At 44.1% G+C, this 144,179-nt stretch overlaps 2 protein-coding genes and 1 pseudogene across 2 annotated transcripts; 1 reads left to right on the top strand and 2 right to left on the bottom strand.

Moving 5' to 3' along the window:
* Positions 1–32,836: 32,836 nt before the first annotated feature.
* LOC138431291 (testis-specific Y-encoded protein 3-like) lies at positions 32,837–36,881 on the bottom strand. The gene is made up of 6 exons (XM_070289522.1): positions 36,840–36,881; positions 36,595–36,771; positions 36,015–36,126; positions 35,743–35,906; positions 35,559–35,650; positions 32,837–32,930 (listed from the first exon to the last, which is right to left on the bottom strand). The coding sequence occupies exons 1-6, from the start codon at positions 36,879–36,881 to the stop codon at positions 32,837–32,839; spliced, it is 681 nt and encodes a 226-aa protein (XP_070145623.1).
* A 3,590-nt stretch (positions 36,882–40,471) lies between these two features.
* Positions 40,472–92,934, top strand: LOC138431290 (MYND-type zinc finger-containing chromatin reader ZMYND8-like; annotated as a pseudogene).
* Positions 54,104–59,056, bottom strand: LOC138431241 (testis-specific Y-encoded protein 3-like). Its single transcript, XM_069573385.1, has 7 exons — positions 59,032–59,056; positions 57,816–58,366; positions 57,132–57,209; positions 56,879–56,990; positions 56,634–56,779; positions 56,428–56,514; positions 54,104–54,115 (listed from the first exon to the last, which is right to left on the bottom strand). The coding sequence occupies exons 1-7, from the start codon at positions 59,054–59,056 to the stop codon at positions 54,104–54,106; spliced, it is 1,011 nt and encodes a 336-aa protein (XP_069429486.1).
* Positions 92,935–144,179: the final 51,245 nt, after the last annotated feature.

Raw genomic sequence — 144,179 nt, 5'->3', positions numbered from 1 at the left:
AGGCCTGCTGACCACAGCTGTCCAGGTCCACAAACTGATTGTTCTTACATGTGGCTTTTTAAAGCAACCCCGCTGAAGAGTAAGTGTGGCTAAAGAGATAAAATCCAGGTCTTGGGGTTACATCTCTTATTTAGTATATCTGTTCCCCCCATTTTGAATAAAAGAAAAATTTTTATCAAGTCTCTGAGTTTCAGAACAGGAAGTGTTCAATTATTAGGTGTGATCACATCCTCAAAGTTTTTAACATACCAGTTCACCACCTTGAACTAGAATTGACTTCATATTTTAATTTATAATCACTCCATACCTCAGGCATGAAAATCACTCTATGTATGAAATAAAAAATTCCATATTTCTTGTAGGAAAATTGATGCCAAATCTTTCCATTGTTAAGTATACAGTATTCTATATTTCATGAAGGAAAGTCAGCACACAGATTTTCAAATGAGAATATGAAAAGTTCCATTTTCATGTTACCGTCTTTATTCCCAATTCAATGTGAAATACAAGAATTTCATACTTCATAGGAAAAAGCTCTGTGCCTAGTTTCAAATGCCAAAGTAGAGAAATCCACATTTCATGTAGGAAAATCAGTGCCCAGATTTTCATTCGTTAAATACACAGAACTACATATTTCATGTAGGAAAATAATAGGTGCGTACTTTTCATACAAAATATGGAGAATTCCATTTTTGCTTTGGAAAGTTTGTGGTGAGATTTTCACAGGTGAAATATAGAGAATTCCATTATTCATTCAATAAAACTTAATGTGTGTATTCTTATGTGAAATAATGAGTTCCATACTTCATATACGACACTTTTGCCCGCATGTCAAAATGTAACACAAACATGGAATTCTCTATGTAGAGAGAGATTCATCTCTAAATCCAGAGATGCTAAGAAGAGTGTCTTGCTAAGAGCCATGACTCACCAGTGCCAGAGGAATTGAAATCTGCCCATTTATTGTACAGAGTCCCTTTCAAAGGAGTTCTGTTCTTATCCAGCCTCCAGGTGAGAACACACCCCAGCCTACCCCATCAGCCCAGGCCTGTTGCACTGGGAGGGGTGAGAGGATCAACCTAAGACACCCTTTTAAGGAGTGATGTTTCAAGCTGGCAAACTCTGAATGTAGCAGCTGCTTATGCTGCAGAGCCATCAGTCTCCCAAACCTAAGAGGAAAAGGGCAAGCTGTGTTCATATGGCTGGTCATGTTGCGGAAAGAGTGCTCCTTCACTTGAGGATAGAAAACCCTTTGTAGCCAGGTGCCTAGGGGCTCTGTGTAGCCCCTCTTCTGTGCCTGGGAATCTGGCCCATTCTGCTCCTTTGTATCCTCCATGACTGCCCCCAGGTGCTTTTGGCCTGCCTATCCTTTCTGTTCCGGAATCCATGTTTACACTTACATACCTGTTTAGACATACAGCTTGCTCTATCATGAGATCCCTGAGCTTTTTTGCAGGGCATCAGTGCTTCTGCTCTGGCAAGATCTTTATACCTTATACAGACTCTTTCAGGTTTTCAGTGTCCATTCTTCCATCCCCCAGCCAGGCCTGTTCAGAGAGCTCACACACATATTTTTGCCAGTGCACATGTGTGTGCACCCACACACACACATATACACACACCCAACAATTCTGAAACAAAACCTGAACACCTGAAAAACTATTGGTTTACTTATCCAGTATAATGGACTTTGGTATGCACCCCTCTTTTTTGTCCCAGTTAATTTTTTCACTCACTAGTTGATCAAGTACTGTCCTCTTCTATGATATATCCTGGAAGGGGAATGGGATTTGCTCACAGGGTGGACTAACATGCAAAGAGGTTGGCAGGGTTGGAAGTCCTCACTGTGGACAGTTGAGTGACGTATACCTGTGTTCTCTACTTCTGTCGCCATGGAGTATTTCACAGTGCCTATAAGGTTGTTGTAATTCCAGTCCAAGTGCATTTCTCCCAGAAATGACACAGAAATAGCAAGGGAATTTGAAATTGAAACTGATCATGTACCCCTTCTCTCTGGGAAAAGAATTCTTTAACCACTTTTTCTTTACAGAAAGGCAGCCCCAATTCATATCACCTGGTGATGATTTACTGATAATCATGAAGAAATTCTGCATGGGCAATGTCAGTTTAATGATCAATGCAAGAATACACGGGTAGGGGTAAAAGTCAATGTATTTCAATGCTACAGTATTGTTTATAGAACACTTAACAAGTCAATGCCAAATCTTTCTTGACAGATAAAATTTTCCTGACAGATGCTTTCCAGAAACATCTTTGCTCTCTGTGATCCTAATTAATATTCTCACTTCAAGGAGTGATATTCTTGCCCATTAGGCATTAGTGTAAGTATGTGGATATTCTTCTTTCCAGATGTGGGTCATGTTAACTATTCTTGTGATGCAGCATTTCTTGATGTGCACAAATATCATGGAAGTCTTAAAAATATCATGGAAGTCTTTGATCCAGCAATGAAAGAAAGGGTCAATTCACATGCATTCTAACAAAGATACACAAACTTTAAAAAAAATGAGAGAATATGAGCAACACAATGCATATATGTTGAATAGGGACGTGCAAGAACTCAGACAGCTATGGCAGCAGGGCTGTGCATAGTGGCAAAGCATGTGTGCATCATGAAAGAAGACAGGAGGCATACACAGATCCACAGGAAGAAACATCAACTCACATTCATGGGCAAACACAATGGAGACATCCAGCCTTCATTCTATTCAGAGAAAACATGAACACATCCAGGGAACAGGAAGCAAATGCAGCTCAGGGTGATTGAGCCAGAATGCTCATGAATTCATCACTAATCTGCAAAGTTTCACATGCATTGATATTCAGTGGAAGAAAACCATACACAACACATCCAATGTGCAGTAAAATCTAATAGCACCAAGACTTTAGGGCCCAAGTGAAGCTCTAAAGAAACTGGGACAAAAGTCATGGCAAGTTTCCAGAGAATGACCATCCAGTCAACCATCCACAGTTCAGTTTTACTAACTGATCCAGGACTATCTATCTCTGTGCTCTTCACTCCAGGACAGGTTAGAGCTAAAGCCACCCCTGGTCCTGAAGCATTGGCAGGAAGTATTAGGCATTGGGGAACCCTGTCCTAAACTTTTCTTGTCTTTAACATCCTTGCGATGCCTCAGTAAAACTTGTGAATGTGGATAAATGCCATGCAGTCCCTAGAATGAGCCAAGACTAAGGTCCTGAAATCCATGCCCCAATATGCCACGTCACAGACGCTGTAGAGTTATTACATAATAGTTTCTGCTTTAGTTTGTCTTGAATGAGCGCTGAGAAAGACAAGTAACAGCTTGACGTTTCTCCTAGGATTGTTTGAAGTTTATAGGTTAAAAAAGTAAGAAGAGAAGTTTCCTGTGTTTCCTGTGCTGGTTGTTCAAAAAGCACCCAGAGAAGGCAAAGCCTTGCCTTCTAGAGCTGTAGATGCTTCTCTGTATAAGGGGCAAACCTGTAGTGTAGATATTTAAATGCAAAAGCTGACACTGAGCAGGAGATCTCATTTAGGGCACCTTGACGGGGACATTCACAAACCCGTGAAGTTTGACGTTCAACATTAACCCTTTGCCCTCAAAAGAAATGCTGCTTTAGGGAGAAAAGTTGTGGAGTGGGATCTTCAGGTGGGACAGAAATTCATGTGGGACATCACCCTCAAGCATGCCCATGTTGGAGACATTCTATCTGGGATGAGAGGACATGTGGTGGGGGACAATGTTGAGCTCTCCCTACTCCATTTGTGCCAGTCTGTCCTTTGCCCAATCCAAAGGTGGACACAATTCCAGAAGGCAGTTATCTACTTCAGAAGGACCACCCTAAGTGCTGACCAGTCCCTCTGTGAACTCTGTATGCTCCAGGTGTTCCCATTGGCCCTTGGCCCAGAGAGTAGTGACAAAGCCCTAGAAGGACAGGTCCCTTGTGGTTGAAAATAGTCTGTGCTGAGCCATTCAACAAGGAAGAGACACTGGCACTGGAGGGTTCCTGAGAAAAATGTTATTTCTTCACCTTGGTTTGATAGAGGGCCTTGTGCAAAGAGCTTAAGCCTTCCTGGAAAAAAGGGATGTTAAGCACTGAGCCATAGCAGCAGCAGCAGCATGGGACACAGAGCACATGGCTGGGTAGGCTGGCCCTAACATCCTCATTCCCCTCACTTCTGCCCATGCACACTTTGTACCTAAACTGAGTTCCTGGAGAAAATAACAAAGTTCAAATGACCTCAAACATCTATGATGGGATCTGTTTTCCTTTATCTAATTCCTTGAAATTTATCTTTTCTCCTGGTCAATTTTGCAAGAAAATAATATCCTCACTGCCTTCCCACCCCTCACTTTCTCTCTAGGTCACAGCCCCCCTCCATATACCTTATACCTGATCCCCTAAGATGTTGCCTGGAACACTAGCTCTCTCTAGTTTGCCCTAGCGAACTCTCAGTAAAGCTGACCGTGCACTCATATACACACTCATATCCATATGGCTTTGTAGGTTCATAGAGTGTTGAATATTAAGGCTTTCTCTTTGTTCTGTACTCTTAGAATATCTGATGATATGCAACAGAGAAGATACCTGGGCCCCAACCTTCCAACAAAATTGCGTTCCATTCTTTCAATCTCTGGTCCTTGTTCACCCGACCCTTTACATGAACATCCACATTTCCCTTGTAAAACTGACAGACCCACAGGTAATAGGCCCCTCATCTTTCTCCATCCTCCCAAACCCCTACTCCACAGGAAGAACTGCATCCCCTGACAAAACCCCAACATATGACTTAAGCCCTGCTACCACTCTCCATGTACTGGTAATTCCCACGTGGAAAACTGAGACTCCTACATGCACCTGAACTATTTGTCCTGAGGACCTTCCCAAACAATACACAGACACATGCAGTTGATGTTTTTTATCCTTTGGAAATATTTCAGGTTTACTTGTGTCTCCCTCTCGATCTGTTTCAGCACCAGACCACTCTTCATTACTTTCCCATCCAAGATAAATATGCTGGCCATTGATTCACATAAAGCAGCTTCACCAGTTTTCTATTTTAGGTAAAGGGGGACACTCCATCATAAGTTTCTCAAAATTGTGGGGCAGGGAGGCTTCCTCTCAAAACAGAGAGAGACACAGATATGTAAACCTACCCTCTCTCAAAACACTAAAGACAGCTTTAACCTTTCAAGTCAGTTTCCACAACAGAGAGTCTGTGAACTTTTACATCTCCTCTAAGCATATACTAAAAACACGTATCCCAGTCTTCACCCTAGAACTGCTTACAATAGCTAGGACATGAAAGCAACCTATATGTCCATTGGCAGATGAAGTCATATGGAAGTTGGGGTACAGATACACAATGGTGTGTTACTCAGCTCTAAAAACGAATGTGTCAAAGTCAGTTCTAATGAGATGGAATGAAAGTAGAGCCTACTATACTGAGTGAAGTCAGTCAGAAAGAGAAAAACAAACACTGTATGTTAACACAAATATATGGAGTTGAGGACCATGTAGGTTGTACTGAACATCCAACATGCAGGGCAAAAATAGGACACAAACATAACAGATTTTGGACTCAGTGGGAGATGGTAATGGTGGGTAAATTTGAAAAAATAGACTTGAAATATTTACATTACCTTATGTAAAACTGATAATCAGTGCAAGTTTGATGCGTGAAGCCAGGCAACAAAGTCATGTTGTGGGACAACCCATAGACAGGTAGGGGAGGGCGGTGAGTGGTGAGTTCAGTATTTGGGGGGACATGTGTATACCTATGGGTGATTCATGTTGGGCAGTGTACAGCAATATCTGTCAAGGTATTGCAAAGTAATTATCCTACAGTTAAAATAAATAAGAGACTATTCTCCATAATCCTGCACAGTGGTCAGTATTTCAGAATGAAGGTGCCAGTGTGATTATCAAAATCGAATCAAATTATGGGTTAGTGGGGGAATTGCCTTGCACAAAGGAGAATCACTGTCTTTTTTGGAAAGGACACTTCATGAGGAATAGTAGATGAGCCCCAATTTAAGAGGAGCCTGAAGGTGGACTTGTTGGCCATGGAATGACAGTTCGGAGATGTGCAGCTGACTCAGATATAAACTGGAGTGACTTTGGCCTGTCCAGGCTACTTCAGTTACCTCAACCTTCTCTAGTTAGAACCTGTTTTTTCTGTACAGTTTTCTACACTTGCTCTTACTGGTTCCCTCATGGCCTGGTGTCACTCTCTATTCCAAGGAGTCTCACTTTCTTCACAAGTGACTTAGATATAAATTGGAGTGACTTTGACCTGGCCAGGCCACTTCATCTACCTCAAGGTTCTCTAGTTAGACCTGTTTTTCACTACAGTTCTGTACCCTTGCTGTCTCTTGCTGATTCCCTCATGCCCTGGTGTCACTCTGTATTCCACGGAATCTCACTTTCTCCACAAGTGAAATAAATGACCGACAACACTTATACCAGTGCTCAGTCCCAGGGGCCCCAACTCTCATCCTCCCGGGACATCTCGTGTTGGAGTCTTCCTCTTTACATAGTACTGCAAAGGATTGCACCACAGATCCTTTATGATGATCTGCCAGGGAAATGAACAAGGTCAGCACAGGGCTGGCCAGTCCATGAGCCCACCCGTGCACCACCAAGAAATCCAATATAAATCACCAATTTTGGCCCAGTGGCCACGTGGTACCCCACCTCAGCAATCCAGTCAGATCCTGTGAAGTCGTGGTCAAAGAAGCAGTTGAAGAAATTAACGCTGCTGTCATGGTGCCTGCAGCTGTATGCCTTACATTCAAACCCCGGGTACCACTGAATGGGAGTGGAATGAGATGCTTGGTATCCTGCAAGAAAAGGAGTATGGGAGAAAGACCTAAATCACTTTCCAATGCAACCTACACTTTTCTGTTCCCACCCTCAAAATCCAGGGAGCTGCCTCTTGCCACTGATGTTAATCAGAAACTCCTTAAAAATCACTTAATTCTGGAAATACCTATTCCTCTGAAAGGACAATGTGATCTTGTAGTGTTGAGTGGGATGCCTGCATTCCTCCATCTGCCAGGACAAAGTGTGGGCGGTGGAGTGGTGGGGTGGGTGTGAAACCTCTTTACAGAAGAGCTGTCCTTTCCAGTTTTCAGGGATAAACCATGTCCTCTCCCCTCCTTGGTCACCTCTGCTCCACAATCATCAGTGTCCCTGCCTGACCTTCAAGTTGGTCATGAAGTGAAGCATGTCTTCATCTTGGTTGCTCATCAAAACTAACATTTGTGGGTAGTTCATAAACTGCTTTAGGTGAAGGAGCCTCTAGATGCTAGAGGTAAAAGTCCTGGAAGAACAAATCTAGCCTAAAGTGTAGAATGACATTGTTATGACTTCAACTTACTATTAGTTAACTTGTCACATTTATGTTGACACAGACTGTATGAACGCCGAACAAGGCCCAAGGCTGTGCCTATGCATGCACTACCAGAAGAGGTTCTGTTCCTAACAGGAAGGCCCTAAGATGGACCTCAGCATCATGAAAGTTAGCTTTCTTCTGGAAAACAAGCACTCCTAGCTAGAACCAATATGACCGCTTAAACATCCCAACCTAACCATTAAATTCACTCAGCTTTTCAGAGTAGATGTGGATTCCAGACAAGCCTTTTCTCTGAAGAGTCCCTGGTGCTAATGACAATTCTGACTGGAACCTCTGCAAGAAAGGCCCAAGTATCAATTTGTGGTAGCCAGAACAGCAAGAATATCACACCTAATATCAGGAACAGATATGCTGGAAGGTAACTGTTCAGTTCAGTTCAGTTCAGTTCATTCACTCAGTCGTGTCTGACGCTTTGCGACCCCATGAATTGCAGCACACCAGGCCTCCCTATCCATCACCAACTCCCGGAGTTCACTCAGACTCACGTGCATCGAGTCAGTGATACCATCCAGCCATCTCATCCTCTGTCGAACCTCCTCCTCCTGCCACCAATCCCTCCCAGCATCAGGGTCTTTTCTAATGAGTCAACACTTTACATGAGGTGGTCAAAGTACTGGAGTTTCAGCTTTAGCATCATTCCTTCCAAAGAAATCCCAGGGCTGATCTTCTTCAGAATGGATTGGTTGGATCTCCTTGCAGTCCAAGGGACTCTCAAGAGTCTTCTCCAAAACTGCAATTCAAAAGCATCAATTCTTTCGTGCTCAGCCTTCTTCAAGTCTGGCTCACACATCCATACATGACAACAGGAAATACCATAGCCTTTACTAGACTGACCTTAGTCAGCAAAGTAATGTCTCTTCTTTTGAATATGTTAGCTAGGTTGGTCAAAATTTGTCTTCCAAGGACTAAGCGTCTTTTAATTGCTTGGCCGCAATCACCATCTGCAGTGATTTTGGAGCCCCAAAAATAAAGTGTGACAGTATTTCCACTGTTTCCCAATCTATTTCTCATGAAGTGATGGGACCAGCTGCCATGATCTTCTTTTTCTGAATGTTGAGCTTTAAGCCAGCTTTTTCACTCTCCTCTTTCACTTTCATCCAGAGGCTTTTTAGTTCCTCTTCACTTTCTGCCATAAGGGTGGTGTCATCTTCATATCTGAGGTTATTGATATTTCTCCCAGCAATCCTGATTCCAGCTTCCGTTCCTTCCAGTTCAGCGTTTCTCATGATGTACTCTGCATAGAAGCTAAATAAGCAGGGTGACAATATACAGCCTTGACGTACTCCTTTTCCTATTTGGATCCAGTCTGTTGTTCCATGTCCAGTTCTAACTGTTGCTTCCTGACCTGCATACAGATTTCTCAAGAGGCAGGTTAGGTGGTCTGGTATTCCCATCTCTTTCAGAATTTTCCACAGTTTATTGTGATCCACACAGTCAAAGGCTTTGGCATAGTCAATAAATCATCCAAAAATGTAAATTTTATACCAGAACTGCCAGATCTATAAACACTTTTGCAATAGCCCAGGTTAAAAAAAATAAAATAAAAAATCACAAGCACCAAACCCAGGGATACAAATTTGACACAGAAGACACGGAGTCCCTGGATGATGGCACTTCTATGTTCTAGATGCATCTTCCGCCTCTCACAGGTCTTATGTTTCAGGCAAGTGTGCACCCTTTGGGCTTTCTTATTAACGGGATCCAGCGCCAGCTGCAGGGCCATCAGCTCCGCAGTGCAGGCCAGTCATTCTGGGTTCTGGGCCCTGCCTGGTCAGTATAAGCACTGAAATGAGGCTCAGGAGTATTTTCTGGGGTTGAACAAGTGCGGGATCCAGCCTGGTTCAGTGCAGGGTCCGAGAGTGAGGCTCAGGAGTGTTTGCAAGGGTCTTGCACAAGGTCTGCCCCAAACCTGATTCAGTGTCGGTACTTAGATGTCAATTCAAGAGTATTTGTTGAGGCTTCAAGATAGGCAGAACTTAGCGCAGTTCAGTACAGGGACCAAGATGCAGACTCAGGGGTATTTGTCGTGGTCTTGAACAAGGGCATGACCAAGCATGGTCCGTGTAGGGATCGAAATGTGGGCTCGAGAGTGTTTGCTGGGGTCTTGCACAAAGGCATGTCGATCCTTGTTCAGTGCAGTGAGTGAGACGCAGGATACAGAATGTTTCCTGGGGGATGGACCAAGGGCAGGAAACACCCTATCTCAGAGGCAGGCAGCGAGTTGCGGGCTCAGGATTATAGGTCACTGGCTTGAATATGGCCAGGACTAGCCTGAGAGTCAGAAAGAGTCTCAGCAGTGTTGGCCGGCACCTTGAACACATGCAGAACCCATCCTAGGTCAGTGCAGAGATGATGTTGTGGGCTCAGGAGTGTTTGTCAGGGCTTGAATAAAGGCAGGGTCCAGCCTGTCTGAGTTCTGGGAATGAGGTATGGGCTCAAAAGTGTTGGTCAGGGCATGGAACTGGTGCAGGACCCAGCAGAATTCAGTTCAGGGACCATGATGTGGGCCCAGGAACGATTGTCTGGGGCTTGAACAAGGTCAGGACCCAGTCTGGATCAGTACAGGGATCAACATGTGGGCTCAGGAGCATTTGCTGGGGGTGCAACAGGGGCAGGTCCCAAAATGCTTCAGTGCCAGGCTCTAGATTTTGGCTCAGGCCTGTTGTTAGGAGTCATGAACCTGGGCAGCACTTAGCCTTGTTCAGTGCTGGAACAGACATTTGGGCTCAGGGTTGTCTGTCAGTGCTTGAACATGGGAAGGAGTTAGCCTGGTTCAGTGCAGGGACCAAGAAGTGGGTTCAAGAGTATTTGTCATGGTTTCGAACAAGAGCAGAATCCAGCCTGGTCAATGTAAGCACCGAAATGAGGTTCAGGAGTATTTCTTGGGGTTGAACAAGTGCAGGACCCAGCCTGGTTGGTGCAGGGACTGAGAGGAAGGCTCAGTACGTTTTTCAAGTGTTTTTCACAAGCTCTGGGCAAAGTCAGGTTCAGTGCAGGTACTTAGATGTTGATTCAGGAGTATTTGCTGACGCTTCAAGATAGCCAGAATGTAGCCTGGTTCATTACAGGGACCAAGATGTGGGCTTAGGAGAAATTTTCATGGCTTAAACAAGGGCAGGACTGAGCATGGTCAGTGTAGGGATCTAAATGTGGCCTCAGGAGTGTTTGTTGGGGTCCTGCACAAGGCATGTCGAGCTTTGTTCAGTGCAGCTAGTGAGATGTGGGATCGGGAGTGCTTCATGGGAGATTCACCAAGGGCAGGACACACCAAAGTTCAGAGACAGGGAGCGGGTTGCAGGCTCAGGATTGTATCTCGGTGGCTTTAATATGGCCAGGACTAGCCTGAGAGTCAGAGAGAGGCTCAGTAGTGTTAGCTGCCACTTTGAACAAGTGCAGGACCCATCCTAGGTCAGTGCAGAGAGGATGTTGTGGGCTCAGGATTATTTGTCAAGGCTTGAATAAAGGCAGGGTCCAGCCTACTTCAGATCTGGGAGTGAGATATGGGTTCAAGACTGTTGGTTGTGGCATGGAACCAATGCAGGACCCAGCATAATTCAGCTCAGGAACAGCAATGTGGGCTCAGGAAAGATTGTCTGGGACTGCAATAAGGTCAGAACCCAGTCTGGATCAGTGGAGGGACAGAAATGTGGGCTCCAGAATATTTTTAGAGGGCTTGTGCAAGTACAGGATGCACCCTGGTTCAGAGCAGGGACTGTATGTGCGATCATGAGTGTCTCTCAGGCTCTGAACAAGCGCAGGACCAGCCTGGGTCAGTGAAGGGACCCAGATGAGGGCTCAGGAGTAGTTTTCAGGGGCTTGGACAAGTGCTTGATCCAGCTTGGTTCCGTTCAGGGACACAGATGTGCGGTAAGGAGTATTGTAGTTGTCTTGCACAAGGGAAGGAACCAGCCTGACTCAGGGAAGGGATGTAGTGGTGGTCTCAGGAGTATTTTAGAAAGCTTCAACAACAGATGTGTGTTGGAGAGTCTTTGCCGGAGGCATGATCAAGTGCAAGATTCAGCCTGGTTCACTGCAGGGACCTAGTGGTGGGCTCAGGAGTGTTTGTCAAGGTCTTGCTCAAAGGTATGACCCAGCCTTCTTAAGTGCAGCGAGTGGGATGTGGGATCTGCAGTGTTTCCTGGGGGACTGAACAATAGTGGTTCACACCGTAGTTCCGAGGCATCGAGCTACTTGTGAGCTCAGGATTTCTTGCCAGTAGGTCGAATAAGGACGGGAACTAGCATGAGAGTCAGATACAGGCTCAGGTATGCTGGTCTGGGCCTTGAATAAGTGCAGGACCCAGCCTGGTTCATGGCAGGGACAGAGATGCGGATGCAGAAGTGTTTCTCAGGGGCATAAACAAAAGCAGGACCCAGCATGGTTCATTGCCAAAACCGAGATGTGAGCTCAGTAGCGTTTGTCGGGGGCTTGAACAAAGGCAGGGCCTGGCCAGGTTCAGTTCAGGGCCCATGATGTGGGCTCAGGAGCATTTGCTGTTTTGCAACAGGGGCAGCTCCCAAAATTCTTCAGTGCCAAGCTCACAATGTTGGCTCAGGCCTGTATTAGGGCCATGAACATGGGTAGCACTTAGCCTCATTCTGTGCAAGACCTGACTTTTGGCTCAGAGTTGTCGGTCGGTGCTTGCACAGTGGAAGAATCTAGCCTGGTTCAATGCAACACCGAGACATAGGTTCAGAAGTATTTGCTGTGGCCTTGAAAAAGGGCATGACCCAGCCTGGTCAGCATAAGCACTGAAGGAGGCTTACAGGGAGGCTCACCGAAGGCATATTTCACGGGGTGGAAAGAGGGCAGGACCCAGCCTGGTTCGGTGCAGCCACCTGGAGGGAGGTCAGGAGTGTTTGCAAGGGTCTTGCACAAGGCCTGGACCCAACCTGGGTCACTTCAGGTCCTAAGATGTCAATTCAGGAGCATCCGTTGAGGCTTCAAGATGGGCAGAACATAGCCTGCTTAAGTACAGGGACTGAGAGGTGGGCTCACGGGTATTTAGTGGTCTTGAACAAAGGTAGGACTGAGCATGGTCCACGTAGGTATCAAAATGGGGGTCCAGGAGCATTTGTTGGCGTCTTGCACAAAGGCATATCGAGCCTTGATCAGTAGAGCGAGTGCAATGCCGGATTGGGAATATTTCCTGTGGGGACTGACCAAGGGCAGGACACATGCTAGTTCAGAGTCAGGGAGAGAGTTGTGGGCTCAGGATTGTAGGTCATTGGCTTGAATATGGCCAGGACTAGCCTGAGAGTCAGAGAGAGGCTCAGCAGTGTTGGTCGGCACCTTGAACAAGGGCAGGACCCATCCTAGGTCAGTACAGAGATGACGTGTGGGCTTAGGAATATATGCTGGGGCTTGACTAAAGGCAGGGTCCAACCTGCGTGAGTTCTGAGAGTGATATATGGCCTGAGGAGTGTTGGTCAGGGCATGGAACCAGTTCAGCACCCAGCAGAATTCAGTTCAGAGAATGCTTTGTGGGCCCAGGAGCAATTGTCTGGGGCTTGAAGGAGGCCAGGACCCAGTCTGGATCAGTAGAGGGACCGAAATGTGGGCTCCAGAATATTAGTCAAGGGCTTGTGCAAGTACAGGGCCCAGCTTGGTTCAGTGCAGGGAACATATGTGGCCTCACGCGTGTCTCTCGGGTCAGAACAACCTAGATGTGGGCTCAGGAGTCTTTTTCAGGGGATGGAACAAGCGCAGAATCCAGCTTGGTTCCATTCAAGGCAACAGATGTGCATTAAGGAGTGGTGTAGGTGTCATGCACAAGGACAGGACACAGCCTGATTCAGTGCACAGACCTAGAATTGGGCCCAGGAGTGTTTATCGGAAGTTTGGACAACAGATGTGTGCTGGGGAGTGTTTTCCAGAGGCTTTATTCAGTGCAAGACTCAGGCCGGTTCACTGCAGGAACTAGTGTCCTAGGGCTCAGGAGTGTTTCTCGGAGTCGTGCTCAAAGGCATGACCCAGCCTTCTTGAGCGCAATGAGTGGGATGTGGGATCACCAGTGATTACTGGGGGACTGAACCATGGCGGTACACACCATAGTTCAGAGGCATCGAGCTACTTGTTGGCTCAGGATTGCTTGCCGGCGGCTCAAATAAGGCCGGGAACTCACATGAGAGTCAGATACAGGCTCTATGTTGGTCAGGACCTTGAATAAGTTCAGGACCCAGCCTGGTTCATGGCAGGGACATTGATGCAGAGTCAGGAGTATTTCTCGGATGTGTAAACAAAGGCAGGACCCAGCATGGTTCAGAGCCTGAACTGAGTTGAAAGCTCAGGAGTGTTTTTCTGGGACTTGAACAAAGGCAGGGCCCTGCCAGGTTCAGTTCAGAGCCCAGAATGTGGGCTCAGGAGGATTTGCTGTGGTGCAACTGGGGCATTACCCAAAATGCTTCAATGCCAGGCTCAAGATGCTTGCTCAGGTCTTTATTAGGGTCATGAATATGGGCAACGCTTAGCCTCGTTCCACGCAAGACCTGACATTTGGTCTCAGGGTTGTCTGTCAGTGCTTGCATATGGGAAGAAGCTAGCCTGGTTCAGTGCAGAGACCGAGATGTGGGTGCAGAAGTATTTGACATGATGGATGGCAGGACCCAGTCTGGTCTGGGTAAGCACTGAAATGAGCCTCAGGACTATTTGACGGTGTAGAAAAAGGGCAGGACCCAGACTGGATCAGTGCAGCGACTTTGAGGGAGGCTCATGAGTGTTTGCAGGGTCTCACAGAAGGCCTAGACGGAGCCTGGGTCAGTGCAGGTACTTAGATGTCGATTTAGGAGTATCCGTTAAGGCTTCAATTGGGCAGACCTTAGCCTGGTTCAGTACGGGGACCAAGATGCAGGCTCAGGGGTATTTCGTGGTCTAGAACAAGGGCAGGACCAAGCATGGTCTGCGCAGGTATCGAAATGTGAGCATGGGAGCATTTGTTGGGATCTTGCACAAAGGCAAGTCGAGCCTTGCTCAGTGTAGCAAGTGCAATGCCAGATTGGGAGTGTTTCCTATGGGAATTGACCAATGGCAGGACACACCCTAGTTCAGAGTCAGGGAGCGAGTTGTAGGCTCAGGATTGTAGGTCGGTGGTGTAAATGGCCAGGACTAGCCTGAGAGTCAGAGAGAGGCTCAGCAATGTTGGCTGGCACCTTACCTTGAACAAGGGCAGAACCCATCCTAGTTGAGTGCAGAGATGAGGTAGTGGGGTCAGAAATGTCTGTTGGGGCTTGACTAAGGGCAGGGTCCGACCTGCGTGAGTTCTGGGAGTGAGATATGGGCTCAAATGTGTTGGTCAGGACATGGAACCAGTTCAGGACCCAGCAGAATTCAGTTCAGGGATCACGATGTGGGCCCAGGAGAAATTGTCTCAGGCTTGAAGAAGGCCGGGGCCCAGTCTGGATGAGTAGAGGGACTGAAATATGGGCTCTGGAATATTTGACGTGGGCTTGTGCATGTGCAGGACCTAGCTAGGATCAGTGCAGGGACCACATGTGGCCTCACACATGTCTCTCAGATCTGAACAAGCGCAAGAGAAGGCTAGGTCAGCAAAGGGACCTTGATGTGGTCTCAGGAGTCGTTTTCAGGGGCTTGAACAAGAGCAGGATCCAGCTTGGTTCCATTCAGGGACACAGATGTGTGCTAAGGAGTGTGTAGGTGTCATGCACAAGGGCAGGACTCAGCCTGAATCAGCGAACGGACCTAGAGTTGGGCCGAGGAGTATTTTTTGGAAGCTTGGACAACAGATGTGCACTGGGGAGTGTATGCCGGAGGCTTTGTCCAGTGCAAGATTCAGCCTGGTTTACTGCAGGAACCTAGTGTCCTAGGGCTCAGGTGTGCTTGTTGGGGTCTTGCTCAAAGGCATGACCCAACCTTCTTGAGTGTAGCAAGTGGGATGTGGGATCGCCCATGTTTCTTGGGGGACTGAACAATGGCAGTACACACCATAGTTCCAAGGCATGGAGCTGCTTGTTGGCTCAGGATTGCTTGCCAGAGGCTCGAATAAGGCCAGGAACTAGCATGAGAGTCCGATACTGGCTCAGTTATCTTGCTCGCTTCCTTGAATACCTACAGAACCCAGCCTGGTTCATGGCAGGGACGGAGATGCAGGCACAGGAGTGTTTCTCGTGGGCCTAAACAAAGGCAGGACCCGGTATGGTTCAGTGCTGGACCAGAGCTGTGAGCTCAGGAGTGTTTGTCAGGGGCTTGAAAAAAGGCAGATCCTCCCTGGCATCACTGCAGGGCACAGGATGGGGGCTGTGCAGGAGCATTTGCTGGGGTGCAACAGGGTAGCTTCCAAAATGCTTCAGTGCCTTGCTCAAGATGTTGGCTCAGGACTGTTATTAGGGGTCATGAACATGGGCAGCGCATGGCCTCGATCCGTGCAGGATATGACATTTGGGCTCAGGGTTGTCTGTCATTGCTTTCACGACAGAAGAAGCTAGCCTGGTTCAAAGCAGTGACCGAGAAGTGTGTTGAGAAGTATTTGTCGTGGTCTTGAAGAAGGGCAGGACCTAGCATGATTCGGTGCGGAGACACGGAGGGAGGCTCAGGAGTGATGCAAGGGTCTTGCACAAGGCCTGGGCCCAGGCTGGGTTAGTGCAGGTCCTTAGATGTCGATTCAGGAGTATCCCTTGAGGCTTCATGATGGCTGACCTTAGCCTCATTCAGTACAAGGTCCGAGATGTGGGCTCACGGGTACTTCTTATGGTCTTGAACAAGGTCAGGACTGAGCATTGTCCTCATAGGGATCGAAATGTGGGCTCGGGAGTTTTTGTTAGGGTCTTGCACAAAGGCACATCGATTCTTTTTCAGTGCAGTGAGTGTGATGCCGGATGGAGAGTGTTTCCTGGGGGCACTAACCAAGGGCAGGACACAAGGACATACACTAGTTCAGAGTCATGGAGCAAGTTGTGGGCTCAGGATTGTAGGTCGAGTGCTTGAATACGGTAGGCCTAGCCTGAGAGTCAGAGAGAGGCTCGGTAGTGTTGGCTGGCACCTTGACAAGTGCAGGACCCATCCTAGGTCAGTGCAGAGACGATGTTGTGGGCTCCGGAGTGTTTGTCAGGTCCAGCATCAGTGAGTCCTGGGAGTGAGATATGGGCTAAAGAGTGTTAGTCGGGGCATGGAACCAGTGCAGGGCCCAGCAGAATTCAGTTCAGGGACAGCGATGTGGGCCCAGGAGCAATTGTCTGGGGCTTGAAGAAGGCCAAAACCCAGTCTGGATCAGAGGAGGGACTGAAATGTGGGCTCCGGAATATTTGTCAAGGGCTTGTACAAGTACAGGTTTAGTGCAGGGACCGTATATGGGTCACACGTGATTCTCCAGATGTGAACAAGCGCAAGACCAGCCTGGGTCAGTGAAGGGAGCTAGATGTGGACTCAGGAGTCATTTTCAGGGGATTGAACAAGCACAGGATCCAGCTTAGTCCCATTCAGGGACACAGATCTGCGCTAAGGAGTGTAATATGTGTCTTGTACAAGGGCAGGTCTCAGCCTGATTCAGTGCACTGACCTAGACATGGGCCCAGGAATATTTTTCGGAAATTTCAACAACAGATGTGCACTGAGGAGTGTTTGTCGAAGGCTTTATCCAGTGCAAGATTCAGCCTGGTTCACTGCAGGGACCTAGTGTCCTAGGGCTCAGGAGTGTTTGTCGGGGTTCTTGCTCAAAGGCATGACCCAGCCTTCTTGAGTGTAGCGAGTGGGATGTGGTATTGTCTGTGTTTCCTGATGGACTGAACAATGGCGGTACACACCATATTCCAAGGCATCGAGCTACTTGTCAGCTCCAGATTGTTGCCCAGTAGCTCAAGTAAGGCCGGGAACTAGCGTGAAAGTCAGATGCTGGCTCAGCTATGTCGATACGGGCCTTGAATAAGTGCAGGACGCAGCATGGTTCATGGCAGGAACATTGATGTGGGTGCAGAGGTGTTTCTTGGGGGTATAAACAAAGTTAGGACCCAGCATGGTTCAGAGCCGGAACCAAGATGTGAGCTCAGGAGTGTTTGTTGGGGGCTTGAACAAAGGCAGGGCCCTATTGGGTCAGGGCAGGGCCCAGGATGTGGGCTTAGGAGCATTTGCAGGGATGCAACAGGGGCAGCTCCCAAAATGCTTCAGTGCCAGACTCAAGGTGTTGGCTCAGGCCTCATATTAGGGGACATGAACATAGGAAGGACTTAGTCTCATTCGGTGCAGGACACAACATTTGGGAGCAGGGTTGTCTGTTAGTGCTTTCACGTTGGAAGATGCTAGCCTGGTCCAGTGCAGAGTCCGAGACGTGAGATCAGAAATATTTGTCATGGCCTTGATGAAGGGCAGGACCCAGCCTGGTCCGGGTAAGCACCGACAAGCCCCTCAGGAGTATTTGTTGAGGTGGAAGGGCAGGACCCGGCCTGGTTCGGTGCAGGGCCCAGGCGGGAGGATTGGGAGTGTTTCCAAGGGTTTTTCACAAGGCCTGGACCCAGCCTAGGTCAGTGCAGGTCCTTAGATATCAACTCAGGTGTATGCGTTGAGGCTTAATTGGGCAGAAAGTAGCCTGGTTCATTAAAGGGACCAGGATGTGGGCACAGAGATATTTCATAGTTTTGAACAAGGGCAGGACTGAGTATCGAAATGTAGGTATCGAAACGTGGGCTAGGGAGTGTTTGTAGTGGTCTAGTACAAAGGCACATTGAACCTTGTTCAGTGCAGCCAGTGCGATTCAGATTGGGAGTGTTTCCTAAGGGGACTGACCAAGGACAGGAAACATCCTAGTTCAGAGTCAGGGAGAGAGCTGTGGCCTAGCATGGTAAGTAGGTGGTTTGATATGGCCAGGACTAGCTGGATAGTCACACAGAGGCTCAGCAGTGTTGGCCAAAACCTTGAACCTGGGTAGGACCCATCCTAGGTCAGTACATAGACGATGTAGTGGAATCAGGAATGTTTGTCGGAGCATGACCAAAGGCAGGGTCCAACCTGCGTGAGTTCTGGGATTGAGATCTGGGCTCAAGTTGTTGGTCAGGGCATGGAACCAGTTCAGGACCCAGCAGATACGGGCCCAGGGGCCATTTTCTGAGGATTGAAGAAAGCCAGGAGCAAGTCTGGAGCAAAAGAAGGACAGAAATGTGGGCTCCGGAATATTTGTCGAGGGTTGCTCAAGCACAGGGCCCAGATTGGTTCAGTGCAGGAACCATATGCTGGGAATGACCCAGCCTGGTCCGGGTATGCACCGAAATGAGCCTCAGGAGTATTTGTCGGGGGGAAGTAGGGCAGGACTTAGCCTGGTTCGGTGCAGCAACTGTGAGGGCGGCTCGGGAGCATTTGAAAAGGTCTTGCACAAGGCCTGGATCCAGCCTGGGTCAGTGCAGGTCCTAGATGTCAATTCTGGAGTATCTGTTGAGGCTTTAAGAGGGCAGAAATTAGCCTGGTTCAGTACAGTGACTGGGATGAGGGCTCAGGGGTATTTTGTGGTCGTGAACAAGGGCAGTTCCAAGCATGGTCCGTGTAGGTATGAAATGTGGAATCGGGTGCGTTTGTTGGGATCTGGCACAAAGACCTTTGATTGTGGTTCAGTGCTGCGAGTGCGATGCCAGATAGGAGTGTTTCCTATGGGGACTGACCAAAGGCACGACACACCCTAGTTCAGAGCCAGGGAGCGAATTGTGGGCTCAAATTGTAGGTCGGTGGTTTGAATATGGCCAGGAGTAGCCGGAGAGTCAGAGAGACACTCAGCAGTGTTGGCTGGCACCTTGAACAAGCGCAGGACCCATCCTAGGTCAGTGCAGAGACGACTTAGGGGGCTCAGGAATGTTTGTTGGGGCATGACTAAAGGCACGGTCCAACCTGCATGAGTTCTGGGAGTGAGATATGGGCTCAAGTTGTTGGTCAGGGCATGGAACCAGTTCACCACCCAGCAGAATTCAGTTCAGGGACCATGATGTGGGCCCAGGTGTGATTGTCTGGGGCTTGAAGAAGGGCAGAACACAGTCTGGCTCAGAAAAGGGACCGAAATGTGGGTTCTGGATTATTTGTCGAGGGCTTTGTCAAGTACAGGGCCCAGATTGGTTCCGTGTATGGGGCATATGTGGCCTCACCCGTGTCTCTCGGGTCTGAGCAAGCACAGGACCAGCCTGGGTCAGCAAAGGGACCTAATGTGGGCTCAGGAATCATTTTCAGGGGCTTGAGCAAGCACAGGGTCCAGCGTTGTTCTGCTCAGTGCCAAAGATATGCACTAAGGGGTGTTGTAGATGTCATGCACAAGGGCAGGACCCAGCCTGATTCAGTTCACGGAATAGAAGTGCGCCCAGGAGTACTTAGTCGAAGCCTGAAGAACAGATGTATGATAGGGAGTGTTTGCCGACGGCTTTATCCAGTGTAGATTCAGCCCTGTTCACTGCCAGGACTTAGTCTCCTAGGGCTCAGGAGTGTTTCTCTGGTTCTTGTTCAAAGGCCTGACCCAGGATTCTTGAGTGCAGTGAGTGGGATGTTTGATCGCTAGTGTTTCCTGGGGTAATGAACAATGGCAATTGTCTCCATAGTTCCACGGCATGGAGCTACTTGTCGGCTCAGGATTGCTTGCCGTTGGCTCGAATAAGGCCAGGAGATAGCATGAGAGTCAGATACAAGCTCAGCTATGTTGGTCGGGGCCTTGAAAAAGTCCAGGACCCAGCCGGGTTCATGGCAGGGATGGATTTGCGAGCGCAGGCGTGTTTCTCAGAGACGTAACCAAAAGCAGGACCTACATGGTTCAGTGCTACAACCGAGTGTGAGCTCAGGAGTGTTTGTAGGGGGGCTGAACAAAGGCAGGGCCCTGAACAAAGGCAGGGCCCTATCGGGAGCTGTGCAGGGCTCTTGAAGTGGGCATAGGAGCATTCGCTGGGGTGCAACAGGGGTAGCTCCCCAAATGCTTCAGTGCCAGGCTCAAGAAGTTGGCGCAGGCTTGTTATAAGGGGTCATGAACATGGGAAGCACTTAGCCTTGTTCTGTGCATGACTTGACCTCTGTGCACTGGGTTATCTGTCAGAGCTTGCACGTGGGAAGAAGCTAGCGTGGCTCAGGGCATAGACCGAGACGTGGGTTGAAAAGTATTTGTCCTGGCCTTGAGGACCCAGCCTGGTCTGGGTAAGCACCGAAATGAGCCTCAGGAGTATTTGTCAGGGTGGAAGAAGAGCAGGACGCAGCCTGGTTCAGTGCAAAGACCGGGAGGGTGCCTCGCGAGTGTTTGCAAGTGTCTTGCACAAGGCCTGGACCCAGCCTGGGTAATTGCAGGTCCTTAAATGTCAATTCAGGAGTATCTGTTGAGGCTTCAAGATGGGCAGACCTTAGCCTGGTTCAATACAAGAGGTGGGCTCAGGTGTATTTCGTGAAGGACAGGAGTGAGCATGGTCCACTAGGTATGGAAACGTGGGCTCGGGATCATTTGTTGGGGTCTTGCAGAAAGGCACGTCGAGCCATGTTCAGAGCAGCGAGTGTGATGCCGGATTGGGAGTGTTTCCTATGGGGACTGACCAAGGGCAGGACACACCCTAGTTCAGAGTCAGGGAGTGAGTTGTGGGCTCAGGATTGTAGGTCTGTCCCTGAATATTGCCAGAGTCAAAGAGAGGCACAGCAGTGTTGGCCGGCACCCTGAAGAAGTGCCGGACCTCTCTTAGGTCAGTGCAGAGACGATAGTGTGGGCTCAGAAGTGTTTCCCGGGGCGTGACTAAAGACAGGGTCCCACCTGCGTGAGTTCTGAGAGTGAGCTATGGGCTCAAGAGTGTTGGTCAGGGCATGAAACCACTTCAGGAAGCAGCACAGTTCTGTTCAGGGACCGTGATGTGGGCCCAGGATCGACTGGCTGGGGTTTGAAGAAGGCCAGGACCCAGTCTGGATCAGTAGAGGGACCAAAATGAGGGCTCTGGAATATGAGTCGAGGGCTTTTGAAAGTACAGCACTCAGCTTGGTTCAGGGCAGGGACCATACCTCTCGTGTCTGAACAAGAGCAAGACCAACCTGGGTCAGTGAAGGGATCTGGATGTGGGATCAGGAGTCCTTTTCAGGATCTTGAACAAGCTCAGGATCCAGCTTGGTTCCGTTGAGGGCCACAGATGTGCACTAGAGAGTGTTGTATGTGTCATACACGAGGGCAGGACCCAGCCTGATTCAATATGCAGACCTAGAGGTGGAGCCAGGAATATTTTTCAGAAGCTTGGACAACAGATGTGTGCTGGGGAGTGTTTGCCGGAGGCTTTACCAGTGCAAGAGTCAGCCTGTTTCACTGCAAGGACCTAGTGTCCAGGGGCTCAAGAGTGTTGGTCTCAGTCTTGCTCAAAGCATGACCCAGCCATCTTGAGTGTAGCGAGTGGGATGTGGGATCACTGTGTTTCCTGATGGACTGAACAATGGCAGTATACACCATAATTCCGAGGCATGGAGCTACTTGTTGGCTCAGGATTGCTTGCTGTTGGTTCGAAATAAAGCCAGGAATTAGCATGAGAGTCAGATGCAGGCTCAGCTATGTTGGTAGGGGTCTTGAATAAGTGCAGGACTCAACCTAGTTCATGGTAGGGCCTTAATGATGGCACAGAGGTGTATCTCCAGGGCGTAAACAAAGTCATGACCCAGCATGGTTCAGAGCCAGAACTGAGATGTGAGCTCAGGAGTGTTTGTCAGGGGCTTGAATAAAGGCAGGGCCCTGCCAGGTCAGTGCAGGGCCCAGGATGTGGGCTTAGGAGCACTTGCAGGGATGCAACAGGGGCAGCTCCCAAAATGCTTCCTTGCCAGAGTCAGGATGTTGGCTCAGGCCTCATATTAGGGGTCATGAACATGGGAAGCACTTAGTCTCATTCCCTGCGGGACCCGACATTTGGGGCAGTGTTGTCTGTCAGTGTTTTCACGTTGGAAGAAGCTAGCCTGGTTCAGTGCAGAGACCGAGACGTGGGTTCAGAAGTATTTGTCATGGCTTTGATGAAGGGCAGGACCCAACCTGATTTGGGTAAGCACCGAAAAGCTCCATAGGAGTATTTGTTGGGGTGGAAGAAGGGCAGGATCCAGCCTGGTTTGGTGCAGCGCCCAGGAGGGAGGCTCGGGAGTGTTGGCAAGGGTCTTGCACAAGGCCTGGACCCAGCCTGGGTCAGTGCATGTCCTTAAATGTCAACTCAGGAGTATCCATTGAGGCTTTCATTGGGCAGAAAGTAGCCAGATTCAGTAAAGGGACCGAGATGTGGGCACAGGTGTATTTCGTGGTTTTGAACAAGGGCGGGACGAGTATGGTCCGCATAGATACCAAAATGTGTGCTCCGAAGCGTTTCAAGTGGTCTTGCTCAAAGGCATGTTGAACCTAGTTCAGAGCAGCGAGTGCGATACCGGATTGGGAGTGTTTCCTATGGCAACTGACTAAGGGCAGGAAACACCCTAGTTCAGAATCAGGGAGCGAGCTGTGGGCTCAGAATTGTAAGTAGGTGGTTTGAATATGGCCAGGAATAGCCAGAGAGTCTGAGAGAGGCTTAGCAGTGTTGGCCAAAACCTTGAACAAGGGCAGGACCCATCCTTGGTCAGTACAGAGATGGCGTAGTGGGCTCAGGAATATTTCTCAGGGCATGACCAAAGGCAGGGTCCACCCTGCATGAGTTCTGGGATTGAGATATGGGCCCAAGTTGTTGGTCATGACTTGGAACCAGTTCCGGACCCAGCAAAATTCAGTTCAGAGACCGTGATGTCGGCCCAGGAGCCATTATCTAGGGCTTGAGGAAAGCCAGGACCAAAACAGGATCAAAAGAGGGGGAGAAATGTGGGCTCTGGAATATTTGTGGAGGGTTGCTCAAGTACAGGGCCTAGATTGGTTCCATGCAGGGACCACATGTTGCCTCACGCGTTTCTCTGGGGTCTGAACAAGCGCAGGACCGGCCTGAGGCAGGGAAGAAACCTAAATGTGGGCTCAGCAGTCGTTTACAGGGCCTTGAAGAAGTGCTAACTCCAGCTGGGTTCCTTTCAGGGCAACAGATGTGTGCTAAGGAGTGTTGTTGGTGCCATGCACAAGGGCAGGCCCCAGCCTGATTCAGTGCACGGACCTAGAGGTGGGCCCAGGAGTGTTTATCAGAAGCTGGAACAACAGATGTGTGCTGGGGAGTGATTGCCAGAGGCTTTACCCAGTGCAAGATTCAGTCTCAATCCAGGGACCTAGGCTCCTAGGGCTCAGGAGTGTTTGTCAGCTTCTTGTGCAAAGGCCTGTCCCAGCCTTCTTGAGTGCAATTAGTGGGATGTGGGATCCTTAGTGTGTCCCGGTGTAATGAACAATGGCTGCACAATCCATAGTCCCAAGGCACAGAGCTGCTTGTCGACTCAGGATTGCCTGCTGGTGGCCCGAATAAGGCTGGGAACTAGCATGAGAGTCAGATACAGACTCAGGTATGTTGGTCGGGGCCTTGAATACGTGCCAGACCCAGCCTGGTTCATAGCAGGGACAGAGATGCCAGTGCAGGAGTGTTTCTGGGGGGCCTAAACAAAGGTGGGACCCAGCATGGTTCAGTGCCAAACCAAGCAGAGAGCTCAGGAGTGTTTGTTGGGGCCTTGGCCAAAGGGCCCAGTGCAGGGCCTGTGATTTGGGCATAGGAGCATTTCCTGGGGTATAAACGTGGTAGCTCACAAAATGGATCAGTGCCAGGCTCAGGAAGTTGCCGCAAGCTTGTTGTTAGGAGTCATGAACATGGACAGCACTTTGCCTCCTTCTGTGCAGGACGCGACATTTGGGCTCAGGGTTGTCTGTCAGTGCTTGCACGTGGGAAGAAGCTAGCCTGGTTCAGTGCAGAGACCGATACGTGGGTTCACGAATATTTGTCATGGCCTTGGAAAGGCAGGACCCAGCCTGGTCTGGGTAAGAACTGAAATGAGGCTCAGGAGTATTTGTTGGGGTGGAAGAAGGGCAGGACCCAGCTTGGTTCCGTGCAGAGACTGGAAGCGGGGCTAGGAAGTGTTTGCAAGTGTCTTGCACAAGGCCTAGACCAAGCCTGGGCCAGTGCAAGTCCTTAGATCTCAATTCAGAAGTATCTGTTGAGGCTTCAAGATGGGCAGACTATAGCCTGGTTCAGTACAGCGACCGTGATGCCGACTAAGGGGTCTTTCATGGTCTCAATCAAGGGAAGAACCGAGCATACTCCGCATAGGTATTGTAACGTGGGCTTGGAGGCGTTTGTAATGGTCTTGCACAATGGCACGTCGAGCCTTGTTCAGAGCCCGAGTGATGTGCCGGATAGGGAGTGTTTCCTGGATAACTGACCAAGGGCAGGACACATCCTAGTTCAGGGTCAGGGAGAGAGCTGTGGGCTCAGGATTGTATGTCGGTGGATTGAATATGGCGAGGACCAGCCTGAGAGTCAGAAAGAGGTTCAACAGTGTTGGCCGGCAACTTGAATAACTGCAGGACAAATCCTAGGTCAGTGCAGAGATGACACTGTGGGCTCAGATGTGTTTGTCAGGGCTGACTAAATGAATGGTCCAGCCTGCGTGAGTTCTCTGAGTGAGAAATGGGCTGAAGAATGTTGGTAAGGGCATGAAATCAGTTCAAGACCCAGCAGAATTCAGTTCAGGGACATAGACGGGGGCTCAGAAGCGATTGTCGGGGGTTCAAGGCCAGGACCCAGTATCAATCAGTAGAGGGACTGATATGTGGGCTCCAGAATATTTGTCGAGGGCTTGTGCAAGTACAGGTCCTTGCTTGATTCATGGCAGGGACCATATGTGGCCTCACGTATGTCTCTTGGGTCGGAACAAGTGTAGGACCAACCTGGGTCAGCAAAGGAATCTCGATGTGGGCTCAGGAGTCCTTTTCAGAGGCTTGAAGAAGCGCAGAATCCAGCTTGGTTCCTTTCAGGGCCACAGATGTGCTCTAAGGAGTGTTGTAGGTGTCATGCACAAGGGCAGGACCCAACCTGATTCGGTGCAGGGACCTAGAGGTGGACCCAGGAGTATTTATCGGAAACTTAGACAAGGGATATGCGATGGGGAGTGTTTGCCAGTGGCTTAATCCAGTGCAAGATTCAGCCTGCTTCACTGCCAGGATCTTGTCTCCTAGGGCTCAGGAGTGTTTTTCGGCTTTTTGGGAAAAGGCCTGACCCAGCCTCCTTGAATGCAGTTAGTGGTATGTGGGACGGTTAGTGTTCCAGTATAATGAAAAATAGCAGTACAATCCATAGTTCCTAGGCATGGAGCTACTTGTCGGCTCAGGATTGATTTCTGGTGGCTCGAATAAGGCCGAGAACTAGCATGGAGTGTTGGACTGGGTCTTGAATACATGCAGAACCCAGCCTGGTTCATGGCAGGGAGATGTGGGCGCACGAGTGTTTCTAACAAAGGCAGGACCCAGCATGGTTCACTGCCAAACCAAGCAGTGAGCTCAGGAGTGTTTGTTGGGGCTTGACCAAAGGCATGGCTCCCGTCCCGGGATCAGTGCAGGGCCAATGATTAAGGCATAGGAGCATTTCCTGGGGTTTAAAATTTGTAGCTCACAAAAGGGATCAGTGCCAGGCTCAGGAAGTTGCCACAAGCTTGTTATTAGGGGTCATGAACATGGGCAGCACTTGGCCTCCTTCTGTGCAGGATGTGACATTTGGGCTCAGGGTTGTCTGTCAGTGCTTGCACGTGGGAAGAAACTAGACTGGTTCAGTGCAGAGGCCAACATGTGGGTTCATGAGTTTTGTCATGGCCTTGAAGAAGGGCAGGACCCAGCCTGATCTGAGTAAGAACCGAAATGAGGCTCAGGAACATTTGTTGGGGTGGAAGAAGGGCACGAACCAGCATGGTAACATGCAGAGACTGGAAGGGAGGCTAGGGAGTGTACCCAAGTGTCTTGCATAAGGCCTGGACCAAGCCTGGGTCAGTGCAAGTCCTTAGATCTCAATTCAGGAGTATCTGTTGAGACTTCAAGATGGTTTTGAACAAGGTCAGGACCGAGCATGGTCCATGTAGGTATCGAAATATGGGCTTGGGTGCATTTATAGGGGTCTTGCACAATGGCATGTCGAGCCTTGTTCAGAGCAGCGAGTGAGATGCTGGAGAGGGAGTGTGTCCTGGATGAATGACCTAGGGCAGGACGCATCCTAGTTCAGGGTCAGGGAGCAAGATGTGGGCTCAGGATTGTAGGTCGCTGTATTGAATAAGGCAAGGACTAGCCTGAGAGGCAGAGAGAGGCTCATCAGTGTTGGCCGGCACCTTGAATAACTGCAGGATCTATCATAGGTCAGTGCAGAGACAACACTGTGGACTCAGATGTGTTTGTCGGGGCTTGACTAAATGCACGGTCCAAACTGTGTGAGTTCTGTGAGTTCGATATGGGCTCAAGAGTGTTGGTCAGGGCATGAAATCAGTTCAAGACCCAGCAGAATTCAGTTCAGGGACAGCGATGTGGGCCCAGGAGCGATTGTCTGGGGCTTCAAGACGGTCAGGACCCAGTATGGATCAGGAGATGGACCGAAATGTGGACTCCAGAATATTGTCCAGGGCTTGTGCCAGGTCAGGGCCTCGCCTGGTTCAGTGCAGGGACCATATGTGGCCTCACATATGTCTCTTGATTCTGAACATGCACAGGACCAACCTGGGTCTGCAATGGAATCTGGTGTGGGCTCAGGAGTTCTTTTCAGAGGCTCAAAAAGCGCCGAATCCAGCTTGGTTCCATTCAGGGCCACAGAAGTGCACTCAGGAGTGTTGTAGGTGTCATGCACAAGGGCAGGACCCAGCCTGATTCAGTGCACGGACCAAGAGGTGGGCCCAGGAATATTTATTGGAAACTTGGACAACGGATGTACTATGGGGAGTGTTTGCCGGAGGCTTTATCCACTGCAAGATTCAGCCTGACTCACTGTAGGGACCTAGTGTCCTGGGGCTCAGGAGTGTTTATCGGGGTCTTCCTCAAAGGTATGACCCAGACTTCTTGAGTGTAGCGAGTGGGATGTGGGATCGCCTGTGTTTCTGATGGACTGAATGATGGCAGTACACACGGTAGTTCAGAGGCATGGAGCTACTTGTCGGCTCAGGATTGCTTGCCATTGGCTCGAATAAGTCCAGCAATTAGCATGAGAGTCAAATGCAGGCTCAGCTATTTTGGTAGGGGCCTTGAATAAGTACAAGACCCAGCCCGGGTCATGCAAGGGCATTAATGATGGCGCAGTTGTATTTCCGAGGTGTAAACAAAGTCATGACCCAGCATGGTTCAGAGCCAGAACTGAGATGTGAGCTCAGGAGTGTTTGTCGGGGGCTTGAACAAAGGCAGGGCCCTGCCAGGCCAGTGCAGGGCCCAGGATGTGGGCTTAGGAGCACTTGCAGGGATGCAACATGGGCAGCTCCCAAAATGCTTCAGTGCCAGACTCAAGATGTTGGCTCAGGCCTCATATTAGGGGTCATGAACATGGGAAGCACTTAGGCTCATTCTTTGCAGGACCCGACATTTGGGGGCAGGGTTGTCTGTCAGTGCTTTCACGTTGGAAGAAGCTAGCCTGGTTCAGTGCAGAGACTGAGACATGGGTTCAGAAGTATTTGCCGTGGCCTTGATGAAGGGCAGGACCCAGCCTGGTCTGGGTAAGCACCGAAAAGAGCCTCACGAGTATTTGTCGGGGAGGAAGAAAGGCCTGACCTTGCCTGGTTCGGTGCAGGGCCCGAGAGGGAGGCTCGGGAGTGTTGGCAAGGGTCTTGCACAAGGCCTGGACCCAGCCTGGGTCAGTGCATGTCCTTAGATGTCAACTCAGGAGTATCCGTTGAGGCTTAATTGGGCAGAAAGTAGCCAGGTTCAGTAAAGGGACCAAGATGTGGGCACAGGGGTATTTCGTGGTTTTGAACAAGGGCGGGACCGAGTATGGTGCACGTAGGTATCGAAATGTGGGCTAGGGAGTGTTTGTAGCGGTCTTGCTCAAAGGCACATCGAACCTAGTACAGTGCAGCCAGTGCGATTCGGATGGGGAGTGTTTCCTAAGGGGACTGACCAAGGACAGGAAACACCATCGTTCAGAGTCAGGGAGAGAGTTGTGACCTAGCATGTTAAGTAGGTGGTTTGATATGGCCAGGACTAGCTGGATAGTCACACAGAGGCTCAGCAGTATTGGCCAAAACCTTGAACCTGGGTAGGACCCATCCTAGGTCAGTACATAGACGATGTAGTGGAATAAGGACTGTTTGTCAGGGCATGACCAAAGGCAGGGTCCAACCTGCGTGAGTTCTGGGATTGAGATCTGGGCTCAAGTTGTTGGTCAGGGCATGGAACCAGTACAGGACCCAGCAGAATTCAGTTCAGAGACCGCGATATGGGCCCAGGAGCCATTTTCTGAGGATTGAAGAAAGCCAGGAGCAAGTCTGGAGCAAAAGAGGGACAGAAATGTGGGCTCCGGAATATTTGTCAAAGGGTGCTCAAGTACAGGGCCCAGATTGGTTCAGTGCAGGGACCATATGCTGGTAATGACCCAGCCGGGTACGCACCGAAAAGAGCCTCAGGAGTATTTGTCAGGGGGAAGCAACGCAGAACTTAGCCTGGTTCGGTGCAGCAACTGTGAGGGCGGCTCAGGAGCATTTGAAAAGGTCTTGCACAAGGCCTGGATCCAGCCTGGGTCAGTGCAGGTCCTAGATGTCAATTCTGGAGTATCTGTTGAGGCTTTAAGAGGGCAGAAATTAGCCTGGTTCAGTACAGTGACTGGGATGAGGGCTCAGGGGTATTTTGTGGTCGTGGACAAGGGCAGTTCCAAGCATGGTCCGTGTAGGTATGAAATGTGGAATCGGGCGCGTTTGTTGGGATCTGGCACAAAGGCCTTTGATTGTGGTTCAGTGCTGCGAGTGCGATGCCAGATAGGAGTGTTTCCTATGGGGACTGACCAAAGGTCGACACACCCTAGTTCAGAGCCAGGGAGCGAATTGTGGGCTCAAATTGTAGGTCGGTGGTTTGAATATGGCCAGGAGTAGCCGGAGAGTCAGAGAGACACTCAGCAGTGTTGGCTGGCACCTTGAACAAGCGCAGGACCCATCCTAGGTCAGTGCAGAGACGACTTAGGGGGCTCAGGAATGTTTGTTGGGGCATGACTAAAGGCACGGTCCAACCTGCATGAGTTCTGGGAGTGAGATATGGGCTCAAGTTGTTGGTCAGGGCATGGAACCAGTTCACCACCCAGCAGAATTCAGTTCAGGGACCATGATGTGGGCCCAGGTGTGATTGTCTGGGGCTTGAAGAAGGGCAGAACACAGTCTGGCTCAGAAAAGGGACCGAAATGTGGGTTCTGGATTATTTGTCGAGGGCTTTGTCAAGTACAGGGCCCAGATTGGTTCCGTGTATGGGGCATATGTGGCCTCACCCGTGTCTCTCGGGTCTGAGCAAGCACAGGACCAGCCTGGGTCAGCAAAGGGACCTAATGTGGGCTCAGGAATTGTTTTCAGGGGCTTGAGCAAGCACAGGGTCCAGCGTTGTTCTGCTCAGTGCCAAAGATATGCACTAAGGGGTATTGTAGATGTCATGCACAAGGGCAGGACCCAGCCTGATTCAGTACACAGACCAGGAGGTGGCGCCAGGAATATTTTTAGGAAGCTTGGACAACAGATGTGTGCTGGGGAGTGTTTGCTGAAGGCTTTACCAATGCAAGATTCAGCCTGAATCTAGTTCGAGAGACTAGTCCGAGAAACTGGTCCATCCTTTATTGTTCAGAAGGCTTTTTATACTTTTGATTATACATAGAAATCAATGGGTAATACAAAATTATGCAGTGTCAACCGCCCTGACTCTTATCAAGACCAGGCTTTATCTCTGCATACCTAGTTGTATACAAAAGTCTTAGGTGATTTATATCATCTCCTGGCCAGAAGGCCAATTAACATTATGGCCCTTTCCTGATAAGGGTTTGTCAACCAGAAGACTTATTTGTCTTAAAAATGTTGCTCTCCCCAAAGTCTGGTGCCACTCTCAGAGAGCACTAAATAAAGTGACATTCTTACATAGCAAGGATACAACATTTTATAACAAGAAAATGGAGTACAGTAATTTATAACAAAGAGAAAATTAATTAACTCAAAAATCTAGTATTGCTAACATCAAAACTACTATATTCCTATTTCTGCATCATGTTTACATTGATTAATATCCCCCCCAGCTGCCTAAAAGATGAAGGATATGGAGGCCTGGCAGCAAACATTAACTTAACAAACTCTTCACCAAAGTAATTCTTAGCTCCAAAAGGCTCTATATCTTGAAGATGTTTTAAGCTTTGTGCCTCTCACGGTTGGGTCCTGAAAACAATCCACAAGTTGTAAAACAGACCTGTCAGATAAGTTAGAAAGCCATCAAAGGGGTTTCAAGCCGAGACATTCTTTTTACATACAGGAGACTGTTAACTGGAGCTCTGAATTAACTCTTTCCAGAGGAAAGGTGGTAATGTCAGAAGAGTACAGTATAGCAGACAGTAAACAGACAGGTTTTGGTTTCGGGGTAGATGCTCAGACAGAGGACCCCTTGATACCTGACTCGCCTTGCCCATCAGGCCTCTCCGCATGACCTTGTCATGGGTGGGATCTCCCGTGCTGGCTCCCAGCACACCCCTCTTTTTTGGCCAAGTTAATATTTTCACTTACTACCTGATCAAGTCAGTGCCCTCTTCTACTTCTATGATATATCCTGGAAAGTGAATGGGATTTGCTCATAAGGGTGATTGACATGCAAAGAGGTTAGCAGGGTTCGAAGTCCTCACTGTGGACAGCTGAGTGACATATGCCTGTGTTCTCTACTTCCGTTGCCTTGGACTGGTTCACAGTGCCAATCAGGTTGGTGTGATTCCATTCCCTGTGCTTTCCTCCCAGAAACGACACAGAAATAGCAGGGGACTTTGAACTTGAAATTGCTCATGCACCCCTTTTCCCTGGGACAAGAATTCCTTAACAACTTTCTGTTTACAGAAAGGCAAGACCCAATTCCTCTCGCCTGGGTGATGATTTACTGACAATCATGAAGAAATTCTGCATGGGTAATGTCAGTTTAATGATCAATGTAAGAATGCATTCGTAGGGGTAAAAGTCAATGTATTTCAATCCTTCAGTAGTGTTTATAGAACACTTAACCAGTCAAATCTTTCCCAACACATAAAAAATTTCCTGACAGATGCACTCCTGAAATATCTTTGCCCTCTGTGATACTAATCAATATTCTCACTTCAGCAAGTAATATTGCCCATCAGGCATTACTGTAAGTGTATGGGTATTCTTGTTTCCACGTGTGGGTCACTGTTAACTATTCCTGTTGTAAACATTAATTGCTATGCACAAATATCATGGAATTCTTTTTAAAAAAAGTCAAAATTCAAGATGTTGGAAGCACTTGATTCAGGAATTCATACGCAATCTAACAATGATAAACAAACTTAAAAAAAAATGAGTGAATACGAGCAACACAATGCATGTGTGTTGAATAGGGATGTGCAAGAACTCAGACAGCTATGGCAGCAGAGCTGTGCATAATGGCAAAGCATGTGTGCATCATGAAAGAAGACAGGAGGCATACACAGATCCACAGGAAGAAACATCAACTCACATTCATGGGCAAACACAATGGAGACATCCAGGCTTCATTCTATACAGAGAAAACAGGAACACATCCAGAGAATAGGAAGCAAATGCAGCTCTGGGTGATTGAGCCAGAATGCTCATTAATTCATCACTAATCTGCAAAGTTTCACATGCATTGATATTCAGTGGAAAAATACCTTACACAACACAGTCAAGTGTGCACTCAAATCTAATAGCACCTAGACTTTAGGGCCCAAGTGAAAGCCATAAAGAGACTGGGACACAAGTCATGGCAAGTTTCCAGAAAATGACCATCCAGCCAACCATCCACAGTTCAGTTTACTAACTGATTCATGACTATCTCTGCACTCTGCACTCCAGGACAGCTTAGAGCTAAAGCCATCCCTGGTCCTGAAGCACTGGTAGGAAATATTAGGCATTGGGGGACACTGTCCTAAACTTTTTTTTGTCTTATTTGCAATGCCTTGCTAAAACTTTTTAATGTCGATAAATGCCATGGGGTCCCTATAACGAGCCCAGTCTAAGATCCTGAAAGCCATGCCTCAATATGCCATCTCGCACCTACTGCAGAGTTATTACACCATAGTTTCAGCTTTGTTTTGTTTTGAACTAGCACTGAGAAGGACATGTACCAGCCTGACAGGGCCTCGAGGGTTCTTGGAAGTTTATAGATTAAAAAAGTAAGAAAACATGTTTCCAGTGTCTCCTGGGCTGGTTGTTCAGAAATCACCCAGAGAAGGCCAAGCCTTGCCTTCTAGAGCTGTAGATGCTTCTCTGTAGAAAGGGCAAACTGGAGTATAGATGTTCAAATGGAAAAGCTGGCCCTGAGCAGGAGATCTCATTCAGGGTATCTAGAAGGGAAATCCATAAGCCATGAACTTTCACATTCAACATTTACCGTTTGTCCTCCAAAGAGATGCTGCTTCAGGGAGAAAAGTTGTAGAGTGAGAACTTCACGCGGGACAGAACTTCATGTGGGTCATCACCCTCAGGCATGTCCATGTTGGAACCGTGGTATCTGGGATGAGAGGCCAACACTGGGGGAACAGATGTTGAACTCTCCCTACCCCATTTGTGCCAGTCTGTCCTTTGCCCAATCCAGAGGTGGACGCAATTCTGGAAAGCAGTCATTTACTTCAGAAGGACCACCCTAAGTGCTGACCAGTCCCTCAGTGAGCTCCATATACTCCAGGAGTTCCCATTGGCCCTTGAACAGAGTAGCAACATAGCCCTAGATAAAGGACTAGGTTGAAAATATTCTGTGCTAAGCCATTCAGCAACGAAGAGACACTGTCACCAGAGGGTTCATGATAAAAATGTTATTTCTACATCTTGGCGAGATAGAGGGCCTTGGGCAAAGAGGTTAAGCCTTTCTGGAAAAAGATATATTAACCACTGAGACACAGCAGCAGCAGCAGCAGCAGCATGGGACAGAGAGCGCATGGCTGGTAGGTTGGCCCCTCACTTCTGCCCCTGCACACTTTGTACCTAAATTGAGTTCCTGGAAAAAAAAATAACAAAGTTCACATGAGCTCAAACATCTATGACGGGATGTGTTTTCCTTTGTTTATCAGTTTCCTGGCAATTTATCTTTTCCCTGGTAATTTTTGTCAGAAACTAATATTCTCAAGGCCTTCCCACCCCTGACTTTCTCCCTAGGCCACAGCCTCCTTCCGTATACCTTATTCCCTCCCCCCTAAAATGTTACCAGGAAATCTAGCTCTAAGAAATGGATCTCAGCAAAGCTGACCATGCAATCATATACACACTCTTATATGTATGGCCTTCTAGGTTCATACTGAGTTGAATGTTAAGGCTTTCTCCTTGTTACGTATTCTTTAAGTCTGATGATATGCAACAGAGAAGATACCTGGGGCACCACCTCTCAACAAAATGGCATTCCATTCTTTCGATCTCTGGCCATTGTTCACCAGACCCTTTCCATGAACATCCACATTTCCCTTGTAAAAATGCCAGACACACAGTTGATGAGCCCCTCATCTTCCTTCTTCATCCTCCCCAACCACCACCCCAGAGGAAGAACTGTGTCCCCTGACACAACCCCAACACATGACTTAACCCCCTCTACAAATCTCCATGGACTGGTAATTCCCACGTGGTAAACTGAGAATCCTACATGCAGCTGAAGTGTTTGTTCTGAGGACCTGCCCAAAAATATGCAGACACATGCTAGATGCTTCTTATTTAGCTTTCAAAATTATTTCAGGTTTATTTGTGTCTCCCTGTTGATCTGTTTCACCACCAGAACACTCTACATTGCTTTCCAATCCAAGAGAACTATGCTGGCCACTGATCTTCATGTGAAGCAGCTTCTTTGGTTTTCTATTTTAGGTAAAGGGGGATACTCCATCATACGTTCCTCAAAATCGGGGGGAAGGGGATTCCTTTCCAAACAGAGACAGAAACAGATATGTAAACCTACCCTCTGAAAACATTAAAGACAGCTTTAATCTTTCGAGTTAGTCTCCAGAGAAGAGAGTCTGTGAACTTTTACATTTTCTCTAAGCACATACTAAAAAACATACGTCCCAGTCTTCCTCGTAGAACTATTTACAGTAGCTAGGACATGGAAGCTACCTATATGTCCATTGGTAGATGAAGGGATAAGGAAGTTGGTGTACAGATACACCAGAGTATGTTACTCAGCTCTAAAAATGAACACATCGAGGTCAGTTCTAATGAGATGGAATGAACATGGAGCCTATTATACTGAGTGTAGTAAGTCAGAAAGAGAAGAACAAACCCTGTATGTTCACACAAATATATGGAATTGAGGACCTTGTAGGTGGTACTGAACATCCAACATGCAGGGCAGCAAATAAGACACAGACATATAAAGAACAGACTTTGGTCTCAGGGGGAGATGGTGATGGTGGGTTAATTTGAGAAAATAGCTCTAAAACATTTACATTACCTCATGTAAAACAGATGACCAGTACAAGTTTGACACATGAAGCAAGGCAACCAAAGTCATGTTGTGGCACTACCCAGAAAGACAAGAAGGGGAGAGTGGTGGGTGGTGGGTTTAGCATTTGTGAGAATACATGGATACATACAGGTGACTAATGTTGGTCAATCTGGAGCAAAACCTGTCACGGTATTAAAACGTAATTATCCTCCATTTAAAATAAATAAAAGATTATTCTCCATAATCCTGCACAGTGGTCAGTATTCTCAGAATGAGGGTACCAGGTGAAAAAGATATAAAATAATATAAAAAACGTGTGATGATCAAAATGGAATCAAATAATGGGTCAGTGGGGGAACCGCCTTGCACAAAGGAGACTCACAGACCTTTTTGGAAAGGAGACTTCATGAGGAATAGTAGGTGGGCCCCAATTTAAGAGGAGCCTGAGGGAGGACTTGTTGGCCATGGAATGACAGTTCAGAGATGTGCAACTGACTTAGATGTAAATTGGAGTGACTTTGGAGCCACTTCATCTATCTCAAGCTTCTCTAGTTAGAACCTGATTTTCACTACAGTTCTCTACCCTTGCTGTCTGTTGCTGATTCCCTCATGCCCTTGTGTCACTCTGTTCCATGGAGTCTCACTTTATCCACAAGAGAAATAAACAGCCCAAGTCCCTGGACAACATTTATGCCAGTGCTCAGCCCCTGGGCACACCTCACCTCTTGTCCTCCCAGTACCTCTCGTGGTACAGCCTTCCTTGTCACATAGTACTGCAAAGGATTGGGCCACAGGTCCTTTATGATGATCTGCCAGGGAAATGAGCAAGGTCAGCACAGGGATGGCCAGACCATGAGCCCTCCCATGGAACACCAACAGCTCCAACATAAATCACCAGTACTGGCCCAGTGGCCACATGGGACCCCAAGTCAGCAATCCAGTCAGATCCTGTGATGTTTTGATCAAAGAACAAGTTGAAGAAGTTAACACTGCTGTTGTGTTGCCTGCGGCTGTATGCTTTACGTTCAAACCCCTGGTACCACTGAACTGGAGTGGAATGAGATGCTCAGTATCGTGCAGGCAAAGGTGTATGGGAGAAAGACCTAAATCGCTTTCCAATTCAACCTCCACTTTTCTCCCCCAACCATCCAAATCCAGGGAGCTGACTCTTACCAGTGACACTAATCAGATACTCCTTAACAGTCATTTCATTCTTGAAGTATTTATTCCTCTGAAAGGACAATGTGATCTTGCAGTGATGAGTGGGATGCCTGTATTCCTCCACCTGCCAGGACAAAGTGTCAGGGGGTGGGTGGTTGCCCAGGGATGAAATCTGTTTACAAAAGAGCTGTCCTTTCTTGTTTTCACGGATAAACCATGTTATCTTCCCTCCCCAGTCACCTCCCTTCCACAATCATCAGTGTCCCCTGCCTGCCTTCAAGATGGTCATGAAGTGAATCATGTCTGCATCTTGGTTCCTCATCATAACTCACATTTGGGGTGGTTCATAAACTGCTGTAGGTCAAGGAGCGTCTAGATGCTAGAGGGAAAAGTGCTGGAAGAACAAAGCTAGCCTAAAGAGTAAGGACATCACACCTAATATAAGTATACAACAGCAAGGACATCACACCTAATAGAGACAGATATGCAGGACAGAAACCATTACCCATCATCTCAAAAGGTAAATTTTGTACCAGAACTGCCAGATCTGTAACCTGCTCCTGCAATAGCCCAGGTTAAAAAAAAAGTTCACAAGCACCACACCAAGGGATACAACTTCGACCCAGAAGCCAGGGATTCCCTGGATGACGGTGCTTCCTTGTTGTAGATGCAGCTTCAGCCTCTGACAGTTCTTATGTTTCAGGCGAGCATGCGCCCTTTGGGCTTTCTTATTCATGGGATCCAACTCCAGCTGCAGGGCCACCAGCACCTCCAGTGCAAGAGGTCACTCGGGGCTCTCGGCCTTGGATGTTCCTGGCCCTGTTCCTCCAAGGACACCTGTTCCTGATCCTCATACACCACCAACTCCACCTCCTCCATGAGTCTAACACCAGCAGCTGGAACTCCTGCCCGATTCCTACCACCTCTCCCTTCTCCAGGGCCGCACCTTGCTCAATTACCTCCACCCAGAAAAGGGCGGACTCCTCACCTGGCGCTCCACCTGGGGCCTGCATCACCTCTGCCCCCCCCCTCCAGGCTGGTAGGCCCCAGGGCCCCTCCCTCATGAAGACCCGGGCTCACAACTAAGATCCAGGATCTTGGGGTGCTGCCGCCTTCCTCTGGCCCCGTCTCACTCTCCATGCTGTTTTCCCCATAGCCCCGGGCTGCAAACAAGCTGGACAGGAGAGCACAGCAGACAGCCAGCACAGCCCACCCCCTGCCCTCAGTTTACGTGGTACTAAGAACAGGTTACTTGCCCACAGCCAATGAGCAGGGAAAGCGAAGCCTGCAAGCGCAGAACCCTGCGCCACCACGCAAGCCTAGTATGGTGGCGGGAAGGGGCTGAACTCTCCACCCTGACCTCCAGACCTCATCAAGTAACCAATCGAATGGAGTCTAAAGGCGTTGGCTCCTGGGACATGCCCCTTAGAATTCTGGGCCTTCTGGCCTCTGGTGACCCTGCGGCCAAACACGTCCCAGTGCAAAGTGGACGGGTCCACGCAAGCCGTTTGCCTGATGAACAGTGCGGCAGTGCCTGACCAGCGACTGGGAGAGCCAGGCCACCTGACGCTGCAATCATCCTCAAGCTTGAAATTGCCTCTGGGGCAGCTGGCAATTCCATGTGCTCAGAGATCCACACAGGTGAGATAGGGTTCCTGGGTACCTCAGGGATAGAGGTGCTCACCTCGGATACAAAGTGAATGCCACGGGCAGGGGGTGGGGATGAGGAGGGAGGGGGCAGGGTAGGGGCCGGCTTACACCGATGTCACCGCCGTTCACCTGCTGCAGAATCACCGCTAAACTTGTGCCTTGGGCTTGAGCAGTGGCAGGAATGCAGGCATGCTCAGAGGAAGAAGCAGAGCACTTTCCTCTTCTTGCTTTCCGGGGTGGACAATGCAGCTCCATGAAAACCACCCTGGAGCCCCTGGCCTATGGTCTCCCCACCGCCTGCAGCTTAGAGCAGGCACCCAGGTGGCTAAGGTTGTGCGCATGTGATGCACTTCCCAGAGGAACAGAGCTCCTCCCAGACACACACACACACACACACACAAACAGGTGACACAAGTACACATGTGTACACACCCGTGTGCAATGCACAGAGACACAAATGCAAACAGGTGATTCAGAGACTGAGGAACTAGTGTTTCACATGAAATGCATAGATTTCTTTATTTCTCACAGGAAAATGTTCATTCTGTGAAATATAAAGAAGTTCAAATTTCATGAAGGAGAATGATGCCTAGATTTTGATATAGGCAATATAGAGAACTCCATATTTCATGGTAGACAGTCCTTATTTTATACATTAGAAATACAAAGAATTAAGTATTTCAACAAGAAACAGTGGTGCCCAAAATTTCACTTATGAAGTAGAGATAATTCCAATTCCATATTCGTTCCCCAGGTATTAATTACATACTTCATGTTGGTAAACTATCATTGAGATTTTTATTTTATTTTTATTTTTACTTTATTTTACTTTACAATACTGTATTGGTTTTGCCAAACATTGACATGACTCCACCACGGGTGTACATGCAATCCCAAACCTGAACCCCCCCTCCCACTTCCCTCCCCACAACATCCCTCTGGGTCATCCCTGTGCACCAGCCCCAAGCATGCTGTATCCTGCATCAGACATAGACTGGTGATTCGATTCTTACATGATAGTATACGTGTTTCAATGCCATTCTCCCAAAGCATCCCACCCTCTCCCTCTCCCTCTGAGTCCAAAAGTCCACTATACACATCTGTGTCTTTTTTGCTATCTTGCATACAGGGTCATCATTGCCATCTTTCTAAATTCCATATATATGTGTTAGTATACTGTATTGGTGTTTTTCTTTCTGCCTTACTTCACTCTCTATAATCGGCTTCAGTTTCATCCATCTCATTAGAACTGATTCAAATGTATTCTTTTTAGTGGCTGAGTAATACTCCATTGTGTATATGTACCACAGTTTTCTTATCCATTCATCTGCTGATGGACATCTATGTTGTTTCCACCCCACTCACTGAGATTTTCATATAGGAAATGTATACAATTCAAGCAGGGAAGTGTATGCTCAAATTTTCATATCTGAAATATATATAATACCCTATTCGTGTAGGAAAACATGTCCATAGATATCCATATGTGAAACAGACAAGATTCCATACATGATGAAGCAAAGTATACAAGTAGATTTTCAAACATGAAATACAGGTTTTCGATTTCAGGTAGAAATATCTGCACCCATGTTTTCACATGGGAAATAGAGAAAATTACATATTTCATGCAGAAAAATCATGTTTCAGGTTTTCATCTGCACTAAGCAGGGCATATGAAGGAAGTGCTGTAGAACAACCCAGAAGAATAGCGTAAAAAGAGATTTGAGAGACGCTCCAGGTTGGATAGAATCCATATATACTTATGGCTTATTAATGTTGATGCATGGCAGAAACCATCACAATACTGTATAAGAATTAACCCCCAGTTATAAAAACAAACAAACAAAAACCTTCACTTTGAGAAAAGTAAAAGAACAAGGGGACTTGACTCTGCTCTGTGGTGACCTAAATGGGGAGGAAATCCAAAATTTATGGGATGTATGTATACATAAAATTGTGTCTTCTCTTTACTCTGTTTTCAGGCTGAATTCCCATCTGGGGTGTGGAGGCTCGCCATGTATACTTACTTGTCCCGGCTTCTAAGATCCATGAGAGACGGAGCCCAAGGCGGGGCACTCTCCAATATTCAAACAGATGCCAGTGGCCTAACGTAGATGGTGCAAGCTCCTTGTCTGGAACTTTATTGGCTTTCCACATAAACCAAGTTATTCAGCCTCTTTTCTCCACTTAATTTTCCTACTGCACTATTTCTTCCTAATCTAATCTTATATTTATAAATAAATAAGTTTTTTTCCTCCTCAATGCAGTCTCCGCTTCAAATTCCCTAGATCCACTGTGGCTGGACCCCGACATTCCCTTTCTTTCTAATTTGAGCTCCAGACCAGGTTGACGAAGAACGAAGTCTCTGGGTAAATGAGTTGATCTCCCCATCTTTATCACCATATTCTCTGCGAGGATCAGCACCACTCTATGTTACAAACCCATGCTAATCTGGACCTGAAATTCAAAGCAAAGTGTTGTTGAGGTTGAAAATAGTGTAATCTTTGACCTTGGAGGATCCACAATGATGCTGAGCTTCATGGAAACCAACCATCTGGCTGGAGTAGTGCATTTTCCATATTGAAAGTAGGTGATAGTTCAGTAGAAACCGGCCAAATGTTCTCTCAGCCTCTTATGTCCAAGTCAGCCTAGGCAGTCAAGTAGATAATATTGTTGGGATAAACGATTGGAGGTATTTAAAGTTTTTTCCTCCTGAACGCAAGAACGTGTTTTCTAGAAGAAGCCAAGTGATGAGTGTTATTCGCTATTTCCCTCCAATGCCTGATCTCACAAGAGTGTGGTGGTGTCTTCAAGATCAAAGCAAGGCTCAGATGAACCTGATGGAGGTGAGTGAGTCTGTCCAGCAGCAGTCTGCCCCTTTCTCTTCTCCTCTCTCCCAAGGGGCAGATTCACAGCAGATTCCAGCCAAATCTCGACAAGATATAGAGAGTTGCAAAGCACAGTGAGGTGTGTGTCTTGGGTCCTTGCAGGCAGCTGGTCTAGGTCCTCGTTTTGTCATTGTTATTAAGGATTTACGGAGGACTTCCTATGCCCCTTGAACTGTGTGTAGATTGTCCTGGAAGGTTGATACTATTATCACACCCATTATCCAGGGGAAGGGACAGAGGCTTAGATAGGTAGTTCACTCATTCAGGGTCACACAACTAGTAGAAGCAGAGAAGCAGGATCTGAATTCACCTACTTTGGGCTCCAGTATCCAAGCATGTGTGGCCACGCTTGTCATTCTGTTGGCCAACCTTTAGTTACTAATTGCACCAGCCCTGAGATCCAGAAATTAAACCCAATTTGGTTTTTAGATTCTTTCCGTTTGAGTCTTGGAGGAGGTGGATATCATTCACTCCTGATCCTGCTGGGCTGTTGGTGGTTCTTACCCTTTTATGATTTTCTCTTCTGTGATCCCACTCAGGGTAACCATTGCTCTAGAATGAAGACAATACAGAGCTGATGGGGATTTCATCTTTTCAAAATTGTAGGGTATCAGATTATTTACCCACAGATGGATGAGACTCACTACCAGGAGCAGAAAACATAAATGGGTTAAATGAAATTCTTGTTAGAAAAGAGATTTTCCCATTTTTGCTTGTATATGTAGGAAACTCCTGCTGTTTTATCATTTTTCCTTTTGCTTGAGGCATGGAAATGGGTGACTTTCCTCTGGACTCAATTACAAATAGAAAAACAGTTGGATGTGCTGCAGTCATGGGATCTCAAGGAGTTGGACACTATTGAGCAACTGAACTGAACTGAACTGAAAATGTTCAGTTAAATGTTAAATGAGTTTTAACAACTCCTGTGTATCATTTGCTTCCATGCCTCCCATTCTCTGTGTCCTGGTGTGTTACATATGCGGGCAAGATTGAGCTCTGGATAAATCAGAAATTCATGTTGTTTGGTCCCCTGTCATCTCTGAATGTCAGTAAATGATGCTCTGCCAGCAAGTTCCATTTGTTCCCTGTAGTCAGCTGCAACTTAAGTCTACTGCTAACCCCACCAGGCCAGTGTGATGCCTTGTATATTCCTTTTTATTCCAGCAGTGAGCATGGAAAATATTTGTGGGGTTTGGGTCCTGCTCTTTATTCTATGACTACACTACATGCTGGGTTTGCTTGTTTGTTTCAGGTTTATCTGTTCGTTTGCTTAGGCATACATGAAATCTCAGCAGATGTTTATATGCCTGTCGACCATAGCAGTTCAGGGGATTCTGAGAAGTCAGATAGTAGTTGAAATGACTCTATGAATGATGAGGAGCAAAGGTCCAAGAAAGAGCCAGAAGATGCTGAAGAAAAGAGGGGGCTCAGATGTACAAAAAGCCATGTGCTGTCAAGAAAAAAGGCCAAATTGCTGAACCCAGTGGAGATGGAAGAGGAGCTGAAAGCATGTCACCAGCCAGTGAGAAAGTGGACCCAAGAGCAGTCTAGGAGAAGATGAGCCCCCAGCTTGAGAAGGACTTTTCAGACAAAGCAAAACCCTTGCCTCATCCCACAAAGGATATGCTGAAGGGAAAAGGTGAAGTGGAATCCCCAACAGTGCATTTGGGCCTGGACTCTGATTCAAAGAGTGGACTTGACATAGATTCAGGAAAACACCATTCTGCATAGGAGGGTCAAAAATATAGGAAGGAAGCCAAAGAACCATCTCCCAAGGAGGAGGGTGAGTGACTGTACCAGTTTCTGGTCTCTTGATTTGGTCTGAGGATGTCACCTTGCTATTTGTAGTGTTGCATGTCGTGTCACCCTCTGACATCAGAAAGTGTGGCACAACAAAGCTTGGATTAGCTCCTGGTCACATAGCTAGTTACTGAGCAGGACAAGGACTTAAGCTGGGCCTGCTCACCTTTTACCTTTTTGATATCCAATGTGGTTGACCTTGAGCACCGGAAAAGAAGTCTGTTAGAAAGGAACAGTTGCTTCTAGCAGTCAAGTCATTTTGAACCTAAGCAGTTTCTTTTTCCAGTATGTTCACAAATATACCTAAAATGTTTGTCAATGTTAAGACCCTGGACAAGACTGACACTGATGAAAGTGTTCAGGTCAAAGACCTTGATGAATTTATTCTACCTTACCTCCCCTCACGCTGCCCAGGCATCTCAAAATACATTTTCTTACTAGACTATAAGCCCTTTCGGGTCAGTGGGACCAGACTGCTGAGTTCTTCTTTAGGCCTCGAGAAATCCAAGGGGCATTGTATGATATGCACCTGTGCCTGTGGTCTGCCATATTTGCATGTAACTGACATGGGCCTGATGTTTCGCAACCTTGGTGCTATTGACTTTTTATTCTAGATAATTCTTTGTCCTGAGTATTGAAGGATGTTTAGCAGTATCTCTGGCCTTTACCAACTGGATATCAGTAGCATCTATCCAGTGGTGTCCTGCAAAAGTGTCTTGACAAAGCGAAATCTCCCCTAGTTGTGAACTGCTGCCTGAGTGTTAGCAGGTCTTAACAGCTGCTGCTGTTAGGGACTGAACCAGCAGTGGCTGCTCTCAAACCTGCCACACCCCAGGCATGCAGGCAGACCCCCTACAGAACACAGGAATATTTGAAGGATATTTGTCCCATTGGCAAAGCAGTCAGAGAATTTCTCAGCTGGCTTGGCAAGTGGGAGATGGCATGCCCAAGAAAGAGAAGAATTAATTAAGGACCCAAAAGGACATGGCTTAAGGACAAATTGGAGATTATAGCCATAAAACCCCTTGTACTTTGTGAGTTACATACAGGAATCAGTTCAGTTCAGTCGCTCAGTCGTGTCTGACTCTTTGCGACCCAATGAATTGCAGCATGCAACACCTCCCTGTCCATCACCAACTCCCGGAATTCACTCAGACTCACATACAGGGATAGTCAGGTTTCATTATGTGGCTCAATGGTAAAGACTCCATCTGCCAATGCAGGAGACACGAATTTGATCCTTAGATCAGCAAGATCTCCTGGAGAAGGAAATGGTAACCTACTCCAGTGGTGTTGCCTGGACAATTCCATGGACAGAGGCATCTGGTGGGCTTTATAGTCCCTGGGGTCACCAAAGAGCTGGACATGACTTAGTGACTAAACAGACAACACACAGCTTTTGACAGGAGCTATCATCTCAGTTTTGTGTCCCCTGGGGCTTTCCTAGTCTGGCTGCTTAAAGCAGGAGCGGGGAAGTGTTCTGAGCATTTTTTCCTCTGTGTTTGCATCATTGTGAACTGTTCCGGAACCTCAGTTTGGCAGTTCATTGAAAGAGGAGGGACTGTCTCTCAGTGACACAGGGCAGCAAGAGAGAGAGGCAGTTGAGTCAGTCAGGAAGGATGGATCACCACCCCCATCCCTTAAAATTATGAATGGCATCTGAAACATCCAACTCTCTGTGGATTGGGGTTTGAGGGACCACATCTGATGTTGTAGAAAGCAAAAGGGGTGGCATTTATTCCATGAAGTTTGTGGAATTGTTGTGTCCCAAAGGCAATGGCGACCCACTCCAGTACTCTTGCCTGGAAAATCCCATGGACGGAGCAGCCTGGTAGGCTGCAGTCCTAAGGTCACTACGAGTCGGACATGACTGAGCAACTTTACATTCACTTTCATGCATTGGAGAAGGAAATGGCTACCTGCTCCAGGAGTCTTGCCTGGAGAATCCCAGAGATGGAGTAGTCTGGTGGGCTGCTGTCTATGGGGTCACACAGAGTCGGACACAACTGACACAACTAAGCAGCAGCAGCAGCAGCAGCAGCCTGTGACAGTGTTCCTATGAATGATACATTTATACTATTCCTCTCTTTCTCAAATAGATGTTTTGTTTGGTGGTTGTTTTCACCCTTTCCAGAAAGGATTTGCGATATACTGATAGAATGGAAATCAAGACAGTGAGAAAGATGAAAATAGAATAGTGAGAGATCTGGGGGAATGTTTGTACATGAAAATAACTATTTCAGCCTTCAGAAGTAGCAACGTCAGGCTTCCATTTGGCTCTGAGCTTCCTGTCAGTCAAAGTGAAAATGGAAAAACATATGAGTGCATGAAAAGAGCTTGTGTTTCACACCCTAAATAAAAAAGTACTCCAGTTGATAAAATGAAGCTGAGCTTTTCCTTTCATTGGTGTCTGACTGAATTTTCTCTAGAATCCTCTGAGTGTGTGGGGCTTTTAAGCAATGGATGATTGTGAAACAATAATTCAGTTAGAGGAACTTCGCACAGGTTGAAATCCAGAGCCACCTGAGTATGAGTGCAGTCTTGAAGAATCGACTTCACATCAGAATGCAGTTGAGCATCTTTTCAAAGGTATGCTTTAACTCATAAGTTTATTTAGTGATGGGTGTTTTTGAGAGTGCTTGGTAACCTCCAACCAATCTTCAGTTAGGAGTTCAGCTTATACACAGAATCTGAATCCTCTGGCTTTTCTTGCTAGAGATCCTAGAGCAGAGGCTTGAGCTCACTTCAGGACCATGACTACTACACTTAACCTGTATCACATCTGTCATTTCCAGCCTTCTCTTTAAAAGCCCTTTATTAATGTACAAGACAGTGACCTAAGTCTGATATAAGTAGGCTAGCTGGGTGGGATCACTTTGGAGTGTTGACATTTAAGAAGTTCTCTTCTCTATGAGACTACAGGTGATTATATATTCCTAAAGTTTTAGGACAAATGAAACTTTCCATGGCCTTTCCTCCCCTCGCCAGCACTGCCCCCGTTAAACCATTAGTATCCTTTAGAAATTAAAATATTTTAGTGTTTAAATTAAAACTGCCCAAGGGTGTGTCAAGCCTGGAATGTTTTCAGATTGCATACTTCTGTTTCTGTTGTTGTTGTTGTTTGTTTATTTGTTTTAATTGGAAAGAGCTCCACTGGGACTCTATCAGAGTGGTAAACATGCCAGAAAGCCAGCTATTTGCTTTTGCAAGATGAGAGGAAAAGGGTCTTTTCCTGGTTGCCCTTTGCCTATGGACCTATTGGGCTAGCATGATGACAAAGACAGAATATTTTTTAATCACATGGCTGAAATGAGAGGCACTAAAGTTGCTTTTGCAGGTTAGAAGCCTTGCCTGTGGGAGCTCTGCCTTTTAGAAGGGCCAAGCTCAAAGCCAATTCTGCCCCTACAAGGGGAAGGGGCAGTGGCTCTGACTGATATCCAAAAGATTGTCCTAGGCAAGGATGGGGGCTCCTCACTCTAGGTAGAGATCTGCTCCCAGTGCCACCCTGTGTTCCTACCCAGGACTTTGGCTGAATTCTTCCCCAGAGGAGCAAAAGGGCGAGTCAGTTGTGTAATGACCAAGACACCCCCACCCCCAGGCAGAAAAATCAGCCTGTCAGCACACTTTTTCTTTCACACTCCTTGGTTGTCACGGACCCACAGTTAACTGAAACTTTCCCCTACAATAATTAAGAACTCCTGTCTTTTTAGGGTGATAGAAATCTAAAAATGACAGGCATGGAGTCATGCAGCAGAAGCATGCTGGGCCCTAAAAGAGGTGTTGTCATTAAGGGCTTCCTTGGTGGCTCAGATAGTAAAGGATGTGTGTGCAGTCCTGGAGGCCCAGATTTCTTCCCTGGGTCGGGAAGATCCCCTGGGAAGGAAATGGCAACTCACTCCAGCATTCTTGCCTGGAATCTCCCATGGACAGAGGAGCCTGGCAGGCTACAGTCCATGAGGTTGGAAAAGAGTTGGACAAGACTTAGCGACTTCACGTTCAGTCCTTTTTAAAAATGTGTGACGATGTGTCCAGGCACATCGTCTGAGATCAAGAATGCTGACTTGCACCAGTTGTTTTTTGTTTTTGGTGGGGTTTTTTTTTTTTTTTTGGTTTGTTTTGTTTTGTTTTGTTTTTTTGTGAACATGAGAGAATCCTCTCTGGGGATGCATGTTCATCTCTCCAGTTCCTGGAGCCCCTGCAGTCAGAGGTGGCCCCCTTCCCCTCACAGATGAATATTCTTGTGGTCATACCTCCGCTGCTCAATGCTTCTGGCTCTAACCTGCATTCTGGCCAGTCCTTCTCCCTGTCTGTCCTCGTTCACCAAAATTCTGCCTATTCCTGGGCATGTCTTGTCTAAAACTGTTCTCCAAATTTGCCCTGTTGCCTATTGAAATCCTGCCCTCCACACTCATAGCCCAGTTCCTCCCAATAGATACATTCTGAAAGGCAGTGTTTTTCAAACTCTAGTCACTTGTATTTATTATTTTTGGCATTCCCAAGACCTGATCATACAATTACTGCCTTAATATATTTTTTATCTGAAGTAGCAGCTCTTTAAAAAAAAAAAAAAAACCTGATTTCAATTTTGGACATAAACTTGACTACCAGACAGTAGGTTAATATGGTATTTTTGCTCAGAATAAAAGATGCAATGTGGATAACTGCAGTCAAAACAAAAGCAACTCTTCTAAATTCTCCATAAATACATTTTTTGGGGGATTGTTCTGTTCCTGGTGTGAGTTGCCTTGAGTGTTAGGTGTCAAGGTGCCAGGACCATGCTGAGACTATTCTGGAATGAATTAAGAGATGAGAACAATACCCATTTTTCTCAGTGATTGTTATTCAGTGCTTTGGCCATTGGGAGGCTGTCAATTTCCTTGGGGTACATGCTCTGTAGGTTTCCTGGCCAAGGAAAGCGTTCTTGTTATTGTCCAGAGGGACTTTGGTTAGTCTTTCTCAGTGCTTACTGAACTCTAACTTTGTAAAACAAGGTACTTTCAATGATTCTGTTCATCCACTGGGCTAGCGGCTGGCAGGTGGGCAACTCCAGGCCAGGGGCTGGGTCAGTTGGCCTCAGAACCTCAAAGGTTTTGGCAAGTATCTCAAATGTGAACAAGCACCTGACCCGAGGAAGCTGATGTTTTAAGCTAGAACATGCCGCAGAAGAGGCCTAAGAATATAAAGTGAGAATGTTCTCATTCATGTGGAAGTCTTTGGCATGGCAGCCTGGGATGGTCACATAGAACTCAGTGGCACGGCGACCCTGCAGGTCCGTCTGAGTCCCATCTACTTTCTGTTTTGTTTTTTCATGCATTGGCTTCAGTCGTAGTAAAGCACCACCAGCCACAACAGCGGGCAGCCAGTTGTCCCTGAAATGCTGGTCTTCATCCGCTCATCCTCCCAAACTCCCATGGCTAGGGTCACGGCCACTGCCATCACCACCTGCACGGTCACGGCCCAGCCGCCGGTGCTGCCACCAGCACCATGGGAAGCCCAGTGCAAAGGCTGAGGCCACTTTTACCGAAGAAGACTGCCCTGGCCATGCAGCAGGTTGACTGGAACTCATCAAGCAGGTTTCAAATGCCCTCCTAAAAGTGGCGCATGCAGAAGATACAGCGCCAGCAGCAGCAGCAGCCTCAGTCTTCACAGGGGACAAGATATCCGAAGAGACAGGTTGTGAAAGGTACCGAGCCTCCCCGCTCTGTTCTCCATGGTACCCTCTCCTTTTTTGCCACATGGACAGGAGGAAAATAGTCCTTGTTTTATTTGCTTAGTTTCCCTTCTTTTCATGGCCACTGTATCCTGGAGGCCTAACACATTCCATTTGGCATTATTTTTAAAAATTATTTGGCAGCTTGCTTTTTTTCTTTTTCAATTTCATTTCATATACAGTATATACACATCTTCTTAAAACGGGGTGAAATGGATGCCTAGACACATAAAAATCTGTTGTCTTTATTGACTCTCTGTTTCTTTCTGCACCCTTTCTCAGAGGTATTGTTAACCATGAGCTCTTTCTCTAATTCATGTATCACATATATTTATCTAAGTGTGTTTATATATACATAAATGACTTCATAAAGTTATTACTTTTTTTTTCTCTTTGAAAACATAAAAATTGTACTATCCTTAGCTTTTTCTCCCCCTACCCATCAGCATGTTTCGGAGGGCAATCCATGTCAGTGCATATGACTCTCTTTTTCTTTTGGACTGGTGTGTAATATTCCACAGTTTATTTAATAAAATATTTGCATCCTGATAGACATTTCAGTTGCTTCCAGTTTTTATCTGTTGTAAGCATTGCTACAACAAATATCTTTGTATAAGTATCTTTGTGCATGTTGATGAACCCCTGGGCATTATTTTTGAAAGAGTAGAGTGTGTGAAGTGGATGATAAAGGATACCTTAATACCAAGGGATTAGCACCTGCCACCCAGTGCAAGAAGAGCCAGTGTCAAGAACCATTGCCAAAGTGCAGAATGACAGCTCCCAGCTGGAGTCTCTTTCTGGGATGACGAAAGCGGAACAAAGTGCTGATCTGATGGGGACTAGTTTGTCTGGTTCTCATGAGGACTAATACTGGTCTTGTTTCATGAGGAAACCTGCATTGAGATCCTTCATTATTGGGCTCTTGGATTGGAACTCTCACATACTGAGTGCACCATGAGGAGGAGAACTGGTAAGAGTTGCAGCATGTTGTGAAATAAAAGAGTAGCCAGATATGGAACTGGCCCCCAGTGAAACTCTTCAAAGCTTGGGGTGGAGGAAGACCCAAAGAATGAACACAGAGTATGGGAGTACAGCCAGATTGATACTGCTGTCCGAAATTTTGCTATGGCCTAACCGGGTCTGGGATCTTTCAAGTTGGGATGGGCAGTTCCAGGCTCCTGAATTCATAACAATTAAGTATAATGAGCGTTCCAGGGGAACTTGGGAGCTGGCAAGAAGGAGCTCACTAATGGTATGGTTCCTAATTCCCAGATTGTGCTGTTAAACATAAACAAAACTGTCCAAAACGAGTTGAGGTAGTTAGGATAGATTTTAATCTGCTATTTACTATCGCAGTAGGGCAAAATGTCCAGCATGAACTGACATCAACCCAAATGTGTACACAGGGCACTGGGGTTTAAAGGGAGAATCTGGGAATAGGCAGGGGGAATCATGGGAACTCTATAGAGTCAGAAAGTGACACTTTTACACAAAGTGGGAAGGGGGTATTGGTCCATGTGAAATATCTGGGTTTGGTAACTCTGGTACCTCTTAAAGGTAGGCTTCTGCCCTCCCATAGAGACTGGGCAATGGGCCCTATCCTTAAGTGTTGACTGGAGCAAATAGTCAATTTTATTGGCAGCCTTGAGTTTTCTTAGGTGGGGACTTTAAAGGCGTTGGGGGGGGGGGGGTCATCCTAGTATGCAGCCTTGAGCTGCTGGAAACTTAAAGACCCAGGTGGAGGACTTACTGAGAAAGGGCTCCTTGGAGCCTTGCTCAAATTTGGCCAATGTGAGAATCTCTGTTCTTTGAAAACAGAGAAACTCAAAGAGTGTGGATTGGGCCCTGCTCCCACCACAGCTTCCAGATGGGATAGCCTTCCCCAGGCTATGGGTGACCAAGAACGTTTGCTTTTTCAGGTGTCCAGCAGAAAGAGATCACACAGAACCCATCCACCTCCACAATCACCCTGGTGACCAGCACCTATTTGTGGCCCCTTACCAGCTCAGTATCCATGAGCACCCTTGCATCATCGGTCAGCACACCCATCACTATTGCTTCAGCGATGTCGCTGCAGACACTGCCAAGTACACTAGCAATGTGAGTGCCAGTGGTTGGATAGGGGAGGGCCAACCTTGGATCTTTCCAGGAATTAAAGGGGGCCGGGAAGTGGTGGAATCCCCCTCCAACTTGCCTGTTCTCTTGGCATGGTCCTTGTTAGGGATGTGGTGGGCAGGCTTACCTGCTCTATGTTCACTTGTGGGCACACTCTCCATTTAGGTTCTGTCTTCTGTCTTTAAAATTTATTTTATTGAAGTATAGGTGATGTACAGTGTTGTATTAATTTCAACTATATAAGAAAATGATTCAGTTATATACACACATAGTTTTTCATATTCCTTTCCATTATGGTTTATCACAGGATATTGATTGTAGTTCCCTGTGCTATACAGAAGGACCTTGTTGTTTGTCTACACATCATAGTTTGCATCTGCTAATCCCAGATTCCCAAAGTGTCCCATCAGCCACCCTAGCCCTCCTCTCTACTTCTCTCTTATTTGCCAAGTGCTTTTATGCTCACTGTTTCATCTGGGCAAGCACACGCGCACACACACACACACACACGCACACACACAAGAATTCTGAAAAGAAACTTGCAGACATGCGGAACTATTGGTTTATTTATTCAGTATAATGGACTTTGGTAAGCACCACTCTCTTTTTGGCCCCGGTTAATTTTTCACTCGCTAGTTGATCATGTCAGTGTCCTCTTCTACTTCTATGATATATTCGGGAAGGTGAATGGGATCTGCTTATGATGGGGACTGACATGCAAGGAGGTGGCAGGGTTGGAAGTCCTCATTGTGGACAGCTGAGTGACCTGTCCCTGTGTTCTCTACTCCTGTCACTCTGGACTGGTTCACAGTGCCAATCAGGTTGGTGTGATTCCATTCCCTGTGCTTTCCTTCCAGAAACGACACAGAAATAGCATGGGACTTTGAACTTGAAATTGATCATGCACGCCTTTTCCCTGGGACAAGAATTCCCTAACAACTTTCTCTTTACAGAAAGGCAAGCCCCAATTCCTCTCTCGTGGCTGATGATTTACTGACAATCATGAAGAAATTCTGCGTGGGTAATGTCAGTTTAATGATCAAGGCAAGAATACATGAGTAGGGGTAAAAGTCAATGTATTTCAGTCCTACAGTAGTGTTTTTAGAACACTTAACAAGTCAACCCCAAATCTTTCCTGACAGATAAAAAATTTCCTGACAGATGCATTCCTGCAACATCTTTGCCCTCTGCGATCCTAATTAATATTTTCACTTCAACGAGTGATATTCTTGCCCATCGGGCATTACTGTAAGTGTATGGGTATTCTTGTTTCCACATGTGGGTCACTGTTAACTATTCCTGTGATAAAGCATTTCTTGATGTGTGCAAATATCATGGAAGTCTTTTAAAAAGTCACAATTCAAGATGTTGGAAGCATTTGATCCAGGAATGAAAGAATAGGTCAAATTCACATGCAGTCTAACAAAGATACACAAACTTAAAAAAAGAAGGAGTAAACACAAGCAATACATGTATGTTGAATAGGGACATGCAAGACAGATATGACAGCAGAGCTGTGCATAATGGCACAAGCAGGGGTGCAACATGAAAGAAGACAGGAGGCACAGGCAGACTCACAGGAAGAAATATCAACTCACAATCATGGGCAAACACAACGGACACACCCAGTCTTCATTCTAAACATAGGAAAACATGAACACATCCAGGGCACAGGAAGCAAATGCAGCTCAGGATGATTGAGCCAGAATGCTCATGAATTCATCACTAATCCACTGAGTCTCACACGCATTGATATTCAGTGGAAGAAAACCTTACACAACACATCCGAGTGTGCAGTCAAGTCTGGGGCACAAGTCATGGCAAGTTTCCAGAGAATGACCATCCAGTCAACCATCCACAGTTCAGATTTACTAACCGATCCATGACTATCTCTACACTTCACTGCAGGACAGGTTGGAGCTAAAGCCACCCCTGGTCCTGAAGCACTGGTAGGAAATATTAGGTGTCGGGGGACACTGTCCTAAACTTTTCTTGTCTTTATCTTCTTTGCAATGCTTAAAACTTATGAATGTGGATGAATGCCATGCAGTCCCTAGAATGACCCAGTATAAGGTCCCGAAAACCATGCCCCATTATGCTATCTCACACCTGCTGTAGTTATCACACCATAGTTTCTGCTTTAACTAGCACTAGGAAAGACAGGTACCAGCCTGCCAGAGCCCTAAGGATTCTTTGAAGTTTACAGATTAAGAAAGTAAGAAGACATGTTTCCAGTGTCTCCTGGGCTGCTTGTTCAGAAAGCACCCAGAGAAGGCCAAGCCTTCTCGAGCTGTAGTTGCATCTCTGTAGGAGCAAAGCCGGGGTGTAGATAGTCAAATGGAAAAGCTGGATCGCAGCCATTCTGACTGGTGTGAAGTGGTACCTCATTGTGGTTTTGATTTGCATTTCTCTGATAATGAGTGATGTTGAGCATCTTTTCATGTGTTTGTTAGCCATCCGTATGTCTTCTTTGGAGAAATGTCTATTTAGTTCTTTGGCCCATTTTTTGATTGGGTCATTATTTTTCTGGAATTGAGCTGCATAAGTTGCTTGTATATTTTTGAGATTAGTTGTTTGTCAGTTGCTTCATTTGCTATTATTTTCTCCCATTCAGAAGGCTGTCTTTTCACCTTGCTTATATTTTCCTTTGTTGTGCAGAAGCTTTTAATGCTGGAGAGGGTGTGGAGAAAAGGGAACCCTCCTACACTGTTGGTGGGAATGCAAACTAGTACAGCCACTATGGAGAACAGTGTGGAGATTCCTTAACAAATTGCAAATAGAACTACCTTATGACCCAGTAATCCCACTGCTGGGCATACACACTGAGGAAACCAGAATTGAAAGAGACACATGTACCCCAATGTTCATCGCAGCACTGTTTATAATAGCCAGGACATGGAAACAACCTAGATGTCCATCAGCAGATGAATGGATAAGGAAGCTGTGGTACATATAGACAATGGAGTATTACTCAGCCATAAAAAAGAATTCATTTGAATCAGTTCTGAGATGGATGAAACTGGAGCCGATTATACAGAGTGAAGTAAGCCAGAAAGAAAAACACCAATGCAGTATACTAACACATATATATGGAATTTAGAAGATGGCAACGATGACCCTGTATGCAAGACAGGAAAAAAGACACAGATGTGTATAACGGACTTTTGGACTCAGAGGGAGAGGGAGAGGGTGGGATGATTTGGGAGAATGGCATTGAAACATGTATACTATCATGTAAGAACTGAATCGCCAGTCTATGTCTGACGCAGGATACAGCAAGCTTGGGGCTGGTGCATGGGGATGACCCACAGAGATGTTATGGGGAGGGAGGTGGGAGGGGGGTTCACGTCTGGGAACACATGTAAGAATTAAAGATTTTAAAATTAAAAAAATCAACAACAACAACAACAACAATGGAAAAGCTGGCCCTAAGCAGGAGATCTCATTCAGGACATCTTGAAGGGGACATCCATAAACCCGTGAACTTTGACATTCAACATTTACCCTTTGCCATCAAGAGATGCTGCTTCAGGAAGGAAAGTCGTAGAGTGAGAATTTCATGTGGGACAGAACTTCATGTGGGACATCACCCTCAGGCATGCCCACGTTGGAGCCATTCTATCTGGGATGAGAGGACAACACTGGGGTTAAATAGACGTTGAACTCCCTACCCCATCTGTGCCAGTCTATCCTTTGCCCAATCCTGAGGTGGATTTGATTCCAGAAAGCAGTCATCTACTTGGGGAGGACCACCCTAAGTGTTGACCAGTCCTTCAGTGAGCTCCATACGCTCCAGGTGTTCCCATTGGCCCTTGAACAGACTAGCGACATAGCCCTAGATAAAGGACAGGTCCGTTGTGGTTGAAAACATTCTGTGCTGAGCCATTCAGCAAGGAAGAGAAACTGTCACCAGGGGGCTCGTGAGAAAAATGTTATTTCTACACCTTGGCCTGATAGAGGCGCTTGGGCAAAGAGCTTAAGCCTTCCTTGAAAAAGGAATATTTACCACTGAGCCATAGCAGCAGCAGCAGCATGGGACACAGAGCACATGGCTGGGTAGGTTGGCCCGAACATCCTCATTCCCCTCACCGCTGCCCTTGCACACTTTGTACCTACCTGAGTTCCTGGAAAAAAACAAGAGTTCACATGACCTCAAACATCTATGATGGGAGTTGTTTTCCTTTATCTGACTCCTTGCAATTTATCTTTCCCTCTGGTCACTTTTACCAGACACTAATATCCTCACTGCCTTCCCACCCCTCACTTTCTCCCTAGGCCACAGCCCCTCACCATATACTTTATACCTGATTCCCTAAGATGTTACCTGGAAACCTAGCTCTGGGAAGCAGACTCTCAGCAAAGCTGACTGTGCACTCATATACATGCTCATATACATATGGCCTTCTAGGTTCATAGTGAGTTGAATGTTAAGGCCATTTCCTTGTTCTTTACTCTTAAAATGTCTGATGATATGCGACAGAGAAGATACCTGGGGCACCACCTTCCAACAAAATTGTGTTCCACTGTTTCAATGTCTGGTCCTTGTTCACCAGATCCTCTCCATGAACATCCACATTTCTCTTGTAAAACTTCCAGACACACAGTTAATGGGCCCCTCATCTTCTTTCTCCATCCTCCCCAACCCCCTCCCCATAGGAAGAACTGCATCCCTGACACAACCCCAACATATGACTTAACCCCCTCTACAAATCTCCATGGATTGGTAATTCACACGCAGTAAACTGAGAATCCTACATGCAGCTGAAGTGTTTGTCCTGAAATCCTGCCCGAACAAAACGCAGACACACACAGTAGATGCTTTTTATTTATCCTTCACAATTATTTCAGGTTTATTTGTGTCTCCCGCTCAATCCATTTCAGCACCAGACCACTCTTCATTAATTTCTCATCCGAGAACTATGCTGGCCATTGATCTTCATGTGAAGCAGCTTCTTCAGTTTTCTATTTTGGGTAAATGGGGACACTCCATCATAAGTTTCTCAACATCTAGGGGGAGGGGGTTCCTTTCAAAACAGAGAGAGAAAGAAATATGTAAACCTACCTTCTCTAAAAACACTAAAGACAGCTTGAATCTTTCAAGTCAGTTCCTAGGAGAGAGTGTCTGTGCACTTTTACATTACTTCTAAGCACATAGTAAAAAACACGTATCCCAGTCTTCTCCATAGAACTATTTACAATAGCTAGGACATGGAAGCAACCTATATGTCCATTGGTAGATGAAGGGATAAGTTGGAGCACAGATACACAATGGTATGTTACTCAGCTCTAAAAAGGAACACATCTAGGTCAGTTCTAAGGAGAAGGAATGAATGTGGAGCCTATTATACTGAGTGTAGCAAGTCAGAAAGAGAAAAACAAACACGACATTAACACAAATACACGGAGCTGAGGACCTTGTAGGTGGTACTGAACATCCAACATGCAGGGCAGCAAATAAGACAGAGACATATAAAGATCAGACTTTGGACTCAGCGGGAGATGGGGATGGTAGGTTACTGTGAGAAAACAGCCCTAAAACATTTACATTAGCTTATGTAAAATAGATGACCAGTGTGAGTTTGATGCATGAAGCAAGGCAACCAAAGTCATGTTGTGGGACAACCCAGAAAGATAGGCAGGGGAGGTCAGTGGGTGGTGGGTTCAGCATTTGGAGGGACACATGTTGGCCAATGTAGAGCAAAACCTGTCTCGGTATTATAAAGTAATTATCCTCCAGTTAAAATAAATAAATAGACTGTTCTCCATAATCCTGCACAGTGGTCACTATTCTCAGAATGAGGGTAGCAGGTGAAAAAGATGCAAAAGAAAATTTAAAAACAAAACAAGTGTGATGATCAAAATCGAATCAAATGCTGGGTCACTGGGGGAACCGCCTTGCACAAAGGAGACTCACAGACCTTTTTTGAAAGGGGACTTCATGAGGAATAGTAGGTGGGTTCCAATTTAAGAGGAGCCTGTGGGTGGACTTTTTGGCCATGGAATGAGAGTTGAGAGATGTGCAGCTGACTTAGATATAAATTGGAGTGACTTTGGCCTGGCCAGGCCACTTCATCTGCCTCAAGCTTCTCTAATTAGAACCTGTTCTTCACTACATTTCTGTACCCTTGCTGTCTCTTGCTGATTCCCTCATGCCCTGGTGTCACTCTGTATTCCACAGAGTCCCACTTTCTCCACAAGTGAAATAAATGACCCAAGTTCCTGGACAACACTTATCCCAGTGCTCAAACCCTGGGTACCTCACCTCTTGTCCTCCCGGTATCTCTCGTGGTGGAGCCTTCCTCTTCACATAGTACGGCAAAGGATTGGGCCACAGATCCTTTATGATGATCTGCCAGGGAAATGAGCAAGGTCAGCACAGGGCTGGCCAGACCACAAGCCCTCCCGTGTATCACCAAAAGCTCCAACATATATCACCAGTTCTGGCCCATTGGCTGTGTGGGACCCCACCTCAGCAATCCGGTCAGATCCAGTGAAGTTGTGGTCAAAGAACCAGTTGAAGAAATTAACGCTGCTGTCATGGTGCCTGCGGCTGTATGCCTTACGTTCAAACCCCTGGTACCACTGAACTGGAGTCGAACAAGATGCTTGGTATCCTGCAGGAAAAGTCGCATGGGAGAAAGACCTAAATCGCTTTCCAGTTCAACCTACACTTTTCTGCCCCCACCTCCCAAATCCAGGGAGCTGCTTCTTACCAGTGACGTTAATCAGATACTCCTTAACAATCACTTCATTCTGGAAATACCTATTCCTCCGAAAGGACAATGTGATCTTGCAGTGATGAGTGGGATGCCTGAATTCCTCCACCTGCCAGGACAAAGTGTGGGGAGCTGGGGGTGGGGTAGGTGTGAACCTTTTACAGAAGAGCTGTCCTTTCATGTTTTAAGGATAAACAATGCCCCCACCCAGTCACCTCTCCCCCACAATCATCAGTGTCCCCTGCCTGACCTTCAAGTTGGTCATGAAGTGAAGCATGTCTTCATCTTGGTTGCTCATCAAAACTGACATTTGGGGGTGGTTCATAAACTGCTTTAAGTCAAGGAGCCTCTAGATGCTAGAGGGAAAAGTGCTGGAAAAACAAAGCTAGCCTAAAGAGTAGAATGGCACTGTTTGACTTCAACTTGCTACCAGTTAACTCGTCACATTTCTGTTGACCCAAACTGTATGAATGCTGAATAAGGTCCAAGGCTGTGCCTATGCATGCAGTATCAGGAGGTTCTCTTCCTAAGAGCATAAGCTTCATCACAGCCCCTTGAAAGTTAGCTTACTCTGGAAAACAAGCACTCCTAGCTAGAACCAGTATGACCACTTACACATCACAACATCACCCCCAAATTCACTCAGCTTTTCGGAGAAGAACTGGATTCCAGACTACCCTTTTCTCTGAAGAGTCCCTGGTGCTAATGACAATTCTGACTGAGACCTCTGCAAATAAAGTCCAAGTTATCAGTTTGAGCTAACCAGAACGCTAGGACATCACACCTGCTTTCAGGAACAGATATGCAGGAATGGATATGCAATACACATCATCCAAAAAAGTAAATTTTGTACCAGAACTGCCAGATCTGTAAACTGCTCCTGCAATACCCCAGGTTAAAAAAAAAAAATCACAAGCACCACACCAAGGGATACAACTTCGACCCAGAAGCCAGGGATTCCCTGGATGATGGCACTTCTGTGTTCTAAATGCACCCTCCGCCTCTGGCAGTTCTTATGCTTCAGGCGAGCATGCGCCCTTTGGGCTTTCTTATTCACGGGATCCAACTCCAGCTGCAGGGCCACCAGCGCCTCCAGTGCAGGCTGGTCACTCGGGGCTCTGGGCCTTGGATGTTCCTGGCCCTGATCCTCCGAGAACACCTGCTCCTGCTCTTCGTACACCACCACTTCCACCTCCTCCATGACGTCTAACACCAGCAGCTGGAACTCCTGCCCGATTCCCGCCACCTCTCCCTCCTCCAGGGCCGCACCTTCTTCCACTGCCTCCACCCAGAAGAGGGCGGCCTCCTCTCCTGACTCACCACCTGGGGCCTGCATCGCCTCTGCCTCCCCCGCCAGGCTGGTAGGCCCCAGGGCCCCTCCCTCGTGAAGACCCGGGCTCACAACTAAGATCCAGGATCCTGGAGTGCTGCCACCTTCCTCTGGCCCCGTCTCACTCTCCATGCTGTTTTCGCCGTAGCCCCGAGCTGCAAACAAACTGGACACTAGAGCACAGCAGACAGCCCTCACAGTCCGCCCACCCGCCACAGTACACGTGGTACTTCAACGGGTTACTTGCCCACAGCCAACGAACAGGGAAAGGGAGAGACGCATGCGCAGAACCCTGTGCCACCGCGCACGTCTAATATGGCGGCGGGAAGGGGTTGAACTCTCCACCCTGACCTCCAGACCTCATCACAGAACCAATCAAATGGAGTCTAAAGGCGTTAGCTCTTTGGACACGCCCCTCGGAGGTCTGGGCCTTCTGGCAGCAGGTGAAGATCCGCCAAACCCAACCCAGCGCAAAGTGGGTGTGTCCTCGCAAGCTATTTGCCTGCCTAACAATGTAGCAGTGCCTGAGGAGCGGCTGGGAGAGCCAGGGCACCTGCCGCTGCAATCATCCTCAAGCTTGAAATTGCCCCTGGGGCAGTGGGCGACTCCGCATGCTCAGGGATCCACACAGTTGTGACAGGTTTCCTGGGTACCTCAGGTTCAGAATTGCTCACTTTGATTGATCCAAACTGCAAGCCACGGGTTGGGGGTGGGGGGAGTAGGACGGAAGCGGGCAGGGTTGGGGGGTTGGGAGGGGAGTGCACGGTGGAGGGGGTGGGGGAAGGTGGGCGGGTTGGGGGAGGGCTTACGCCGACCTCACCGATGTGCACGTGCTTTAGTGTCATCCCTAAACTTGTGCCTTAGGCTTGAGCAGTGTCAAGAATGCAGCCATCCTCTGAGGAAGAAGCAGAGCACTTTCCTCCGCTAGCTGTCCAAGCTCCACAGTGCTGCCCCTAGCCAACCCCCACTGAAGCCCCTGGCCTACACTCGGTCAGCTCTTGGCACATCCCCCAGGCCTGTGGCTTAGAGCAGGCACCTGGGTAGTTAAGGATGTGCGCCTACGGATGCACTTCCCAGAGGAACAGAGGTATTCCTGTAAGTGTTTCAAGTGGCCCAAAGTGCTCCTCCTGACCATTAGTTTCTCCTACCTCCCGGCCCCATAGTTAAGGTGAGCACACTCAGGTTAAGTGCCTGGACAGTTTCCACTGCTCACACTCTTGTCTCCTAGGATGTCTGGTGTTTCACACTGAGCACCTATCTTAGGCCTGACACACACACACACACACACAAACAGGTGACACAAGTTCACACTTGTACACGTGTGCAACACGCATAGACACAAATGCAAACAGGTGTTTCAGAGACTGAAGAACCAGTGGTTAGCATGACTGCATAGATTTCTTTATTTCTCACAGGAAAATGTTTATTCTGATCTTCAGATATGATATATAGAGAAATCCAACTTTCATGAAGGAGAATAATGCCTAGATTTTGATACAGGAAATATAGAGAACTCCACATTTCATGGTGGACAGTCCTTGTTTTATACATTAGAAATACAAAGGGTTAAGTATTTCACAAAGAAACGGTGGTGCCCAGAATTTCATTTATGAAATAGAGATAATTTAAATTCCATATTGGTTCCCCAGATCTTAATTACAAACTTCATGTCAGTAAAATTTCATGGAGATTTTCATATAGGAAATGTGATTTCCTATTCCAGTTTCAGAATCCAAGAAGGGAAGTGTATGCTCAACTTTTCATATCTAAAATGTATAGAATTCCTCATTCATGTAGGAAAACATGTGCACAGATACACATCTGTGAAACAGACAAGATTCCACATATGATGAAGAAAATTATGTAAGATTTTCTAACGTGAAATACCAATTTCCTGTTTCAGGTAGAAACATATGCACTCATTTTCTCACAGGTGAAATGGAGAAAATTACATATTTTATGCAGAAAAATCATCTTTCAGGTTTTCATCTGCACAAAGCAGGGCATGCAAAGCAAGTGGTCTGGAACAACCCAGAAGAATAGCGTAGGAAGGGATGTGGGAGCGGCTCCAGGATGGGTGGGACACCTGTGCACTTATGGCTTATTAATGTTGTTGCATGACATAAACCATCACAATATTGTATTGTAATTAACCACCAGTTAAATTTTAAAAACTACTATGTTTTGAGAAAAGTAAAAGTAGAGAGGGGCTCAACTGCTGTATGGTGGCATAAATAGGAAGGAAATCCAAAATTGACTGGATGTAGATATGGACGTGAGAGTTGGACTGTGAAGGAGGCTGAGCGCTGAAGAATTAATACTTTTGAACTGTGGTGTTGGAGAAGACGCTTGAGAGTCCCTTGGACTGCAAGGAGATCTAGCCAGACCATTCTAAAGGAGATCAGCCCTGGGATTTCTTTGGAAGGAATGATACTAAAGCTGAAACTCCAGTACTTTGGCCACCTCATGCGAAGAATTGACTCATTGGAAAAGACTTTGATGCTGGGAGGGATTGGGGGTAGGAGGAGAAGGGGACAACAGAGGATGAGATGGCTGGATGGCATCCCTGACTTGATGGACATGAGTGTGAGTGAACTCCAGGAGTTGGTGATGGACAGGGAGGCCTGGCATGCTGCAATTCGTGGGGTCACAGAGTCAGACACGACTGACTGACAGAACTGAACTGACCTGATGTACACGTAAAATTGATTCAGTGTGACATACGTACAGCAGAAACTAAAGCAACACTGTTATGCAACTGCAGTCCAAATATGATTGTTGGAAATACAGTACATGTCAGCTATAATTCCAGCAATGAATAAATAAATGGTAGCTCTGTTTGCAGTATATGTCCTTGAGGATGTTATGCTAAGTTAAATACTTCAGTTAGAGGCAGACAAAAGCTTTTACATCACATAACATTGTAAAGTTCAAATCCCTGTGTTATAGAAACAGAATAGAATGTGGTCATCAGGCTAGTGGAAATGGCCCATGATGGCCCAAGTTACCAACTTTTACTCACAGGTTCAATAAGCCCATCAAGGAAGATACTGCAATAGAGGCAGGATGGAAAACAGAGCTGCAGGCCTCAGCCCAAAACCATTAGGGAAATTAGAAAACCCCACACCACCAACAGAAAGCCTCTCAGCAGAATGAACTGAAAGATATATTACAGACTTCCCACAGGGCCCTCCAGGCCCTTAGGCCTTGGGCTGGGTAATGAACTGTGGAGCTTGGACAAGCTTGAAGACAGGCTTTGTCTTGCAGAGTCCCGGAGCCCTTGCTGGATCCACTCACTGGCCTGGCTCAGGTTTCAAAGCAATGGCCAACATGTCCCATCGCCATCTTCATGTCCGATTGGTCATGGCAGTCTCCATGGGTCACAGTATACAGGACCCAGCTCCCCATTTGGGTAGACTGAGGGTGCTGAGGGTCAGCAGCATGCTGGTTACCTAGTTCCCTCATTGAAGGTGGCTGGGCAGTGTGTGGGGGCCTTGGTAAGGGAAGGGTGCAGAGAACTGAGATCTGCGTCTTCCAACTGGGACTGGGAACTGCTGGAATTAACAAGATTGGTGCTAGATGGATGCTCTCAGACAGGATAACCAGGCTATACAGGGACCCCATCCTTGCAGCCAGGACCTTGGAAGGTAAAAGTCGATCTTCGAAATCTGCTTTCAGGGAATAGGGAATAATAATTGTTTCCCTTGAGGATTACAGGACACAGGACACAGTCCACCACCTTACCTCAAGAACACAAGATCTGACAGCAAGAATTTTGCAACAGCTAATCACACCCCGCTCCCCCCCCCCCCCCCCGACCTCGCATTTCCTATATGTGGCCTTTGCTGAAAGCTTTGAGGGAGTTTGCAATTTTTCTTTCCATTGACTTAGCATTTTATTCTTTTTTAATACAAGCATTTATAATTATAAGCACTTTTAGATATGCATCTCATGAATTCTGATATGCTGTGGTTTTATTCTCACTCAGCTACAATATGTTTTTAATTTTTCTTTAATACCTATTTTTAAAATTTTATTTTAATTGGAGGTTAATTACTTTACATTATTGTGGTGGTCTTGGCCATAATTTCACGTGAGTCACATGCACTCCCCATCCTGATTCTCCCTCCCACCTGTCCCCCATCCCATCTCTCAGGGTCATCCCCGTGCACCAGCCCTGAGCACCGTGTCTCATGCATTGAACCGGGACTGGCGATATCTGTTTCATATAGGATAATATACATGTTTCAATGCTATTCTCTCAAACCATCACACCCTTGCCTTCTCCCACAGAATCCTAAAGTCTGTTCTTTACATCTGTGTCTCTTTTGCTGTCTCGCATATAGGGTCATTGTTACCATCTTTCTAAATTCCATATATATGGGTTAATTTTTCTTTCTGACTTACTTTTCTCTGCATAATAGGCTCCAGTTTCATCCGCCTCATTAGAGCTGATCAAATGCATTCTTTTTGATAGCTGAGTAATATTCTACTATCTATATGTACCACAAATTTCGTCTCCATTTGTCTGCCAATGGACATCTAGGTTGCTTCTATGTCCTATCTGTTGTAAACAGAGCTGCAATGAACACGGGGGCACACATGTGTTGTAATTCTGGTTTCTTCGGTGTGTATGACCAGCAGAGGAATTGTAGTTACAATTCCAGGGTTTTGAGGAATCTTTATGTTGTTCTCCATTGTGACTGTACTAGTTTCAGTTCACACCGACAGTGTGAGAGGGTTCCTTTTTCTCCCCACCCTCTCAAACATTTATTGTTTGAGAACTTTTGGATAGCAGCCTTTCTGACCGGCCTGATACGGTACCTCATTGTAGTTTTGATTTGCATTTCTCTGATAATAAGTTATTTTGAGCATCTTTTCATGTGTTTGATAGCCATCTGTATATGTTTCTTGGAGAAATGTCTGTTTAGTTCTTTGGCCCATTTTTTGATTGGGTCGCTTACTTTTCTGGAATTGAGTGCAGGAATTGGTTGTATATTTTTCAGATTAGTTATTACTGTTGCTTCATTTGCTATTGTTTTTTTCCCATTCTGAATGCTGTCTTTTCACCTTGCTTATAGTTTGCTTCATTGTGCAAAAGCTTTTAAGTTTAATTAGATCACATTTGTTTTATTTTTGCTATTATTCCCGTTATTCTGGGAGATGGGTCCTAGAGGATCCTACTGTGATTTACATCAGAGAGTGTTTTGCCTATGTTTTCCTGTAGGAGTGTTATAGTTTGTGGTCTTACGTTTAGACCTTCAATCATTTTGAGTTTATTTTTTGTGCATGGTGTTGGAAAGTGTTCTAGTTTCAGTCTTTTATGAGTGGCTGACCAGTTTTCCCAGCATCAATTGTTGAAGAGATTGTCTTCCCTCCATTGTATATTCTTGCCTCCTTTGTCAAAGATAAGGTGTCCATAGGTGCGTGGATTTCTCTTTGGGCTTTCTATTTTGTTCCATAGATCTATGTTTTTGTCTTTGTGCCAGTACAATACTGTCTTGATGACTGTTGCTTTGTAGTATAGCCTGAAATCAGGCAGGCTGATTCCTGCAGTTCCATTCTTCCTTCTCAAGATTGCTTTGGCTATTGGAGGTTTTTTGGTATTTCCATACAAATTGTGAAAGTATTGATTCTAGTTCTCTGAAAAATACCCTTGGCATCTTAATAGGGATTGCATTCAAGCTATAGATTGCTGTGGGTAGTATATTCATTTTCACTATAGTAGTCCTTCCATTCCATGAACACTGTCTATTTCTCCATCTATTTTTGTCATTCATCAGTGTTTTATAGTTTTCTATATGTAGGTCTTTTGTTTCTGTAGGTAGATTGTGATTTTTAAAGGCATAAGCCATCCATCTCCTTGCATGTCTCTGCAACAAAGCATATCTCTGCTTTAAACTCTAGTGTTTCAATATTGCTTGGCCTAAGGATGTTGGTTGCATGAGTATTTTGTTACAGTAACGAGTTACCTCTCAAGTCTATAGAGGGTAACAGACTGAGAGAATGACTCAGTTCAAAACCACATACACTCAGAAAAGTATGAGCAGTTTTTCCTTCTGTATAAAGCAAATTAGCAGAGACTGATAGCTCCCCCAGTTACCAGGTGAATTTAGGATCAAGTGTGACAAAGGCTGTCATCCGGTCTTACTCAAGGACTGCTTACTATTTTGAAAATTTTGTAATGAGCTGATTTTCTAGGATGCACATGTAGAGTATATCTTTGTCTTGTCAGTCTTTTAGTAGTTTGCTTATAGAGTGTACATCAAATTATAGTTTGACAGTTACTCCAAGATAGAAATGCTTTCCTTCCATTATGTCTTTGAGGAGAGGATTTCTAGATTGGTTATAAATTCTGAAATTTGTCTTCATCTGTATTACCCCTGGACAATCCTTTTTTTCAACCAGTTGTTTTCTGTGTTGTGGAGACCTACTTCATAGGGTGAATTCTGGGAGATAGATAGAGCAATACCAAGTGGAAAGAAGAAACTCGATATTATGGAATAAATTGTGTTCTCTCGGAATGTGTATGTTGAAGGTCTAACAGTCTGTACTTTATGTATAGTCAGACTGCATAAATTATAATTTATTTCTGACCCGTTTTGGAAATAGGGTCTCTATATAGGTAGTTGGGTTAATACGGCTGGCACTTTATAAGAGCAGGAGATCAGTCACAATCAACACAGAGACATTACTATGTGAAGACAAAGGCAAAGAATGGCCAGTCAGAATCCAAAAGAGACGTCAGAAAAAGACAAATCTGCTGACCCTTTGATTACTGAATTGATCCCCAGGATTTGGAGAAGACATTTACTGAAGCTACCTGGTATGGGCCACTTTGTTATGGCAACACTAGCAAACCAGTACATGCACTTTCTCTGGAAAATAAGCCGTCAGTTCCAAAACAGGCATCCTTTATTACTTTTCAAAAAATTTCTTCACTTTAATTGGAGGTTAATTACTTTACAATATTGTATTGGCCCTGTCATGCATATATTTTCAGGGAATGGAAAATGCTAAAGAGCTCTTTTTGCCATCAACTGATAATCCTCATGGATACCTCATGCTCCCTAAGAGCTTTCACTGTCTCTTTAGAGATTCAGCTGGGCTAGAACGTACTCCTCTTTCATGGATCAAGTTGATCTATTAGAGTGAGCATAATTCACAGGCAGTGGTAGATGAAAATAAGTACATCAGGAAGGCAGTCTGACCTCATTAAAAAGACACAGTCCTCTCCTTTTAAATCCGAGGAGGCGAATGGTAGTGACCAAGGCATCGCTGCCCATTGCTGTAGTGAAATCACACAGTTGTGATGTCATGGTCACCATGACATCATGGTAAGGAGGGAGGTCTAGGCGTCCCTAAACCTCCCCTCACCAAGACTCTAGGCTGCAGTAGCCATGAGGCAGCCTAGAGGATCTCAAGCCCTCTCAAACCATTGGAGCTGCCTGGGCCTGCCCCCCACACAGTTGGCCAGGTGGGTGTGTTGGTGTCACTTTGTCCACAGCAGAGTTTGTTGTCTATGGCCGCCACGCCTCTCTCCAGTCCTCTGGATTCCTGAGACCCCAAAGAGGCCACCATTCTAGCTTCCTAACTACATCTCTGGAAAGTAAAAAAAGAAAACAGGAATACAATCCACTCCAGGCTGAAGGGCCCCCAACCCATGGAGAGGTACATGGTCCTCAACCCCAACAAGGGCCACTGTGGGCAGCAAAACCACAGCTCCAGGCAAGCTTAATATTAACACTTTCAGCCATGCCAGGGACACATCCCCAGGATTGATAGAGTATAGACTTCAAGTCCTCTACCAGCTCGAGAAACTGTGCTAGCAAGACCTCTCCACCGTCCATGTTAGCCACACCTGGAAGAGTCTCTACTGCAGCCCATCATGACCAAGGCATGCTCAAATGAGAATATTGGAGGTAACAGTACAGGTACAGTAGGCCTTGGAGAAGTCGAACAGCCAAAGTGAAACCAATAGATGCCTTTAATTCCAGTTTTGGAGAGAAAATGCTCATCTCCCAGATGATCAGATCAATAGGATTCAAATCACTAACAACACTCAGCTTAGCTAAAAGGAAGTGCAGGTTCCCTTTATGGAACTTAATTAATCTCAGTGCAGGCCTGCCTTCAGCCTCTCATTTCCATTCCTCAAATGTTGCCACTCAGTCAGCAGGCAGCTCAAAATATGGACAATGGATGGGCACTCATGGAATTCAGTGAAGACTCTAAGAACAGAGAATCTTTCCCAGGCCAGGGACAGAAAATGCTACAGGTAGGTGATATGCTGGAGGAAGTTGGAAAGGAGAATGAAGGGGAGATTTCTGAGCTACGATCTGACTTCCTGAGGTGGTGGGAGCTGCTTCAGACATATCTGGAGGCCTTGGGGGCTTACGGTCAAATTTAATAAAGAAAGGTGGCCACTGCCCTCCGAGCTTTTACGGTGTTAGTGCCTCAGCATATCAGACTCAATGGACGTGAGTCCGAATGAACTCTGGGAGTTGGTGATGGACAGGGAGGCCTGGCGTGCTGTGTTTCATGGGGTCGCAAAGAGTCAGACATGACTGAGTGACTGAACTGAACTGACCTGATACCAGACTAGACTAAGTGCAGTATCACCAGTTAGAAATTCAGGACATATTTCTGTTTGCCTTTCTTTTCAGCATGAAGTAATGGGACTGGATGCCATGAGCTTAGTTTTTGAAGGTTGAGTTCTAAGCCAGCTTTTTCACTGTCTACTTTCACTTTCATCAGTACAGACTCTTCAGTTCCTCCTCGCTTTCTGACAAAGGGTGGTGTCATCTACATAGCTGAAGTTGTCATATGAACATCTGAAATATGCAGGTATTTCTGGGGTTGTTGGAACTTCCTGGAGACTTGCTGTATCAGACTTGTTCCAACACCTTGAATACTTCATAGAGCTGGAGCCAGGACTCAGCTATAGTGGACGGTTCTCATAAGCATTATTCAGTTCAGTTGAGTCGCTCAGTCGTGACCGACTCTTTGTGACCTCATGGACTACAGCACACCAAGCTTCCCTGTTCCTCACCATCTCCCCTTAGCTTGCTCAGCCTTGTGTACATTGAGTCAGTGATGCCATCCAACCATCTCATCCTGTGTCATCCCCTTGTCCTCCTGCTTTCAGTCTTTCCCAGAGTTAGCGTCTTTTCCAGTGCGTCAGTTCTTCACATCAGGTAGCCACACTGTTGGAGCTTCAGCATCAGTCCGGCCAATGACTATTCAGGACTGATTTTCTTTAGGATTGACTGGCTGATCTTCTGGAAATTCAGGGGACTCTCAAGAGTCTTTTCCAACACCACAATTCAAAAGCGTCAACCCATTCTTTGGCTTTCAATTTCTTTATGGTCCAGTTCTCGCATCCATCCATAACTATGGGAAAAGCCATAGCTTTGTTGGATGGACCCTTGTCAATAGATTAATGTCTCTGCTTTTTAATGTGCTCTCTGGGTTTGTCATAGGTTTTCTTCCAAGGAGCAAGTTCCTTGAATTCCATGGCTGCATTCAGAATCTGGAGTGATTTTGGAGTTGAGGAAAGTAAAGTCTGTCAGTATTTCCACTGTTTGCCTTTCTATTCAGCATAAAGTGATGGGACCAGATGCCATGATCTTCGTTTTTTTGAATGTTGAGTTCTAAGCCAGATTTTTCACTGTCCACTTTGACTTTCATCAGTACAGACTCTTCAGTTCCTCCTCGCTTTCTGAGAAGCGGTGGTGTCATCTGCATATCTGACGTTGTCGTCTGCACATTTGAAATATGCATATCTGCATACCTGAGGTTGATGTTTCTCCCGGCTATCTTGATTTCAGCTTGAGCTTCATGGAATCCTACCTTTCCTTTGATGTACTCTGCGTAGAAGTTAAATAAGCAAAGTGGCAATAGACAGCCTTGACGTACTCCTTTCCTCCAGTTTGGGACCAGTCCATTGTTCCATGTCCGATTCTAACTGTTGATTCTTGACCTGCATAGAGATTTCTCAGTTGTTCTGTGTTGATGTTTCCTTAAACATTTTCCAGTTTGTTGTGATCCACACAGTCCGAGGCCCTAGCATACTCAGTGAAGCAGAACTGCATGTTTTTCTCTAATTCTCTTGCTTTTTCTATGATCCAGCGGTTGTTGGCGATATACTCTCTGGATCCTCTGCCTTTTCTACATCCCTCTTGATCATCTAGAAGTTCTTGGTTCACTTGCTGTTGAAGGCTTGGAGACTGAGCATTCCTTTGCTAGTGTGTGAGATGAATGCCGTTGTTGGTAGTCGGAACATTCTTTGACATGCCGTTTCTTTGGGATAGGAATGAAAACTGACCTTTTCCAATACTGTGGCCACTGCTGAGTTTTCCAAGTTTGCTGGCCTATTGAGTACAGCACTTTCATAGCCTCATCATTTAGGATTTGTCATAGTTCCACCGGAATTCCATCACCTCCTCTAGCTTTGTTCATAGTGGTGGTTTCTAAGGCCCAACTGACTTCTTGCTCCAGGAAGTCTGGCTTTAGGTGAGTGAGCACACCATCGTGGTTATCTCAGTCATTTCAGTAGTTCTTCTGTGTATTCTTGGCACCTCTTCTTAGTATTGTCTGCTTCCGTTAGGTCCATCTTGTTTTTGTCCTTTATTGTGCCATTAGGTCCATATTGTTTTTGTCCTTTATTGTGCCCTTCTTTGCATGAAATGTTCCCTTGGTATGTCTAGTTTTCTCTAAAAGATCTCTATTCTTTCTCAGTCTATTGTTGTCCTCTGTTTCTTTGCATTGAATGCTTAGGAAGGCTATCTTCTCTCTCCTTGCTATGCCTCAGAACTCTGCATTCAGCTGGATATATCTTTCCTTTTCTCCTTTGCTTTTTACTTTTCTTCTTCACTCAGCTATTTGAAAGGCCTTCTCAGACCACCATTTGCCTTTTTTGCAGTTCTTCTTGGGGATGGTTTTCATCACTTCCTCCCATACAGTGTTACAAACCTCTGTCTGTAGTTCCAAGCATATTTCACACCTAGTGACCTGTGGAATGCAGTGAGCCAGCCAGCAGTCTCCATCACAGCAGCAGGTGGTGGGGCTGTAACTGCCACCCTACCTAATCCCAGGCCTTACCCTCTACTCTTTATTACTGATGTCATCATTTTATTTAATCCTCCAACCCCTTCCCCCGCAACTTGGGTACCATTCCAGGTTCGATGCATGAGACAGGGTGTTTGGGGCTGGTGCACTGGGATGACCTAGAGGGATGGAATGGGCAATGAGGTGGAAGGGTGGCTCAGAATGGGGAACACATGCAACACCACTACAATATTGTAAAGTAATTAGCCTCCGATTAACAAAAAGTTATAAAAGGAGATCAGTCCTGCGTGTTCATTGGAAGGACTGATGTTGAAGCTGAAACTCCAATACTTTGGCCACCTGATTCGAAGAGCTGACACATTAAAGAGACCGTGATGTTGGGGAAGATTGAAGACAGGATGAGAAGGGGACAACAGATGATGAGATGGTTAGATGGCATCACCGACTCAATGGACATAAGTTTAGGTACACTCCAGGAGTTGGTGATGGACTGGGAGGCCTGGCGTTCTGTGGTTCATGGGTCTCAAAGAGTCAGACATGACTGAGCAACTGAACTGGACTGATCTCTTATGTGTGAACCTTCAAGTTGGCAATTTTGAAAGACGTGAATGTTTGCATGTCTAATCATGTAAATTAGTTCACATCTCTTTTAAATGGCTTTTACTGGAGCATCTGTTAGAAAAGATGGAGCATTTGTATTTGTTTTTCTTAAGCAGACTTTCTCATGAATTTGAATTAACTTACTGGCAACCATCTGGGGGAGGCCAGGAGAGACCAGGCTTCCCACCCTTTGACTCAGCACATGACATTAACCCCATAGTGATAGCTGGAGCTTCCGAGCCCTCTTTATTGGCAACAAGCACCCAGATGCACTTTGTAAGTCTTTCTGTCTCCTTACAGATCCACAGAGCTACAAAATCTCCAGTGGCTGTACCAACAGTTCTCGGACATGAAACTTGGGTAAGTGCTGCTGACCTGGCCTGCACTGACAAAGGTTCTGGATAGGAGCTTCTTGGCATGTCTAGAGCTGGGCCCAGATGTGAACTGAGTCAAAAGTAGGCTGGGGCTACTTACCACTCCTAGGGAGAACACAGCATCCTGGGGAGTCTAACCTGGAGAAACCGTGTATGAAGCAAGAGGTGGCAGGAACCCCTTTTCCTCTCTTCCAAATACCAACATCAGCAACAAATGCAACACAACAGCTGTGGTAGCTGCTCCTGCTTGTGAGCTCCGACCTGTTGTAAAATTGAACAGTAGTCTGAACAGTTTGATAATTGTCCTTTCAGCCTAAAGATCCACCCTGTCTGGCAGATTAGATCTGCTGCCGCTAAACACTTCAAGAAGGAAGTATATCTAAGTTGTTGTCCCACCTCTGTTCATCTTAGCTGTGTGCCTCAGTTTCCTCATCTGTGAAATGGGCATTATAATAGTATTCACCTCCTTAAGATTAGAGTAAGGATTAAAAGAGTTCCTCTTTATAAAGTGTTTACAACAGTGCCTACCAATCACGGGTGCTGTATAAGTATTTGATAGAGAAAAAAGCCTATACAAATGGTACATTTTGAAGTGAATTGAGTGGAAATTTTTCTGAGGATTTATGTGAGCACTTCCTGCAGAATCACCACAGGGCCCCATTGTCAGTATCCTCAGGACCTGACATTCATGATCGTGCTGACATTCATGGTCAGCAGGGTGGACATCCATTTTACAGATGAAGACATTGGAGTTTGGGAAAGCTTAGTGACTCTCTGCACTGGCTCACATGACCAGGGCATCCGCGACCCTGGGGTTCCCCCCGTTAGGATTCACCTTCTGACCTGGTGTGAACAATCCCATGGCCTGTGATGGGGATGAAGTTGGCATCCTCTTTCTCCCCGCCTCTGGCAGAGCTGACCATGCAGAGATGTGTCTGAGCCTCAAGCAGGAGCAGGACCAGCTCATTGCTGAGGTGAAGAAGCAACTGGAGCTGGAGAAGTGGCGGGCAGTGGATGAGACCGAGACGTAGCAGAGGTGTGCCAACTGCAAGAAGGAGGCCATTTCCTACTGCTGCTGGAACACCAGCTGCTGTGACTACCCCTGCCAGCAGGCCCACTGGCCCGAGCACATGAAGTCTTGCACCCAGTCATGTAGGGCCTTAGGAGTGCCCCCTGGCCCAGACTGTGGTGGATGGGCCCTTGGCTCCCCCTGGACCGCAGAGCACTTGCCACACTTACTGACCACCAGTGACTCCTACATACATGAGAACAGCAGGCAGACACATAGCCAAGTCTCCAGGCACCATTGTCTCCACCCTCTGGTTTCCTTGGCAGCATTCACTTGTGTGAATGGAGCTTGTAATGATAGCCCAGATGACTTTAGTTTCATGTGGTTTGCTGTGGTTCTCTACTGGGGACAGTATTTGTTTCAGCCCAAACCAGTGTTGGCATTCCTTGGTAGAGAATCTGCCTGCAGTGCAGGAGACCTGGGTTCAATCCCTAGGTTGAGAAGATCCCATGAAGAAGGAAATGGCAACCCTTTCCAGCATTCTTGCCTGGAGAATCCCACAGGCAGAGGAGCCTGGCAGGCCGTAATTCATGGGGTTGCAAAGAATCAGACATGACTGAGTGACTAAGCAGACACACACACGCACGCACACACACACACACACACACACACACTAAATGCATCTTCTACCCCATTCTACAATGCACACTGTACAGTGCATAAGCCGTAGAGCTCATCTTGGACTCAAGGCTATAAACAATCACCAGTTCTTTTGTGAAGGATAAAGTGTTGATTTGGAACTAATCTGTCTTTAAAATCTCTTTCTAATGAACAGCAAGCAGATCCCAGGCCAGGAAACTCTAGCTGGAAACAACATTTAGTTGGAATTTATTAATAATATGCATTATTAATATTTTATAGTTAGTGCCTATTTATGGCCAATATTAGATTTCTGTTTTTAGAAGTAAAAGTATCCACTTCAAATAATTTATTTAAATACAAATAACATAAATAATGTGACAAGGGAATGTGTAAATAGATTGCCACATTTTTCAAAGGTGGTAGATGAATGACCCAAGTTTGAGAAGCTCTAGGCTGGGGTTGGTAAGCTTTTTTTATAAAGGCCCAGAGAATGAATGTTTTAGGATTTGTGGTCCATGTGGTCTGTCAAAACCTCTCAATTATGTTGTTACAGGGTGAAAGCAAGTGCATTGGGGTGAACAGTGGCCTAAAATTGGAAATTATGAAATTGGAACAGCCATACTGTTTGCTTCAGGAACATTCTTTTCTCTCCAGAATGATTTAATAAAACTTAAATCACAGTTTGTTAAAAATGAACATATCTTCACACACAGTCTGGAATTCCTGTGTCTGGGAAGGCTTTGATCCTACTATTCTGGGCCCTCGCTGTAACCTTGGTGGGGCTGTGTGTCATCTCTTAACACGTGGTTTGCACAGAGCAGGGTTCCCTACAGTCCTGGGAGCTATTATGCTCGGCTTATATGTGGCTTCTGTCCCCCTCTGCACTCAGCCACCACCCGTCAGCAGGACATAGACCCTGAGGTGAACACAGAAACACTGAATAAGTCATCCCAGGGCACCTCCTCCAATACTCAGGCAGCAACCCTTGGAAACCAGAGCCTTGAATGAGAAGGGGACACCAGCTGAGAGAAGCAAGGACAGTGGCCCAGTGAGGATCCATCCCACACACCTTGGGGCCAAGCAGAATCTCAGACCTGTACCCCTCCCAGCTCCATGGCGGTTCCTATGGTGTGGGAGGTTGTCTGTCTTCAGGCTGCAGGTAGAGGTGACAGAGTCTCTGCAGGTCTTCTTCTCCCCAGGTGTGTGTTGAGGGCAAGTGTCCAATAGGACCTTCTGTGATGATGGAAATGTTCTACATCTCCTCTGCCCATTGTGGGGCCACCAACTGGCCTCTTTTGGCACTTGAACTGTGAGCCTTTGAACTGGGGCTAGTGTGACCCAGAACCTGGATTTCAGATGGTATTAAATTGATTTAATAAATTAATTTAAATACAATAGCCATGGGTGGCTGGTGACTGCCATATTGGACACAGAGATCGAATCTCTTATATTCTGAGGGTGTGGTATACGGATAGTATGCAGACATTATTTTAGAGGATGCATTGGTCATGTTTGACTTTTGTAGTCATTATGATTTTACTTCATGTGTGTTGGAAAAACATTAAGTCATCCCAGAAGTCAAACGTCTTTGACTTCATTGATACCATTGCCTAGGAAGAGGTTATTGTGAAATAAATCAATGTAATATGATATATAGACAGGATTCGCTATCCATGGATTTCTCACCTGTAGAGGCAACCAGCCAAATTTCCCTCTGTGGTTGAATCCGTGAATGTGAAACCCTCAGATACAAAGGCACAGTTGTGTTCATCCTTCTAGGCCATTTTATAGAAGGAATTTGGATTTTAGTATCCTTGGGGGCTCCTGGAACCATTCCACCTTGGGTACTAGGGGATGGCCGCACTTCCTTTTGAGATAAAGTAGAAATCCAGAGAAGCAGTAGGTAAGAGAGGGGGGAGTTGAGGAACAGTGTTCTTGAAGATGAGGCTCTATGGTTGAGTAAGGGGCCTCCCTAGTTTTGTGTCCAGGCAGACAGAGCAAAAAGGGGCACAGGGTTAAGGCCACCCTGGCTGGCCTGGCCTTCCCTCCCTGAGCATTCCAAGCAGGGGGCATGGCAGTGTCATTGGAGCCGTGTCCATGGATGCCTGGACCTCCCTGGGTTGGGCAGTGGGCAGGGGGGTAGGGGGGTTGAGGGGAGAGGGTGGCTCTGTTTCCCACAGTGCCTTGCCTCCATCTCTCTCTTTCTGTATTTCTAGACCCTTGACCTCTCTGGCTCCAGGGAGATGCCCTCTCCTTTCTCTTAGACTCCAATCTAGGCTCTGGTATGTTGCCCCCTAATGGGTGAATGTGCTCTTATGTTTTGCCAGGGTAGAGGGGAGCCATGTCCTCAGGGAAAGCCTGAAGGTTTAAGGTCAGTGGTTTTCAAACTGTGGCTCCCTAGGAATCATTCGGGGCACCCTGGGTCAGTCAGTAGAGGTGACAGATGGCTGGGCAAGCAGCTTTGTGGCATTTCTCCAAAGGGATCAGTATTTACCTTATTTGAATTTTTTTTTTTGAGTTTTGAATCAAAGGAGACAGATTCTTTGCTGACCTTGGGTGAGGTAGAAGATACATTTGGTTTGGGCAGTGCTTCTGCCCTCAGAAATGACTGTAGTGAATGAAACTGTGTGAAACTGTCCCTGAGGTCCCAGCACCCACATTCCTTGGAGGCCTTCAGAGGAAAAAAGCATTTCTAGGTAAGTGATCTTTCTGTAAAAATCTTTCCTCTCAAGGGATAACCTGGCAGCCTGTTTCGGGTGGCGCTAACTTTTCTAGTTTTCATCTTCTGTGGAGTTTATGCTGTCTTCTTTCCTAGCCCAATGCGCTTTCCCTTGCATGCTCTCACACCAGTCTTAGGGCATTCCAAAACAGTTCATCCTCAGAATTCTGCGTTTTTCAGGGTCCTTCAGCTCCAGTATCTTTCTCTTTCACAGATCATTTTCTTCCGCTGAAAACCAAACTTTTTTTTTTCCACTTCTGCATATTGAATACATGGAGGAAGAAAGGGTGTCCCTTGTTAGGGTGGCTGGAGGTTTCCCAGTGGCACTGGAACTGGGGTTTAGGTTCAGGAGACATGAAGGGAGAGTGGCATGAGCTGACTTTAGGAGGAATAGGAATAGGCATGGAATTATGACTGAATTGCCTGTCAATTCCCTTCTCACTCTCACTAGGGTCTTGTGATTGCGTCTTGAGCACACGTTGATTTTGGACTGAGGCATCTTCCTCATCCCTTCTTCTAGCTTCTCTTTTTGACAAAGGCAGAGCAGACCTGAGACTTCAGCAGCAGCAGCATAGCACCCACCTCAAGTTTCCTGCTACAGTTTGGTTTTCATTATGTTGATTTGTAGAGTCGCTGTCTGTGTGTGGCAGGTATTGTGCTTTCCTGCTTTTGGTGATGACTTGAGTTTCTGATTGCTTTAAGTGCAAAGTGACTTTATAAACATCAGCTGAGGCATACATAGGGGGATTTTGGATGCTCAAAGCCACGGAGGTGGTTGACCTGGGGAAGGGTTCAAGTTGGGAAAACACTGCTGCAGGCAGGGAGCCCTGTTGAAGTTTTGGATTATCAAAGTGATGCCATCACATGGGAAGATGAGGATTGGTGGTGCTGTTGGGTTTGGAATCTGGTGGGACAAGGAGGCTTGCAAGTAGGAACGTGGTTGGGAGATACAGCATCCCCCAGTTGTGAGGTGCATGAATGTCACGGTCTTCATAGACAGGGACTGGGGGCTGGAGTTGACAAGAAGAGGGACACAGGGGACGCAAGTCTCAAGTGAAACAAGGATACTTTATTTGCAGAAATGCATGTTTATATATCGTCAAAAAATGATTACTCAGCCATTAAAAAGAATGGAATTCCACCCGTTGCAACAAAATGGATCAGTTCAGTCACTCAGTCGTATCCGACTCTTTGCAACCCCATGAATCGCAGCATGCCAAGGCTCCCTGTCCATCACCAACTCCCGGAGTCCACTCAGACTCACGTCCATTGAGTCAGTGATGCCATCCAGCCATGTCATCCTCTGTTGTCCCCTTCTCCTCCTGCCCCCAATCCCTGCCAGCATAAAAGTCTTTTCCAAAAGTCAACTCTTTGCATGAGGTGGCCAAAGTACTGGAGTTTCAGCTTCAGCATCATTCCTTTCAAAGAAATCCCAGGGCTGATCTCCTTCAGAATGGATTGATTGGATCTCCTTGCAGTCCCAGGGACTCTCAAGAGTCTTCTCCAACACCACAGTTCAAAATGGATAGTCATTTAAATAAAAGGTCACTGAAGAGAGTCACTGAAGGGAATCCCAGCAGGTGCTCTTTTCCCATGATCTCAGTCCTGAGAACTGCATGCAGCCCTGCTCATTCCGGTTTTCCAGGAACTGATAAGGAACAGATAGTCCTTGAGAAATGGCACACAAAGCAAGAAAACATACTGGATCCCTTAAAGTTGAACATCCCCTGACAATTCCCCCTTTTTTTAGTTTCTCATAATTGGGGGTGACTGTGTAGGAAAGATATAAGCATCTGAATGCAGAGTTCCAAAGAATAGCAAGAAGAGATAAGAAAGCCTTCTTTAGCGATCAAGGCAAAGAAAGTGGAAAAGAACAGAATGGGAAAGACTAGAGATCTCTTCAAGAAAATTAGAGATGCCAAGGGAACATTTCTTGCAAAGATGGGCTCGATAAAGGACAGAAATGGTATGGACCTAACAGAAGCAGAAGATATTAAGAAGAGGTGGCAAAAAATACACAAAATAACTGTACAAAAAAGATCTTCCTGACCTGGATAATGACGATGATGTGATCACTCACCTAGAGCCAGACATCCTGGAATGTGAAGTCAAGTGGGCCTTAGAAAACATCACTACGAACAAAGCTAGTGGAGGTGATGGAATCCTATTGAGCTATATCAAATCCTAAAAAAACAATGCTGTGAAAGTGCTGCACTCAATATGCCAGCAAATTTGGAAAACTCAGTAGTGGCCACAGGACTGGAAAAGGTCAGTTTTCATTCCAATCCCAAAGAAAGGCAATGCCAAAGAATGCTCAAACTACTGCACAATTGCACTTATCTCACACGCTAGTAAAGTAATGCTCAAAATTCTCCAAGACACGCTTCAGCAATACGTGAACCATGAACTCCCTGATGTTCAAGCTGGTTTTAGAAAAGGCAGAGGAACCAGAGATCAAAGTGCCAACATCCGCTGGATCATGGAAAAAGCAAGAGAATTCCAGACAAACGTCTATTTCTGCTTTATTGACGATTCCAAAGCCTTTGACTGTGGATCACAATAAACTGTGGAAAATTCTGAGAAAGATGGGAATACCAGACCACCTGACCTACCTCTTGAGAAATCTGTGTGCAGGTCAGGAAGCAACAGTTAGAACTGGACATGGAACAACAGACTGGTTCCAAATAGGAAAAGGAGTACATCAAGGCTGTATATTGTCACCCTGCTTATTTAACTTCAATGCAGCATACATCATGAGAAACGCTGGGCTGGAAGAAGCACAAGCTGGAATCAGGATTGCTGGGAGAAATATCAATCACCTCAGATATGCAGATGACACCACCCTTATGGCAGAAAGGGAAGAGGAACTAAAGCGCCTCTTGATGAAAGTGAAAGTGGAGAGTGAAAAAGTTGGCTTAAAGCTCAACATTCAGGAAACAAAGATCATGGCATCTGGTCCCATCACTTCATGGGAAATAGATGGCGAAACAGTGGAAACAGTGTCAGACTTTATTTCTTGTGCTCCAAAATCACTGCAGATGGTGACTGCAGCCATGAAATTAAAAAATGCTTACCCCTTGGAAGAAAAGTTATGACCAATCTAGATAGCATATTCAAAAGCAGAGACATTACTTTGCTGACTAAGGCCCATCTAGTTAAGACGATGGTTTTTCCAGTAGTCATGTACGGATGTGAGAGTTGGACTGTGAAGATGGCACAGTGCTGAAGAATTGATGCGTTTGAACTGTGGTGTTGGAGAAGACTCTTGAGAGTGCCTTGGACTGCAAGGAGATCCAACCAGTCCATTCTGAAGGAGATCAGCCCTGGAATTTCTTTAGAAGGAATGATGCTGAAGCTGAAACTCCAGTACTTTGGCCACCTCATGCAAAGAGTTGACTCATTGGAAAAGACTTATGCTGGCAGGAATTGGGGGCAGGAGGAGAAGGGGACATCAGAGGATGAGATGGCTGGATGGCATCACTGACTCGATGGACGTGAGTCTGAGTGGACTCCGGGAGTTGGTGGTGTACAGGGAGGCCTGGCGTGCAGCAATTCATTGGTCGCAAAGAGTCGGACACGGCTGAGTGACTGAACTGAACTGACCTGTAGATACTTTCGTGAAAAAGGCCCTGACCAATTGAGTTTGTTTAGTTTGAATAATTTTAGTTGAAAGGCATCAGTATAGCGCAACTATAATCACCAGGATAATTATCAGCATTATAGCTCCAGATAAAATACTATATATAATTCTTTGAAACCATCTTTGGGGTCTAGCCCAGATAATTGATCAGCAAGCAGTTTGGCTAAGGTTTCCAAATTGTTGGAAGAGGGTAGACTCTTAGAGAAAGTTTCAAAGATTTTCATTTGCAAAAAGTGTACTTCTAAGGAAGGATTATTATGTATATCTTGTAAATGAAATTTGATTTGTTCCTAATTATAAGCACTGTGGTTGTACCCAACAGGAACAATGGAAAATTGTCTAGAATTCCAATGACGTTTTAATAATACTTGTTTTTATAAATCTATTAATTGATCTCCGACCCATTGGATGGCTGTTTCTAATTTCTTTATTTTACCCTGAACTTTCTCATCTATCGGAGCCTGGGTGGCCCACATAGGATGAGCATCTTTAGTCCAATTTTTAATAAAATTTTGTGTTTGAAATGAAGTTTGTAAAGCGACCTCTGCAACAGCAGCAGTGGTGCAAATGGCTGTTAGTCCCCAAATGCCAAGAATTTACCATCCAATGAATTGCTTATATCGTCAGAGTAATTTAGTGAGTAACTGGGAGGCAGGCCCTTCCATGGGACCTTCTTCCCAGGGTCGTTGGAGATCCACTGGCAACCACAGACTATGTTGAGATCGAAGAATCAAAAGGGATTTGTTTTTTAGAGAAATAGAGGAATTAAGGCAAGTAAACAATTTGCAATCTGTACAAGTCACAGACCGTAAAGTCTTATTAAATTGTAAGTTTCCTATGGCTATAACAAAAGGAAGGGGAACACAAGCTTGTATAAAATATGAATGATTATAACGGAAGGAATAGTTACTATGACTAGGACTGGTCTCTGTGAAATATCCAGTCCAAGTTCCAAGTTTTTCAGTACTTGCAACAAGTTTCCAGGTGTCCCATTGGTTAGGCCCAATTCATTTATTGAGGACAATTTGAGGGCAAGGAGGTGCCATTCCGCTATCAAGCCAGCCAAGGAGTCCTTTGTCATGGAAGTGTTCCATTGAACTGTTGGTAATCTTCCATGTTACTTAAGTAACATAATCACACATAGTACTATTAATATCATCTGAGCAGTTAGATAGCCACATACCATGGAGTCGCCAATCAACAATGGTGTAATTGGCCACAAACATTAATTTTCCTGATTTAGCTTGACATCTATCTCAATAAACAGGAGTATATTTAAAGTCCTTATAAGTAAACCTCTTAAGTTCCAACTTTTCTCTTTTTCTTGGAGTTTTGGTAGTGTTGACGTGGTTTGCATAAAAGGACAGGGCAGTAAACAGTCCAGGCAATGTGTGGAAGTTATTTTTTGGAGGCAAGACAAAAGCCCACGTTTGTTGACTAACATTAATACATAATTCTGCTGGGTCCATGCATAAAGGAAGGATTTTATAGTCTAGAAAAATGTTAATTAGTCTTCCTTCTTCCTCAGGATGAGAGGGCCCCTCCAAGCTCCAAGGAGGAGGCATATATACTGAGTCATTAGTGGCTATGATCGGTCCTATATCTGTCCATTCTACAACCTGCGATAAAGGGGGGTTAGGTGTATAAGCCCAATAAGTGTGATTAATCAAGTCAGCCTGAGCAGGGGAAGCAAAAGCAAGCATAGTGACAAAAATATTCTCAGGATTCCATGGCATTTCCTGTTGAGAAATCAGATTTTCAGCTTAATTAGTAAGTAGGGAGATCATGAGTGTAGCGTTTCTTGGAAATCTTTACAGCTGTCATGGCTTGTACTGGAAACACCTCCTCCCAGGGATTTTGCCTTTTCCTCTGTGCCTTGAACATTGGTGGCTCCCCGGGGGTGGATCTTCCGAAGAGGGAGCCAACTGACTTGGTTGGATCCATCTGGAGAAATACAAGCATACCCCTTTCCCTGTAATATTAATTTTCCAGATTTCCATGATTTAGTCAGCCCATCTTACTACCAAATGGGTAGAGGAAGAGAAGTGTCCTTCAGTTTCTTGAAATGTTTTTCTGCTTTTGTCAAAATATCTCCTTGCGGTAAATTTAAAAAATTTAAAACAAACAAAGCTTTATTAACAGTAGTTATAGGATTAGAGAATATATTGCATTGGAATCTAGTAAATCCTGCTCTGGATAAGGAAGATTCTAATGTTCCTGTATATTTCCCCTTTTTAATTTTTTTTTTATTTGTAGTCTCAGTATATGATGTGCTCATTCAACAATGTCTTGTACTTGTGGATTATAAGGAATGTTTGTAATAGGTTTACTAGAAAATGATTGGAGGAGTAGTTTGAATTATCTAGAAATACAGGCAGGGCCATTGTCTGTTTTAAAAGAATTAAGTGTTTTCACTATAGCAAAAGAAGCTAACAGGTGGGTTATAACATGTTGTGTAACCCTTGAAGAGGTGTGGCCCATATAAAAGAGGAATTTGTATCGACTGAGACATGTAAGAAGGAAAAGGGAGAAAATTCAGGACAATGAGTTGCATCCACTTGCCATAGTTTATTAGGTTGTAATCTTTGAGGGTTAATACCTTATTTAATAATTCAAAGACATAAAGGCCTACAACGAAGGCAATTATTAATGACATTTTTTAGCATGGCAGTATGGAATTTTCCAAATTTGGTGTAATGAACCAGCATTATTGTGTAATAGAGCATGTTGCTTTGCAGGAGTAGTAATAAAAGAGACAAGTGTATCAGCTTGTTCATTGTCGTAAGACATAGGGCCAGGAAGACAAGAATGTGCGTGAAAATGGGTAATATAAATGGGGGAAGTGTGGTTTTTAATAAGAGATTGTAGTCTGAGAAAAAGTTCTTGAATAATAGACTGATTGGAATTTGTGTATTTTATAAATTTTATGAATTTTATCTATCATAATACAAAAACTGAATATAAAGAATCAGAAACTATGTTAATAAGTTCAGGATGTAGGTGAATAACCTGGATGAGAGTATATAACTTATTTTGTTGGGCAGAGTGAGATTTAAGTATTAAAAAACTTTATATTCTTTGAGAGACCATAACAAGGCTTTAACATTTTTTGTCCCATCTATGTAAAAAACATCAGCTTGAGGAACAGGTTGTGATGTGACAATGTGAGAGATAGTAAATTTAGTGTTTTTGAAGAAATTTCGAAGTTTGTTCCAAGGATAAGGAAATGAAAAATTTTCGAACTGTTTTAAAAAGGCTATTTGGAAGTCAGTAGAAGTTTGTATTTCACATTGAGGTTTACTATAATTTTATGAGGATCAGAGCCAATTAGAGCTCTAGTTTTGTTTTTTATTGTTGATAATTATTAGAGCAATCAAATCAAGATAGGGTGTAAGTGACCTTTCTCTCTAAAACTGGGTATATATCCATTTCATTGGGTGTTTTTGTAGGGCAAGAAGTCTTGTAGGGGAATGGAGAGAGGGGAGTATAAATAACTCTAGAGGTAAGAAAGTGAAGTCACTTGGTCGTGTCCGACTCTTTGAGACCTCATGGACTGTAGCCCACCAGGCTCCTCCATTCGTGGAATTTTCTAGGCAAGAGTACTGGAGTGGGTTGCCATTTCCTTCTCCCAAAACAAAGACACTGCAAATAGCAGAGGATAAGAAATTGTTTTTGCAATTTATTTTGTACTAAGCAGAGTTTTTTCTCGTGTCTCTTAGGAGAGTGAACGAGGGCTATTTAAATCAGGATCTCCTTTTAAAGTGTTAAATAAGTCAGCTCTTAACTTGTAATGTCCAAAGTAGTTCTAATCCAGTTTATATCGCCTAAAAGTTTTTGAAAATCATTTAAGGTTGATAACTTATCAACACGAATCTGTCAGTTGGGGAGTGATCTGTTTTCTATTAACAATAAATCTCAGGTAATGGTAAGGTGTAGAGGTTTGAATCGTTTTAGGGGCAATGGTTAATCTATACTCTTTTAAGTATTGTTGAGCTACGTCAAACATCTGTTGAGTTTTTAAAATAGAAGGAGCTGAAAACAATACATCATCTATATGCTGAATAACAAGAAGGTTAGGAAATTGCTTATTCACAGGTTTAAGAGCTTTGGTTACATAATATTGACACATGGTGAGAGAATTCATCATTTTTTGAGGCAATATAGTCTATTGTTATCGTTTGCAAGGCATGATATGTTTAGGATAAGGGAGAAAGCAAATCTCTCTCAGTCTAGAGGATTTAATGGTATAGTGAAAAAGCAATCTTGTAAATCTATACTAATAATATGTCAGTTTTGAGGAATAGTGGTAGGTGATGGAATTTTTGGTTATAACGTACCTATAGGTTTTATGGATGTATTAACCTTTTGAAGGTCTGTTAAAAGACACCATTTGTTAGACTTCTTTAAATCACAAAAATGGGAGAATTGTAAGGGGAACGGAATTTTTAAATATGTTTTTTAATTTGAATTGTGTATCTATAAGTTTTTTGGTAGCCTTTAATTTTTCTTTTATAAGGGGACACCGCCCTGTCCAAATAGGCTCGTCATTTTTTCAAATTATTTTAATAATTGTATAATTTATTAAATGAGCAGTGGCCCCTAGGAAAAGTGTGGAATATATATTTGAGTTTGTCATTGTGTAAGTAAATTTCTTTCTATTAAATTAAGGGGTGTATCAATCACAAAAAGTTGTAATGTTGTAGGCTGGCCTTTTGCCTCTCATATGGATATATTTGGACACTTTGGTAAACCTCTTGTACTTTGGTTTGAGATAGTTTTGCATTTTGGCAAGAAATTTTTTGTAAAGGCCAAGATTTGGGTCATAAATATTTGGAAATACTGGTAGTATCAGAGCTAGTATCAAGAAGACCAGAAAGTCTTTTGTCATTAATCTTGTTATTTATATTTGGTCGTGTATATTTAGATATTATTGATGTTCATAAAGATTGTTTTTATCTGTATTACCAAATCCACCTGTCTGTATATCATTAGAGGAGTTAGTAGAAATGCAATGTAAAAGAAGTAATTGAGCAATTTTGTCCCCCTTTTTGAATTGTCATAGTATCTGAGATGACACAATAATTTGAATTTTTTTCATATAATCTGAAACAATTATTTTAGGATGAATAGTAATTTTCTTAGAAGTCAGACTAGATCAGCCAAGTATACGGCTGAAGATTTGTGGGGGTAAGGGTCTATAAAATCTGGTAGGTATTTTATTTTATTTTTATTTTTTTAATTTTTTTTTACTTTACAATACTGTATTGCATTTGCCATACATTGACATGAATCCACCACAGGTGTACATGAGTTCCCAACTCTGAACCCCCCTCCCACGACCCTCCTCATATCATCTCTCTGGGTTATCCCCGTGCACCAGCCCTAAGCATCCTGTATCCTGTATCGAACCTAGACTAGCGATTCGTTTCTTACCTGATAGTATACATGTTTCAATGCCATTCTCCCAAATCATCCCACCCTCTCCCTCAGAGTCCAAAAGTCTGTTCTTTACATCTGTGTCTCTTTTGCTGTCTCACATGCAGGGTTATCATTACCATCTTTCTAAATTCCATATATATGTGTTAGTATACTGTATTGGTGTTTTTTTTTTCTGGTTTACTTCACTCTGTATAATCAGCTCCAGTTTCATCTACCTCATTAGAACTGATTCAGATGTATTCTTTTTAATGGCTGAGTAATACTTCATTGTGTATATGTACCACAGCTTTCTTATCCATTCATCTGCTGGTGGACATCTAGGTTGCTTCCATGTCCTGCCTGTTATAAACAGTGCTGCGATGAACACTGGGGTACACATGTCTCTTTCAATTCTTGTTTCCTCGGTGTGTATGCCCAGCAGTGGGATTTCTGGGTCATAAGGCAGTTCTATTTCTAGTTTTTTAAGGAATCTCCACACTGTTCTCCATAGTGGCTGCACTAGTTTGCATTCCCACCAACAGTGTAAGAGGGTTCCCTTTTCTCCACACCCTCTCCAGCATTTATTGCTTGTGGACTTTTGGATCACAGCCATTCTGACTGGTGTGAAATGGTACCTCATTGTGGTCTTGATTTGCATTTCTCTGATAATGAGTGATGTTGAGCATCTTTTCATGTTTTTGTTAGCCATCCATTTGTCTTCTTTGGAGAAATGTCTATTTAGCTCTTTGGCCCATTTTTTGATTGGGTCATTTATTTTTCTGTACTTGAGCTGCATAAGTTGCTTGTATGTTTTTGAGATTAATTGCTTGTCAGTTGCTTAATTTGCTATTATTTTCTCCCATTCTGAAGGCCGGTAGATATTTTACAAGGGACTGTTTGAAGAAAAAGAAGAACATCATTTAGGGCTGGTATATCAATGGCAGCACTGCCGGATGTTGAAGATTTGAGGGAAAAGATGGAGTTTGTCCCTGGTTTTTGTTGATGGGGACCTGGGGAGTCCCCATCTTTGACTTTTTCAAAATAGGGTTCCTTTCAACATCATATTTCGATTGACATTTTTTAGCCCAATGTATCTCTTTATGACATCGCAGGCAGAGTCTTGGAGGTTTTGTAGTAGTTATAATGTGTGTGTGTGTATGTGTGTGTGTGTTAGGGAAATTTTTTTTTAATGGCTCTTATTCCCACAAACAAAACTTCTTTCATTTTCCTTTTCAAAGACAGTAGCCACTGTTTTAGCTAACATTTGTATTTTTTGAGTTTCTGATCCTAAGCTGTGACAAGCCTACAAATAATCAATAACATTTCTGGTCTCACTAATCAGAGCGATGGCTCTCTGACATTTTTGATTTTCATTTTTATATGCAAGCTTTTTTTTTTTTAATTGCACTCTGGCCTCTTCTGACAACACTACGGGAGATAGCAACTCTCAGTCCAGCTAAAAAATCAGCATAGGCTTTATTAGGCCCTTGTAATATCTTTGTGTAGCTACCTTTAGGTTTCTCTTGAGGAGTAATTTGATCCCAAGCTTCAAGGGCAAATTTTTTCAATTGTTCATGTAACAACAGAGCCATTGTATCTGTCTTCACTGAATCAAATTGTCCTGTACTGGTTAGCATTTTAAAAGTAATTTGGTTTGGGGGAGCGCCAGCTCAAATATTAGAATTGTCATGATCTCGGGCCATATCATGAAACCAGATTAACTATTGAAGATTATTTTTTTGGTTTAAGAAGAGCTTTTATCAAAATTGGCCAATCATAAGGAATAACATTTTCAATAGAAGATGTCATAGCATTGAGAAGTTTTTTTTGTTTGTTTGTTTGTTTGTTTTTTAGTAAAAGGTGAATGAGGGCCTTACATAGTTATAGACTTTTTCATCTGAGACTTGTGAGAAAAATCAATGTCTTCGTATTGAAGTATTAGTTGTCCTTGAACATTAACTTTTTTTATCACAGGAAATGCAAAAAGATCATAAGCCTCAGAGACTTGAGATTGTAAAGCCAGTAAATCAGAAAGTCTTCGTTGTGAAGGAGAATGAGCATATCGTCTGTTTTCATAAATATGAGTGCTTGTTAGGGGCTTATCACTGTCATCAAAAAAAAGTATTGGTGGCTTTAATGTCACAGACAGCATCAGAAGAATCATCATCAGATTCATCTTGTCCTTGAATCGAGGGGACCTGTGGTTTCGTGTCCATTACAAGAGGAGGAGGAGCACTTGGGACAGCCGGAGCAGGGATAGTGGGAAAGTTTTGAAACATTTTATGTTGTTTCAATCCGGCCTTTTGTAAAGTCTTATCATCTAATTTATATTTGTATAATAAAATACAAATTGTATAGTGATATACAAATATGTGCTTGTTGACAAATATCACAGGGGCTAGAATTGCCTTGAAATGGCAAGAACACAGCCTTAATGAGGGCCCACAGGTGCAAAAAATCTATTGGAATATTTTCTCTCCATCTGTGGCTTGTTTAACATTTTTTTTTAATTGAGTTCCAAATTTCTAAATCGAAACTGTCTTCATCAGGGAACCAGGGATTATATTCAACCACTGTTTGGAGACAAGCCTGTATTCGCTGATGTGAAACCAAAAGTCCTTGAACCTTAAATAAATATTGAAGTAAAGTGGAAAAGTGGTGGGGCTTTCCAGCCATTTGTCACATAATCCTGCACTTACCGACCTCCATAGGTCCCAATTGTCACTCCGTCTGCTTGCCAAGGGCATTCCCCAGGTCCCTGTTTGGGGGCCAGTTGTGAAGGTCTTCATAGTCCAGGACCTGGGGACTGGAGTTGATGAGAAGAAGGACGCAGGAGACCCCAGTCTCGAGTGAAACAAGGGTACTTTATTTGTAGAAACTCATGCTTCTATATCTTCAATAAAATGATTACTCAGCCATTAAAAATGAAATTCCACGCGTTGCAACAAAATGGATAGTCCTTTAAGTAAAAGGTCACTGAAGGAAGTCACTGACGGGAGTCACTGAAGGGAATCTAAGCAGGAGCTCTTTCCCATGATCGCAGTCCTGAGAACTGTGTGCAGCTCTGCTCATTCCAGTTTTCCAGGAATGGATAAGAAACAGAGAGTCCTTGAGAAATGGCACACAAAGTAAGAAAACATATTGGCTCCCTTAAAGTTAAACATCCCCTGACAGATGACAGGTGTTTCCTGGCCCAGGAGTTGGTGGACCACACAGTCTTTATCAGAACTGCCGTTGTCAGTTGAAAGCAGCCACAGATGGCACATAAACAGATGCTCCTGTGCTACAGTGAACTTGCACTTGGAAAAGCAGGCATTGGGCTGCATTTGGCCTGTGGGCCATCATTACTTCACCCCCAGCCTGAAGCACCATGGTGTGCAAGGGAATAGAAAGGGAGGGTGGAGAGAGCAGGTAGGGATCTAGAGTTGCTGGTGAATTGGTGCAGAGGGTGGAGTGGGGAGAAGAACATCCCAAGGAACCTGATGACTGGGGTGGGGGCCACCGGGGAGGGAAAGATCCTGAATTGTCAGCATTTATTAGGGAGTGCTTCAGTATTACTCTAGAGTGTGAGCTGAGCTGGAGGTCCCTCGAGGCCTGACCAGGACTGTGAACTCAAGCCTTTTCATTTTCCCCCTGTTTACACTCCACAGCCATCTGGCTGAAGGGTTGTGTCAAAGAAGACAGACCAGCTCATTTTCTGATTCCTCATATGCCTCATGGCTTCTGTTAGTGCTCAGTGCTTGCTGACAGTGTAGGTGGAAGCTGGAGGAAAGTGGACTGTACAAACATGGAGGTTCCTGTGCTGTTTATCAGATTCTGGAACCAGGCTGGTTAAGATGAAGGTCTAGTTGAGAGGGAGAAAGGTTAAATAGGAGCTTCCTTGGGGTGGGCATGAGCCTCTCCTGTTCCCTTGTCTCTTCATTTTAAAATTTTAAAGTGATACATGCATGTCGAGTTGACCCGTGAACAACATGGGTTAGAACTGTGCAGGTTGACATCTGTGTGGATTTTTTTTTCTTCGTAATGAATACAGTTCTACACAGTCTGTAGCTGGTTGAATCTGTGGATATGGCTATGGAGGGCTGACCATGAGACTTAAGTTTGCATGGAATCTGGTATCCATGGTGGGTCCTGGGATGAACCCCCTGTTCCATCCCTGATGGGATGACTGTAGTCAGAGAAAATAAAATCATACACAGAAAAACTATCCCTCATCCCAGTCTCCATGGTTATCACTTTGCATCTGGTACTTATTTATAAATAATGTGTTTCCCCATATCTCTGTTTCTCGACTCTGTCTAGACATTGCTTGTTGACTTCTGGCTTTAGTAGATGAGAATCCTGGGTACTTATCACTTCTCTTCTCCCCTCTCTCCCAGACCACTCTGTCACTGTTTGACATGCTCTTTGGGCTTCCTTGGTCCAAGATAACACTGATTCCTTAGTCCTTGTTCTCCCAGCTGGAGGAAACTGTCTCTGGATCCCACTCTTGGTGCTCCATCTCCTCCCTCATCTCTCCTCCACTGTCATATTCAGACTTTTCCATCTTGCTGCTCTGATTCCCCATCATCAAGGTGGAGAACATGTGCATTCTATTCTATAACTGCAGTTGGTCCTTCTCAGTTCTGGCTGTTGGCTGAGTCATAAATGTTGGCAGGTGACCATCTGTGTTTCCATCATTATGGTCATGCTGTTTGTCGCAGAGTCAACTAGGGCACTGTGATTATATTTCCATCTCTGTATAGCCTTACTTTTCCTTGGAGGTATTTTCTCCCCCCTTACCCCATATCATATCTTCAATAACCTCCCTGCCAAATTCTTCCCCATGACAGATGTTTTATTGAGACACGTTTCCTGTCACACATTTTGGGCTCTTCCATTTCAAATAATTATATGTTTGTGTCCTACCATCATGGCTTAGGAGCGGTCCACTGAAATCTCACCTGTGGCTCCTCCCTGAACTCTTCTCACTACATGCACCTCCATCACACTCTCTTTCCTGATCTGCCGTCAGCCTTGGCAGTAGATTCATGATTACACTTGCCCGAAATAATCTGGGTTCCTTCGATGGAGCCTTGCCACCTAAGTGGTGGAGCCAGCACTTCCCATTTCCCTGGATGTATTAAGCTCTCAGCAGAGCCAGTGGTTATGAGAGAAATTTGCTTTCAAAATTCTGGGAATTTGTGGCTTCACAAAGTTGATTTTATGTCATTGTAACCTAAATAGAATATTGACAAGTAGAGACATTACTATGCCAACAAAGATCCGTCTAGTCAAGGCTATAGTTTTTCCTGTGGTGTTGTATGAATGTGAGAGTTGGACTGTGAAGAAAGCTGAATGCTAAAGAATTGATACTTTTGAACTGTGGTGTTGGAGAAGACTCTTGAGAGTGCCTTGGGCTGCAAGGAGATCCAACCAGTCCATTCTGAAGGAGATCAGCCCTGGGATTTCTTTGGAAGGAACGGAGCTAAACCTGAAACTCCAGTACTTTGGCCACCTCATGTGAAGTGTTGACTCATTGGAAAAGACTGATGTTGGGAGGGATTTGGGGCAGGAGGAGAAGGGGACGACAGAGGATGACATGGCTGGTTGGAATTACTGACTTGATGGACATGAGTCTGGGTGAACTCCAGGAGTTGGTGATGGACAGGGAGGCCTGGTGTGCTGCGATTCATGGGGTCACAGAGAATCGGACATAACTGAGTGACTGAACTGAACTGAACTGATGCCTTATTTCCACCCGTAATCTTGTGCAGTGTCCAGTGATCTTGTTCATGGTTTAGTATGCATTTTAAAAAGTGTTAGTCTTCTTTGAATGCCTTAAGTTGGAAAATGGTGACATTGATCCACCAGTTCTCCAGTGCTAAGATCAGCAGCCTATTGGAGACCAGGATAGCAAGCTGGTGGGGTTGTACATACTCAAGCTGTCTTCAGACTGTAGCTCTCTGCCAGTCTCTGAAGGTGCTGTGCTATCTCTTCAGTTAGCAACAGGTGTGACAAAGAACATGCCTCTGCCCCAAGCACCATGGACGACCCGCCTCAACCAATCTACCCAGCCCAGAAGTATAAGTATGAACCCACCTCATGGCAGCCAACAGGGAACTTTTCCCAGCAGCCAAAGAGCTCGCCTTGTGAGTGTCTGTGTGTGTGTGTTTTCTTCGTGGGTGTGTCTTTTCCTGAGTGATGGGTCTTGGCTTTGCCTGGTTTCTTCCTCGCTGTGCCTCTCATGGCCACTGGAAACTGCAGTAGAAAATGAGAGAGTGAGGACGGATGGTCTGGTTTCTCTCTCTCTCTCTGCCTCTCTCTCTCTCTCTCTCTCTCTCTCTCTCTCTCTCTCTCTCTCTCTCTCTCTCTCGACCACACTCAGCAGCTCATGGGATCTTAGTTCCCCACGCATAGATTGAACCTGTAAACCTGCACCCTTGACAGTGGAAGCACCAAATCCTAACCAGGACTTGCACCTGGTGGAAAGCACCAAGTCCAAACCAGCACCAATTCCCCTAACCAGGGAATTCCTGATATGGCTTCTTGAAGGAGCTCCATCCTTGCTCTTTTCATCATGTGCCCTGGAGTAACACCCATTGTCCTCCACAGTGACTGGCTGAACCAGCCAGCATGCCCTGTCCTGTCCATGGGAGAGGTCAGGCTCTTCAGTTACTCAGGTGACCAACCTGGCTCTGGGATGTGGCTTCTGTGCTAAGCAAGCTAAGCCCTGCTGCCTAGCTGGTCTCTCTGCCTTCAACAGAACTGGGGAGACTGGATGTAACTTCACTGCATTTTTGTCAGAGTTTCCGTGTCATGATTACCAGCTGCATCACTGACCTTCCAGAGGACTAACAGTGTAGGTGTCATGAGTAGGGAGGAATGTGTAAGAAGAGGTGGACAAGAACCACAAGAGAGCTTGACCGCGGACCCCAGCTCTGCCCTCCACAATAACACCTGCTTTGGGTCCCAGATGGAAGTGATGAGGAAGCGTTCTCTCCTGAGTGAATATATAACTTGGGAGGTCCTTATCACTGTCTTTGCTTCTTCTCTTCCAGAACCAGAGCTCAGGAAATCACCATGCCTGCCTATCACTAGGTGATGATAAGAGTAGTCACCCTTCTAGGTGATGGTCCCTTGCTGATTCTGTCTCTAAGCTTCACAGTTCAGTCAGTTCAGTTCAGTTCAGTTCAGTGGCTCAGACATGTCCGACTATCTGTGACCCCATGAATCGCAGCACGCCAGGCCTCCCTGTCCATCACCAACTCCCGGAGTTCACTCAGACTCATGTCCATCGAGTCAGTGATGCCATCCAGCCATCTCATCCTCGGTCTTCCCCTTCTCCTCCTGCCCCCAATCCCTCCCAGCATCAGAGTCTTTTCCAGTGAGTCAACCCTTCGCATGAGGTGGCCAAAGTACTGGAGTTTCAGCTTTAGCATCATTGCCTCCAGAGAAATCCCACAGCTGATCTCCTTTAAAATGGACTGGTTGGATCTCTTTGCAGTCCAAGGCACTCTCAGGAGTCTCCTCCAACACCACAGTTTAAAAGCATCAATTCGTTGGCGCTAGCTTTCTTCATAGTTCAAATCTCACATTCATACATAACCACTGGAAAAAGCATAGCCTTAACTAGACGAACCCATGTTGCAAAGTAATGTCTCTGCTTTTGAATATGCTATCTGGGTTGGTCATAACTTTTCTTCCAAGGAGTAAGCATCTTTTATTTTAATTGCTGCAGTCACCATCTGCAGTGATTTTGGAGCCCAAAAAAGTAAAATCTGACACTAATTCCACTGTTTCCCCATCTATTTCCCAGGAAGTGATGGGACCAGATGCATGATCGTCATTTTCTGAATGTTGAGCTTTAAGGCAACTTTTTCACTCTCCTCTTTCACTTTCATCAAGAGGCTTTTTAGTTCCTCTTCACTTTCTGCCATATGGGTGGTGTCGTCTGCATATCTGATGTTATTAATATTTCTCCCAGCAATCCTGATTCCAGCTTGTGCTTCTTCCAGCCCAGGGTTTCTCATGATGTACTCTGCATAGAAGTTAAATAAATAGGATAACAATATACAGCTTTGACATACTCCTGTTCCTCTTTGGAACCAGTCTGTTGTTCCATATTCAGTTCTAATGCTTGCTTCCTGACCTGCCTATATGTTTCTCAAGAGACAGGTCAGATAGTCTGGTATTCCCACCTCTTTCAGAATTTTCCACAGTTTATTGTGATCCACACAGTCAAAGGCTTTGGTATAGTCAATGAAGCCAACTTCTTTTGTTCAAATATTATCATCCCACCTCAAGAAGTTAAAAAATGTTTTGTCCCAATCTGTCTAAACTTGGTAAATGATCTGAAGTACAATGGGATCTTAGTGATGTGCTGATGGGTCTCAGAGTCAGCCACCCCACTGAGCCTGCAGGCTGGGCCATCTCCCAGCTGGACGGAAAACTCGTTTGGCTCTTCCTTCAGTGTTGTCACATCTTACTCATCCACAGTGTAACTCCTTACAACGCACATGTCCTTGTAGCTCCCTTAGGTCTTACTCTGGTTCTTTCATCCTTCAGTTGGCCCCTTTAGCTTTTCCTTACTGGGAGCCAGTAGATCTTAACCATTAAACCAGCTGGGTTTAACCATTGTGGCCCTCCCTCCTTTTCCTTTGGCTGGTTTAGGTATAAGTCTGTTTTCAAGTTGCCTATACAGTGATGAAAGAAACTCCATTAACAGAAGTAAGTAGAGAATGCCAAATCTCAGTGCCTTTTTTAGTGCCCAAGTTTGAACATAACAACGACCTGGGGTACTCAGAGTCTGCTCATGCAGCAAGGGTGCCTGATACCAAGTACTGCATAAGAAACCTCTTCCTCAATGAGTTAGTACTTTTCCCCACTAATCTTTATTTCCTCTGAGCATGATGCCCTTCTGTTTTTTCCAGCTCTTGTTATATCCTTAAAGACCCCAAAATTCAGGTCAGTAAATGGTGGCAGGATTTTCCCCCTGTGTGTTGGGGGGAGTCGGGAGAGGAAGGTGGCTTCCTGGGGGAGCAGGTGCAGATGAAGTAGAACCGGGTAGGCAGGAATGGCCAGGGATGGTCAGGAATGCTAACCACCCCGCCCTTTCCTCTTGGCTTCCCTCCTGCCCAAACCATTCCTGGAGCAGTAAATCCAGTTATTGGAGAGGCAGTGAGGAGAAGCAAGGGTCAGCCTGCTCTGAGCATAACACTGGTACCAGTTCAAAGAGCCTCATCCCAAAAAAGTCCGGCCTGGACACCTGCTGAGAATTGGGACATGCTGGGGCACAGGCCACCCACCCTGCAGAGAGAAACAATACAGACACCAGAGAAACCAGAACCAGCAAACAGACATGAGACAGGAGGACCATCACCCTCATACTTGGCCTCTGCACCTGGTATGTAGGGCAGGCCACACTGTCTCATGTTTGGCATTACCCTTGATGAATACTGTTCCACCCATATGGAACATTTACTTTATATGTAAATAAATGTTTAATTTGTGAATGTCATCGAGCCTAGAGTACCTTCCCCTTTTCACATTTGTATTAACTTTAACGTATAAAAAAGAGAGAGAAATAAATAAACAAACAAACAAAAACCGCACCCAACAACAAAAAGAATGGTTGGATGCTGGAGAAAGGATGGCCAGCCAGCCATCTGTCACAGGGGTACCAAGAGGGCACAGGGGTCACTTTGCCGTGCACAGCTCCTCCTCTGTGATGCCCCTTGAGCTGTTCGCATTTGTGTGTTTGTACACAGCATATTGGGATCAGGAATTTCCAGCACAGAGTTCAGTGCTGCTATGGACACATCACATGTACCCATTGGCCCCTTTGAAATACTGTGTTACCATGCTATAAAAGGGAAGGTCTCTGGACCAGAAGGGTATGTGGAGGAGCTCATTAATTTGATGTGATTTCTATGATGACTCTACTCCCATAAAGGGGAATAAAGGAAAAACAGAAACACCCCAATCCTTCTTTAGAGATGATTAAGTAGAAGCAAGCCCCATTCAGCTCAGTTTGCAGAAGAAAAGACAGTAGAAAGTATTCAAGTCAGAAGCTCTGAAACAGTTTTTCTATGCTTTGTGGTTCCCTTACAGACACTCACAGCTTCTTGGTGAGAGATGACCATGCTTCACGGGAAGTGGGAAGTCAAAGGCGAGACACACCCGGAGGACATTTGAGCCTGAGATGAAGCGTGTATGCAATATTTATACGATGGAATTTTATCGTTTCATGTCAGCGTGAAACAAAGGCAGTTTGACAGGAAGGAGACCACCACTTTGCCATTACACTACATGTGCTGTAGTACCATTTTGCGTGTTGTGTAAAACAAGAAGCATTGAACAAAGCAAAAGGGTGATATATGTCTATGAGACAAATTAATTGTACAATATCATTCCAGTACATTTTGTTGTACATTTTAGTTTTGTTTCCTTTCTCTTCATTATTGATAAGAGGATGTGAACTCTACAGTTTCCAGCTAGTTACTCATATTAGAAAAGAAATTAAGAAAAGAAAGTACTAGGAGGAAACAGGAAAGAACATCTGTCAACTGTTGTTGTCAAAAGAACCAACCAACCAACAAACAAACAAAAATAGCCTAGCTGGCCTTATTTGTGAAGCATAATTGCTTTTAGCATTTATTTTCTTGTATAACATTTGTATTAAACTTAAATATCTTTTTTATGATGGTGTTTCTCTGTGACTGAACCAGTGGGTTCACATGGTATTTCGGGTTCTCCCCACACCCTAATATTTTCAGATTCTTCACCTTATTTAAATTAAACTGTTTTGGGGAAAATGCCTTGGTCATCCTCAGATTTGCAGTGTTCCATTTGATCGGTATGGCTGTATCAGGTTTGCACCAAAGATGGAGATGGGGCCACATAAGGTTGTGAACATTTTTCTCCACCTTATAAATAATGGCCCCCACTGGGAACTTTCCTAGGAAGTCCAGTTCTTGGGGATTTACTGACAGAGATGGAGACAGAAGGGAAATCCTGGGTCAGTCTCAGAAGAACACTGGGAGGGAGTGAATTTGTCTTTCAGTGGCCAAGATGGCAGCCTGGACTAAAAGGAGCTCTGTGGGCAACATGTGACCTTGACTCTGCCCAGGCACACACTTGTCATTTCGTCTTCATGGGTCACCTAAGAGGTTTTTTTTGTTGTTGTTGTTCAATCATTTAAACATCTGAGCACTCCTCAGCTCCATGGCTAGACAAAACCCGGGCATGGGCCCCTCAGGCCATCCCTAGCTGGTGCTCTGAAAGGAATGGAATGGGACTGATTGAGAGAGGACTTTACAAGAGCTTCCCTCTTCTTCTTTCTGGGTATGGGAGCCTGGCACGGGGAAGGTGACAGGTCGTGTCACAGCCCCCAGATGGTGGATATTCAAGTCGCCTGCAAACACCAGCCTCTTGCACAACTGGCCTTTGAACTGAAACCTAAAGATGGTGGGGACTGAGCATGATGTCTTGGGCAGTGATTTCTAACGCTGGATGAATGTTAGAACCACTTGACAAGTTTTAAAACAATAGTAAATGTCCAGGTGCCACCCTCTCTCCCCAAATAATGGCATCTGACTCTCTGAGGTGGGGCTGGGGCATCTATAAACTCATCAGGTGATTCTGCTGGGCAACTAGATCTCAGAACCTGTACCCTGAATAGAAGAACGTCCCACGTAGAAGGGAGAGCAAATAAAAAACACCTGAGGGGGTGTCTGGATCTTTAAAGAAGAGAAGAAAGGCTACAGAGGCCAGAATAAGGGATTTGGCATTGGAGATGGGGCTGATGAGATCAGAGAATGAAGAGAATTCGAGGGGTATGGAGGTTGAATTATGACCCGAAGGTAGGAAGTCAGGGCAGCTGGCATTTTTAAAAACCCTTATTTTTTTTTTTTTTGAATTGTACTGAAATTTTATCTGGAATATTCTCAAAAATATGCTTTACATTAAGGCATAACACAAGTCTTAGTATTTTTTTTTAATTTTTAGTTTTTTATTTTTTAAATTTTAAAATCTTTAATTCTTACATGCATTCCCAAACATGAACCCCCCTCCCACCTCCCTCCCCAGAACATCTTTCTGGGTCATCCCCATGCACCAGCCCCAAGCATGCTGCATCCTGCGTCAGACATAGACTGGCGATTCAATTCACATGATAGTATACATGTTAGAATGTCATTCTCCCAAATCATCCCACCCTCTCCCTCTGAGTCCAAAAGTCCATTATACACATCTGTGTCTCTTTCCCTGTCTTGCATACAGGGTCATCATTGCCATCTTCCTAAATTCCATATATATGTGTTAGTATACTGTATTGGTGTTTTTCTTTCTGGCTTACTTCACTCTGTATAATCGGCTCCAGTTTCATCCATCTCATCAGAACTGATTCAAATGAATTCTTTTTAACGGCTGAGTAATACTCCATTGTGTATATGTACCACAGCTTTCTTATCCATTCATCTGCTGATGGACATCTAGGTTGTTTCCATGTCCTGGCTATTATAAACAGTGCTGCGATGAACATTGGGGTACATGTGTCTCTTTCAATTCTGGTTTCCTCGGTGTGTATGCCCAGAAGTGGGATTGCTGGGTCATAAGGTAGTTCTATTTGCAATTTTTTAAGGAATCTCCACACTGTTCTCCATAGTGGCTGTACTAGTTTGCATTCCCACCAACAGTGTAGGAGGGTTCCCTTTTCTCCACACCCTCTCCAGCATTTATTGCTTGCAGATTTTTGGATCGCAGCCATTCTGACTGGTGTGAAGTGGTACCTCATTGTGGTTTTGATTTGCATTTCTCTAATAATGAGTGATGTTGAGCATCTTTTCATGTGTTTCTTAGCCATCCGTATGTCTTCTTTGGAGAAATGTCTATTTAGTTCTTTGGCCCATTTTTTGATTGGGTCGTTTATTTTTCTGGAGTTGAGCTGCAGAAGTTGCTTGTATATTTTTGAGATTAGTTGTTTGTCAGTTGCTTCATTTGCTATTATTTTCTCCCATTCAGATGGCTGTCTTTTCACCTTGCTTATATTTTCCTTTGTTGTGCAGAAGCTTTTAATTTTAATTAGATCCCATTTGTTTATTTTTGCTTTTATTTCCAGAATTCTGGGAGGTGGATCATAGAGGATCCTGCTGTGATTTATGTCTGAGAGTGTTCACTTTCACCGCTACTATTCAACATAGTTCTGGAAGTTTTGGCCACAGCAATCAGAGCAGAAAAAGAAATAAAAGGAATCCAAATTGGAAAAGAAGAAGTAAAACTCTCACTGTTTGCAGATGACATGATCCTCTACATGGAAAACCCTAAAGACTCCACCAGAAAATTACTAGAGCTCATCAATGAATATAGTAAAGTTGCAGGATATAAAATCAACACACAGAAATCCCTTGCATTCCTATACACGAATAATGAGAAAGTAGAAAAAGAAATTAAGGAAACAATTCCACTCACGATTGCAACGAAAAGAATAAAATACTTAGGAATATATCTACCTAAAGAAACTAAAGACCTATATATAGAAAACTATAAAACACTGATGAAAGAAATCAAAGAGGACACTAATAGATGGAGAAATATACCATGTTCATGGATTGGAAGAATCAATATAGTGAAAATGAGTATACTACCCAAAGCAATTTACAAATTCAATGCAATCCCTATCAAGCTACCAGCCACATTTTTCACAGAACTAGAACAAATAATTTCAAGCTTTGTATGGAAATACAAAAAACCTCGAATAGCCAAAGCAATCTTGAGAAAGAAGAATGGAGCTGGAGGAATCAACTTGCCTGACTTCAGGCTCTACTACAAAGCCACAGTCATCAAGACAGTATGGTACTGGCACAAAGACAGACATATAGATCAATGGAACAAAATAGAAAGCCCAGAGATAAATCCACACACATATGGACACCTTATCTTTGACAAAGGAGGCAAGAATATACTATGGAGTAAAGACAATCTCTTTAACAAGTGGTGCTGGGAAAACTGGTCAACCACTTGTAAAAGAATGAAACTAGATCACTTTCTAACACCGCACAGAAAAATAAACTCAAAATGGATTAAAGATCTAAATGTAAGATCAGAAACTATAAAACTCCTAGAGGAGAACATAGGTAAAAACCCTTATTGAGATAGTATTTAAAGGGTATACTTGCTTCGGATAGTTTCCATTTTACTTTTAATGTAATAAATGGGATGTATCAAAAATTGTCCCTTTCACCAGTTTTTAAGTGTGTGATTCACTGACATTAGTCAAAGCTGGGTTTAAAACATGTAAATCAGCAGGTAAAGGAACATGATAAGTGGCCATCAAACCAAACAAAACAGATAGAGTCCGCCTGAAAAATAACTCAGAAATAATAAAAAAATCTTGAATATAAAATGGAGTTACAGATAGCCTGGCGACAAGGAGTGAGAAGAGGCAAAAAATGTTTTAAAAGGACCTAGAAGACATAAAAAGGAGTCAATCAATAATGAATAATGCAATCAGTGACATCAAACACACTCTGGAGGGAACCAACAATTAATAAAGGAGGCAAAAGATAGGATAAGTGAGGTTGAAGACAAAATGATAGAAATAAATGAAGTAGAGAGGGAGAAAGAAAAAACGAATTTTAAAAAATGAGGACAACCTCAGAGAACTCTGGGACACTGCTAAATGCCCCAGCATTCAAATGAAAGGAGTCCCAGAAGAAGAAGACAAAAGAAAGGCCATGAGAAAATTCTTGAGGAGATAATAGTTGAAAACATCCCTAAAATGGGGAGGGAAATAGTCACCAAAGTCCAAGAAACCCAGAGAGTCCCAAAAAGGATAAATCCAAGATGAGATACCGCAAAGCATATATTAATCAAATTAACAAAATCAAACACACAAAATACAAATATTAAAAGCAGCAAGAGAAAAACAAGAAATAACACACAAGGGGATTTCCATAAGGAAACCAGCTGATCTTTCACTAGAAACTCTTCAGGCCAGAAGGGAATGGCAGGACATGCTTAAAGTGATGAAAGAGAAAAACCTACAACCCGGATTACTGTACCCAGCAAAGATCTCATTCAAATATGAAGGAGAAATCAAAAGCTCTAAGACAAGCAAAAGCTGAGAGAATTCAGCACCACCAAACCAGCTCTTCAATAAACGCTAAAGGATCTTGTCTAGACAGGAAACACAAAAAGCGTGTATAAACTCGAACCCAAGATAACTAAGTAAATGGCAATGGGATCATACTTATGAATAATTAACTTAAATGGAAGTGGGTTGAATGCCCCAATCAAAAGACAAAGACTGGCTGAACGGATACAAAAACTAGACCCCTATAGATGTTGCCTACAAGAGACCCACCTCAAAACAACGGACACATACAGACTGAAAGTGAAGGGCTGGAAAAAGATATTCCATGCCATTAGAGACCAAAAGAAAGCAGGAGTAGCAATACTCATATCCGATAAAATAGACCTTAAAATCAAGGCTGTGAAAAGAGACAAAGAATGTTACTACACGATGATCAAAGGATCGATATGAGAAGAAGATATGACAATTATAAATATAGATGGACCCACCATAGGTGGTCATTTAACAACACCGTATGTAAGGCAAATGCTAAGAAGTATGATAGGGAAAATTAACAATAGCACAATAACAGTGGGAGACTTTAATACCCCACTCACACCTATGAATAGTTCAATGAAACAGAAAATTAACAAGAAAACACAAACTTTAAATGATATAATGGGCCAGTTAGACCTAGCTGATATCTATAGGACATTTCACCCCCAAAACAATGTGTTCCATCTTTTTCTCAAGTGGACATAGAACCTTCTCCAGGAGAGATCACATCCTGGGCCATAAATCTAGCCTTTGTAAATTCAAAAAGGTTGAAATCATTCCAAGCATCTTTTCTGACCACAATGCAGTAAGATTCGGTGTCAATTATAGGAGAAAAACTATTAAAGATCCCAACAAAAGGAGGCTGAATAACACGCTTCTGAATAACCAACAAATCACAGAAGAAAATTAAAAATGTGTGTAGAAGTGAATGAAAATGAAAACACAACAGCCTAAAACCTATGGGACACTATAGAAGCAGTGCTAAGGGGAAGGTTCATAGCAATACAGGGTTACCTCAAGAAAGAAGAAAGAAGTCAAATAAATAACCTAACTCTACACCTAAAGCAACTAGAAAAGGAAGAAATGAAGAACCCTAGGGTTAGGCGAAGGTACAAAATCTTAAAAATTAGGGCAGAAATAAATGCAAAAGGAACAGAAGAGACCATAGCAAAAATCAACAAAGCTAAAAGCTGGTTCTTTGAGAAGATAAATAAAACTGACAAACCATTAGCCAGACTCATCAAGAAACAAAGGGAGAATATTCAAGTCAACAAAATTATAAATAAAATTGGAGAAACATCAACGGACAACACAGAAATACAAAGGATGAAAAGAGACTACTATCAGCAACTATATGCCAATAAAAAGGACAACTTGGAAGAAATGAACAAATTTTTAGAAAAGTATAGCTTTCCAAAACTGAACCAGGAAGAAATAGAAAATCTTGAAAATCCCATCACAAACACAAAAATGGAAACTGTAATCAGAAATCTTCCAGCAAAAAAAAGCCCAGAACCAGACAGCTTCACAGCTGAATTCTACCAAAAATGTAGGGAAGAGCGAACTCCTATCCTCCTGAAACATTTCCAGAAAATTACAGAGGAAAGTAAAGTTCCAAACTCATTCTATGAGGCCACCATCACCCTGATCCAAAATCAGACAAAGATGCCACACAAAAAAGAAAACTACAGGTCAATATCAATGATGAACATAGATGCAAAAATCCTTAACAAAATTCTAGCCAACAGAATCCAACAACATATTAAAAAGATCACACATCATGAGCAAGTGGGCCTTATCCCAGGGAGGCAAGGCTTCTTCAATATGCACAAATCAATCAACGTGATACAGCAAAGTAACAAATTGAAGAATAAAACCCATATGATTATCTCAATATATACAGACAAAGCCTTTGACAAAACTAAACATCCATTTATGATAAAAACCATCCAGAAAGCAGGAATAGAAGGAACACACCTCAGCATAGTAAAACCTATATATGACAAACCCACAGCAAACATTATCCTAAATGGTGTAAACTTGAAAGCATTTCCCTTAAAGTAGAACAAGACAAGGGTGCCCACTCTCAACACTACTATTCAACATAGTTTTGGATATTTTGGCCACAGCAATCAGAGCAGAAAAAGAAATAAAAGCAATCCAGGTTGGAAAAGAAGAGGTAGAACTCTCACTGTTTGCAGACGACATGATCCTCTACATAGAACACCCTAAAGACTCCACCAGAAATTTACTAGAGCTAGTCAATTAATATAGCAAATTTGCAGCGTATAAAATTAACACCCAGAAATCCCTTGCATTCCTATACACTAACAATGAGAAAACAGAAAGAGAAATTAAGGAAACAATTCCAATCAGCATTGCAACGAAAAGAATAAAATACTTAGGAATACATCTACCTTAAGAAACAAAAGACCTATACATAGAAAACTATAAAACATTGATGAAGGAAATCAGAGAGGACACAAATAGATGGAGAAATATACCATGTTCATGGATTGGAAGAATCAATATCGTGAAAAAGAGTATACTACCCAAAACGATCTCTAGAGTCAATGCAATCCCTATCAAGCTACCAACGGTATTTTTCAGAGAACCAAAACCAATAATTTCACAATTTGTATGGAAATACAAAAAACCTCGAATAACCAAGGAATTCTTGAGAAAGAAGAATGGAACTGGAGCAATCAACCTGCCTGACTTCAGACTATACCTCGAAGCTACAGTCATTAAAACAGTACGGTACTCGCACAAAGACAGAAAGATAGATCAGTGGAACAAAATAGAAAGCCCAGAGATAAATCCATGCAACTATGGACACCTTAACTTTCACAAAGGAGGCAAGAATGTAAATAGAGAAAACACAATCCCTTTAAAAAGAGGTGCTGGGAAAACTGGTCAACCACTCATGAAAGAATGAAACTAGAACACTGTATAACACCATACACAAAAATAAACTCAAAATGGAGTAAAGATCTAAATGTAAGACCACAAATTATCAAACTCTTGGAGGAAAACATAGGCAAAACACTCTCCGACATAAAACACAGTAGGATCCTCCATGACCCACCTCCCAGAGTAGGGGAAATAAAAGCAAAATAAACAAATTGGACCTAACTAAACTTAAAAGCTTTTGCAGAACTAAGGAAACTAGAAGCAAAGTGAAAAAGACAGGCTTCAGAGTGGGAGAAAATAATAGCAAATGAAGCAACTGACAAACAATTAATCTCAAAAATATACAAGCAACACCTGCAGCTCAATTCCAGAAGAATAAACGGCCCAATCAAAAAGTGGGCCAAACATTAAACAGGCATGTTTCCAAAATAGACATACAGATGGCTAACAAACACATGAAAAGTTGCCCAACATCTCTCATTGTCAGAAAATTGCATGTTTGGGAATGCATGTAAGAATTAAAGATTTTAAAATTTAAAAAATAAAAAACTAAAATTAAAAAAAATAAAAAATAAAATTTAAAAAAATAAAAAAAAAGAAAATTGCAAATCAAAACTACAATGAGGTACCATCTCATGCTGGTCAGATGGCTGCTATCCAAAACTCTAGAAACAATAAATGCTGGAGAGGGTGTGGAGAAAAGGGAACCGTCTTACACTGTTGATGGAAATGCAAATTAGTACAGCCACTATGGAAATCAGTGTGGAGATTCCTTAAAAAAAAAAAAACACTGGAAATAGAACTGCCATCAGTCATTCAGTCAGTTCAGTTGCTCAGTCATATCTGACTCTTTGCGACCCCATGAATTGCAGCATGCCAGGCCTCCCTGTCCATCACCAACTCCCAGAGTTCACTCAAACTCACGTCCATTGAGTCGGTGATGCCATCCAGTCATCTCATCCTCTGTCTCCCTCTTTTCCTCCTGCCCCCAATCCCTCCCAGCATCAGAGTCTTTTCCAGTAAGTCAACTCTTCTCATGAGGTGGCCAAAGTACTGGAGTTTCAGCTTCAGCGTCATTCCTTCCGAGGAATACCCAGGGCTGATCTCCTTCAGAATGGACTGGTGGATCTCCTTGCAGTCCCAGGGACTCTCAAGGGTCTTCTCCAACACCACAGTTCAAAACATCAATTCTTCAGCACTCAGCTTTCTTAACAGTCCAACTCTCACATACATGACCACTGGAAAAACCATCATCTTGACTACACGGAACTTTGTTGGCAAACTAATGTCTCTGCTTTTCAGTATGCTATCTTGGTTGGTCATAACTTGTCTTCCAAGGAGTAAGCATCTTTTAATTTCACGGCTGCAGTCACCATCTGCAGTGATTTTGGAGCCCCCCCCCCCCCAAAATAAAGTCTGACACTGTTTCCCCATCTATTTCCCATGAATTGATGGGACCAGATGTCATGATCTTCATTTCCTGAATGTTGAGCTTTGAGCCAACTTTTCCACTCTCCTCTTTCACTTCCATCAAGAAGCTTTTCAGCTCCTCTTCACTTTCTGCCATAAGGGTGGTGTCATCTGCATATCTGAGGTTATTAATATTTCTCCCAGCAAACTTGATTTCAGCTTGTGCTTCTTCCAGCCTCATGTTTCTCATGATGTACTCTGCATAGAAGTTAAATAAGCAGGGTGACAAATATACAGCCTAGAGGTATTCCTTTTCCTCTTTGGAACCAGTCTGTTGTTCCATGTCCAGTTCTAACTGTTGCTTCCTGACCTGTATATAGGTTTCTCAAGAGGCAGGTCAGGTGGTCTGGTATTCCCATCTCTCTCAGAATTTTCCACAGTTTATTGTGATCCACACAGTCACAGGCTTTGACATAGTCAATAAAGCAGAAATAGATGTTTTTCTGGAATGCTCTTGCTTTGTCAATGATCCAGCAGATGTTGGGAATTTGAACTCTGCTTCCTCTGCCTTTTCTAAAACCAATAGGTGTATCCACCTACATTCCATGTGGTTGTAAGTAATTGAGACTTAAGTACCATCTAGGTGCATCTAATTGATTGAGCCTAGGTCACATGGTTACATTCTGACTGCAAGGAAGCTTGGGAAAATGAGATTCAGGCTGTTTCTAGTGCAGGTTCATAAGATGAAAAATTAAACCACTGACTAAAAAGTCTTCCAGGTCTCCTCATTGCAGGTGGACGCTTTATCCTCTAAGCTACCAGGGAAGCCCCGACACACTACTCACTGCAGACTTGTCCAAAGTCTGTTTATCAGTCAGGTCCGTTTTCCAAAGGTAAATTCACCCTACTAATGAAAGGAGAAGGGTTTAGTAAGTCAAGTGGTCTGTGCTCCACTGTGTTAATTTGGCTAGGCTGGGACTACATTTCCCAGAAACCTTTTCTTTGATTTCGAGTTCAGCCAGTCTGCTCAGTGGCTTCTTTGTGTCCGATTCTTTGCAATGCCATGGACTGCTGCAAGTCAGGCCTCCCTATCCATCACAACACCCGGAGTTTATTCATACTCATGTCCATTGAGTCGATGATAACATCCAACCATCTCACGCTCTGCTGTCCTCTTCTCTTCCCACCTTCAATCTTTCCCAGCATCAGGGTCTTTTCTAATGAGTCAGTCTTTCACATCAGGTGGCCAAAGTATTGAAGTTTCAACTTCTCCAATGAATATTCAGGACTGATGTTCTTTAGGATGGACTGGTTGGATCTCCTTGCATCCAAGGGACTCTTGAAAGTCTTCTCCAACACCACAGTTCAGAAGCATCGATTCTCCAGCTCTGGCATCCACACATGACTACTGGGGAAACCAAAGCTTTGACTTAGGTGGACTTTTGTTGGCAATGGAATGTCTCTGCTTTTTAAATAAGCTGTCTAGGCAGCTCATAAGTTTTATTCCAAGGGGCAATCATCTTTTAATTTCAGGGCTGCTGTCATGGTCTGCATTGATTTTGACGCCCAAACTATAATTTGTCACTGTTCCTGTTGTTTCCCCATCTACTTGTCATGAAGTGATGGGACCAGATACCATAATCTTCATTTTCTGAATGTTGAGTTTTAAGCCAACTTTTCCAATCTCCTCTTTCACTTTCCTCAAGATGTTCTTTTGTTCTTGCTTTCTGCCATAAGGGTGGTGTCATCTGAATATTGGAGCTCATTGATATTTCTCCTGGAAATCTTGATTCCAGCTTGTGCTTCATCCAGTCCAGTGTTTCTCATGATGTACCCTGCATATACATTAAATAAGCAGGGTGTCAATATACAGCCTTAATGCACTCCTTTTCCTATTTGGAACCAGCCTGTTGTTCCATGTCCAGTTCTAACTGTTCCAGTTCCATGTTCTGACTGTTGCTTCTTGACCAGCATACAGGTTTCCCAGGAGGCAGGCCAGCTGGTCTGATATTCCTCTCTCTTGAATTATTTTCCACAGTTTGTTGTGATCCACACAAAGGCTTTGGCATAGTCAATAAAACAGAAGCAGATGTTTTTCTGCAACTCTCTTGCTTTTTCAATGATCCAATGGATGTTGGAAATTTGATCTCATTCTTCTGCCTTTTCAAAATAGCTTAACATCTGGAAGTTCATGGCTCACATACTGTTGAAGCCTGGCTTGCAGAATTTTGAACATTACTTTACTAGTGTGAGAGATGAGTGCAATTGTGCAGTACTTTGAACATTCTTTGGCATTGCCCTTCTTTGGGACTGGAATGAAATCTGATCTTTTCCAGTCCTGTGGAAAAATTTGCTGGCCTATTGAGTACAGAACGTTCACAGCATCATCTTTTAGGATCTGAAATAATTCAACTAGAATTCCATCACCTCCACTAGCTTTGTTTGTAATGATGCTTCCTAAGGCCCACTCGACTTCACATTCCAGAAGACTGAGTCTTGGTGAGTGATCACAACATCATGATTATCTGGATCATGAAGATATTTTGGGTATTATTCTGTGTATTCTTGCCACTTCGTCTTAGAATCCTCTGATTCTGTTAGGTCCATGCAGTTTCTGTCCTTTACTGTGCCCATCTTTGCATGAAAAAATTCCTGCATGCAAAGTTGCTATCTCTAATTTTCTTGAAGAAAACTTGAGTCTTTCCCATTCTATTGTTGTCCACTATTTCTTTGCATTTATCCCTGAGGAAGACTTTCTTATCTCTCCTTGTTATTCTTTGGAACTCTGCATTCAAATGAGTACATCTTTCCTTTCCTACTTTCATAGCTATTTGTAAGGCCTCCTCAGACAACCATTTTGCTTTTTTACATTTCTTTTTATTGGGGATGGTTGTGATCGCTACCTCCTGTACAATGTCATGAACCCAACCCCTGTCCATAGTTTTACAGGCTCTCTGTCAGATCTAATCATTTGAGACTATTTTTCATTTCCACTGTATAATCATAAGGGATTTGGTTTAAGTCATACCTGAATGGTGTAGTGCTTTTCCCTACTTTCTTCATTTAAAGTCTGAATTTGGTAATAAGGAATTCATGATCTGAGTCACAGTCAGCTCCAGGTCTTGTTTCTGTTGACTATATAGAGCTTCTCCCTTGTTGGCTGCAAAGAAAATAATTAATCTGATTTTGCTATTAACTGTCTCGTGATATCCATGTGTAGAGTCTTCTCTTGTGTTGCTGTAAGAGGATATCTGCTATGACCAGTGCAATCTTCTGGCAAGACTCTATTAGCCTTTGCCCGGCTTCATTCTGTACTCTAAGGCCAACTTTGCCTGTTACTCCTGGGACTTCTTGACCTCCTACTTTTGCATTCCAGTCCCCTATAATGAAAAAGACATCTTTTGAGGGTGTTAATTCTAGAAGGTCTTGTAGTTCTTCACAGAACTGTTCAACTTCAGCTTCTTCAGCATTATTGGTTGGGGCACAGACTCGGATTATCATGATATTGAATAGTTTGCCTTGGATATAAACAGAGATCTATTGGTCCTTTCAGAGACTGCATCCTAGTACTGCATTTTGGACTCCTTTGTTGACTATGATGGCTGCTCCATTTCTTCTAAGGGATTCTCAACCACAGTAGTAGATATAATGGTCATCTGAGTTAAATTCACCCATTCAGGTCCATTTTAGTTTTCTGATTCCTAAAGTGTCGGTGTTCACTCTTGCCATCTCCTGTTTGACCATTTCCTATTTGCCTTGACTCATGGACCTAACGTTCCAGGTTCCTACACAATATTGCTTTTTACAACATTGGACATTACTTCCATCACCAGTCACATCCACAACTGGGTGTTGTTTTCACTTTGGCTTCTTCCCTTCATTCTTTTGGAATAATTTCTCCACTGATCTCTAGTAGCAGGTTGGGCACCTAGTGACCTGGGGAGTTCATAGTTCACTGTCCTACTATTATTATTTGCCTTTTCATACTGTTCATGGGGTTCTACAAAATGTGATCTCTGCTGGAGAAGGGAATTGCAAACTACTACAGTATTCTTGCCCTGAGAACCCCGTGAAAAGTATGAAAAGGTTCCGAGGTAGAGCTGACCAAAAGGGTAACTTGGGAGACAGTTTGAAAGTGGAAAGGGAGCAGCAGTCTCTCCTCTTGCAAGGTTTCTGTGTGGTGACAAGTAGCTGCAGACATGCCTGCAGGTTCTGGCGTGTCCTTACTGTCCTCTGGGATGCATCCAAAAGTTCCTCCTGGCTCCTGGGCATCAGCACCTGGCCTGTCACCAGACCCTTGGCTGCAGAGGCAGTGGTTCCCTATCCATTTCTCTACTGTTGACCCTCGGCAGCTTCACTTTGGTGACTAGTTAGACCCTATGGCCTCTCAGGTTACCTGGTTGGTGGTTCCCTTTTCAGACCTCACTTCTCAACCTCCTCCCACAGCTGACCTATGAGGCCTATTAATAATTCCCATAATAAATTGTGCATGCATGTGTGTGTCCTAAGTCGCTTCAGTCACGTTTGACTCTGTGCGCCCCTAGGGACTGTAGCCCGCCAAGCTTCCTCTGGCCATAGGATTCTCCAGGAAAGAATAGTGCAGTGGGTTGCCATGTCTATCCTCCTCCAGGGAATCTTCTCCACACAGGGACTGAACTCGCATCTTTTGCATCTTCTGCGCGCAGCTTCTTCATCACTAATACCATACCCCAATCACATGGGCTGGATCTAGCTGCTTCCCTGATTGTGTGAGACTGATTTTCCTTCAGTCACTGCTGCCATTGCTAAGTCACTTCATGTCCGACTCTCTGTGACCCCATAGATGGCAGCCCACCAGGCTCCCCCATCCATGGGATTCTCCAGGCAAGAACACTGGAGTGGGTTGCCATTTCCATCTCCAATGCATAAAAGGGAAAAGTGAAAGTGAAGTCGTTCAGTTGTGTCCAACTCTTAGCGATCCCATGGACTGCAGCCTACCAGGCTCCTCTGTCCATGGGATTTTCCAGGCAAGAGTACTGGAGTGGGGTGCCATTGCCTTCTCCACCTTCAGTCACCAAGTCTTTCCAATTCTTTGCAATCAAGTGGACTGCAATACCTCAGCCTCCTCTCTCCTTCACTTTGTCCCTGAGTTTGTTCAAATTTCCTGGGGTATGACTGATAACAGTATGAGTATTTACAGAATCACAGGAGGGCTGAGGAAGCCACACTGTAGGACTGGGCCCAAGGGACCACTGCCACAGGATCAGCAGGCCCTCCTCATTTGTAGGCCAGTGTCCTCTGCCCAGCCCCTTTTCCTTTGTTAACTCTGCATAAGTACAGGTGTCTCGTGGACACAGCTGATGAGTGGGCCCTTAAAGGCTTCAGATCCCTGGCTGCAAGGGAGTCTGGGAAATGAAATTTTCAGCTCTCTGACCTCTTCAGTTCAGGAGGGTGAGCAGCAAGAGGAATGCTTGGGTGTTGAAAAGCCAGTTCTCACCCAGAGTTGTGCCTGGGGATCGAATTTTTGATGTTGCCATCTGGCCCAGGGCTTCCTTTACAGGCCATGATGTTAACGGGAGACAATTGCCTCTCTAGCCCTACAGATAACCCAAGGCCAGGCTAACTGATCACCAGATGACTTGTTGACATGATGGACTATGGACCTTGGTTCACCTTGATGAAATGAAGAAGAAGGGAAATTCGTTTATCCAGCATTTTTCACATTCCTGGTCGCTTATGTACATGGTGCCTCATTACCTACATCTTGCAGCTGAGGACACATCAGGCCCAGAGAGACTGAAGAAGCTGCCTGAGGTCACACAGCTACTTCTAGCAGAAGCTGAACTTGAGCCATCCAGTTGACCAAAGAATGCCTGCTCCTCACCATTACTGTATATCTGCTAATATTGGGAGAAACTTTTGTATAAAAGCCGCTCATTCTTAGTTAAGCATTTTTTCTTGGCTGAGCAGTTTCAGGTGCTGGGGACATGATGGTGGGCAAAACACGTGGAGATAGATAAAGGTATTGGCTAAGATGGGTGTTGTAAACTCTAAACAAGTCATGGAATAGAACAGTGAAACAGATTTGGGCTTTAGTTGATATTGCTGTGTTTTATTTGTATTTCAATATGTGAGAAAGATCTGTGCATCTATTTTTTTTTTAATGGAGGTCCCTTGCCTTAGTTTTTGTTTTACCTTTTTGAAAAATATATTTATTTTGGACTGTGCTGGATCTTTGTTGCCATGAGAGAGCTTTCTCTAGTTGCAGTGCATGGGCTTCTCCTTGTGGTGGCTTCTCTTGTTCCAGAGTATGAGCTCTAGAATGCAAGTTCAGTAGTTTTCACGGGCTTAGTTGTCCCAGAGCATGTGGAATCTTCCCAGATCAGTGGTCAAACCTGTGTCCCCTATATTGACAGGCAGATTCTTAACCACTGAGCCACCAGGGAAGTCCTGTTTTTCCTTTTTTTCCCCTCCATTCTGAAAATATTTCTCCATTCTGAAAAAAAGGAGACTATGGCAATTGATGGTTTGTTTCAGTGTCTGGGTCACAAAACGGCATGGTGATTGTTGCTAAGTTGTGTCTGACTCTGAGACCCGACTCTGAGACTCATGTCTGACTCTGAGACTGTAACTTACCAGGCTCCTGTTTCCATGCACGATGGGGACTGGGGCAAAGGAATGCACCTGGAGAGCAGCTCAAGTAGCAGCTCTGGTGTGGCACCTGCTGGTCAGGTGCATACTTAGTGCCCGTGTTGCCAGATTGCCCATTTTTAGTGATAAGTTGAAAATTCATATTTTATTTTATATGTGTTTTATATAGTTGTAATAAATTTGCAAACATATTGTGAAAATTAGTCAAACTTCTCTGTGGGTCAGTTCTGTTTGCATCTTCTGTGGAAGAGCCTTAATTTAGGCATCAGTGATCCTGGGTTGGGGGTCTGGGTTCTGCTACCTTCCAGCAGGTGGGGGTCATAGACAAGCAAATGCCACTGTCTGGGCCTCAGTTTCCCTTGCTGTAAAATGGTACTTCTGAGAACAACACGGTCTGCAGAGCCTTTTCCTAAACCAATATTTTCTAAACAGTGGGTCATGGAGTCAACCTGCGTCTTTCAAATAGAAAATAGGACAGAATGGAAAATAAGAGGATGTGTCATAGTATTATAGGTCAGCATTGCTTTGTGGAACATATTTTAGTTTTACACACATAATATGCACACACACATATATCTGTGTTAAACTGGGTCTTGATGTAATATATGCATTTCTTATACAGAGAGACAGAAAAGGAAGCTTTCAAACAAAGTGTTGTTCACGTCTGAATGCACTCAATGATGGAAACTTGTCTGTGAGGTGGCTTTTCTCTTCAATCCCATTTTGCAGGAGAGAAAGCTGAAGTTCCGAGAGTGAAGTTCCCACAAACAGGAAAAGAAATAGCTGGGATCTGACCTCAGGCCTCAAAGTGCTACACTAAATATGTCAGCAAAATTGGAAAACTCAGCAGTGGCCACAGGACTGAAAAAGGTCAGTTTTCATTCCAATCCCAAAGAAAGGCAATACCAAAGAAAGCTCAAAGTACTGCACAATTGCGCTCATCTCACATACTAGTAAAGTAATGCTCAAAATTCTCCAAGCCAGGCTTCAGCAGTACCTAAATGGTGAACCTTCAGTTGTTCAAGCTGGTTTTAGAAAAGGCAGAGGAACCAGAGATCAAATTGTCAACATCCACCGGATCATCCAAAAAGCAAGAGAGTTCCAGAAAAACATATATTTCTGCTTTATTGACTATGCCAAAGCCTTTGACTGTGTGAATCACAGTAAACTCTAGAAAATTCTTCAAGAGATGGGAATACCAGACCACCTGACCTGCCTCTTGAGAAGCCTGTATGCAGGTCAGGAAGCAATAGTTACTGACATGGAACAACAGACTGGTTCCAAATAGGAAAAGGAGTAAGTCAAGGCTGTATATTGTCACCCTGTTTATTTAACTTATGTGCAGTGTACGTCATGAGAAATGCTGGGCTGGAGGAAGCACAAGATGGAATCAAGATTGCAGGGAGAAATATCAATAACTCAGATATGCAGATAACACCACCCTTATGTTGGAAAGTGAAGAAGAACTAGAGAGCCTCTGGATGAAAATGAAAGAGGAGAGTGGAAAAGTTGGCTCAAAGCTCAACATTCAGGAAACTAAGATCATGGAATCTGGTCCTGTCATTTCATGCAATTGGATGTGTAAACAGTGTCAGACTTTATTTTTCTGGGCTCCCAAATCACTGCAAATGGTGACAGCAGCCATGAAATTTAAAAAGGCTAGTTGCTTGGACTGCTAGGAAATCAACCAGTCCATCTTAAAGATCAGTCCTGGGTGTTCATTGGAAGGACTGATGTTGAGGCTGAAACTCCAATACTTTGACCACCTGATACGGAGAGCTGACTCATTGGAAAAGACCCCGATGCTGGGAAAGATTGAGGGCAGTAGGAGAAGGGGACTGCAGAGGATGAGATGGTTAGCACCACCAACTCAATGGACATGGGTTTGGGTGGACTCCGGAGCTGGTGATGGACAGGGATGCCTGGCGTGCTGTGGTTTATGGGGTCGCAAAGAATCTGACAGGCCTGAGCGACTGAGCTGAACAGAACTGAACTGAATTGCTGTCAGTTCGGGCCAAAGGCGATGTCGCACTGACCTCTGGTGGTCATTTGCGAGCACATCTTCAAGGGTGCTGAGCCTGCAACACCGTCGGTGCTGTGTACAGGGCGGAAGAACTCCTGAGCGCTCTGAACTCAGACTTCCTTTACCAGGAACTCGGCGGAAGAATGGCTGAGCGCTCTGAACTCAGATTTCCCTTTACCCGGAACGAACTATCTGTCTACACAAATCCTTGTGTGTAAAGAGGCCAAGCTGCATTCTGTGTGGGTCCATTTATAGGAGCTTGGAGATCTGAGGTGACCAAAATCAAGAGAGAGGTGGGAGGCTGGGGAGAGGCGAGGAAGGACCACGAGGGACCCTTTAGGGGACCTGGGGATGCTGTCCCTCCTCATCTGCTTCGGGGAGAACGGTTTCCAGCCGGAGGGATGGAGGCAGGGTGTCTGGTCCAAAACAGCTGGTCATGGGCATTCTCATGATCATAAAGATATTTTCTCATTTTGTAACCTGCACACAGTTTACTGAACAAAGCTGAAGTGTGCATCATGATATTTTCTTACAGATGATTATATGTGGGTACCTATCGCCCAGATCAGCATGATTCTTAAAAATAGAAGTCAGATTATGCCCCTCTCCTGCTTTAAACTGTTTGGCGTCTTCTCACTGGATTTGGAATAACGTTCAACGGAATAAAAAGTCCCACAGCCAGTAAATATCAGCCCTCTGCCAACGGATATTCTGTTTGTTTCCATTCTTTGCTATTACAGACAGTATTGTAAAAAATAACTTATACAGAAATGCATGCTTACATAAATATATCTGTAGATAGATTCTCAGAAGTGGAATTACTGAGTCAGACTTACAAATTGGGTAAATATTGCCCACCTTCTCTCCTTAGGAGCTTTGCCAATTTCAGCTTTCACAAGCAATGCATGAAGCCCCACAGCTCCACCAGCACTGTGAGTCCTAAAACTTTCAAGCTTTTGTCAATTCGATGTGAAAAGTGATATCTCAATATATTTGCAGTTCTCTTGCTATGAGGGAACTTCAACTTCTTTGTATAAGTTTAAGAACTAGTTGCACTTAAAACAATATATTAAGATGTCTGTTCATGCTCTTTGATCATTTTTTATTTGTGTTGTTGGTCTATTATTTATTTCTAAGAGGTTTTTATATATCAAGAGGGATTAACACTTACTGTTGTCTGTGATTTGAATTTCAATTTGACTTTTGTCTCATGTTTTTATTTTTATAATAAGTATCTATTTATGGCTGTACTGGGTCTTCATTGCTGCCAGGGCTTATCTCTAGTTGTGGAGAGTGGGCCTCCTCTCTAGTTGTGGTGCACGGTCTTATCACTGCAGTGGCTTTTCTTGTTGTGGAGCACAGGCTGTAGGGCAAGTGGGCTTCAGTAGTTGGGGCTCCTGGGCTCTGAACACAGGATCAGTAAGTTGTAGTGCATGGGTCTAGTTGCCCCTCGACATGTAGTAACTTCCTAAACCAGGTATTGAACTGGCATTTCCTGCATTGGCAGGCAGCTTCTTTACCACTGAGCCACCAGGGAAGACTTACTTATGTTTTGTAGTTTTTTTAAGGTGGTCAGATTTCTTGTTTGTTTGTTCATTTGCTTTGCAAGCACAATGTCTTATTCAAATACTTGTCTGCTGTGCCTGGGACACTGCCAGTGCATTATAGATGCTCAAGTAATATCTGATGGAAAAAATATCCATTCCACTTGAATGATTGGTTTCCTGAGTAGACATCTGAGTCCACGTGGTATAATACCATGACTACAGTTTATTATGTGCTATATATGTTGAGATGCTTTTGGCTGCAAATAACCAAGGAAGAAGGAACTCATGATATTTCAATCATAAGGACATTTTAATCTCACATAATAAATTTAACCAATCTTTCTAAGCAATTATCCTTCTAAGAATTAACCAATGTTCAATCAATAGAAATCTTTGTTGAATCACTCCTAACCCCATGTGGATTATTGTCTACAAGTGAATCCAAGTTAGAGGAAACAATATGCAGGGATAGAGGCAGAGACTTTAAATTCTTTTAAATTTAAAGATACTTTAAAAGAATTTAAAGATACTTGTTGAATTATGCATCTGGGGTGTTGGTGGTCATGGGGTGTGAGATCACTCATTTCTGAACCTTTCAGTCAAGTAGGCCAAATATCTTTTTTTTTCCTTTTAAGCCACTTTAAGCATTTATGCTATTTAAGCATAAATACTATTTGCAACTGACAAATTCCCATGTTAGTTCTCTGGCTTCTAAGTCCCTTGTGAAACAAATACTGTCAGCCCTGGAGGTTGACCTGAAGACTTCTTTGATTTTCTGTCCTTCTCCTGAGCTGCCCAGGAAGTTCTGGTGTCATGCTCAGACTCCTAGAAGGCCAAAAGGTTTTTCTTTGGGAGTATTGCATAGTCCAGCTACTCTGCTTCTAAGAGGGTTCCAGAGGGCTGCAAGATACTTTCAGATAAACAGTGAAGGCAAGAAGCCTGGGACCAATGAATCTTAGTTACCCATCCATCCATGCATCCATTTACCCATCCATCTACCCACCATCCACCAGTCCATCCACCATCCATTCATCCATGGATCTATCATCCAACATTTATTAGTTGCTCTCTCTTACAGAATGAGAAAGATAGTGTCTTTACCCATGGAGAGCTCCAAGTCATCCAGAATTCAGAATGAAACATTTACAGACTGTGGTCTATCAGCACCAGCCTTCAACCTTCAGTCATCACAATAGAAAAGTAGTTGATCACCTGGGTAGTTAATTTCAGGATTAAGGGACCAGTCTGTTTCACCCCAAACCTCTTTCTCTGTGGACAGCTTAAAGAATCTACTACTAGCGCTACTAATGGAAGTCTTTTAAAATAAAATTTCTTTTTTATAAGTAATTTACTCTTTGTTAACTCTCAACAGAAGTTTTGTTGACAGCAGGGTTTTTTTGTTGTTGTTGTTGTTGCTGCTGCTGCTTATTTATTTAGTATTTGGAGATAGGAATATTTTATTCTTTTTTCTTTAATTTTAAAATATAGTTGAGGAATGGTCTGAAGATGATGGAGGAATAGGACAGGGAGACCAATTTCTCCCTCACAAATTCATCAAAAGAACATTTCAAAGCTGAGTAAATTCCACAAAACTACTTCTGAATGCTGGCAGAGGACATCAGGCACCCAGAAAAGCAGATCATTGTCTTCAAAAACAGGTAGGAAAAAATATACAAGATGAAAAAAAGACAAAAGAGGGAGAGAGGGAGCTCCATCCCAGGAAGAGTCCCATCCCGGGAAGGGAGTTCCATCCCGGGAGGGGAGTCTTAAGAAGAGAGAAGTTTCCAAACACCAGGAAACACTTGCTGCTGAGTCTGTGGTGAGCCTTGGAAGCACAGATGGCAACATAACAGGGAGGAAACATGAGTAAATAATTAAAACTAACAGATTACAAGCCCAGTGTAACTCCCCCAGTGGAGAAGCAGTGCAGATGCCTGCATCCGCCACTACCAAGTGGGGGCTGGGCAGGGAGGTGTGGGCTGCAGTGCTTTTTCAGAATCGGGCTGGAATGCTCTGAGCATAACCAGAGTGAACTAGCATGGGCTAGCAAACCAGACTGTGGGATAGCTACCACGCAAAAAGCTCTAACATATGACACTGCCAGGACTGTGCACACAACAAAAGATGGAACAGAAATAGTCGGCTGCAGACCATCCCCCTCCTGTGACAGGCAGCCAGAGCCATAAGTGCTGGAAGGGGGCAATTGCAGCCCAAGAGTGACATTACCTACCAAACTTCAAGCAGGCTTCTTTGCTGAATAAGACTTCTTGGGGTTCTGAACAGTCATCATCTGCCTGAGAAGGGAAGCCAGCAGTACACCCAGAAAACTGAGCAGCAGGGATGGGAAAGGTGATAAGTCGCAGCAACCATGCTCACCAAACACCTGAGCTACTCGGACCTGGGAAGGGCACAAAACGCAGGCCCAGCTGAATCTGTGCCTCTGAGGACTACCTGAGTGCTGAACCTGAGCGGCTCAGACTGAGGAGGTGCGTGCTGCTGAGGGCCAGCCTCAGACGGTTCCCAATGGAACGACGTAGAGCCTGAGTGGTGTCTTCCTCCTCCCCCTCCCCCTCCCCAACCCTCCCCCTCCCCCCTCTCCCTCCCCAGGTGGCCTCTGTCTCTTCCCTCCCCCTTCTCTACCCAACTCTGTGAATTTCTATGTGTTCCAGACGGTGGAGAACACTTAGGGAACTGGTTACTGGCTGGATCTTTCTCTCTCCTTTTCATTTTCCTCTTTTATTCTCCTGGCCACATCTGTCTCCTTTCTCCCTCTCCTCTTCCCTGTATAAGTCTGTGAACATCTCTGGGTCCAGACTATGGAGCATGCATAAGGAAGTGATTACTGGCTAGCTTGCTCTCTCCTCTTTTGATCCCACCTCATCTCATTCCAGTCACCTCTAACTACCCCCTCCCTCTTCTCTTCTCCATGTAACTCAGTGAACCTCTCTGGGTGTCCCTCAATGCAGAGAAACTCTTCATCTTTAACCTAGATGTTTTATCATTGGTGCTGTATACATGGAGAAGTCTTGAGGCTACTGTAAAAATAAAACTGAAAACCAGAAGAAGGAGGCTTAAGTCCAAATCCTGAGAATATCAGAGAACTCCTGAATCCAGGGAACATTAATCAATAGGAGCTCATCGAATGCCTCCATACCTACACTGAAACCAAGCACCACCCAAGGGCCAACAAGTTCCAGAGCAAGACATACCATGCAAATTCTCCAGCAACACAGGTACACACCCCTGAGCTTCAATATACAGGCAGCTCAAAGTTACTCCCAAACCATTGGCGTCTCATAACTCATTACTGGACACTTCACTGCAAAGCAGAGAGAAGAAATCCAGATCCAACCACCAGAACTCCAAAACAAGTTTCCATAACCAAGAAACCTTGACAAGCCACTGATGCAACCCCATCCACAGTGAGGAAACTCCATAATAAAGAAAACTCCACAAATTCCCAGAATATAGAAAGGCCACACCAAACGCAGCAATATAACCAAGATGAAGAGACAGAGGAATACCCAGCAGGTAAAGGAACAGGAGAAATGCCCACCAAACCAAACAAAAGAGGAAGAGATAGAGAATCTACCTGAGAAAGAATTCCGAATATTGATAGTGAAAATGATCCAAAATCTTGAAATCAAAATGGAATCACAGATAAATAGCCTGGATTGAGAAGATGCAAGAAAGGTTTAACAAGGACCTAGAAGAAATAAAAGAGTCAATAAACCCAAGGCAAAACACCCAAGAGCAAACACAAAGAACAAATATTACAAGCAGCAAGGGAAAAACAACAAATAACACACGAGGATTCCCATAAGGGTAACTGCAGATCTTTCGATAGAAATGCTTCAGGCCAGGAGGGAATGGCAAGACATACTTAAAGTGATGAAAGAAAATTACCTACAGCCCAGATTACTGTACCCCGCAAGAATCTCATTCAAATATGAAGGAGAAATCAAAAGCTTTACAGACAAGCAAAAGCTGAGAAAATTCAGCACCACCAAAGCAGCTTTCCAACAAATGCTAAAGGATATTCTCTAGACAGCAAACACAAAAAGGGTGTATAAACCCAAACCCAAAACACTAAAGTAAATGGCAATGGGATCATACTTATCAATAATTACCTTAAACATAAATGGGTTGAATCCCCCAACCAAAAGACAAAGACTGGCCAAATGGATAAAAAAACAAGATCGATATATATGCTGCCTACAAGAGACCCACCTCAAAACAAGGGACACATACAGACTGAAAGTGAAGGGCTGGAAAAAGATATTCCACGCATAGACCAAAAGAAAGCAGGAGTAGCAATACTCATATCCAGTAAAATAGACCTTAAAACAAAGGCTATGAAAAGAGACAAATAAGGCCACTACCTAATGATCAAAGGATCAATCCAAAAGAAGATATAACAATTATAAGCGTATATGCAACCAACATTGGAGCACCACAATATGTAAGACAAATGCTAACAAGTATGAAAGGGGAAATTAACAATAACACAATAATAGTGGGAGACTTTAATACTCCACTCACACCTATGGACAGATCAACTAAACAGAAAATTAACAAATAAATGCAAACTTCAAATAATACAATAGAGCACTTAGAGCTAATTGATATCTATAGGACATTTCACCCCAAAACAATGAATTTCACCTTTTTCTCAAGTGCTCACGGAGCCTTCTCCAGGATGGATCACATCCTGGGCCATAAATCTAACCTTGATAAATTTTAAAAAATCAAAATCATTCCAAGCATCTTTTCTGACCATAATGCATTAAGATTAGATCTCAATTACAGGAGAAAAACTAATAAAGATTCCAACAGATGGAGGCTGAACAACACGCTTCTGAATAACCAACAAATCACAGAAGAAATCAAAAAAGAAATCAAAGTATGCATAGAAATGAATGAAAATGAAACACAACAACCCAAAACCTGTGGGACACTATAAAAGCAGTGCTAAGAGGAAAGTTCATAGCAATACAGGCATACGTCAAGAAACAAGAAAAAAAAAAGTCAAATAAATAACCTAACTCTACACCTAAAGCAACTAGAAAAGGAAGAAATGGAGAACCCGAGTTAGTAGATGGAAAGAAACCTTAAAAATTAGGGCAAAAATAAATGCAAAAGAAATAAAATAGACCATAGCAAAAATCAAGAAAGCTAAAAGCTGGTTCTTTGAAAGGATAAATAAAATTGACAAACCATTAGCCAGACTCATCAAGAAACAAAAAGAGAAAAATCAAATCAAGAAAATTAGAAATGAAAATGGAGCGATCACAACAGACAACACAGAAATACAGAGGATCATGAGACTACTATCAGCAATTGTATGCCAATAAAATGGACAACGTGGAAGAAATGGACAAATCCTTAGAAAAGTAAGACGTTCCAAAACTGAACCAGGAAGAAATAGAAAATCTTAACAGACCTATCACAAGCACGGAAATTGAAACTGTAAACAGAAATCTTCCAGCAAACAAAAGCCCAGGTCCAGACGGCTTCACAGCTGAATTCTACCAAAAATTTCAAGAAGAGCTAGCACCTATCCTACACAAACTCTTCCAGAAAATTGAAGAGGAAGGTAAACTTCCAAACTCATTCTATGAGGCCACCATCACCCTAATACCAAAACCTGACAATGATGCCACAGAAACAAAAAACAAAACAAAACAAAACCAAAAAAACAACTACAGGCCAATATCACTGAAGAACATAGATGCAAAAATCCTCAACAAAATTCTAGCAATCAGAATCCAACAACACATCAAAAAGATCATACACCATGACCAAATGGGCTTCATCCCAGGGATGCAAGTATTCTTCAATATCTGCAAATCAATCAATGTAATTCACCACATTAACAAATTGAAAAATAAAAGCCGTATGATTATCTCAATAGATGCAGAGAAGGACTTTGACAAAATTCAACGTCCATTTATGATAAAAACTCTCCAGAAAGCAGGAATAGAAGGAACATACCTCAACATAATAAAAGCTATATATGACAAACCCAGAGCAAACATTATCTTCAATGGTAAAAATTGAAAGCATTTCCCCTAAAGTCAGGAACAAGACAAGGGTGCCCACTTTCACTGATACTGTTCAACATAGTTCTAGAAGTTTTGGCCACAGCAGTCAGAGTAGAAAAAGAAATGAAAGGAATCCAAATTGGAAAAAGAAAAAAAAGAAGTAAAACTCTCACTGTTTTCAGATGACATGATCCTCTACATAGAAAACCCTAAAGACTCCACCAGAAAATTAGTAGAGCTAATCAATGTAGTAAAGTTGCAGGATATAAAATCAACGCACAGAAATCCCTTACATTTCTATACACTAATAATGAGAAAGTAGAAAAAGAATTTAAGGAAACAATTCCATTCACCATTGCAACAAAAAGAATAAAATACTTAGGAATACATCTACCTAAAGAAACAAAAGACCTATATATAGAAAACTATAAGACGCTGATGAAAGAAATCAAAGAGGACACTAATAGATGGAGAAATATACCATATTCATGGATCGGAAGAATCAATGTAGTGAAAATGAGCATACTACCCAAAACAATCTACAGATTCAATGCAATCCCTGTCAAGCTATCAGCGGTATTTTTCACAGAGTTAGAACCAATAATTTCAAGATTTGTATGGACATGCAAAAAACTTCGAATAGCCAAAGCAATCTTGAGAAAGAAGAATGGAACTGGAGGAATCAACCTGCCTGACTTCAGGCTCTACTACAAAGCCACAGTCATCAAGACAGTATGGTACTGGCACAAAGACAGAAATATAGATCAGTGTAACAAAATAGAAAGCCCAGAGATAAATCCACACACATATGGACAACTTATCTTCAACAAAGGAGGCAAGAATATACAATGGAGTAAAGACAATCTCTTTATGAAGTGATGCTGGGAAAACTGGTCAACCACTTGTAAAAGAATGAAATTAGATCACTTTCTAACACCATACACAAAAATAAACCCAAAGTGGATTAAAGACCTAAATTTAAGACCAGAAACTATAAAACTCCTAAGGGAAAACATAGACAAAACACTCTCCGACATAAATCACAGCAGGAACACTCTCCGACATAAATCACAGCAGGATCCTCTATGATCCACCTCCCAGAATACTGGAAATAACAGCAAAAATAAACAAATGCGATCTAGTTAAAATTAAAAGCTTCTGCACAACAAAGAAAAGTATAAGCAAGGTGAAAAGACAGCCTTCTGAATGGGAGAAAATAATAGCAAGTGAAGCAACTAAAAAGCAACTAATCTGAAAAATATACAAGCAACTTATTCAGCTCAATTCCAGAAAAGTAAATGAAGCAATCAAAAAATGGGCCAAAGAACTAAATAGACATTTCTCCAAAGAAGACATACAGATGGCTAACAAACACATGAAAAGATGCTCAACATCACTCATTATCAGAGAAGTGCAAATCAAGACCACAATGAGGTACCATATCACACCAGTCAGAATGGCTGTGATCCAAAAGTCTACAAGCAATAAATGCTGGAGAGGGTGTGGAGAAAAGGGAACTCTCTTACACTGTTGGTGGGAATGCAAACTAGTACAGCCACTATGAAGAACAGTGTGGAGATTCCTTTAAAAACTGGAAATAGAACTGCCTTATGACCCAGCAATCCCTCTGCTGGGCATACACACTGAGGAAACCAGAATTGAAAGAGACACGTATACCCCAATGTTCATCACAGCATTGTTTATAATAGCCAGGACGTGGAAACAACCTAGATGTCCATCAGCAGATGAATGGATAAGAAAGCTGTGGTACATATACACAATGGAGTATTACTCAGCCATTAAGAAGAATACATTTGAATCCATTCTAACAAGGTAGATGAAACTGAAGCCAATTATACAGAGTGAAGTAAGCCAGATAGAAAAACACCAATACAGTATACTAACATATATATGGAATTTAGAAAGATGGTAATGATAACCCTGTATGCGAGACAGCAAAAGAGACACAGATGTATAGAACGGACTTTTGGAGTCTGAGGGAGAGGGAGAGGGTGGGATGATTTGGGAGAATGCCATTGAAACATGTATACTATCATATAAGAAACGAATCACCAGTCTAGGCTCAATACAGGATACCAGATGCTTGAGGCTGGTGCACGGGGATGATCCAGAGAGATGATATGGGGTGGGAGGTGGGAGGAGGGTTCAGAATTGGGAATTCATGTGCACCCATGGCGGATTCATGTCAATGTATGGCAAAACCAATACAGTACTGTAAAGTAAAAGTAAAAATTCAAATTAAAAATATATATATTTATAGTTGATATACAGTGCTGTCCCAGTCTGCAAATCAGCAAAGTGTCTCAGTTATACACATGTACATTCTTTTTTTACATTATTTTCCATTATGATTTATCATAGGGTATTGATATTGTCCCTTGTACTACACATTAGAACCTTGTTGTTTATCCACTGTAAATGTAGTAGTTTGAATCAACCAACCCCATACTCCCAGCCCATCCCTCTCCCCTCCATCCTTGGCAACCGCAACTCTGTTCTTTATCTGAGAACAGGTTGTGATGGTGGCTCGAAGGGAAGGGTGGATAGCACGTGATTTCAAATGGGTACCTAAGTGGATAGGGTACCAAACAATTGAGAAAACAGGGAGGATTCAGGAGCATTCACATCACGGATCCCCTGGGTGGCTCTGCTCCATTCTCTTTTTCTTCTCCAGCCAGATGTCAATTCATCCAGTACAACTCTTCCACGCATTAGAAGAAACCTAATTCAGCAGATTATAGTGAGGTTGACCCATGTTTTTGGGAGCTAACTCTAGGGGTTATTTACCTTCATTTTACCATCTGTCCTTTTATCACCAGTCACATCCACAACTTTCTCCACTGATCTCTGGTAGCATATTGAGCACCTAATGACCTGGGGAGTTCCTCTTTCAATATCCTATCATTTTGCCTTTTCATACTGTTCATGGGGTTCTCAAGGCAAGAATACTGAAGTGGCCTGCCATTCCCTTCTCCAGTGGACCATGCTCTGTCAGACCTCTCCACCATTACCCACCTGTCTTGGGTTGCCCTGCAGGCATGGCTTGGTTTCATTGACTTAGACAAGGCTGTGGTCCTAGTGTGATTAGATTGACTAGTTTTCTGTATGATTTCAGTGTGTCTTCTCTCTGATGCCCTCTTGCAACACCTACCATCTTATTGGGTTTCTCTTACCTTGGGCGTGGGGTATCTCTTCATGGCTACTCCAGCAAAGCACAGCTGCTGCTCCTTACCTTGGACGAGGGGTATCTCCTTACCGCCACAGTTCCTGACCTTCAACGTGGAATAGCTCCTCTAGGCCCTCCTGCGCCTGCACAGCCACCACTCCTCAGGATGCTCTTCCAGGCTGCTGGCCCTGGCCTCGGGCATGGGTGGCTCCTCAAGGTCACAGCCCCTGGCCTAGGGCACGAGGTGTCTCCTCCCAGCTGCCACCCTTGGCCTTGATGCTGTAAAGAGCAATATTGCATAGGAGCCTGGAATGTCAGGTGCATGAATCAAGGCAAATTGCAAGTGGTCAAACAAGAGATGGCAAGGATGAACGTCAACATTCTAGGAGTCAGTGAACTAAAATGGACGGGAATGGGTGAATTTAACTCAGATGACCATTATATCTACTACTGTGGGCAGGAATCCCTCAGAAGAAATGGAGTAGCCATCATGGTCAACAAAAGAGTCCGAAATGCAGTACTTGGATGCAATCTCAAAAATGACAGAATGATCTCTGTTCGTCTCCAAGGCAAACCATTCAATATCACAGTTATCCAAGTCTATGCCCCAACCAGTAACACTGAAGAAGCTGAAGTGAATGGTTCTATGAAGACCTACAAGACCTTTTAGAACTATCACCCAAAAAAGATGTCCTTCTCATTATAGGGGACTGGAATGCAAAAGTAGGAAGTCAAGAAACACCTGGAGTAACAGCCAGATTTGCCTTGGAATGCGAAATGAAGCAGGACAAAGACTAATAGTTTTGCCAAGAAAATGCACTGGTCATAGCAAACACCCTCTTCCAACAACACAAGAGAAGACTCTACACATGGGCATCGCCAGATGGTCAACACTGAAATCAGATTGATTATATTCTGTGCAGCCAAAGATGGAGAAGCTTTATAGAGTCTGTGGCTCAGATCATGAAATCCTTATTGCCAAATTCAGACTTAAATTGAAGAAAGTAGGGAAAACCGCTAGACCATTCAGGTATGACCTAAATCAAATCCCTTATGATTATACAGTGGAAGTGAGAAATAGATTTAAGGGCCTAGATCTGATAGATAGAGTGCCTGATGAACTATGGAATGAGTTTCATGGCATTGTACAGGAGACAGGGATCAAGACCATCCCAAGAAATCCAAAAAGCAAAATGGCTGTCTGGGGAGGCCTTACAAATGGCTGTGAAAAGAAGAGAGGTGAAAAGCAAAGGAGAAAAGGAAAGATATAAGCATCTGAATGCAGAATTCCAAAGGATAGCAAGAAGAGATAAGAAAGCCTTCTTCAGCGATCAATGCAAAGAAATAGAGGAAAACAACAGAATGGGAAAGAGTAGAGATCTCTTCTAGAAAATTAGAGATACCAAGGGAACATTTCATGCAAAGATGGGCTCAATAAAGGACCGGAATGGTCTGGACCTAACAGAAGCAGAAGATATTAAGAAGATGTGGCAAAAACACACGGAAGAACTGTACAAAAAATATCTTTACGAACCAGATAATCATGATGATGTGATCACTAATCTAGAGCCAGACATCTTGGAATGTGAAGTCAAGTGGGCCTTAGAAAACATCACTATGAACAAAGCTAGTGGAGGTGATGGAATTCTTGTTGAGCTATTTCAAATCCTGAAAGATGATGCTGTGAAAGTGCTGCACTCAATATGCCAGCAAACTTGGAAAACTCAGCAGTGGCCACAGGACTGAAAAAGGTCAGTTTTCGTTCCAATTCCAGAGAAATGAAATGCAAAAGAATACTCAAACTACCACACAATTGCACCCATCTCACATGCTAGTAAAGTAATGCTCAAAATTTTCCAAGACACGCTTCAGCAATATGTGAACCATGAACTCCCTGACGTTCATGCTAGTTTTAGAAAAGGCGGAGGAACCAGAGATCAAATTGCCAATATTCGTTGGATCATGGAAAAAGCAAGAGAGTTCCAGAAAAACATCTATTTCTGCTTTATTGGCTATGCCAAAGCCTTTGACTGTGTGGATCACAATAAACTGGAAAATTCTTCAAAAGATGGGAATACCAGACCACCTGACCTGCTTCTTGAGAAATCTGTATGCAGGTCAGGATGCAACAGTTAGAACTGGACATGGAACAACAGACTGGTTCCAAATAGGAAAAGGAGTACATCAAGGCTGTATATTGTCACCCTGCTTATTTAACTTATATGCAGAGTACATCATGAGAAATGCTGGACTGGAAGAAACACAAGCTGGAATCAAGATTGCTGGGAAAAATATCAGTAACCTCATCTATGCAGATGACACCACCCTTATGGCAGAAAGTGAAGCAGAACTAAAGAGCCTCTTGAAAGTGAAAGAGGAGAGTGAAAAAGTCGGCTTAAAGCTCAACATTCAGGAAACGAAGATCAGGGCACCTAGTCCCATCACTTCATGGGAAATAGATGAGGAAACAGTGGAAACAGTGTCAGACTTCATTTTGGGGGACTCCCGAATCACTGCAGATGGTGACTGCAGCCATGAAATTAAAAGACGCTTACTCCTTGGAAGAAAAGTTTTGACCAACCTAGATAGTATATTCAAAAACAGGGACATTACTTTGCCGACTAAGGTCCGTCTGGTCAAGGCTATGTTTTTTCCTGTGGTCATGTATGGATGTGAGTCGGACTGTGAAGAAGGCTGAGCATTGAAGAAATGATGTTTTTGAACTCTGATGTTGGAGAAGACTCTTGAGAGTCCCTTGGACTGCAAGGAGATCCAACCAGTCCATTCTTAAGATCAACCCTGGGATTTCTTTGGAAGGAATGATGCTGAAGCTGAAACTCCAGTTTTTTGGCCACCTCATGTGAAGAGTTGACTCACTGGAAAAGACTCTGGTGCTGGGAGGGATTGGGGGCAGGAGGAGAAGGGGACAACAGAGGATGAGATGGCTGGATGGCATCACTGACTCGATGGACATGAGTCTGAGTGAACTCCCGGAGTTGGTGATGAACAGGGAGGCCTGCGTGCTGCTATTCTTGGGTCGCAAATAGTCGAACACGACTGAGCGACTGAAATGAGCTGAAATGAACTGAACCATCTGTCTATCTAACTGTTATATCACTCTTGCAACTACATATCCAACCACCACAGTATTACTATCAAGCACCCATTAACCATTAGTCATTCTATCCAACTACTCATTCAATTGCCCACCCACCCATTAAGCCACTCATTCACCCACTTAACCATCTATCCAGCTTTCCATCTCACCACGCGACTATTCACTCATCCAGACAAGTATTCATACATCCATCCATCTCATCATATCACCATTTGGTCATCAATTCAGTTATCCATCAAATCATCCAACCACTCATAATCTATATAAACATCTATCTATTCATCCCAAGAGTTATGCATCCATTTATCCACCCATTCTCCAATTATGTAAACAGACATCCACCTACCCAATTTTTAAACATCTATTCATCATTTTTACAAATATCCCATTCTCCTAACCAATTAGCTTACTGACTATGATTTAAATGACACTTTCATCATCCTTTTATCTCATCTATAGTTCAGTTCAGTCGCTCAGTTGTGTCCGACTCTGCGACCCCATGGACTGCAGCACTCCAGGCTTCGCTGTCCATCATCAACTCCTGGATCTTGCTCAAACTCATATCCATCAAGTTGGCGATGCCATCCAACCGTCTCATCCTCTGTCATCCCCTTCTCCTGCCTTCAACATTTCCAATCATCAAGGTGTTTTCCAGTGATCCAATCCTTTGCATCAAGTGGCTAAAGTATTGGAGCTTCAGCATCAGTCCTTCCAATGAATATTCAGGACTGATTTCATTTAGGATTGAGTGGTTGGATCTCCTTGCAGTCCAAGGGCCTCTTAAGAGTCCTCTCCAACACCACAGTTCAGAGCCATCAATTCTCGGTGCTCAGCTTTCTTCATGGTCCAACTCTTGAGAGGGTCATTTCCTAGGCAGGTTGATAAGAAGTCTAGGGGTACCCAAGGAGAGATGGGTCTGGAATTCTCAAGGAGGAAGGAAGAACCAATTCTTTTTCCCTTCTCTACATTCCTTAGAGTTATATAACAATAATGTATCCTGCCGGAGGACAGTCTCTGGATTAAACATTCTGGCTAATTCTGTTATCTTAAAATGTAAATTATGGGAGTAGGTCTGGTGAGGTCTTTACAACCTCCAGACATTCTTTGGATTCATTAGAGAGGATATAACTTCATTGCTAACACTCGCAAGGGGGTACTCTTCCTGCCCCCTTCTGATGCCTATGTCAGAAGCTTTCTCTATCTCCTTTATACTTGAATAAAACTTTATTACACAAAAGCTCTGAGTGATCAAGCGTTGTCTCTGACCCCGGACTGAATTCTTCTCCTCCGGGGGCCTAGAATCCTGGTGTCTTCATGTGATTAGGCAACAACCTTTCACTCTCACATCCATACGTGACTAGTGGAAGAACCACAGGTTTGACTCAATGGACCTTTGCTGGCAAAGTAATGTTTTTAATATACTTTGTAGGTTTGTCCTAGGAACCTCATCTATAATGGGATTCCAATTTGTGGTAGTATCCACTCTGTGGATTGATTCCAAGAACATCATTCTATGCTTGATTTGGGGGAAAACAGATGAAATAAATAGCACCTGCCCCCAGGGAGCTCAGAGCCTAGCGAGGAGTCTGTCTCACCATTGGTGGTGGCTTTCTATGTTTCAGATTCTAGCTCTGAGGCTCCAATCATCAGGTCATTTTTCCATCTCCACTGACATGGATGCCAACCCATTGAAGACCCTGGATTTTACCAATATGAATAGAGGGAGGAGCTTATACTTAGACTTAGCATCCAGTCAAATGGATCCATGCTCTACTTTCAACTCTGTGGGCAAACAACAGAGCTCAAGATGTCCTTGGGACTGCTCCCTTCCTGTTTCCTACACCAAATTCTCGGTTCATCCACTAGAAAATAAACTACTACCAGTGGCATGGAAGTTAGTTCTATTTTCATACAAGCCCCCAAGTTCTCTTAGTAGTAGCTTACTGATTTCTCCTTTGGAGAACCAGCAGTCTCCAACTTTCTGCTCATGAGAGAATGAACCCTAAATTCAGCTCCATGGGTAGCTCAGGACTCAGGTTTGGCCAATGAGACACAATCCAGAGGCTCTTGTTAGAACCCCGAGGCAGAAGCAAGTCTTTCTACTGGTGTTGTTTTGCTGAAAGATTGTTGGAGCCATTTCTGGCACAACAGGATGAGCCTACCTGAGTAGTAAAACCACCCAGGAGAAAGTCACTTGATCACCAGGATCCAGCTATGCCTAAAGACATATGTGAACTAAAGGTCCTGGAGACACTTTTTTTTTGCTTAAGCCGGTTTTAGTTGGACTTTATACTTCTGCAGTGAAAGAGGAAAAGATCAACATATTCAGAAGCCTCAAAGGTAGCCATCAAGTAGTGACACCCTCCTCCATTTCAAAATGTAAATAAGGTTTTATTTAATGCCCCTTTCTGTTGCAAAATACCACCTCCTCCCCAGGGTCCTCTCTTCCCAGAAAACAAGATGACAGCCTAAGACACATGCACTGTTCACATGATGTCAGATTAGGTATTTAAAAGCAAAGTAAGCAACAGTCTTCCCCACAGTCCCGAATTGCCTCTCTTGCTAGTGCCCCCAAAGTACAAGTTGGAGCAGAGAGGCTTCCGTTAGAACTGTGCACCACCCCCGTGCCAGCTGAGAAAAAATCTACAGCTAAGGAAAGCAACACAGGTTCAAGAGCATGATACCAGAGTAATGAGATTAGTCCATATATTAAAGAAGAAAAAGACAAAAACAAAAAACCCAAAGCCTGTTCCCTTCTCATCAACCAGCCCTCCCCCAGATCAGCATTTCCTTGCTTTTCTTCTGTGAGTCTTGCAGAAAAGTCTGGACTCCAAGCCAGCCCTCTTCCCCAAAATTAAATATTCTAAAATCACTGCTGGGTGCACTGTTTCTCAGGACTCTTGTTGGGACTCAAAGGATAACTTCTGAGATGGTCACTAGACACCTCTTGGCTGGAGGGACCTTGCTTAGTGTCCATCATCTGCTGGGGGAGGTGGGGAAAACCAGGGGCCTGGGCTGGTGGGCTGCATCTCTGATGGGAGGTGGTGAGGTTGTGGGTGCTGCTATAAGTAATCCTGCTCCAGGGAGTGCCTCTGCACCTTCAGGTCCTCGTGGCAGGACAGCCTCCAGAAAGGCATGTTGTGCTGGAACACAGAACGTCAGACACATTGTTACAGCTGTGCTGGTACCTCCTGCAGAGCCCCTGGATCCGATGCCTGTGGTAAGAGCCTTAGGAGAAGTCACCAAGTCAAAACATCATGGTGGAATCCCCATGTGGTCAGTACCTACTGTTCTGGTCATCCTTTCTGTTTCTTTGGAGGCTTTTTAAAAATTTTATTATTTATTATTATTTTTTTTCTTTTTTGCCTTTGCCCAGTGGCACGGGGGAATCTTTGCTCCCCAACAGCAACGGAACCTGTGCCCCCTGTATTGGGAGTGTGGAGTCTTAGTCCCTGGACCACCGGGGAAGTCTCCTTCTGAGCCTGTTCTGATAGCTTATCCTGCACTGTCCGACATGTGGACTGACTGACCCCTTTCCCCTCCATTGCAGCCACTGTGTGCTGAATGTCCTGGTGTGCTGAAAGTGAAAGTGTTAGTCACTCAGTTATATCTGACTCTTTGCAACTCCATGGACTATATCCTGTCAGACGCCTCTGTCCATGAACTTCTCCAGGCAAGAACACTGGTGTGGGTAGCGATTTCCTAATCCAAGGGGATATTCCCGACCCAGGGATAGAACCTGAGTCTCCTGCTTTGGAGACGGATTCTTTACCATTTGAGCCACCAGTAAAGCAGTGCACTAACATGGCATCAAATCACACAGCAGGAAAGCGATTCCATCTTAAAATGTGTTCTCATTCATGACATTTCAGATAGAAACTCTTGGCTAGATGCTACTGTATATTCAACCCCTCCCTAACACTCTCTAACATCCATGTGGACAGATAGGTCTGGTCCCAGAGGCTGTTTTTATCTTTTCTTTACAGCGGGTGATGCCTGCTCTGTGTTATTGTCATGCAATGAAGCTTTTAATTTTAACCATAAATGCATTGACTTAAAGGGACACATGAAGTAGATGATAGTACAGGCAGCATGTAGATACAGCAGAAGTTGTAACTGGTGTAAAACCTGCTATGTTGATTATGGAAATAAATCACTCATGTGAAGGGAAAAATTTGTGAAACACTGCCATAGAGTGAAGGTTAAATATTTGAGCGCCCTGTCAAACCTCTGTTCTACCTTTATTAGCTAGGTGATCTTGGGTGATTTTCTCTGCTGCTTGTTTGTAAAATGCACCCAATACTTGCTGTATACTATGTCTATCTTGTTTTACAAATGAGAAGACTGGGGCACATAGAAATTGTGACTCCAGAGAAAAAAATTTGACTGCATATTCATCACCAGAAAATGCAACCACTGACTAAAGCTGTTACTTGTCCAACAGCCATCCTCCTTCTTCCTACTTACAGCATCCTGAATTTGGCAGCACTTTGCCAGAGAGGTAGATATGGGGTGAATTATGATCACATAAGTAAGCTATGAAACGCCAACCCTGCTTGTCAGGGATTTGTCGTGTATCCCCCCTGAACGGAAAAGCGTATGGAAAATCACTTCAATATTCTTGCCTTGAGAACCCCATGACAGTATGAAAAGGCAAAAAGATACGACACTGAAGGATGAACTCCTCAGGTCGGTAGATGCACAGTATGCTACTGGAGATTGGTAGAGAAACCACTCCAGAAAGAAAGAAGGGATGGAGCCAAAGCAAAAACAACACCCAGTTGTGGATGGGACTGGAGATAGAAGCAAGGTTTGATGCTGTGAAGAGCAATATTGCATAGGAACCTGAAATGCTAGGTCCATGAATCTAGGCAGATTGGAAGTGGTCAAACAGGAGATGACAAGAGTGAACATTGACATCCTAGGAATCCTCGAACTAACATAGACTGGGATGGGTGATTTTAACTCAGATGACCATTATATCTACTACTGTGGGCAGGAATCCCTTAGAAGAAATGAAGTAGCCATCATAGTCAGCAAAAGAATATGAAATGCAGTACTTGGATGCAATCTCACAAACGACAGAATGATCTCTTCACTTCCAAGGAAAACCATTCAGTATCCCGGTAATCCAAGTCTATGCCCTGACCAGTAATGCTGAAAAACCTGAAGTTGAACAGTTCTATGAAGACCCTCAAGGCCTTCTAGAACTAACACCCAAGAAAGATATTCTTTTCATTATAGGGGACTGGAATGTGAAAGTAGGAAGTCAGGAAACACCTGGAGTAGCAGGCAAATTTGGGCTTGGAGTACAGAATGAAGCAGGGCAAAGGCTAATATGGTTCTGCCAAGACAACACACTGCTCATAGCAAACACCCTCTCCAACAACACAAGAGAAGACTCTACACATGATCGGATGGTTGACACCAAAATCAGATTGAGTATATTCTTTGCAGCCAAAGATGGAGACGCTCTATACAGTCGGCATACACAAGACTGGGAACTGACTGTGGCTCAGGTCATGAACTCCTTATTGCCAAATTCAGACTGAAATTGAAGAAAGTGGGGAAAACCACTAGACGACTCAGGTATGATCTAAATCAAATCCCTTATGACTATATAGTGGAAGTGAGAAATAGATTTAAGGGACTAGATCTGATAGACAGAGTCACGGATGAACTATGGACAGAGGTTTGCGACATTGTACAGGAGACAGGAATTAAGACCATTCCCAGGAAAACGAAACACAAGAAAGGAAAACGGCTGTCCAAAGAGGCCTTACAAATAGCTGTGTAAAGCAGGGAAGTGAAAAGCGAAGGAGAAAGGAAAGATATACCCATTTGAATGCAGAGTTCCAAGAATAGCTAGGAGAGATAAGAAAGCCTTCCTCAGCGATCAATGCAAAGGAATAAAGGAAAACAATAGAATGGGAAAGACTAGAGATCTCTTCAAGAAAGTTAGAGATATGAAGGGGATATTTCTTGCAAAGATGGGCTCAATAAAGGACAGAAATGGTATGGACCTAACAGAACAGAAGATATTAAGAAGAAGTGGCAAGAATACATAGAAGAACTGTACAAAAAAGATCTTCATGATGCACGTAATCACGATGGTGTGATCACTCACCTAGAGCCAGACATCCTGGAGTGTGAAGTCAAATGGGCCTTAGGAAGCATCACGATGAAAAAAGGTAGTGTAGGTGATGGAATTCCAGTTGAGCTATTTCAAATCCTAAAAGATGATACTGTGAAAGTGCTGCACTCAATATGCCAGCAAGTTGCTACAGGATTGGAAAAGGTCAGTTTTCATTCAAATCCCAAAGAAAGGCAATGCCAAAGAATGTTGAAACTTCTGCACAATTGCTCTCATCTCACATGCTAGTAAAGTACTGCTTAAAATTCTCCAAGCCAGGCTTCAGCAAAACAAGAACTGTGAAACTGCAGATGTTCAAGCTGGTTTTAGAAACTGCAGAGGAACCAGAGGTGAAATTGCCAACATCTGCTGGATCATCAAAAAAGCAAGAGAGTTCCAGAAAAACATCTACTTCGGCTTTATTGACTATGCCGAAGCCTTTTACTGTGTGAATCACATAAACTCTTGAAAATTCTTCAAGAGATGGGAATACCAGACTACCTGACCTGCGTCTTGAGAAACCTATATGCAAGTCAGGAAGCAACAGTTAGAACTCGACATGAAACAACAGACAGGTTCCAAATAGGAAAAGGAGTACATCAAGGCTGTATATTGTCACCCTGCTTATTTAACGTATATGTAGAGTACATCATGAGAACACTGGGCTGGAGGAAGCACAAGATGGAATCAGGATTGCTGGGAGAAATATCAGTAACCTCAGATATGCAGATGACGCCACCCTTATGGCAGAAAGTGAAGAAGAACCAAAGAGCCCCTTGATGAAACTGAAAAAGGAGAGTGAAATTTTGGCTTAAAGCTCAACATATGAAAAACTAAGATCATGGCATCCGGTCCCATCACTACATGGCAAATAGATGGGGAAACAGTGGAAACAGTGACTGACTTTATTTGGGGAGGGGGCTCTAAAATCACTGCAGATGTTGATTGCAGCCATGAAATTAAAAGACGCTTGCTCCTTGGATGGGAAGTTATAACCAACCTAGACAACACATTAAAAAGCAGAGACATTACTTTGACCACAAAGGTCTGTCTAGTTCATGCTGTGGTTTTTCCAGTGGTCATGTACGCATGTGAGAGTTAGACTGTAGAAAAAGCTGAGCACCGAACAATTGATGCTTCTGAACTGTGAAGTTGGACAAGATTCCTGAGAATTTCTTGGACTGCAGGGAGATCCAACCAGTCCATCCTAAAGGAGATCAGTCCTGGCTGTTCATTGGAAGGACTGATATTGAAGCTGAAACTCCAATACTTTGGCCACCTGATGTGAAGAGATGACTATTGGAAAAGACTCTGCTGATGGAAAAGATTGAAAGTCTGCAGTGAGTAGTGCGTTGGGGCTTCCCTGGTAGCTTAGAGGATAAAGCGTCTACCTGCAATGCAGGAGACCCGGAAGACTTTTTAGTCAGTGGTTTAATTTTCCATCTTATGAACCTGCACTAGAAACAGCCTGAATCTCATTTTCCCAAGCTCCCTTGCATTCAGAATGTAACCATGTGACTTAGGCTCAATCAATTAGATGCACCTAGATGGTACTTAAGACTCAATTACCTACAACCACATGGAATGTAGGCTTAGCCAATGGATACACCTACTGATTTTAGAAAAGGCAGAGGAACCAGAGATCAAATACCCAACATCTGCTGGATCATCAGAAAAGCAAGAGCATTCCAGAAAAACATCTATTTCTGCTTTAATGACTATGCCAAAGCCTTTGACTGTGTGGATTACAAGAAACTGTGGAAAATTCTGAGAGATGGGAATACCAGACCACTGACCTGCCTCTTGAGAAACCTATATGCAGGTCAGGAAGCAAAAGTTACAACTGGACATGGAACAACAGACTGGTTCCAAAGAGGAAAAGCAATACCTCAAGGCTGTATATTGTCACCCTGCTTATTTAACTTCTATGCAGAATACCTCATGAGAAACGCTGGACCAGAAGAAGCACAAGCTGAAATCAAGTTTGCTGGGAGAAATATTAATAACCTTAGATATGCAGACTACAACACCCTTATGGCAGAAAGTGAAGAGGAGCTCAAAAGCCTCTTGATGGAAGTGAAAGAGGAGAGTGGAAAAGTTGGCTCAAAGCTCAACATTCAGGAAATGAAGATCATGGCATCTGGTCCCATCACTTCATGGGAAATAGATGGGGAAACAGTGGAAACAGTGTCAGACTTTATTTTGGGGAGCTCCAAAATGACTGCAGATGGTGCCTGCAGCCATGAAATTAAAAGACGTTTACTCCTTGGAAGACAAGTTATGACCAACCAAGATAGCATATTGAAAAGCAGAGACATTAGTTTGCCAACAAAGGTCCCTCTGGTCAAGGCTATGGTTTTTCCTGTGGAATCCTATGTATGGATGTGACTGTTGGACTGTGAAGAAAGCTGAGTGCTGAAGAACTGATGCTTTTGAACTGTGGATTCAGAGAAGACTCTTGAGAGTCCCTTGGACTGCAAGGAAATCCAATATTCCATTCTAAAGGAGATCAGCCCTGGGTGTTCTTTGGAAGGAATGATGCTGAAGCTGAAACTCCAGTATTTTGGCTACCTCATGCGAAGAGTTGACTCACTGGAAAAGACTCTGATGCTGGGAGGGATTGGGGGCAGGAGGAAAAGAGGGAGACAGAGGATGAGATGGCTGGATGGCATCACCGATTCGATGGACATGAGTTTGAGTGAACTCTGGGAGTTGGTGAGGGACAGGGAGGCCTGGCATGCTGCAATTCATGGGATCGCAAAGAGTCAGACATGACTGAGCAACTGAAGTGACTGCCTGACTGATGGCAGTTCTATTTCCAGTGTTGTTTTGTTTGTTTGTTTGTTTGTTTTCTTGAAGTAATCTCCATGCTGATCTCCATAGTGGCTGTACTAATTTGCATTCCCACCAACAGTTTAAGATGGTTCCCTTTTCTCCACACCCTCTCCAGCATTTACTGTTTCTAGAGGTTTGGATAGCAGCCTTTTGACCAGCTTGAGATGGTACCACACTGTAGTTTTGATTTGCGTTTTTCTGACAATGAGAGATGTTGGGCAAATTTTCATGCGTTTGTTAGCCATCTGTTTGTCTATTTAGGAAAAATGTCTGTTAAGTTGTTTGGTCCACTTTTAGATTGGGTTGTTTATTTTTCTGGAATTGAGCTACAGGTGTTGCTTGTATGTTTTCGAGATGAATTGTCAGTTGCTTCATTTGCTATTATTTTCTCCCACTCTGAAGGCTTTTTCACTTTGCTTATAATTTCCTTAGTTCTGCAAAAGCTTTTAAGTTTAATTAGGTCCCATTTGTTTATTTTTGCTTTTATTTCTCCTACACTGGGAGGCAGGTCGTGGAGGATCCTGCTGTGATTTACGTTGAAGAATGTTTTGCCTATGTTTTCCTCCAAGAGTTTGATAATTTGTGGTCTTACATTTAGATCTTTACTCCATTTTGAGTTTATTTCTGTGTATGGTGTTAGACAGTGTTCTAGTTTCATTCTTTGTTGCCTCCTTTGTGAAAGGTACGGTGTCCATAGTTGCATGGATTTCTCTCTGGGCTTTCTATTTTGTTCCACTGATCTATGTTTCTGTCTTTGTGCCAGTACCATACTGTCTTGATGACTGTAGCTTTGAGGTATAGCCTGAAGTCAGGCAGTTGATTGCTCCAGTTCCATTTGTAGATCTCAAGAATTCTTTGGTCATTCAAGGTGTTTTGTATTTCCATACAAATCGTGAAAGTATTGGTTCTAGTTCTCTGAAAAATACCGTTGGTAGCTTGATAGGGATTGCATTGACTCTATAGATTGCTTTGGGTAGTATACTCATTTTCACTATACTGATTCTTCCAACCCACGAACATAGTATATTTCTCCATCTATTTGTGTCCTCTCTGATTTCCTTCATCAATGTTTTATAGTTTTCTATGTATAAGTCTTTTGTTTCTTACGGGATATATATATATTCCTAAGTATTTTATTCTTTTCGCTGCAATGCTGAATGGAATTGTTTCCTTAATTTATCTTTCTGTTTTCTCATTGTTAATGTATAGGATTGCAAGGGGTTTCTGGGTGCTAATTTTATACCCTGCAAATCTGCTATATTAATTGATTAGCTCTAGTAAATTTCTGGTGGAGTCTTTAGGGTTTTCTTTGTAGAGGATCATGTCTTCTGCAAACTGAGGGTTCTACTTCTTCTTTTCCAACTTGGATTCCTTTTATTTCTTTTTCTGCTCTGACTGCTGTGGCCAAAACATCCAAAACTATGCTGAATAGTAGTGTTGAGAGTGGGCACCCTTATCTTGTTCCACTTTAAGGGAAATGCTTTCAAGGTTTCACCACTGAGGATGTTTGCTGTGGGTTTGTCACATATAGCTTTTACTATGCTGAGGTGTGTTCCTTCTATTCCTGCTTTCTGGAGGGTTTTTATCATAAATGGATGTTCAGTTTTGTCAAATGCTTTGTTTGCATCTATTGAGATAATCATATGAGTTTTATTCTTCAATTTGTTACTATGCTGTATTACATTGATTGATTTGTACATATCAAAGAAGCCTTGCCTCCCTGGGATAAGGCCCACTTGCTCATGATTTTAAATATGTTGTTGGATTCTGTTTGCTAGAATTTTGTCAAGAATTTTGCATCTATGTTCATCAGTGATATTGGCCTGTAATTTTCTTTTTTGTGTGGCATCTTTGTCTGATTTTGGATCAGGGTGATGGTGGCCTCATAGAATGAGTTTGGAAGTTTACCTTCCTCTGTAATTTTCTGGAAATGTTTCAGGAGGATAGGCGTTAGCTCTTGTCTACATTTTTGGTAGAATTCAGCTGTGAAGCCGTCTGGTTCTGGGCTTTTGTTTGCTGGAAGATTCTGATTACAGTTTCAATCTCCGTGTTCGTGATGGGATTTTCAAGATTTTCTATTTCTTCCCGATTCAGTTTTGGAGAGCTATAGTTTTTTAAGAATTTGTTCATTTCTTCCAAGTTGTCCTTTTCATTGGCATATAGTTGCTGATAGTAGTCTCTTTTCATCATTTGTATTTCTGTGTTGTCCGTTGATTTTTCTCCAATTTCATTTCTAATTTTGTTGATTGGAATATTCTCCCTTTGTTTCTTGATGAGTCTGGCTAACGGTTTGTCAGGTTTATTTATCTTCTCATAGAACCAGCTTTTAGCTTTGTTGATTTTTGCTATTGTTCTTCTGTTCCTTTTGCATTTATTTCTGCACTAATTTTTAAGATTTTGTACCTTTGTCTAACCCTGGGGTTCTTCATTTCTTCCTTTTCTAGTTGCTTTAGGTGTTGCTTCACTTCACTTCAGTCGCTCAGTCGTGTCCAACTCTTTGCGACCCTATGAATCTCAGCACTCCAGGCCTCCCTGTCCATCACCAACTCCCAGAGTTCACTCAGACTCACATCCATCGAGTCAGTGATGCTTTAGGTGTAGAGCTAGGTTATTTATTTGACGTTTTTCTTGTTTCTTGAGGTAAGCCTGTATAGTTATGAATGTTCCCCTTAGCACTGCCTTTATAGTGTCCCATAGGTTTTAGGCTGTTGTGTTTTCATTTTCATTCACTTCTACACATATTTTGATTTCTTTTAAAATTTCTGTGATTTGTTGGTTATTCAGAAGCGTGTTGTTCAGCCTCCATTTGTTGGGATCTTTAATAGTTTTTCTCCCATAATTGACATAGAATCTTACTGCATTGTGATCAGAAAAGATGCTTGGAATGATTTCAATTCTTTTGAATTTACCAAGGCTAGATTTATGGCCTTGGTTGTAATCTCTCCTGGAGAAGGTTCCATGTTCACTTGAGAAAAAGATGAAGCACATTGTTTAGGGGGTGAAATGTCCTATAGCTATCAGCTAGGTCTAACTGGTCCATTGTATCATTTAAAGTTTGTGTTTCCTTGTTAATTTTCTGTTTCATTGAACTATTCATAGGTGTGAGTGGGGTATTTAAGTCTCCCACTGTTATTGTGCTATTGTTAATTTTCTCTTTCATACTTGTTAGCATTTTCCTTACATACGGTGTTGTTAAATGCCCACCTATGGTGGGTGCATATATATTTATGATTGTTACATCTTCTCAGATCGATCCTTTGATCATTATGTAGTGACATACTTTGTCTCTTTTCACAGCCTTGATTTTAAGGTCTATTTTATCTGATATGAGTATTGCTACTCCTGCTTTCTTTTGGTCTCTATTGGCATGGAATATCTTTTTCCAGCCCTTCATTTTCAGTCTGTATGTGTCCAGTATTTTGAGGTGGGTCTCTTGTAGGCAACATCTATAGGGGTCTAGTTTTTGTATCCGTTCAGGCAGTCTTTGTCTTTCAATTGGGGCATTCAACCCACTTCCATTTAAGTTAATTATTGATAAGTATGATCCCATTGCCATTTACTTAGTTATCTTGGGTTTGAGTTTATACACCCTCTTTGTGTTTCCTGTCTAGACAAGATCCTATAGCGTTTGTTGAAGAGCTGGTTTGGTGGTGCTGAATTCTCTCAGCTTTTGCTGTCTGTAAAGCTTTTGATTTCTCCTTCATATTTGAATGAGATCTTGCTGGGTACAGTAATCCAGGTTGTAGGTTTTTCTTTTTTATCACTTTAAGCATGTCCTGCCATTCCCTTCTGGCCTGAAAAGTTTCTAGTGAAAGATCAACTGGTTTCCTTATAGAAATCCCCTTGTGTGTTATTTCTTGTTTTTCTCTTGCTGCTTTTAATATTTGTATTTTGTGTGTTTGATCTTGTTAATTTGATTAATATATTCTTTGGGATGTCTCACCTTGAGTTTATCCTGTTTGGGACTCTCTGGGTTTCTTGGACTTCGGTGACTAGTTCCCTCGCCTTTTTAGGGATGTTTTCAACTATTATCTCCTCAAGAATTTTCTCATGGCCTTTCTTTTGTCTTCTTCTGGGACTCCTTTCATTTGAATGCTGGGGCATTTAGCAGTGTCCTAAAGTTCTCTGATGTTGTCCTCATTTTTAAAAATTCTTTCTTTCTTTTTTCCTCTCTACTTCCTTTATTTCTATCATTTTGCCTTCAACCTCACTTATCCTATCTTTTGCCTCCTTTATTATACTGTTGGTTCCCTGCAGAGTGTGTTTGATCTCATTGATTGCATTATTCATTATTGATTGATTCCTTTTTATGTCTTCTAAGTCCTTGTTAAACATTTTTCCCCTCTTCTCAATGCTTGTCACCAGGCTATTTATCTGTAACTCCATTTTATTTTCAAGATTTTTAAAAATTATTTCTGACTTATTTTTCAGGTGGATGCCCTATCTCCTCTTTTGTTTGGTTTGATGGGCATTTATCATGTTCCTTTACCTGCTGATTTACATGTTTTAAACCCAGCTTTGACTAATGTCAGTGAATCACACACTTAAAAACTGGTGCAAGGGACAATTTTTGATACATCCTATTTATTACATTAAAAATAGAAGGGAAACTGCCCAAATCAATTATACACTTTAAATACTATCTCAATAAAGATTTTTTAAAATGCCAACCACCCTGACTTCCCAGTTCCTTCGGATCATAATTCAGCCCCCATACCCCTCAACTGCTCTTCATTCTCTGATCTCATCAGCCCCATCTCCAATGCCAAATCCCTCATTCTGGCCTCTGTAGCCCTTCTCCTCTTTTTGAAGGTCCAGACGCCCCCTCAGGTCTTTTATTTGCTCTCCCTTCTACCTGGGACATTCTTCCAATCAGGGTACAGGCTCTGAGATCTAGCTGCCCAGCAGAATCACCCGATGAGTTTATGGGTGCCCCAGCCCCACCTCAGAGAGTCAGAGGCCATTATTTGGGGAAAGAGGGTGGCACCTGGACATTTATTGTTGTTTTAAAACTTGCCAGGTGCTTCTAAAATTCATCCAGCATTAGAAATCACTGCCCAAGACATCATGCTCAGTCCCCACCATCTTTAGGTTTCAGTTCAAAGGCCAGTTCTACAGGAGGCTCTCCCCAGTCACACCATCTACCTCCCTTCCACTCTCTACATATTTGATTCTATCCCAGCTAGGATTCTATCATATACAGATCTGCTTCCCAGTGAGAATGTCAGATGGATGGAGGCAGCGGCTGTGTCCTCAGCGCTTGGCTCACAAAGATGCTCAACACACAGCTGTTGCCTGAATCAACCTCCACTGGTGCCCTCCTGGGTCTAGCTCCAGCTTTAAGGGCTGGAGTTCTCCATGAAGACCATGAGGTGGCGATAGTGCCTGGCTGCATTAAAGGTCATCCCTAGACACACCCCTGTGCTGGGCTGGGCAGTGGGGACAAGGTGGGTGGGGAGGGAGTGCTGGCATCAGGGAGTTGTGGGTGCCCATCCTGCCCTGCACCCAGCCATTGTTCCGGGACAGGAGCAAGTACTGTGGCAGACAACATGGTGGCCTCCCTCTTCCGCTCATTTCCAGACTCTGAGCCACTGAGCCCTGAAAACACCGAACTCAGACTAAAGTCAGAGGGAGAAGGCCGTGCCCCGCAGTCTGAAACCTCCAAGTCCTTCCTCTCTTACCTGGCCAGTCACTGAGCCCTGGAAATAACCTCCTGAGATGAGTCCCACAGACCCCTCACCTAACTCATGACTTGCACACAAGGCTGGTATGCTGGCTGTGGCTGGTGTCTGCAGGCCAATTGAATATCCATCTTCCTGGGGTTGTGACATGGCCTGTCACCTTTCACATGGCAGGCTCCCATAGCCAGAAAGAAGAACAAGGAAGCTCTTGTAGTCCTCTCTCAATCAGTCCCATTCCATTCCTTTCACAGCATCATCCAGGGATAGCATGAGGGGACTATGCCCTGCTTTTGTCCAGCCATGGAGCTGAGGAGTGTTCACATGTTTAAATGATTGAGAAGAAAAAAACTAACAACAACAACAACACTTATGTGACCCATGAAGACGAAATGACAAGGGTGTGCCTGGGCAGAGTCAAGGTCACATGTTGCCCACAGAGCTCCTTTTAGCCCAGGCTGCCATCTTGGCCACTGAAAGACAAATTCACTCTCTCCCAGTGTTCTTCTGAGACTGACCCAGGATTTCCCTTCTGTCTCCATCTCTGTCAGTAAATCCCCAAGAACTGGACTTCCCAGGAAAGCTCCCAGTGGGGGCCATTATTTATAAGGTGGAGAAAAATGTTCACAACCTCATGTGGCCCCATCTCCATCTTTGGTTTAAACCTGATACAGCCATCCCGACCAAATGGAAAACTTCAAATTTGAGGATGACCAAGGCATTTTCCCCCTAAAACAGTTTAATTTAAATAATGTGAAGAATCTGAAAATATTAGGTCGTGGGGAGTACCCGAAAGAGCATACCACGTTAACCCACTCGTTCAGTCACAAAGAAATACCATCATCATAAAAGATATTTAAGTTTAATACAAATGTTATACGAAGAAAATAAATGCTAAAAGCAATTATGCTCACAAATAAGGCCAGATAGGCTAGTTTTTTGTTTGTTTTGTGTTTGGGTTCTTTTGACAACTGCAGTTGACATATGTTCTTTCCTGTTTCCTCCTAGTACTTTCTTTTTAAAATTTCTTTTCTAATATGAGTAACTACCTGGAAACTGTAGAATTCACGTCCTCTTATCAATAATGTAGAGAAAGGAAACAAAACTAAAATGTACAACAAAATATACTGGAATGATATTATACAATTATTTTTTCTCATATACCTACATCACCCTTTTGCTTTGTTCAATGCTTCTTGTTTTAAACAGCACACAAAATGGTACTAAAGCACATGTAATGTAATAGCACAGTGGCGGTCTCCTTCCTGTCAAACTGCCTTTGTTTCATGCCGACATTGAAACCATAAAATCCCACTGTATAAATAGTGCATACATGCTTCATCTCAAATATCCTCCGCATGTGTCTTGCTTTTGACTTCTCACCTCTGTGAAGCATGGTCATCTCTTACCAAGAAGTTGTGAGTGTCTTTAAAGAAACCACAAAACAAAGAAAAACTGTTTCAGAGCTACTGACTTGAATACTTTCTACGGCCTTCTCTTCTGCAAACTGAGCTGAGTGGGGCTTGCTTCTAGTAAATCATCTGTAAACAAGGATGTGAAGTGTTTTTGTTTTTTCTTTTTTTCCCTTTATTTGAGTGGAGTCATCATAGAAATCACATCAAATTAATGAGCTCCTCCACATACCCTTCTGGTCCAGAGAGCTCCCCTTTTATAGCATGGTGACATAGTATTTCAAAGGGGCCAATGGGTACATGTGGTGTGTCCATAGCAGCACTGAACTCTGTGCTGGAAATTCCTGATCCCAATATGCTGTGTACAGACATACAGATGGAAACAGCTCATGGGGCATCATAGAGGAGGAGCTGTGCACTGCAAAGTGACCCTTGTGCCCTCTCAGTACCCCTGTGACAGATGGCAGGCTGGCCATCCTTTCTCCAGCATCCAAACATTCTTTTTGTTGTTGGGTGTGTTGTGGTTTTTTCTTCTTCTTCTTCTTCTTCTTCTTCTTCTCTCTCTCTCTCTCTCTGTCATTTTTATAAGTTAAAGTTAATACAAATGTGAAAAGGGGAAGGTACTCTAGGCTTGATGACATTCACAAATTATGCATTTATTTACATTAAAGTAAAGGTTCCATATGGGTGGAACAGTATTCATCAAGGGTAATGCCAGACATGAGACAGTGTGGCCTGCCCTGCATACCAGGTGCAGAGGCCAAGTATGAGGGTGGCGGTCCTCCTGTCTAATGTCTTTTTGCTGGTTCCAGTTTCTCTGGTGTCTGGGTTGTTTCTCTCTGCAGGATGGGTGGCTTTTGTCCCAGCATGTCCCGACTCTCAGAAGGTGTCCAGATGGGACTCTTTTGGAATGAGGCTCTTTGAACTGGTACCAGTGTTATGCTCAGAGCAGGCTGACACTTGCTTCTCCTCACTGCCTCTCCAACAACTGGGTTTACTGCTCCAGGAATGGTCTGGGCAAGAGGGAAGCCAAGAGGAAGGAGGGGGGTGGTTAGCATTCCTGACCATCCCTGGCCATTCCTGCCTACCCGGTTCTACTTGGTCTGCACCTGCTCCGCCAGGAAGCCACCTTCCTCTCCCGACTCCCCCCAACACACAGGGGAAAAATCCTGCCACCATTTACTGACCTGAATTTTGGGGTCTTTAAGGATATAACAAGAGCTGGTTGGAAAAAAATTGAAGGGCATCATGCTCAGAGGAAATAAAGATTAGTGGGGAAAGGTACTGACTTATCGAGGAAGATGTTTCTTATGCAGTACTTGGTTTAGGCACCCTTGCTGCATGAGCAGATATCAAGTACCCCAGGTCCTTATTATGTTCAAACTTGGGCACTAAAAAAGGCACTGAGATTTGGCGTTCTCTTCTTACTTCTGTTAATGGAGTTTGTTTCATCATTGTATAGGCAACTTGAAAACAGACTTATACCTAAACCAGCCAAAGGAAAAGGAGGGAGGGCCACAATGGTTAAACCCAGCTGGTTTAATGGTTAAGATCTACTGGCTCCCAGTAAGGAAAAGCTAAAGGGGCCAACTGAAGGATGAAAGAACCAGAGTAAGACCTAAGGGAGCTACAAGGACATGTGCATTGTAAGGAGTTACACTGTGGATGAGTAAGATGTGACAACACTGAAGGAAGAGCCAAACGAGTTTTCTGTCCAGCTGGGAGATGGCCCAGCCTGCAGGCTCAGTGGGGTGGCTGACTCTGAGACCCATCAGCACATCACTAAGATCCCATTGTACTGTAGATCATTTACCAAGTTTAGACAGATTGGGACAAAACATTTTTTAACTTCTTGAGGTGGGATGATAATATTTGAACAAAAGAAGTTGGCTTCATTGACTATACCAAAGCCTTTGACTGTGTGGATCACAATAAACTGTGGCAAATTCTGAAAGCGATGGGAATACCAGACCACCTGACCTGCCTCTTGAGAAACCTATATGCAGGTCAGGAAGCAATAGTTAGAACTGGACATGGAACAACAGACTAGTTCCAAAGAGGAAAATTAGTATGTCAAAGCTGTATATTGTCACCCTGTTTATTTAACTTCTATGCAGAGTACATCATGAGAAACCCTGGTCTGGAAGAAGCACAAGCTGGAATCAGGACTGCCAGGGGAAATATCAGTAACCGCAGATGTGCAGATGACACCTCCCTTATGGCAGAACGTGAAGAGGAACTAAAAAGCCTCTTGATGAAAGTGAAAGAGGTGAGTGAAAAAGTTGGCTTAAGGCTCAACATTCAGAAAATGAAGATCATGGCATCTGGTCCCATCACTTCCTGGGAAGTAGAAGAGGAAACAGTGGAATCAGTGTCAGACTTTATTTTGGGGGGCTTCAAAATCACTGCAGATGGTGACTGGAGCCATGAAATGAAAAGACACTTTCTTCTTAGAATAAA

The sequence above is a fragment of the Ovis canadensis genome, chromosome Y, assembly GCF_042477335.2.
Source record: "Ovis canadensis isolate MfBH-ARS-UI-01 breed Bighorn chromosome Y, ARS-UI_OviCan_v2, whole genome shotgun sequence".
In the NCBI taxonomy this organism is placed as follows: Eukaryota; Metazoa; Chordata; class Mammalia; order Artiodactyla; family Bovidae; genus Ovis; species Ovis canadensis.
This window is presented reverse-complemented; position numbering and strand designations above follow the sequence as displayed.

What these genes read in the sequence shown, in the direction of transcription:
- LOC138431291 (XM_070289522.1), bottom strand. Translation starts at nt 36,881, where the DNA reads ATGGAGGAGGTGGAGTTGGTGGTGTATGAGGATCAGGAACAG. An exon ending in GTATCTGATTAGTGTCACTG is followed by an intron (nt 35,907 to 36,014) that starts GTAAGAGTCAGC and finishes CACGATACTGAG; the next exon opens with CATCTCATTCCACTCCAGTT. An exon ending in CTGGGAGGACAAGAGGTGAG is followed by an intron (nt 32,931 to 35,558) that starts GTGTGCCCAGGG and finishes CTCTCATCCCAG; the next exon opens with ATACCACGGTTCCAACATGG.
- LOC138431241 (XM_069573385.1), bottom strand. Translation starts at nt 59,056, where the DNA reads ATGACACTAAAGCACGTGCACATCG. An exon ending in ACTAAAGCACGTGCACATCG is followed by an intron (nt 58,367 to 59,031) that starts GTGAGGTCGGCG and finishes GTTTGTTTGCAG; the next exon opens with CTCGGGGCTACGGCGAAAAC. An exon ending in GTATCTGATTAACGTCACTG is followed by an intron (nt 56,780 to 56,878) that starts GTAAGAAGCAGC and finishes CTTTTCCTGCAG; the next exon opens with GATACCAAGCATCTTGTTCG.